At 42.2% G+C, this 133,421-nt stretch overlaps 1 protein-coding gene across 3 annotated transcripts; it reads right to left on the reverse strand.

The window, feature by feature from the left end:
- Positions 1-1,115: 1,115 nt before the first annotated feature.
- LOC132820995 (gamma-taxilin-like) lies at positions 1,116-87,930 on the reverse strand. Of its 3 annotated transcripts, none has more exons than XM_060833448.1 (10): positions 87,868-87,930; positions 62,608-62,920; positions 38,114-38,205; positions 26,380-26,550; positions 24,116-24,310; positions 22,586-22,705; positions 20,753-20,827; positions 20,264-20,356; positions 8,529-8,624; positions 1,116-6,349 (listed from the first exon to the last, which is right to left on the reverse strand). In XM_060833448.1, exons 1-10 carry the CDS (start codon positions 87,925-87,927, stop codon positions 6,014-6,016), a joined length of 1,551 nt encoding a protein of 516 aa, XP_060689431.1. In that variant the 5' UTR covers positions 87,928-87,930; the 3' UTR covers positions 1,116-6,013. The 3 variants fall into 3 exon arrangements, with proteins under 3 accessions (XP_060689431.1, XP_060689432.1, XP_060689433.1); XM_060833449.1 differs by lacking the exon at positions 87,868-87,930 and adding an exon at positions 72,698-72,711; XM_060833450.1 differs by lacking the exon at positions 87,868-87,930 and adding an exon at positions 72,615-72,655.
- Positions 87,931-133,421: the final 45,491 nt, after the last annotated feature.

Genomic DNA, 133,421 nt, shown 5'->3' on the forward strand with positions numbered 1-133,421 from the left:
ACGCAAAACATTAGACATTCAAAGTAGAAATACAGAGTCTTTTTTTAATTTAACAAGTTTGATTTAGAATTGCAGTAACATGTGGATTAGAAGCTGCATCTTTATTCTTCAGCACAAAGTAGGAAGACCAATATCAAAAACACGTTTCAGATACCATGATGATGGTTTTGACAGCAGTTTCAAGGAAACGTACTGAAATATCTAGAGTAAAGCATTTTTTAAGATATTGAAAATGGTTTCCAATTCTCTTCCTCCCTTCCCATTAGAAGCTGCAGCCTCTAACCTAAGAGAGTGAGATTTTTAAAAGATGAACAAACTTGTAACTGGTTCACATTAAACCAGTCAAGTGCAAGGAACAGCAGTTTAAAAATACAACAGTCCAGTCTCTTACCAGTTATGAAACGTGAAAAAAATTACACCAAACATTTGTATAACAATGCTCCCTCCAATCCTTCTAATCTTGATTTTGTTTTAGGGTTATGGCTCTGAGACTCAACAAACTCCCAATACTTTTACCTCCAAGTGAAGTTTTTTTCATGTGCGAGGTGAGGGCAGTGTATGTCATATTTAATAAAAAAAAAGTAATCTTCCTGTAACCTAAAATTCACTTATACTTTACAGCAAGACTTTCATTGATTTGTTATCAGGATGGAAATCCTGATTGTCCACTTTTTAGTCCAAGTAAAATTTGGTCAACTGTAGTTGTCCCACACTCCCAACATCATCTCCACTGAGATCAGTTTAAGCAACAAAGAGAAAGGATGGATTCTACTGGTCATGGAGTGAAATCACCTGCTATGCCACAAGGGGTTGTTAAGAAAACAAGAAGCAGAATAAGAATTAACCTAAATTGCTGACGTTATGTCAATCAACAACCAGGCAAAATATTTTACACTATCTTCACTAGATTTTGCATGTTGTGTAATATTCTGGTTATTTAAAAGAAAAACTGTAGAAAGTAAAAGCAATGTTCTTTTAATACATGTGAGATCTGATCCTCCAATATTAGTCATGAAAATTCTAAACCGGTAGCTTTAGCAAAATGTTTCAATTTATATATTAATGTATTTCATGTTTACGTGCAAGCAATTACACTAAATAATTACTTGGTCAAAAAATCCAACAAGCCTCTTCAAAAATTGTTAAAAAGGCAGTTTAAGTGCTATGGACAATTTTACCACACGTGAAAAGGAGTTTGGTCCAATTACAGTCTGGATGCATTTTCTGAAATGATTTGAGGATATTTGGAACAAATGTAAAGGGTGTAAGAGTCAGTCAATAATGTAGATCAGAAAGAAATCATCTGTGAATCTCAATCACACTGGCCAATTATGCTGCTTAAAAGGTATTCCATTTCACATTTGTAAGTTAAATAATTTGGTCAATATAGTTTGATATGTGTGTTATGATCTTTTAACAAACAAATTTAAATCACAAAGCAGCATTTTTGTTTGCCTGATGAGAAGTGTAACTTAACAGGCAGTACAGATTCCTTGAATCTTAGATAGCAGATGATAGCAATTTTGCAAATTGATGTCAAATTTACATAGAGTGTTAAGTCAGCGCTGAACAATACAGTAACAGGTTCAACCTGTGCTGGAGTTGTTCCATGATGACGAGTTGAGCAGGCATTATTTACTTTTTCTGATAAGTTGCTAGACACCTTTACATTATTATCGAAAACAGGCAGTAATTCTGCCAGCCAAGTGCAAATACCACAAAGTGAACAGAAAGGTGAACTAACTTGGAGGGATTGGATTGAAGACTTATTTCAACAGAGGAAATTCACAATCAGGGATTTATAATTGTAGAATGCATACAAATTGGTATCAACGTTAAGATACTGACTGCAGTCAAACAAGGGACTTTTTCAGCTCGATAAATAACTATCTTAAAAGGCGACGTCACATGAATCACATTATATCTGGTTTAGATTAGATTACAGCCAGTGTTTAAGTAATTGTAACTAACTGCTTGATTTCACCATCTTATTTGAAATACATGAGAGATATTTTACTGTTTGCTAGAAGTCAGACTGTATACCTTCAATAATTTATTCTAAACTACAGAAACTGGCTTAAAAATTCTCTGCTTTTGGGTACCAAAAATACCAGGAGAAAGTGAGAACTGCAGATGCTGGGGATCAGAGCTTAAAAATGTGTTGCTGGAAAAGCGCGGCAGGTCAGGAAGCATCAAAGGAGAAGGGGAATCGACATTTTGGGCATAAAAATACTGAAGAAGGACTTCTGTCTGAAACGTCGATTCTCCTCCTCCTTTGATGCTGCCTGACCTGCTGTGCTTTTCCAGTAACCAGAAATACCAGTTGGCTTTCCTGTACCCACAACATATCAAAGCAAACCCTAGTCTTAGAGTGGCTTCGAACAGTAATCTTTTTCCAGCTACCATCGGCGAGAGATGCCAGATTGTTTTTGTGTGTGTAACTGTTCCAGGTCCCTACTCAATTTTGTCTCAATTTTTATAGTTGCATTAAGTGCATCCTAACTACAGAAATCTTAGTGCATCAATTCATTCTACTGTGGATTAAATACATTATACATAAAACATGCTCTGATTTCAATGATGAAATCAGGATCGGTTAAAATGCTTTCTGCTCGGCTTCAAATAAACTTAATATTTTATCTAAAAAGTAATAATTGATTATCAGTGAGGAAAGTGGCCATTCACAAGCATTGTTTGGAATGTGGTTCTCACCTTGGTGGGTTTTTCCCCTTGAATATCGCTAGAACTGCTGTATCTTTTCAATAGGCCAGTAACTGAACTTCAGATGCAGTGGTGGTGATTAGTCTATCATTTTGAATGTAGTGAAAGCAGCCATGGATTTATTGCTTATAAATGAAAGGAACTACTCAAATGGGCATAAATTCGACTTTTGCTCTTGAAATCCCTCTCTTCTGGCATTCACAAATACACAAAATACCTAACTGAATCCTTTGAGCTCCCAGTACCAGAGTGTTCATGCATCCAATAGGATGTGAAACCAACTTTGCCATCCTCCAAGTAGCTCTTTGTCTTGTTCTGTAAATTCACCTGTAGAAAACTATATTTCATCTTACATTGCAACTTTAAGTTGTGCACAAGTAGTATAGAAAAGCTGGTACTTTTGCTCCATCCTCCCAAACAATTTCTCCTCACTTGAAGAAACTAAAAGAGCTGCAGATGCTGTAAATCAAACAAAAACAGAGGTCGCTGGAAAAGCTTAGCAGGTCTGGCAGCATCTGTGAAGAGAAATCACAGGTAATGTTTTGAGTCCGGTGATCCTGAATTCTGAGGAAGGTTCATCGGACCCAAAATGTTAACTTTGATTTCTCTTCATGTATGCTGCCAGACCTGCTGAGCTTTTCCTGCACCTTCTACTCGCTCTTAAACTGAACATAGGAACATGATCCCAATGAATATTCCTTTTGTATGAGGCCTGAGGACAAGTTTTGTTCAGGCTGCTCCAGAATAGTAGCTTTCTCCAGATCAATACAAAATCAATTAAGTGCTGAGTTACAACACACATTTCAGCAAATAAAGATTAACTTCTGTACCAAAAAGTACATAGTACTTGCCCACTCCAAAACACATTCTGGCTGTAAAGTTAGTTTCAAGTCTTTGCACTCAGATGTACCAGGATGTACCTAAACTTGGAGTGGTCTATTTTCATGTACTACAAAGAGATTAAAGAAAACTCAACATCTCAAAACAAAAAATCATATTCATAAGAGGTTTATAGGTTCACATTCCATAACATCCCAGAGAGAAATGTAAGGATGAGCAAAGAACTGAAAAAGATAAAGTTGAATGTTTGACATATCAACTAGCATGGCAACTGTCATGATAGCAGAAGAAACCAATAACCACACCATCAGGTTTAGGCGGAGTAATTCAGCACACAGGAAAAAAACCCCAGCATATTCTGCCTAACAGAGTGCTGTTAACCTTGATACTTTGTTGAGCATCAAGAAGACAACAGAGAGTTAAAGGCAGAATGGAAAGATGGCAGGATATACTGCATGGAAGCCAATCTCTTCGATTTCCCTATTTTGGGTGCCACATCATCCCTTTAAGATACTAAAATGCATGTTCACATCTTAAAAGAACTTTATTAAACATGCGTTCCTTACGCAGCACATTCCCAAGGATTGTGTAGCAATGGCACAACTCAGTGGGAACACTGCATAGAGAATACATAAGCTGTCCAGCTGACTGAAACTAACAGGAAAATGTTGACAGAATATAGCACTTGGTAACCAGTAGTTCATGAGTCATTGTCATGTAGTCAGTTTCTAATGTTAGCATGATGGTGGATCTTTATGAATCAATTTCAAACTCTTACAACTGCGATGCAGTTTCCTCAACATTCTTTCTTGAATGAGGAACTCAGAAATTCTTCATAATGATCACCTCCATAACTAGTCTATAAATGAGTTGATAAAAGAGATAAAAATGATGCGTCAAGTACATTTGTCATTGAGACAAATCAACTTAGAATATTGTTTTACAGATATGACTGAGCGAGAAAGAGGTGACCAGTTGTGAGATAGAGAAAACAGCTAAATACTGAACATGAAAATCTGACTAAAACAGGGCCTGAATCAGCATTTCTGAAATGAGAATTGTGTTGTTTAATAGTTAATATAGTGATAAGGCAGTTCATAATGTTACGGTTTTATAGGTAACTATGTCAGTTAAAAACCCACAGGGATCTTGTAATCAATTATGTCTCTTTTCACATCCAGGGCTCAAGTTGGTTGGTCAAGTTTCCCAGCATTTAGTTTTGGGGGTGGAAGGGTGATGGGGGTTGCTTAGCATGCTTTAGAAGCTAAAAGTTCCTGCTATGGTTAAAATGTGTTTCACCAGTAACCTCAATAGGACCCCACTCTTCATACACCATGTTTAACCAATGTTTATTTTTCCATCAACAATAACTGAGGGATAGGTCTACCACTGACAGCTTTGGGCTTATTAGACCCAGATGCACCAGATATACAGACTGTCAAAACTAATTTAATTTGGAACCCTTGGAACCAGGGACACTGGATTTTTATCTCCTTAGCTTTGGTCTAGGTTCAAATCCTGAGGTGAAAGGATAGTGCAGTTACCACAGCTACATTTCAAAAACAAACTGCGTCAGCGAAAACTCTATGAAGTATAAACGAAGGAAAACAATAAATTAAATGGCAGCTTTGACCAAACAAGCTACAAAACAAAATAAAGATTTTTTTTAAGGTCAATTGCCACTAACAAATTTGAGTCAGCTCCAATGCTGGGACATCAGAGCTTTGCAAACTAACAAAAATATCAGCGAGAGAATGGCCTACAAAATTAAGCTCAATCCCAACACATTTACTGAGGATCATGATCCACTGAAAGCTTCTTTCTGACACAGGCATGTGAAGACAACTTACGAGAAAGGTACAGGGCACTCAGCTAATAGACCCCGTTTCCTATCCACCTTTGTTTATCTGAAGCAATCTACAGACTGTTACTCTCCAACTCTTAAAACTAGATGTTCCCACATTTTTGTGTTTCACTCAAAAAATAGTGCTTTGTGGAAGTTCTAGATCCAAAAAGCACAATGTCCGAAAAGCCAACAGCAATCCTTCCTCTGGAAGCATGTCCCAATCAAACATATCCAGTTGCACCTACATTGTGAAAAAAGTCAAGCTCAGTTTTTTTAAAAAAAAGTTACTCGTCTGTTATTAAAATTACATGAAATGTTTACATCTCAGTCCAAGTATTGTGTTGTGGTGGATTGCAATGTCAAAAATTTCAATTTTAAAAATGAAGGAATTGTAATTAATTATGAAAATTTATAAAGTAGACTAAACTTGACCCACCATACAACTACTTGAACCACATAAATTCCTTTTTCCCCTAAGAAAATACAGATATGGTAGAAAAATGTGTAAGAAATTCTCACCACAAAGCCAATAATTACCAAGAAACAACTCAAACAATAATTACACAAAAATATATAACTCCACACAACTCTTTAAAACAGATAGTTTTAGTCAACAGAATCTATGCCCGAAGCCACAACTGCATTTTCTAAGTCGCCAGTTGAACATTCCTGATTTAAAATAGCTGTAGCACGAGATTGGCTTCCAGCTTCCTCCTGACTCGAAGTGTTCACCACCGCCAGTTCGGGAGGATCTGGGGTCTTGCACGCCTGATAGTCTTCTTCCGTCAGATCTAAAGGCTGATCATTTCCTGAAAGCTGACACTGAAGAAGCTGCACTTTTTTATTGAGGTCATTCCTCTCTGTCTGCAGGGCTCTGCAAAGCTTTTCCAACCGCTCCAACTTCACCTGTAGGCCTTTGTATTCCTTGTCTCGAAGTGTCTTCTGTTTTAAAACAGCAAAAATAGTATTACATCTTTCTTCAATGTGTTACAAGTTCAAGCCAATTACTTAATAACAGCTAAGAAATGCAGAAACGTGTGCTGTACTGTCAGAGATTCCACCTTTTGGATGAAACATTAAGCCAAAGTCATCTCAGTAGGCTGAACAGAAATGGTTCAATGGTGTTACTCCCAAGAGAATGGAGGTGCTTCCTTGGGTTCTAGTCAATCTTTATATCACAAGCACAAAAGGGGAGATCTAGTCCGAGTCAAATGACTATTTAGGGGACTTTGCTGTGCACAAATTCACTGCTGTGTTTCCTATATTACAATAGTAATATTTTGGAAAATTTTGAAATAGAATCCCTGTAGTGTGTAAGCAGGCTATTTGGTCTATCAAGTCCACACTGACTCTCTGAAGTGCATCCCACCCAGACCCATCTGCCTGCTCTATCCCTGTAACCCTGCATTTCCATCTGGCCACTACGGGCAATTTAACACAGCCAATCCATCTAACCTGCATATTTTTGGACTTTGAAATAGTGGTAGAATTCCCCAAGCACGAAACAATTTATTGATATCTGGGAACCATCCAGCACTGTCTTATTTCAAAAAGGTGGCTTTGGTTTCCAGCAGCCCTGTGCATAAAGGAGAAGCAGAAATTCAAGCAAAGACATGCAAATGATAAGTTGGGGGGAGGCCAACTACAAAATAAAATGGGAGATCATCATTCTATGGATTTTAAACTTTTTTTTCCCTCCATTAGGCTAACATCTGTAAGGGAAGACTCAGCCAAAATAGGTCTTTGATCTTGTTACCTTACAAAACCTACAATAATTGTCAATATCTATTTTCAAACAGGAATAGCAAGCTGTCAGCAAAGGACAGAGAAAACGTGGTGGGTCTGCTAAATCCCTGGAGAAGGTACACAAGTTTCATTAGTTCAGAATTCCATTTACATATTAAAATAGTAAAAGGAGCAAGAAGAGAGGCAACATGGGTTTAAACAAAAAATATTTTTTAAAAGCTCAAAAATTTCTGGGTGTTAATGAAGTAGATCTCCATGGAGAATGTTACAATCAAGCGACTAGCAGTAAATATAGGGCTGTTACTCAAGACTCATTAACTCATCAGCTTGTGATCATCATTTACTTCCCACATTGTCTCTGCAGCAATATGAACTGGTATCAGAGCTGCAGAAAGTGCTTTATTACTCCATTCAACTTACATACAGCATTGCAACAGAAAGCACTTTTACATAACAAAATGAAACCGCTCCTCCACACAACCAAATGAAATGACAGTGTTAGGAACACTACTGCAGCGAAAAATATTCATCCCTATTCGCAGAAGCTCAGTGGCACATATCTTAATTCAAAAATGATACATGATGCAAATTATTGATTATTTTCTGCGTGACAGTCCTCAACATGTAGCTCCTTTATGCTGGGTGAAGAATTAAAATTTTGGACAACTTGTTGAACAGGCAGCTTTTTGTTAAAACATGCATATAGTGTAGAAATTATGGAGTTAACATGAATGGGAGAGTTACTTGTAAGGAAAGAGCAGAATTCTGTTCCTACTGATTTCCAATATACTGATCATGGCCATCAACCAAATGTAACATTTGTCCAAAGTTCCGGAGTACCTGTCACCCCTGACATGGAGCTGGGAACATTCTTTCAGTACAAATTTCCTGCAGGAAAAATGGGAATGTTTGTCCGAACGTTCATCACTCACTACACCACATTTTGCAAGCCAAGGGAAGGATAATGCAGATATTCCACACACTTTTTAAACTGTTAACAGTTGTCATTCTGTATATCTCATGTGAAGCTGAAAACATGCCCTTAAAAAGAAAGTGATTGAGGTGTAATGTTGCTGTGTAAAGGTATGAAGTTCAATGGAATCCTTTGTCCATTACATCTCCCAACCTTAAATGTACTGGTTTGTCATTTTGGGAATATTTTGAATGTCATCGCTTTCCATGTGTTTTAATTGTAATTCTGAGCAAGTTACAGAAAACCAGCTTTTTGCGAAGTAGGTACTTAGAAAAATCAAGGTTACAAGTCCAGAACTTGCACCTTTTGTGCAAACAAACACCCACGCAGTACAAATACAACACACAGTTCTTCATTGCTTGTAATGTGGACTAAGTGACAATTAACAAAAGTAGCACACACCTCCTCAGCCATCTGTAAGAGTGCTTTGTTATTGTTCTCCCACTTAGTACGCCACACCGTGGTCTCTTTTTCCAGCTTCTTGATTTTTTTTGTCATCTGCATAAGGGAAAAACAAGACTCTATTCAATGTGACATCACACCAAAACATGTTTAACCCTCTACAAAGAAGATGCTGCTTACATAAAATCAAATATGGCTGAGGTTTTCTTCTTCAAATCATTCATTTACTTTCTGGTTTCTAAAACAACATAATTCAGTTGGTTTCAGAAATGCAACAACTGAACAGATCCATTGACTGAGCATGCAGCACAACGCCATCAAGGACTTACTTGGTATTTTTCTGACAATTTTATTGCAAAAACATCCCAGTTCTGTTTTAAGTTGACAAAAAGTTAGATTTACAGAATGCAGTGCACAACGGGAATAGTACCAGAGGACTGGAGGATAGCGAATGTGGTCCCCTTGTTCAAGAAAGGGAGTAGGGATAGCCCTAGTAACTATAGGCCAGTGAGTCTGACTTCAGTGGTGGGCAAAGTCTTAGAGAGAATGGTAAGGGATAAGATTTATGAACATCTGGATAGGAATAATGTGATCAAGGATAGCCAGCATGGTTTTGTGAAGGGCAGGTCGTGCCTCACAAACCTTATTGAGTTCTTTGAGAAGGTGACTAAGGAAGTGGACGAGGGTAAAGCAGTAGATGTTGTGTATATGGATTTTAGTAAGGCGTTCGATAAGGTTCCCCATGGTAGGCTAATGCTAAAACTACAGAGGTATGGCATTGAGGATACATTAGAGGTTTGGATTAGGAATTGGCTGGCTGGAAGGAGACAGAGGGTAGTAGTTGATGGACTATGTTCATCTTGGAGTGCAGTTACTAGCGGTGTACCACAAGGATCTGTTTTGGGACCATTGCTTTTTGTTATCTTTATAAATGATCTAGAGGAAGGGCTTGAAAGCTGGGTAAGCAAGTTTGCGGATGACACAAAAGTCGGTGGAGTTGTGGATAGTGAGGAAGGAAGTGGTAGGTTACAGCGGGATATAGATAAGTTGCAGAGCTGGGCAGAAATGTGGCAAATGGAATTCAATGTAGCTAAGTGTGAAGTCATTCACTTTGGTAGGAGTAACAAGAAGATGGATTACTGGGCTAATGGTAGGCTACTTGGTAGTGTGGATGAGCAGAGGGATCTTGGTGTCCATGTACACAGATCTCTGAAAGTTGCCACCCAGGTAAATAGTGCTGTGAGGAAGGCATATGGTGTACTGGGCTTTATTGGTAGAGGAATTGAGTTCCGGAGTCCTGAGGTCATGTTGCAACTGTATAAGACTCTGGTGCGGCCTCATCTGGAGTATTGTGTGCAGTTTTGGTCGCCATACTATAGGAAGGATGTGGAGGCATTGGAACGAGTGCAGAGGAGGTTTACCAGGATGTTGCCTGGAATGGTAGGAAAATCTTATGAGGAAAGGCTGAGGCACTTGGGGCTGTTCTCATTGGAGAAGAGAAGGTTTAGGGGAGATTTGATAGAGGTGTATAAGATGATTAGGGGTTTAGATAGGGTTGACAGTGAGAACCTTTTACCGCTAATGGAGTCAGGTGTTACTAGGGGACACAGCTTTAAATTAAGGGGTGGTAGGTATAGGACAGATGTTAGGGGTAGATTCTTCACACAGCGGGTTGAGAGTTCATGGAATGCCCTGCCAGTAGCAGTGGTGAACTCTCCTTCTTTATGGTCATTTAAGCGGGCATTGGATAGGCATTTGGAAGTTATTGGGCTAGTGTAGGTTAGGTAGGATTCGGTCGGCGCAACATCGAGGGCCGAAGGGCCTGTACTGCGCTGTATCTTTCTATGTTCTATGTTCTATAACACCAGAAACTCAGTTAGGTCAAATCTCACTAGTAATTCTATGCAAAAAGCCAAAATTTTCAAATGTTTTTTCATGGATATGGATATCACAGATTGGCTAGCATTTATTGCCCATCCCCTAATGCCCTTGAGAAAGTAGTGGTGAGCTGCTTCTAATGTACGTGCTATACAAATACCTACAGTGCTACTATAGAGAGATGTTTGATTCGGCCAGTGAAGGAATGAAGACTTAACTCCAAATCAGGACAGTGTGTGGTTTGAAGGGAAACTTGTAGGTGACGGTGCTCATATACATCTGCCGCCCTTGTCCTTCCAGATGTTTGCAAATTTAGATAGTGGTGTCAGAGGATCCTTAGTGAGTTACTGCAGTGCATCTTGTATACAGTTCAAATTGCCACCGCTTTACATCATAGAAAAATACAGTGCAGTACAGGCCCTTCGGCCCTCGAAGTTGTGCCGACCGAAGCCTACCTAACCTATACTAGCCCAATAACCCCCATATGCCTAACCAATGCCTGCTTAAATGACCATAAAGAGGGAGAGTCCACCACTGCTCCTGGCAGGGCATTCCATGAACTCACAACCCGCTGAGTAAAGAATCTACCCCTAACATCTGTCCTACACCCACCACCCCTTAATTCAAAGCTGTGTCCCCGAGTAACAGCTGACTCCATTAGCGGAAAAAGGTTCTCACTGTCAACCCTATCTAAACCCCTAATCATCTTGTACACCTCTATCAAATCTCCCCTAAACCTTCTTTTCTCCAATGAGAACAGCCCCAAGTGCCTCAGCCTTTCCTCATACGATCTTCCTACCATGCCAGGCAACATCCTAGTAAACCTCCTCTGCACCCGTTCCAGTGCCTCCACATCCTTCCTATAGTATGGCGACCAAAACTGCAAACAATACTCCAGATGAGGCCGCACCAGAGTCTTATACAACTGCAACATGACCTCAGGACTCCGGAACTCAAGTCCTCTACCAATAAAGCCCATTACACCATATGTCTTCTTCACAGCACTATTTACCTGGGTGGCAACTTTCAGAGATCTGTGTACATGGACACCAAGATCCCTCTGCTCATCCACACTACCAAGTAGCCTACCATTAGCCCAGTAATCCATCTTCTTGTTACTCCTACCAAAGTGAATGACTTCACACTTAGCTACATTGAACCCCATTTGCCACCTTTCTGCCCAGCTCTGCAACTTATCTATATCCCGCTGTAACCTGCCACATCCTTCTTCGCTGTCCACAACTTCACCAACTTTCGTATCATCTGCAAACTTGCTCACCCAGCCTTCAAGCCCCGCCTCCAGGTCATTTATAAAAATGACAAACAGCAATGGTCCCAAAACAGATCCTTGTGGAACACCGCTAGTAACTGCACTCCAAGATGAACCTATACCATCAACTACTACCCTCTGTCTCCTTCCAGCCAGCCAATTCCTAATCCAAACCTCTAATGCACCCTCAATGCCATACCTCCGTAATTTTTGCAGTAGCCTACCATGGGGTACCTTATCGAATGCCTTGCTAAAATCCATATACACCACATCAACTGCTTTACCCTCGTCCACTTCCTTGGTCACCTTCTCAACGAACTCAATGAGGTTTGTGAGGCACAACCTGCCCTTCACAAAACCATGCTGACTATCCTTGATCACATTATTCCTATCCAGATGTTCATAAATCCTATCCCTGACAATTCTCTCTAAGACTTTGCCTACAACAAAAGTGAGACTCACTGGCCTATAGTTACTAGGGCTATCCCTACTCCCCTTCTTGAACAAGGGGACCACATTCGCTATCCTCCAGTCTTCTGGCACTATTCCTGTAGACAACGAAGACTTAAAAATCAAGGCCAATGGCTCCGCTATCTCCTCCCTAGCTTCCCAGAGGATCCTAGGATAAATGCCATCAGGCCCAGGGGACTTATCTTTTTTTATCCTTTCCAGTTTTCCCCAGACCTCTTCCCTACATACCTCAAGGCCATCCATTCTAATCATTTGTGACTCAATATTCACATCAGCAACAATGTCCTGTTCCTGAGTGAATACTGACGAAAAATATTGATTTAGTGTCTCTCCAATCTCCTCCGCCTCCACGCACAACTTCCCACTACTATCCTTGACTGGACCGATACCTACCCTAGTCATCCTTTTATTCCTGACATACCTATAGAAAGCCTTTGGGTTTTCCCTAATCCTACCAACTAAGGACTTTTCATGTCCCCTTCTCGCTGCTGTTAGCTCTCTCTTTAGATCCTTCCTGGCTACCTTATAACTCTCAATCGCCCCAACTGAACCTTCACGCCTCATCTTTACATAGGCCGCCCTCTTCCCTTTCACAAGGGATTCCAATTCCTTATTAAACCACGGCTCCCTCACAAGACCCTTTCCTCCCTGCCTGACTGGTACATACTTATCAAGGACACCCAATAGCTGCTCCTTGAACAAGCTCCACATATCATTTGTGTCCTTCCCTTGAAGCCTATTTTCCCAATCCACGCATGCCTCACCACATCATAATTTCCCTGCACCCAGCTATAACTTTTGCCCTGCAGTGCACACTTATCCCTCTCCATCACTAGAGTAAAAGTCACCGAGTTGTGGTCACTATCCCCGAAGTGCTCACCTACCTCCAAGTCTGACACCTGGCCTAGAACCAAATCCAGTATAGCCTCACCTCTTGTTGGCCTGTCTACATCTAACGAACTCGAGCTGTAGCTTTCCCAGTCAATATCTGGGAAGTTAAAGTCCCCCATAACAACTACCCTGCTACTTTCACTCTTCTCCTGAATCATCCTCGCAATACTTTCCTCTACGTCTCTCGGACTATTAGGAGGCCTGTAGAAAACTCCTAACAGGGTGACCTCACCTTTCCTATTTCCAACCTCAGCCCAAACTACCTCAAATGGCAAGTCTTCCTCCATCGTCCTTTCCACCGCTGTAATACTATCCTTGACAATGGTGGAGGGAGCGAATGTGGATCTGCTGCTAATTATATGGGCTGCTCTGTCCTGGATATTGTTGCTTCTTAAGTGCAGTTGGAGCTGCACATATACAGGAAGCTTTTCTATTCTATCACATTCCAGACTTGTGCTATGCAGAGGGTGGACAAGCTTGATGAGCCAGAAGGTAAATTAATCAGGGCATCTTGCAGCCACAGTATTTATAGCTGGTCCACATAAGTTTCCGTTCAATGGTGACCATTGGGATGTTGATAGTGGGAGAATTAACAATAGCAATGAAATTGAACATCAAGATGAGATGCTTGAATTCTCTCTTTTTGAAGATGATCATTGCCTAGCACTTGTGAGCTTGAATATTGCCTAGATGTTGCAGCATATGGAAACAAACTGCTTCAGTACCTGTCCTGAGTGGTACTGTACATTGTGCAATCACCCCCACTTCTGGCCTTATTAGAATAGATTCCCTACAGTGTGGAAACAGGCCCTTTGGCCCAACACCGACCCTCTGAAGAGTAACCCACCCAGACCCATTTCCCTCTGACTAATGCACCTAACACTATGGGCAATTTAGCATGGCCAATCCACCTGCACTGCACTTCTCTGGACTGTGGGAGGAAACCGGAGCACCCGGTGGAAACTCACGAAGACACAGGGAGAATACGCAAACTCTACACAGACAGTCTGCCTGAGGCTGGAATCGAACCTGGGACCCTGGTGCTGTGAGGCAGCAGTGCTAACCACTGAGCCACCATGCCGCCCCACAGTAAAGGAAAGTCATTGAAGCAGGTGAAGATGGTTGGACCGAGGACAGGGCTCCAGACAGTGGCAGCAGAGTGTATTGTCTATAAGGTTTACTTCAGCAACTTTACTCTCAGTATTCCAGTTGTGGCCAGGATCCTTTGACAATACTTTCCAAACTTGTAATCACCTAGAATGACAAGGACAGCAGACGTACAGATACAGTGGTAGTGTTGCTACCTTTAAACCAGGAGACCAAGGTTCAAGTCCCACCTGCTCCAGAGGTGCATCATAGCAACTCTAAACAGAGTGATTAGAAAATAGCCAGTATGAGGAGTTCCTGCAGAGATGTCATAGAGTCAGAGAGATGTACAGCACGGAAACACACCCTTCAGTCCAACTCGTCCATACAGACCAGATATCCAAACCTAATCTAGTCCCATTTGCCAGCACTTGGCTCCTTGGACTGAGTTGGCTGACGTCCAACAACCACAACCATCTTGCTTTGGGCCAGCTATGACCTCCAACCAGTGGCCTGTTTAGCCTGAGTCCCCACTGACTCCAGTTTTGGTAGGCATCCTTGAAGTCACACTCTGTCCTCGTCATCAAGGCAACATTTGACAGTTACTCTCACCTCAGCTCTGGAGTTTAGCTCTTCAGACCAAGGCTGTGATGTTGGCAGGAGCTGAGGGGTCCAGGCTTAATCCAAAGTGAAAGTCAGTGAAGACAAAGCTTTAACTGTACAGAAAGAAGCCTTTTGGCCTATTGCGGCTTTGCCGGTCATCAAGCATCCACCTTCTCTAATCCCATTTTCCAGCACTTAGCCATGTGTATCTTCCAAATGTTCACCTAAATATGTCTTAAATGTCATGGATTCCTCATTCTCTCACCTTTTTAGGCAGTGTCAAAAACACAACAATCTGGCTGAAAACAAGTGCCCCTCAAATCAGCTCTAATTCTCTTGCTCCTTACCTTAAAACTGTGACCTCGGTTACTGAGCCTTCCTAGAACGGGGAGATTTCTCCCTGTTTACCTTATCTATGTCCCTTAGAAATTTAAACACCTCACTCAGATCAAAGAATGGAATCATAGAATCCTTAGGATGTGGAAAGAGGTGATTCAGCCCATTGAGTCTGCATTGACCCTTGGAACAGCATCCCACCCAAAACCTAGCATCCCTCCCCCATCACCACCGCCTCCCCCCACCCTATCCCCATAACCCTGCATTTTTACGATGGCTAATCCATTTAACTTGCACAGCCCTGGACACTGTGGTAATTTAGTATGGTCTCTCCACCTAACCTGCACAACGATAGACTGTAGGAGGAAGCCCACACAGACACGGGGACAGTCCACACAGACAGTCACCTGAGGCTGCAATCAAACCCGGGTCCCTGGTGCTGTAAGGCAGGAGTGCTAACCACTGAGCCATCATGCTACCCCCCACCTTCTTGTTTGGAGGAAAACAACAGTCTCTCATTACAGCTGAAACGGCCCAGTCTAGGAAACACCCTGATGAGTCTCTTTTGCATTCTGTTTAATGCAACTGCATCCTTCCCATGGCATGGCAGCCAGGATCTCTCAGTACTCCAGTTGTGGCCAAACTAACACTATACACAGCTCCATCGTAATCTCCTTACTCTTGTATTCAATGCCTTCACCAATAAAAATACCCCATGCCGCCTTAATCAGCTTATTTGCCTGTCCTGTTGCCTTAGTATCTATGGACATGCACACCAAGATGATCCTCTGCATTTCTTAGGGCCATGCCACATAACAGGTACTCCCTTGCCTCATTAGTCCCTTCCAAAATGCATCACCAAACATCTTTCAGGATTAAATTCCATTTGCCACTGTTCAGCATATCTGACCAATCCATCTATATCATCTGGTAGTCTAAGGCTTTTCTCCTTACTATTTACCACACCAATTTTCATATCATCTGTGAACTTACTGATTATACCATGTCAAGATCATTAACGTACATGACAAACAGCAAGGGACCCAGCATCAAACCCTGCAGTACACCACTGGAAACATCCTTCCACCATCACCCTCTGCTTCGTGCCTTTAAGTGCTGCTCAATAGGACTGTCAACAACTCCTTCCCTTGCTTTGCCAGAGAGTAGAGTGTTAGGGTGATAATTCACTGGGTTGGATTTCTCCTGTGATTTGTCGACAGGATGTACATGAGCAATTTTCCAAATTACTGTATATTCTAGACGTCAATGCAATAAGAAATTTACATTGTGTGGATGACAGACTTATAACAAAAATAAATCAACTTCAGATCAGAGATCTGCTTTTTTTAAAAACAAAACATACCAACATTCCATATGGCACCTTTATAAATTCATTACTTCAGTAAAGAGTCTCCAAATCAATTGAGAGAAATCTAAAAGCCAAATACTGTGAATACTGGAAATTTCACAGTATCAGAAAATGCTGAAAATATATACAGGATTTGGCAGCATCTATGGATTAAGGGGAGGCCACACTGGATCTGGTGCCTGGTAATGAACCAGGCCAGGTGTTTGATTTAGTGGTAGGTGAGCACTTTGGAGAGAGTGATCATAATTCGGTTATGTTTAGTTTAGCAAAGGAATGGGATAGATGCATGCCACAGGGCAAGAGTTATCGATGAGGGAAGGGCAATTATAATGCAATTACGCAAGACTTAGGAGGCATAGAACGAGGTAGCAAAATGCAGGGGATGCAGACAATGGAAATGTGGAGCTGTTTAAGGAACAGATATTGTGTGTCCTTGATAGGTATGTCTCTGTCAGGCAAGGAGGAAGTGATAAGGTAAGGGAACCGTGGTTTACTACAGAAACTGTAGCTCTTGTTAAGCAGAAGAAGAAAGCTTATGTGATGTTGAAACGAGATGGTTCAGATGAGGCGATGGAGAGTTACAGATTAGCTAGGAAGGATTTAAAGAAAGAGTTAAGAAGAGCAAGGAGGGGACATGAGCAGTCTTTAGCAGATAGAATAAAGGAGAATCCTCAAGCTTTCTATAGGGTGTGGGAGGAATAAAAGGATGACTAGGGTAGGAATAGAGCCACTCAAAACTGAAATGAGAAGTCACGTGTGGACCCTCTGGAGATTGGAAAAGTGCTAAATGGATATTTCTCATCTGTTTTCACTCAGGAAACTGAGAATATTGTAGAGGAGAAGAATGAGGCATGGGTTATTAGACGAGAAAGGATTGATGTTAATAAGGAAGAGGTGTTATCGAATCTATAAGGAGTGAAAGTAGAAAAGTCCCCTGGGCTGGATGGGATTTATCCGAGGATTCTCTGGGAAGCTACAGAGATGTTGGAGCCTTTGGCTTTGATCTTTGAGTCATCCTTGTCTGCAGGTTTAGTACCAGAGGACTGGAGGGTTGCAAATGTTGTGCCCTTGTTCAAGAAGGGCAGTAGAAATGACCCAGGTAATTATAGACCAGTGAACTTTACGTCTGCTGTAGGAAAAGTTTTGGAAAGGATTATAAGAAATAGGATTTATAATCATCTAGCAAGCAATAATTTGACTGGAGGTAGTCAACATGGTTTTGTCAAGGGCAGGTCATGTCTCATTAACATCACTGCGTTTTTTGAGAAGGTGACCAAGCATGTGGATGAGGGTTGGGCAGTTGACGTGGTATACATGGACTTCAGTAAAGCCTTTGATAAGGTTCCACACGGTAGACTGTTGGAGAAAATGCAGAGGCACGGGATTGAGGGTGACTCAGCAGCTTGGATTAGAAACTGGTTTTCTGGAAGACAGAGAGTGGTGATTGATAGAAAATATTCAGCCTGGAATCCGGTTGCTAGTGGTGTGCCACATGGATCTGTTTTGGGACCACTGCTGTGTGTCATTTTTAAAAATGACTTGGATGCAAGCATAGGTGGATGGGTTAGTAAGTTTGCAGATGACACTAAAGTTGTTGGAGAAGTGGACAATGTAGAAGAAGGTTGCAGGGGGATTCCATTCAGTGTGGAAACAGGCCCTTTGGCCCAACAAGTCCACACCGACCCTCTGAAGAGTAACCCACCCAGACCCATTTCCCTCTGACTAATGCGCCTAACACTATGGGCAATTCACCTGACCTGCACATCTTTGGATTGTGGGGGGAAACCGGAGCACCCGGAGGAAACCCACACAGACACAGGGAGAATGCACAAACTCCACACAGACAGTTACCTGAGGCAGGGATCGAACCTGGGACCCTCGTGCTGTGAGGTGGCAGTACTAACCACTGAGCCACCGTGCTGCCTGGGATAAACTGCAGAATTGGGCAGAGAGGTGGCAAATGGAGTTCAATGCAAATAAATGTGAGGTGATTCACTTTGGGAAGAATAACAGGAAGGCAGAATATTTGGGTCAATGGAAAGATTCTTGGTATTGTGGATGTGCAGAGGGATCTTGGAGTCCATGTACACAGATCCCTGAAAGTTGCCACCCAGGTTTGATAGTGCTGTTAAGAAGGCATTCAGTGTATTGGTAGAGGGATTGAGTTCCGGAAAAGTGATGTCATGCTGCAACTATACAAAATGCCAGTGCAGCCACACTTGGAATATTGTGTACAGTTCTGGTCGCCTCATTACAGGAAGGATGTGGAAGCATTGGAAAAGATACAGAGGAGACTTACCAGGAGGTTGCCTGCTCTGAAGGAAAGGTCTTATGAGGAAAGGCTGAGACACTTGGGTCTGTTCTCATTGGAGAGAAGGCGGCTAAGAGGGAATTTATTAGAGACATACAAGATGATCAGAGGATTTGATAGGTAGACAGTGAACGTCTTTTTCCTAGGATGATGACGTCGGCTTGTATGAGGGGGCACAGCTACAAATTGAAGGGTGATAGATTTAAGACAGACGTCAGTGGCAGGTTCTTTACTCAAGAGAGTGGTCAGGGTGTGCCCTTCCTGCCAAAATAATTAACTCATCCACATTAGGGGCATTTAAGCAATCCTTGGATAAGCACATGGATGATGATGGGATAGTGTAGGGGGGTGGACTTAGATTAGTTCACAGGTCGGCACAACATCTAGGGCTAAAGGGCCTGTTGTGCGCTGTATTGTTCTATGCTCTAAAGGAGGAGAGTTAACATTTCAGGCCTGTGACCTTTCATCAGTGCTCACTGACCTCAGTGACTCCAGTCCCACACTAATGAGGATGGCTGCCCTCTCACATGGCTCAGCAAGATACTGAATGGCAGGGCACGTTCATGATGTTGGCCCAACATTACCTTTTCAGGGCAACTGGGGACTATGCAATAAATGTCAGCTTGTGCAACTTGTTTCAGTGCCATTTGCTTCACTTTGTATACGCTTGAGTTTAGAAGACTGAGAGGGGATCTGATTGAGACATCTAAGATTATTAAAGAATTGGACACTCTGGAGGCAGGAAACATGTTTCCGCTGATGGGTGAGTGCTGAGCCAGAGGGCACAACTTAAAAATACAGGGTAGACCATTTAGGACAGAGATGAGGAGAAACTTCTTCACCCAGAGAGTGGTGGCTGTGTGGAATGCTCTGCCACAAAGGGCAGTGGAGGCCCAGTCTCTGGATTCATTTGAGACAGAGTTGGATACAGCTCTCAAGGAAAGTGGGATCAAGGGTTATGGGGATAAGGCAGGAACAGGATACTGATTAAGGATGATCAGCCATGATCATATTGAATGGTGGTGCAGGCTTGAAGGGCAGAATGGCCTACTCCTGCACCTATTGTCTAATTCTGTAGGCGCAGCCTGTTTGGTAGATGAATACAAGCCTCCACTTCTAGCCCCCTTGATGGAAGGCTTCAAGCTTTTAGAGTAGCTTAAAATAAAGAGTAACTTGCAACATTTCAGCCTCTTTGATTTCCCTAATAGTTAGAATCGAAGAGGTTTCACTTCATAAGTCTGTAAGTGAATAGCACTGAGACTGCAAATTTACATAGAAAATTCAAATTCATGCTGCCATCAACTTGCACCTATCTCAAGTTGCTGGTTCTGTTCAATTTTTGAATAATAATTTATTCATCAAATGAGAAATAATTGATTTCCAAACTCCAAGAGTACAAAATGCAATGAAGGTAAAGCATCAAAATAAAGCAAAATCAGAAAATTGCCTAAGAGGTTGATGGTTCAACCAATACGAAGTTGAAATAAGTATGGGAAAAAAATTGGTCAGTCTGCCTTTACCTTTTCCATTTCCTGCCTGAACGTTGTAAAAACTTCATTGCTCTTTGCCAATGTGCTCTGGAATTCTTCAAACTTATCCATATACAGAGAAAGCTACAAAACAAGAAGCACCGGACATATAACAAATTAACTGATAGTTTGTTAATATGACTGCAGCAATTCAAAATTAAATATCAAGATTATTTGATTTGTTGCTATCACTTCAAAAGGTATCATGTAGTGTGGTCCATTCTTTTCCTTCCAACTCTAAAGTCTCAAATCTTCCCATGTTGTCTCTCCTCAGGGTGTTTTTTTTAAAAATCAGTTCACTTAGTTTGTTTGCTCCCATAGTGGATATATTATTCTTTGATTTCTTTCTGAAAGTTTCAGACAGCAAGACAGATCTTTCAATGGCAATGACTATCCTACATATTCTGAGGTAAGAATGCAGTAGCTGGTATCTAAAAACTGAGTGCCAGGTGGAAGGACCAATAGTTTGCTGGAATATACCTGTTGTTTCAGTTGTGCCTCTTGCTGCTTCATCAGTTCACACTTGTGCCTCAATTCAGTCGCTTCTTTTAGCAGCTAGCAAAATAGAACAAAAACAAACAGGTAATTTCTTAAAATGCTACACATCACCTTCATATTTAGAATGGCAGAACATTTTGATTTGATTTACTACTGTCACGTGTACTTAGGTACAGTGAGAAGTTTTGTTGTGCATGAAGAACAGCTAGATTACACCAAAGATCCTGGGGTGATTGAACAGTGTGAGGAATGCTGCAAAGAAGATACACAACAAGCAAGGTCAACATTAGATTTGAATTCCTTTCAGTTCTGTTAATGTTTCTTTATAAGAGGGAGAACAAATCTCACCTACTTCTTTAGGAACCATACAGCCTATTGGCTACATTGATAGAGGCTGGGAGCTGTGTTTCCCCTCAGTATTCAGCCTATTGAGTCTTTTGGGAGCCTGGAATCCAGAGATATGTACCGGAGGTCTCCAGAAAATAAAAGTAATTCAAAAACATGTTGGTACGAAATGGCAGTGAAAACTTAGGTAGGTGAAGCTGACCATACTGAAAGCAGACTTTCAATGTGGTTCAAAATGAAGTCATTAAATGTAAAAAAACATAAATGGAGAATTGAGGAGGAAAATATTTCTGGATCATCTGTCTAACCCATTAACTGAAAACCTCAGTTATTAGATTATTTTTTTTTAGATTATTTACAGTGTGGAAACAGGCCCTTCGGCCCAACAAGTCCACACCGACCCGCCGAAGCGCAACCCACCCATACCCCTACATATACCCCTTACCTAACACTACGGGCAATTTAGCATGGCCAATTCACCTGACCCGCACATCTTTGGACTGTGGGAGGAAACCGGAGCACCCGGAGGAAACCCACGCAGACACGGGGAGAACGTGCAAACTCCACACAGTCAGTCGCCTGAGGCGGGAATTGAACCCAGGTCCCTGGCGCTGTGAGGCAGCAGTGCTAACCACTGTGCCACCTCTATTCTCTAAAGCAAGTAAACATGACGTGCAGTGTTCATAATGATTTGCAGTAGTTTTGCACATTTTGATCAGAGATAAAACTAATCTGTACATTTAAACATTCTGACTCGTTTCTTTTAGCTTCTGCAATGCACTCTTTCCTGAAAGGAGACAAACAAAGGACTCGCAGGCAAGTGCCTATGGCACTATGTTACCAGTCGCTACGTAATGCAAGATTAGCCCTCAGATAAATCCCTTGGTTAATTCTAAATTGGTACCAATCATACTTTCACTGAAACTTCAAGACTGAGAGGCAGTATTGAGCACACAGCTACACAAACACAATGCACCAACAGTATGTTTTTTCATTTTAAGACTATTTGCAAATACACTATATATGGAAGGGCATTATCAATCACAAATGTATTTTATGTTTTAAAACATATTTTTAGATTTGTCTAATTAAATTATGAGAATGTGTTAAATTGTGAATATATTAACACATTGGATGGACTCAAGTCTGGGATGTGAATCACTCAAAGTTAAAGAAAGGGGAGAAAATGTTTGCAAAGTTACAGATAAATTGAAAAGCTAAATCAATACCCCAAAAGATAAACAAACAATAATCAATGCACAACTGAAACATGCAGGATGGAGCTGGTTGTAACAAAAGATGTGAAAATTCTTTATAGCTCCTATGAAAGCAGTTTAAAGCAATTCAAATGTGTCCAGAGAATCAACTACATTTAGCTGTTTTCCAAGAGTTGCAATGTACTACAGAAATGGATAACATGCAGCTTTAGTGCAAACAGTGAAAGTATAATGAATAACAGCCTTTACTTACAAACTCCCTCTCTCTATGATGCTCCTCATCCACCTCTTTCATAATCTCTGTAGTTCGCTGGAGCTTGGCATCTACCAATTGCTGCTGTAGTTCCTTATGCTTGAAAACTTTGTCAATATGCTATAGAGGGGTAAGGAGAGCAGGAACAAGACAAAGTAAATTACCCAGCCATCACAGTGTCAACAATGACAGTTAAAAAGTATCAACATTGATAAATAAATTAATCCCCAGCAGAAGTCCATTTAAAAAAAATCATTGGGAAAACAATATTTCTATTTATTAGAAGCTGACAGGAGCAGTAGCTACGAAGTGCTAAGGATCAAACCAAATAACCCAATTAAAAATGGATTTTCTGTCTATTACCCAGAGTGGATCTGACACTAGAAGCTGCAGTACACTCTACAGCTGTTGCTCTAGCTATCAAAAATATCTATACAAAACAAATAACTTCCTTTCATATCCAGGTCTCTTTGGATAAAAGGAAGTCAGGTACAACACATATTGAAGAAATCTTAATAATTTCATTTTGCATGTTGATTAGTGGTGACAACTGCACACCACACTACTTCTGCTAATAACCACTTCATTAGAATAGGCATACACAGTTTTAAAATTAAACTTTGATTATCTGTTACATAATTGCCAAAGTTTAACCACAGTGAGATAGCAACCACTAAACTGTTTAACTTGTGTTTCTCACAATATTATATGATCTGGCCAATTTGTCAACAGCTAAGATTACACAATTATCAATGAAAGTACACAAAACCACAACTAAAATTGAAGCTTCCAGGAATACTGTAAATAGGTGCCTCCATATGCTCTGTGAATGTTATGAGCAACTGTAAGGCCATTAGAGGTAGCAGCAGTGGGCCATTCAGCCCTCAAGTCTACTCTGTGGTTTAATGAGATAATGGCTTATCTGAAAATGCTCAACTCCACTGTCTTGCCTTTTCCCCACAACCCTTGATTCTGTTACTGATTAAAAATGACTTTCTTGGCCTTGAATATACTCAATGACCCAGTCTCAACAGCCCTCTGTGATACAGAATTCCACAGATTCACTGCCCCAAGCCAAGAAATTTCTCCTCATCTCTGTCTTAAATGGGCAGTCCCTAATTCTGAAATTATACTCTCTGGTTGTACCGTCTCCCACAAGCGAAACAACCTTATCAAAATTCCCCCGTTGTATGCCCTTAGAATCTTGTATGTTTCAATAAGATCACCTTTCATTCTTCTATAGTCCAATGAGTACACGCCCAACCTCTCCTCATAAGGCAATCCCTATATACCTGGGATCAACTGAGTTATCAGCTTTACATACAGCTATTATCACTAAAACTTACAGTGAGGAAAGTTTGCCATTAGAAAGTAATGTACAAATATAAAATTTAATTCTGACAACAATAAGTATTGCTTATTAGAAAGCTTGGAAAGCTAAAGAGTTACACTGGAAAACTTCTGATATTTTACAATCTACAATCCTCCATCACAAGCAAAACATAATAATCCAGAACAACCCTAGATCACCTCTTCTCGTAGTTCATACTGTTCTATTAATTTCTTCAGTTGCTCAGCTAGTTCAATGTTTTCCTGTCGCAGCTTTGTATTGTGCAGGTTGTGCTGGTCCATCTGGGCCTGAATTTCATTGAGGGTCATTTGAAAATGTGCCGTCACTTCCTTGCGACGTTCTTCCTCCTCCCGTGCTCGCTGCATGTTTTCCTCCTGCGTAATTTAAAAAAGCATTTGGGGTCAGTTCATTATGCCAATTGAATTCCTGTCAAATGTAAAGAAAACAGTCTGCAGAAGTAAAAACTGGATCAGGGAAATCACTAAGTATAATCACTGCACTGACGACCAAAAGAGCAACTATCGGTTTTACTGGGAAGAGTTAGGAACCATCAAAACCCAAGTTTTGCTGTGACAGGGCCGGTGACAGCATCAGCCATTATTTAGACTTGCCCATCCACGTTTAAGATTTTACAACTTTTGCACAAGTTGGTGAAAACACGAGCTGTAAACATTACAGAGGGAGAAATTAGGACATTTGGCACCCAGGAGTGAACAGGGAAAACGATTAGTTTTTCTTTAACTAGTCAGACCGAAGGTCTGTGAAATCATCGGTGCAAAGTCTGAGATGCAAGTGTAAATTACAGCAGGTGCATTCAAAGTTAAATCAGCTCCAAAGAGGAAAATAAAACAAGGGAATGGAAGATTGGCTCAAGAAATCAAGAATTAAAGAAAAAGTAATAAACATTCAAAACTTGCGCTGCTAAAATCTACAATATCTAAAACTTAATACAGTGAGACTCGATCAACATTGAGTGCCTGGAAGGTTGTTTGGCAGTAATTAACATTAGAACTTAATGTCATTAAAATATCACCTCATTGAATATCAACAATATCATCTCATTGAATATCATAGGATGGTAAGCCAGGCAATAAAAGTAAAAGTGACCTATCTTTGTCAGAAAGCACTGGCAAATACCAGTCACATTGCACTCGCAGTTTTCATAAACCCGGAAACTAAAGTTGAAATGCTAAAGAAATTTAGACATAAGATAAAGGTAGGTCAGCTGAGCTAAAATGGTGAAGAACGCCCTGAATCAAGAGGACAGGTACAAAGAACCTCAAGGAGAAGCTAGCATATGTTCTGGGATTCACGGAAAGACAGATTGAAACACAATCACCTTGTGTATCATGCCAGGCTTCAACTCATAGAATGTCTTTTGTTTTTAACAAACCTGGTCAGTTTGCACTCTAAATTAGCAATTGCTCATCTTGCCAGTATGATTATTCCCCCTAGAAGAAATTTCTTATTCTGGAGTTTTACCATTATATAGAGAGATATATACAGAGATTATATACAAGACAGTTAAACAGAGTTAAGATGCAGCACAGTTATGAACTATTTGAAAAGCTGGTCAATGGCCTATAATTAACTATTGCCATGTGTCTTACTCTATTTGCCATAATTGTGATCACTCACACAAGCAATACCTCCGTAGTATCCAGCTCCCATCTGTTCATTGATAACTGTACAATGTTCAGCATCATTCACAGCTCCTCAGCTACTGAACAGTCTGCTTCCATATGTAGCAAGACTCGGACAATATCTAGACTTGGTTGATCACTGCAAATAACATTCACGCCACATGTGCCAAGCAATGACTATCTGCAATACAGAGAATCGAACCACCACTCTTCGATCACGTGTCTGAGTCTTTCACAAGTAATGCCACCAACTGCAAGTTTCTCTCTGAATCACAAAGATTTGGAACAATATTACCGATCCTATGTGGTTGATGGGTCAAAATGCTGGGAACTCCCTTCCTAACAGTACTGTGAATGCTCCTACACACCAAAGGCTGCAGTTCTTTAATCAGGCTTTATCACCATCTCCTCCTATTGGGAATGGGCAATAAGTGCTGGTCAAGGCAATGATGTCCACATTCCATTAACAAACATAAGGATACTCTGTACACTTCTTGACTTGGCGGCAACTGAAACTTTTGTTAATCCCTGTGCAGAACGTTTTCAAATGTCATTTACACGTGCATGTAGGCGACATCCTGAGATAATAGACTATCATGCTCATGACCACACCAAAGAATTGAATTCAGTTTGTCAAGACATGACAGATATCCATAACGTCCATCTCTGTAGTTCAGGCACAATTTATAAAATACAATAAAGCCACTCCCATAATAAAATGCTGTAAATAAACTGAAGCTAAATAACTAGATTGTATAGTACTTTTAACCTTCACTGTGTCAAAGGCAGAACACACTCACCTTTAATGTTTTATTATGACGCTGAAGTTCACGGCAAAGACTTTCCAGCTTACTGCGAGCAAGAATGGCTTTGCTGTGCTCACTCTGCAGATGAACTTTCTCCTTCACTATCTGTGCCTGTTTCTTCTGAAGTAGTTTTATTTGCTTCTGGACACTTCTGTTCTCTTCCAACTAGGAATGAAAAACAATCAGATTAACACATCAAAAGAATGACATTTTTTTTCAGTCCTGCTGCCAATCTGCTCACCTACTTAAAGCAGATGCATGAAACTTTGATATTGCATATACCCACTTTAAACATGAGGTAACAGCCAGTGGCACTGTTAGAATTTATCATCCAAACTATATTGTGTGTAAAAGCAAATTGCACGATACCACATCACAGTGAAGTACTTAATTATAGTCCTGTCAGCGTGAAGGGCAATTTGAAATGAATTAATATCATTAAATCTATTTGATACAATAAAGAAATGCATGCATATAAGTGGCACTTTTCTATCTTAAGTATGCAATGACAAAAGTGACTGCTACAAAGTAAACCAACTTGAATGTAAATTATCAAACCAATAATCCACAAATAAAAAAGCTAAAATAATCTCCCAAAATCTTGATCGCTGCTTCTTAGACTGAACAATTACTCGACCTGAAGCACACTGCATTTCACCATCAGTCAATACACTGTGATAAGAAATCAAAACAATATGAAAACAAATTGATAAAAGCAATATCAGAGAGACTTAGCAATATTTTAACCTTTTTAAAGTAGGGAAAACAAAGTGACAAATCTGTGAATAGGATCCTGAGCTATGTAATCAGGATGAAGATTACAAAAACAAAGAAGCAATGTTCAACTTTTGCAAATACCGGAGATAAAGGGTTTTAACTACAAGAGAAACCAAAGACACTCAAGTCATTTACCAGAACAGAGAAAGGCCAAGAGAAATTCTGAAACTTTCTACGGAGGAAAAGTAATTAAAATGAGCTAATGGTTGTTAACTAAAAGGCATAAATAAATAACAGGTAACATAAAATAAATCAAAGAACAGGTTAGAACACACTAAATTTTAAAATCTAGTAATGTGTGGATATTGAATACACAACTGGAAAAATGAAATCCATTTTGAAAGAAGAAATTAATAAATAGCTAACACAAGAAATGCAGAAAAGCACAACAGATTTTCTTCCTGAGATACACATGCACCCACAGGAAAATCAAACAAAAATACATGTTTCTGTAAAGAAAGCACATGAATCAATGTCTTAAAAACAAAACATCTTGGTGACACAAGTAATTAATGATTTAAGAACAAAGTGTTAGTCCCTCAATAATTTTCCTTCAGACACATGGGGAGGCACTGCTGTAGTACTATTGTCACAGGACTAATAGTGCACAGACTCAGACTGATGTTTGAAAGAGGTGTTCAAACTCTCTCCCCCCCCCCCCCACCCCCCCCCCCCACCCCCTCACCTCCCAACCACATTCATTGTAGATCATGGAATCCCTACAGTGTGGATGCAAGCCATTCGGCCCATTGGGTCCACACTACCCTTCCAAAGAGCATCCCTCCCAAACTCACCCATCCCTAACCCTATCCCTGCAAACCTGCATTTCTTATGGCTAATCCACCTATCCTGCACATCCCTAGACACAATGGGCAATTTTGCATGGCCAAACCACCGAACCAGATGGTGACATCTAGGCCAATGAAAATCGGGAATTAAAAGCTCGCTTAACGTTGATTGTTGAGAGCTAGTCTGGTTCAAAAATATCCTTCAGGAAAGGCAATCTGCTATCCTTATCTGGTCTGGCCTGAGAGTCAAGACCCACAACAGTGCCTGACCAAGCCACTTGGTTCCAGCAGCAAGAGGGGTGGGCAGTAAATGTTGGCCATCCAGCAGTGCCTATACCCCATAAACAAAGGAGAAAAAACACCATGACCCAACTGAGAATGTAGGTAGGGACAAAAACAGAGATTGCTGAAAACGCTCAACAGGTCAGGCAGCATCTGCGGAGAGAAATCAGAGTTAATGTTTCGGGTCAAGTAACCCTTCCTCAGATCATTAACTCCGATTTCACTCCACAGATGCAGCCAGACCTTTTGAGCTTTTTCAGCAATTTCTATTTTTCTTTCTGATTTACAGCATCTGCAGCTCTTTCAGTTTTCATTAGGGGAGGTAGAGATATTTGTATCATAATATAATCAGACACCCTGTTCCTGCTTGAAAATTCAACCGGACGAGACTAGTTTGTTCACGTTTACTTTATTATTGGCAATAAAAGTTGCCATCTTGGAGAATATTTTACAGGATGGTAAGGTAAAGTTCCCTGTTAAATACTTACCTCGTGAATAGGTGGAGCGAAGACTCAACAGGAGTGGATATGGGCAAAGGAATTGCTGGGTACGTGAACTGATATATTCAGGCTGTGGATAAACTCAAGACAACTACACGTGTAGTGTCTCCCACTCCTCCTCCTCCTCTAACCAAAAAACAAAAGACCGTGTGGTGAGGATTGGTAGGTTAAGCTTTTTTTTATATATTCAACCTCTCCTGTCAATTTAGAACAGAGGGGGTGGAAGCTATGGCAGTTACATGTGGGAGATAAGGGTCATCACTGATGTCCCTGCTGACTTCGCCTGCGAGAGGTGCAGCCAACTCCAGTTATTCACAGACCATGTTAGAGACTGGAGCTGGATGAACTTTTGATCACTCGGGAGGCTGAGGGGGTGATAGAGAAGAGTCATAGGGATGTTGTCACACATAAGTTACAGGATAAAGGTGGTTGGGTGACCATCAGAAGAGGGAAAGGGAATAGACAGTGTAGGGACCCTCTGTGGCCGTTCCCTTCAATAATAAGTATACTGTTTTTGGTACTGTGCAGAGAGGAGTGTGTGGGTGTGTGTGACTTACCGAGAGAAAGCCACAGGGGCCAGGCTTCTGCCAATGAGCCTGGGTCTGTGGCACAGAAGGCATGGGGCATGTTGTGGCCATTATGGAGACTTGGATATCACAGGGGCAGGAAAAGTTATTGGATGTTTCAGAATTTAGATATTTCAAAAGAAATAGCACGTGGAGGTAAAAGAGGCGGAGGAGTGGCATTGCTAAGCAGGGATAGGATCATAGCTGCACAAAGGGAGGTCATCAAGGAGAGTTTGTCTAGAGTCAGTATGGGTGGAAGTCAGAAACAGGAAAGGAGCAGTCACTTCAGTGGGAGATTTTTTTTTTTACAGCCCCCCCACCTCTGCCAAATAGCAACTCAGACACAGAGGAACAGATTGGGAGGCAGATTTTGAGAAGGCGCAGAAGTAACGGGTCATTGTTATATGTGACTAACTTCTCTAATAATGATTGGAACCTCCTTGGTTCAAATAGTTTGAATAGAGCAGTTTTTGTCAGGTGTGTCCTGGAAGGGTTCCTGATGCAATACGTAAAAGGGGCGACTAGAGGGGAGACCATATTGGAATTGGTGCTGGTCAACAAACCAGGCCAGGTGTCAGATTTCTCGGTGGGATAGCATTTCGGTGACAGTGATCACAATTCCCTGACCTTTACTATACTCATGGAGAGGGATAGCAGCAGATGGTATGGGAAAGTATTTGATTGGGGCAGGGGAATTACAATGCTATTAAAGCAGTAACTGGGGCACTTAAATTTGAAAGAGATGTTCTCAGGGAACTGCACAACAGAAATGTGGAGGTTGTTTAGGAAGAACTTGCTGGTAGTGCTGGACAGGTTTGTCCCTCTGAGGCAAGGAAGGGAAGGTAGTTTGAAAGAATCTTGGGTGACGAGGGATGTAGAACATCTAGTCAAGAGGAAGAAGGACGCTTACTCAAGGTTGAGGAGGCAAGGATCAGAAAGGGCTCTAGAGGGTTACAAGGTAGCCAGGAAGGAACTGAAGAATGGACTTAGCAGAGCTAGAAGGGGGCATGAAAAAGCTTTGGCGGGTAGGATTAAGGAAAACCCTAAGGCATTCAACACTTATGTGAGGAACAAGGGGATTGCTAGTGTGAGGGTAGGGTCGATCAGGTATAGTGGAGGGAACGTGTGCCTGGAATCAGAGGAAGTAGGGAGTCCTTAATGAGTACTTTGCTTCAGTATTCATTATCGAGAGGACAGCGTGAAACAGTCTGATATGCTAGAACAGGTTAATGTTAGGAAGGAGGATGTGCTGAAAATTTTGAAAAACTTCAGACAGTTAAATCCCCTGAGCCAGACGGGATATACCCTAAGTTACTACAGGACATGAGGGAAGAGACTGCTGAGCCTTTGGCGATGATCTTTGCATCCTCACTGTCCACTGGAGTAGTGTTAGATGATTGGAGGGTGGCAAATGTTATTCCCTTGTTCAAGAAAGAGAATAGGGAGAATCCTGGGAATTACAGACCAGGCAGTCTTACGTCAGTGGTGGCAAAATATGGGAGAAGATTCTGACGGACAGGATCTACGATTACTTGGAAAACCATAGTTTGATTAGAGATAGTCAGCATGGCTTTGAGGGGGGCAGGCCATGGCCTCACAAGCCTTACTGAATTCTTTGAGAATATGACAAAACACGCTGATGAAGGAAGAGCAGTGGATGTGGTGTATGTGGATTTTAGCAAGGCATTTGATAAAGGATCCCCGTGGTAGGCTCATTCAGAAAGTAAGGAGGTATGGGGTACAGGGAAATCTGGCTATCTGAATAAAGAATTGGCTGGTCCATAGAAGACAGAGGGTGGTGGTAGATGGAAAGTATTCAGCCCAAAGCTCAGAGACCAGTGGTGTTCTGCAGGGATCAGTTTTGGGACCTCTGCTCTTTGTGATTTTTATAAATGACTTGGATTAGGAAGTGGTAGGGTGGGTTAGTAAGTTTGCCGATGACATAAAGGTTGGTGGAGTTGTGGATAGTGTGGAGGGCTATTGTAGGTTGCAAAGGATCATTGAACGGATGCAGAACTGGGCTGATGGAGTTCAACGTGGAAAAGTGTAAAGTGATTCACTTTGGAAGGTCAAATATGAATGCAAAATACAGGGTTAAAGGTAGGGTTGTTGGCAGTGTGCAGGAACAGAGGGACCTTGATGTGCATGTCTATGGATCCCTCAAAGTTTCCAGCCAAGTTGATAGGGTTGTTAAGAAGGCATATGACATGTTGGCTTTCGTTAGCAGGGGGATTGAGTTTAAGAGCCACGAGGGTAATGCTGCAGCTCTATAGAGCCCTGGTTAGACCACGCTTGGAATACAATGTTCAGTTCTGGTCGCCTCATTATAGGAAAGATGTGGAAGCTTTAGAGACAGTTCAGAGGAGATTTACCAGGATGCTCCCGGACTGGAGGGCATGTCTTACGAAGTAAGGTTGAGGGAGTTAGGGCTTTTATCCCTAGAGTGAAAAAGGATGAGTGGTGACTTGATAGAGGCGTACAAGATGTTGAGAGGCATGGATAGAGTGGATAGCCAGAGATGTTTTCCCGTGAAGGAAATATCTATCTTGAGGGGTATAATTTTAAGGTCACAGGAGGAAGGTTTAGGGGAGCTGTCAGAGGTAGGTTCCTTACACAGAGAGTATTGGGTGCGTGGAATGCACTGCCAGCAGTAGGACCGTGTCTGCATGGGTTTCCTCCGGGTGCTCCGGTTTCCTCCCACAATCCAAACAATGTGCAGGTTAAGTGAATTGGCCATGCTAAATTGCCCGTAGTGTTAGGTGAAGGGGTGAATGTAGGAGAATGGGTCTGGGTGGGTTACGCTTCGGGGGTCAGTGAGGACTTGTGGGGCCGAAGGTCCTGTTTCCACACTGTAAGTAATCTAATCTAATCTAGTACAGTCAGACACATTTAAGTGACTCTTGGGATAGGCACATAGAAGATAATACAATGAAGAATACTTAGGCTAGTTTGATCTTTGAATAGAATAAAAGGCCAGCACAATATTGATGGCCGAAAGGCCTGTACTGTGCTGTACTGGTCTTTGTTGTATGATCTTTCATCTTTAGCACCCTTTACACATCGCCAAAAAAGAAAATCTGATGAAGATGATCCAAAAATATCAAAAAGATAAAAACAAACCAGAAACAATTTGTTAACTTATCAATATTCCCAGTGCACCTCTCCTAAAGGCCACTGACTCGTGTCACGACCAATGTTTAGTTCCTTGCCATAGCAGCAAATAATAATGTCTTGATGGAGAGCTTGGGCATTGTGATCAGTTATTTCTGTCCTCACCAAATGTCTACATGCTTTTACTTCTAGTACGAGTTGCTGGAGGTCAATTAGGAACTCACACACCCATGTTGAAACCAATCTCAGTTGTTCGCTGCTAACATAAGAATAGGTACTGAATCTTGGATGACCTTGGCTCATTGCTCACATTGATCAATCAACCCAAACATAAATTCAACTGCAGTGGTGCAAAAACATTTAACATTCAATTCATAAGGATAATACAGTCAGCTTTCCTGTGACTCCAAACCGAACGTTATGCTGTTACAATTGATTTTACAGGCAAGCAGGTGGTGCAGACATCTACTGATAGAGAGTCTTGAAAGAAGTTTCCTTTTGACTACTTGTCTTGCTACAACTATTGGAAATGGATTATCAATATTCAATTTTCACCATTAGATTTCAATATCTGAGACTTTCATGGACTAAAAATGGTTTTTCAAAGGACTCTCATGAATTAAAATGCCTCCCATAATCACCTCACAAGCCCAAGTAACATACACTGAATACACAAACAATAGCTGCAATGGAATTCCCATCTTAATCAACAGGCCCTGAAACTCAGTGAGCTGTCAGCAATTTGCCTCTTATTTTGCTCACATTTACATCATATCTTCACATATTAGAGATGAAATGTTACCTTAGAAGTGTTCAGTTTGAAAAAGAGACAATAGACTTGGAATATACAAACAAATCATGCTTTAGTAGCTTTTGTTGAACAACAATGCGGAGGGGGTTAGCAGCATGGAATGATAACAGCAAGGATTCTGGAAGCTCCTCTCACTCTCCCATAATCTTCCCCAAGCACAGAAAATCAATTGATGAAAAGCAACTTGGAATAACAACAATGATTCACTCAGAACTCCAGGACATCTGCAATTCAACCATCACTGCAGAGACAAGACAGCAGCTACTCAGTTTGCCACTAGTCTTTTCATTCACACTACAAAAGGCACTATATCAAAGATCTTTAACTGTGGTTTATTATTTTATTCAATCATTGGTAAAAAAGCTCCAATCTCTTTCATTTCAGAATTGGCTGTTTCATTTTTAATCAGGTTAACCAAGATTAATTAAGTATGATAACTATGTGCTAAAACAGAATAAAAATATTTGTCACAGTTGACAGAGGGTTAAGAGGGAGCCCTGACCACTCCTCACCAGATCAAGACAGTCTGCTTATTTATCCACCAATTGGTGGGTAGTGCTGGAAAATAGGGCAAAGAGCCAGCATTTGTGGGTGGTGAACCCTGATCTCCTTATGAATGGTAGGTTATGTTGCCAGTTAAAAATTCTGCAAGTCGAGAGGACAAACACTGGAACTCATATCCTGCTGCCTTGTTGACTTTGGTTCCCTAGAATGATGGATGGTTTAAGAAATAAAAATTGGGCAGAGACTTCCAACAGAAAGTAATATTTGAACTATATGAAACACAGAAATAAGATCAGTCTTCATTTTTGACATTACTAAATCTATAAAGTCGAAAGGTAAAGTTCTCAATTTCATGGAGATAGCAAAATGGAGGCAAAATTGTTATTGGCCAGATTTTGCACCAAATTCTAAGCTCTGCATTTCCTGCGAGCATAGCAATTCAGTGGCTGTATTTGCTCCTACATCAGTGAGTTAATATTGAGCTCATCACCTTTTCCAAGATAGCCCCATACAAAGCAAGATGTGGGTGTAGGTTTGCTCACAGAGCTGGAAGGTTCATTTTCAGACATTTTGTCATATTAGGTAACATCTTCATCGAGTCTCCGGACGAAGCCCTGCTCGTGTTTCCTGCTTTCTATTTATATGTTTAGGTTTCCTTGGTTTGGTGATGTCATTTCCTATGATGATGTCATTTACTGGTCTTTTTCTTAAGGGGTGGTAAATGGGATCCAAGTCAATATGTTTGTTGATAGAGTTCTGGTTGGAATGCCATGCCTCTAGGAATTCTCGTGCGTGTCTCTGTTTGGCTTGTCCTAAGATGGATGTGTTGTCCCAGTCGAAGTGGTGTCCTTCCTTATCTCTATGTAAGGGTACGGATGAGAGAGGGTCATGTCATTTTGTGGCTAGTTGATGTTCATGTATCCTGGTGGCTAGTTTTATGCCTGTTTGTTCAATGTCATGTTTGTTACAGTCCTTGCACGGTATTTTGTAAATGACATTAGTTTTGCTTGTTGCCTGTATAGGGTCTTTCAAGTTTATTAGCTGCTGCTTTAGTGTGTTGGTGGGTTTGTGGGCTACCATGATGCCAAGGGGGCTGAGTAGTCTGACAGTCATTTCTGAGATGTATTTGATGTAGGGGAGAGTGGCTAGGGTTTCTGGATGCGTTTTGTCTGCTTGTTTGGAATTGTTGCTGAGAAATCAGCTGACTGTGTTCATTGGGTACCGACTCTTTTGTTGGAGGTAATTTTTAGGGCCAAACACACCAGCAAAACACCAGTTTTTAATTACACATGGAATGGGGTGTCACTGGCTCAGCTAAGATTTATTGCACATCCTTAATTTGCCCAGAGGGCACCTTAATTTGCCCAGAGTTAACAACATTGCTCTGGGTCTGGAGTCATGTGGAGGGTAAACTGGGTAAGGATGGCAGATTTCTTTTTCTAAAGGACATTAATGATGAGGTTGTACAACAATCAATGGTGGCTACATGGTCACCATTAGGACAATTTTTCATTATAGATTCTTATTGAATTCAAATTCCAAACACAGCAGATGGAGTTCAGTGTCATTTCCACCACACCACTGCCTCCCCTGCTGTTACAATTAGCCTTCAGAGCACAAAGAACACTGTCTGTTTCAGTAACTTGGAACATTGCTCAAGTGATTTGCTGGATAATCCTGGCTTTTATTAAGGTTTAACTAAACTGTAAACGCATTCCAGCCAGCAAGAGGGTTTAGGAATGCTAAATGATTCTGAATTGACAATCAAGCATCAACTACAAAAAAAACAGTAAAGAGAGAGACCTTCCCTTATTTAAAAAGCGAGGCTGCACTCAGTACCACTCTAAGTGGCATACTTGAGCTAAGGTGCTTCACATGAAATTAAAATCAAAGGATAATGGAGAAAAGGCAAGAAGTGAGGAATGTTGGATCAGTCATCATTCTAATGAACAGCAGAGCAGGCTCAAGGGGCAGAATGGCCTACTCCTGTTCCTATTTTTTATAGTCTTAAAACAAGCACATAAATTTCATCTATACTTCCCTCAGAAGCTGAATGGTGTGGTAGTGCTACGGACACCAAGGTGGCCCCAGCTCAAACCCTCAGGAATAACTGATCTCGGTTGTGGTGACGGTGTAAATTACACAAGGGAAAATTCACCACTGTCCCCTTTCGAGACCACTAACATGCTGTAAAGAACCCAGTGAAAAGCATCCACTGATGGAGGACAGGACAGTTTTAACTGTGTTGTTCTTGAGGTCGAATAGCATTCGGAGATTCAGGGCCTTGAATCCCAAAAAACTGGAGATTACTGGGCTGCATGAAATGCTTGGGTACAGTAAGTTCACCCTCCAGACAGCGATGAGCCAGAGTGATTGAAAGGTGCTAAAAATGATCTCAATGGCCTGCAATAGAGGATGAACAGAACAATGAAAAATGCCCAGGTCCTCTGTGACAGTTTAAGTGCTGTCATGTGAATTGCAAGCCAGAACAAAACCAGGCTGGTACATTGTCCTAAAAAGCTCAAATTACAGCTAAGCCTCACATAAGCTCTGTTACTTGGATGAGGTACAGGAGCACAACAAGACCTTGTTCACCAGCAAAAGGAAAAGCAAAAACAAAATCCCAAAAACTATGAACACTGGAAATCAGAAAACAAAACCAGAAGTTGCTGGAAAAGCTCAGCAGGTCTGACAGCATCTGAGGAGGGAAATGATAGTTAATGTGACTACTTCAAACTGAGTTCTGAAGGGGAGTTCTGAGGAAGGGTCACTGGACCCAAAACGTTAACTCTGCTTTCTTGCCATAGGTGCTGCCAAACTGTGAGTTTTTTGCAAAGCAAAAGCAAACCAGCTTTCCTATAGCAAGGGCCTAAAACAGTTTCATTTTCCAGAAACGAATAAAGGATGATCAGCACACCAGGTTAAAAACTCTTTCCAATCTTTGATGGGCCTATCCCATACCTACCTCCAATCGTCTCCGATGGTGAGAGATATAGATGTTTTGGAAAAACAAAACAGAATACGACATCAACCCTTGCTTTTGAGCCTTGATTATAACAGAACATCATAAAGAATCGGATCAAATGCAGGCTATTCGGCCTTCTGAGCCTGCTCTGCCGCTCAATATAATAATGGCTGATCTTCTAATGCAACTTCACTTTCTGGACTATTCCCTATATCACCTAGTTTCTTCAGTAGCTAACAGCTTTGACTGATTGAAACGAAGGGTCTGTTTCCATGCTGTATCAGTCTATGACTCCACATATATTAACCTTTTTCTTGACAAGATGATGCAATGGGATTAGCTGAGCTACTCTTGTACAAAGCTTTGAAATGATGGCCTCTTCCTTGCTGTAACCATACCATGCTGATTCTACAATTGTACTCAATGACTGAACATCCACCGATATCTGAGGGTAGAGAATTCCAAAGGTTCACAATAACCTGGAGTGAAGAACAGGTTTTCCATCACCTCAGTCCTTAAAGAGGCTCTGACACGAGAAGGCATATGGCGTACTGGGCTTTATTGGTAGAGGAATTGAGTTCCGGAGTCCTGAGGTCATGTTGCAGTTGTATAAGACTCTGGTGCGGCCACATCTGGAGTATTGTGTGCAGTTTTGGTCGCCATACTATAGGAAGGATGTGGAGGCACTGGAACGGGTGCACAGGAGGTTGACCAGGATGTTGCCTGGTACGGTAGGAAGATCGTATGAGGAAGGGCTGAGGCACTTGGGGCTGTTTTCATTGGAGAAAAGAAGGTTTAGGGGTGCCTTGATAGAGGTGTACAAGATGATTAGTGGTTTAGATAGGGTTGACCATGAGAACCTTTTTCCACATATGGAGTCAGATATTACGAGGGGGCATAGCTTTAAATTAAGGGGTGGTAGGTATAGGACAGATGTTAGGGGTAGATTCTTTACTCAGCGAGTCGTGAGTTCATGGAATGCCCTGCCAGTAACAGTGGAGGACTCTCCCTCTTTATGGGCATTTAAACGGGCATTGGATAGGCATATGGAGGAAAGTGGGCTAGTGTAGGTTAGGTGGGCTTGGATCGGCGCAACATCGAGGCCCGAAGGGCCTGTACTGCGCTGTATTTTTCTATGTTCTATGTTCTAACCACTACCACCAGGGGAAATACCCTACCTGCATCTATCCCTCACATCCTTTAAGGTTGCTGTATATTGCTGTGAATTCAGCTCTTTTAAACTCAGGGGAGTATGTGCCTAGTCATGTACTCATAAGCAGTTCAATGAAGGGTAACAATTTAAACAGAAGAATTACGTCAAAAACTGTAGCTAGCCTTATTTTCTCTTCCTTCATTCATTCCCTTCGCTTCCCAGTTGACAATATGTAGTGTTACAGCACAAGTAACACAGTGATACAACGTACCAAGTCTGCATATTTCTTGCACAAAGCTGCCAGTTTCTCCTCTGGAGTGCTGAGCGTGTTCAAAGCTTGCATGAGCAACATCACTTCTTTCCCTGCAATGCAACATGAGAATCAATAGCAATTTTTCATTTCAGATATGAGATTTACACCTCCAGTTCCATTTAACACCTTAGTTAATAAATTAGTCCCTGGATGCTTTACACCAACACTGAATTTCAATGAGCAACTTAAACCATTCAATAAATAGACCAGAATGTAACAAAAAAAACACACATAAAGCCCCTCGCTTCCAAACCGGACATTAAAATCACTTCTGAAATGGAAAGTAAACATTAAATGCCTATATCCAGTAAAGTACTGAAAAGAAAACATGGCTATGGGTCTGAGTATGAATCAATAAATACAGATCCCCCTGCAGTGACTGAAGTCGATCACACCAGCAAGCTGAAGAGACGTGATCAGAAAATCCACTGAGTACACTAATTACCAAAGACTTCAATCTGGTTCACTGGCACAGTCTGACCTTTAAAAACTCCATGCTGCAAATTATTTCATCAGCACTGTGGTCAAGATAGTTGGAAAATAGTTTTTCAAACCAATCATTTTACATGGTGTTATGGATGTGGCTGCAGTGGCTGTTCCTTCCTCCTGCTTCGTTTTGTACAAACTATTGCCCCTAGCAACCAAAAGAGCAAGAGATTTTACTCAAGCCTATTCAATTGTGAAGTGCAAGACCGATAATTCTGACATGTTTTCATTTAATTTAACAACAGTACCTTACACTGCATAGAGCTCCTTTAATGTAATAAAACATCTTATATGGCACTTCACAGGAATCTTATCACAAAAAGTTTGACACCAAGCCATAAAAGTTCAATTTTACGTATTGTTTGGTGATATAGTCAGGATAGTGTGTAAATTGGAAGGGAACTTGCAGGTTTTGACCACCCCATGATTCTGCTTCCCTTGTGCTCAGAGCAGATCATGGCGAGGTTCCCCAATTCATTACGGCTTCAGCCAGCAATCTCCAAACTACTAGGTCTCCTAGTCACTAAGGACTAAGGATGAACAGGCTCCCCTTGTTACAGTCAACTGTGGTGGGGGGTGTTTTGGTCGGGGGGGAGGAGGGTGTTGAAGAAGGTGAATTTAGAAAGGATTTCTTCTCTTCTGGATACCTTTGTCCCAGATTCAAATGATTTATGTTTTAAAACAAGCAAATTGTACCAGACTTTCTCAAACTAACAAAGAGTGACTTTATTAACTACTAGACACGAGAATTAGTAACGGTGTGTACAAGCACAATTATTCAAAGTAACATGCGAATCCAAAAGATAAAACTTCTTTAAAAAAAATTAAAAAGCAGATACGTTAAATGTGCAGCTGTTCCAATGATGGTTACCGGTAGTAATAGGGTTATGGTTAGGGTCAGGCTATTAGCAGTTAGTTGGTTAATCTCAAGATTCTGATTCTGTAGGCTGGTTAAACCTTATTTGTCTTGATTATGTTTTAACTGATATGCAAGAGGCAACTAGGGGATAGATGTTTGACTGTAGTCTTCAAAGGGGAAAAACACAAAATGCCATTGGCAGTTTGGGATATAATCCACAGAGGATAGCTTACTGTTGATCAGGGACTCATCAGCATCTTTTATTTTTGTGGACACAAGAGATCACATTCCAGTGTGTTTGAAATTTCTTTGACATGGTGTTGCATTTCATTGGTTTCTCTCTCATGCCACTTATTTTAGACCTGCAGCCAGGTTTGGCAGTTCAGCCCTCCTTTAAAACAAAACACTTCAGTATCACAAGTTAAAACTGACCACTGAATTTTGGGGCTTCTGGCCTGTCATTTTAACACTCGTTCCATCCGAGTAACAGGCTGTGTGTTGGGAAGTTCCTATCCATGGACCCTTGGTGAGCTGTTACAGTGCATCTTATACTACACATTGCGACCAATGTGTATTCGCGGTAAAGTGACTAAATGTTTGTGGATAAGATGAAGAAAAAGTGGGCCCTTTGTTCTGGGTGGTATTGATTTGCTTGACTAATGTTGGAACTGCACTCATCCAGTCAAGTGAAGATTAGCCCATTGTACTGCTAATTTATGCCTTGTAAAACATGGACAGGCTTTGAGAAATCATTGAAGGATTACCAGCCTCTGATCTGCTCTTGCAGCCACAACTTTTATACTGTTAGTCTAGTTGTAATCTGGTAAATGGTAACTCCTAGGATTTTGATAGTCGAGGGGGCAGCGATGGTAATACCATTGAATGTCCAGAGGAGATTGGTATATTCTCTCTTGTTGGAGACAGCCATTGATTGGAGCTTGAATAGAAAGCAACATTGGCCCAACACATCAACCCAAGCCTGGATATTGTCCAGGCCTTGCTGTATTTTGCACGTGGAGAGCCCAATGGTCAAAACTAGGTCCACAGACTGGTTTTACAAAAAGAACTGGAAAGAGATGAGGAATTAAGAGCCGGATGTTTAGCGCCTTGGGAACTGAAAACAACACTGTTATTGGTGAAGCTAATTTGGAAACTCAAGAGATGATTCTGGGTAATCCAAGATGGAGGACGGGGAAAATTTCTGCCTCTAACAGGGTTCTCCTTTTTTTGAGGTATTTTAGGTGTTGGAGGTGATTTCCTCATATTCCAAGAGCAGCAGTTACATTGGTTTGGAACTTTGGAGGGAAAATAGTCAAAACAACAGCACTTTTAAAAGGGAGAGGAACAGACAAAGGAAGCACAAGGTGAGGTCAGCGCGGGGGGGGGGGAGAGGGAGGAGAGGGAGAAGAGAGACAGAGAGAGAGAGAGAGACGGAGAGAAAAAAAAACTCACACTGCTAACTGACATAGCAGTGAATCTGCGCAGTGACTGCCTTTGCTGTTTGAATTCATGTATCGCTGGACATCAGAAAGCATCTGGAAAAACTAACAAACAGTGAAATTCACAACTGATCTTGCAGAAACCTATTTGGGAGAGGTCACAGCACAGAAATGGATAAGTGAATCGTTTTAAGTGTGGCCTCACAGTAAGTCTGCAGCAGTGAGTAGAGTGGGTTCTTTCTTGATTATATGTTTTATTTGAGATATGTCTCTTGATTAAACTTCAAAATAAGCCATAAGTATTAAGTTAGCCTGAAGCAATGTTTAGTAGAGGTATACGACAGTGCTATTTTCTGGGTCTGTAGATTGGAAGAGGCAAAAATGGCACTTAGTAGAGTGATATGCTCTACTTGTCAGAGGTGGGAGTTTAGGGAGAGCTTACATGTTACTGAGGATTATATCTGTAATAAATGCCATTGGTTGTGAATCCTATCAGATCAAATGGATTGGTTGGAGACAGTTAGAGGAAGATAAAAAAAAGTTGCAGATAGATGGGTTAAGTCCAGGAAAAAGGGGTAGGCAGGAAGTACAGGAGTCTTCTGTGGCTACCCCCATTTCAAACAAGTATGCTGTTTGGTAAACGTAGGGGGTGCTGGATTCTCAGGGGAACGTAGCACGAACAGCCAAGTTTCTGGTATCGAGACTGGCTCTAATGGAGTGAGGGGTATGTCGGGTTCCAAGAGATCGATTGTGTTAGGGCGTTCTCTAGTCTGTGGCACAGACAGACGTTTCTGTGGCTAGCAGTGAAAAATCAGAATGGTGTGTTGTTTCCCTGGTGCCAGGATCAAGGATATCTCAGAGAGGGTGCAGAATGTTCTCAAGGGGGAAGAGGACACAGCAGGGGATTATTGTACACATTGGAATGAATGACATAGGAAGGGAAAAGGATGAGATTCTGAACAGAGAATATAGCGAATTAAGCAGGAAATTAAAAAGGTCCTCGAAAGTAGTAATATCTGGATTATTTGTGGTGCTGCGAGCTAGCGAGGGCAGGAATAGGAGGATAGAGCAGATGAATGCATGGCTGAGGAGCTGGTGTTTGGGAGAAGGATTCATATTTTTGGACCATTAGAATCTCTTCTGGGGTAGAAGTGACCTGTACAAGAAGGATGGATTGCACCTGAATTGGAAGGGGGCTAATGTGCTGGCAGGGAGACTTGCTAGAGCTTATTAAGGTGGGAGGGGTGGGGCCAAGGGAGAGAGTGACAAAGAGATCAATCTGAGCCTGGTACAGTTGAGAAATGAGTCAGACAGTCAAGGACAAAGCAGAGAACAAGGTAGGACTGATAAATTAAACTGTGTTTACTTCAATGCAAGAGGCCTAACAGGGAAGGCAGATGAACTCAGGCCATGGTTAGGAACATGGGACTGGGATATCAGAGCAATTACAGAAACGTGGCTCAGGGATGGACAGGACTGGCAGCTTAATGTTCCAAGATACAAATGCTACAGAAAGGACAGAAAGGGAGGCAAAAGAGGAGGGTGAGTGGCGTTTTTGATAAGGGATAGCATTACTGCTGTACTGAGGGAGGATATACCCAGAAATACATCCGAGGAAGTTATTTGGGTGGAATTGAGAAATAAGAAAGGAACGATCACGTTACTGGGATTGTATTAAAAACCCGTTAATAGTCAGGGGGAAATTGAGAAACAGATTTGTAAGGATATCTCAGTTACCTGCAAGAATAATAGGGTGGTTATGGTAGGGGATTTAAGTTTCCAAATACTATGGCAGTCCCAATCTATGTGAAGGGTTTACACGGAGAGGAATTTGTTAAACGTGTGCAAGAAAATTTTCTCATTCAGTATGTGGATGTACCTACTTGCCAAGGTGCAAAACCTGACCTACTCTTGGGAAATAGGCAGGGCAGGTGACTGAGGTGTCAGTGGGGGAACACTTTGGGGCCAGCAACCATAATTCTATGAGGTTTGAAATAGTGATGAAAAAGGATAGACCAGATCTAAAAGTTGATGTTCTAAATTGGAGAAAGGCTAATTTCGCCAGTATTAGGCAAGAACTTTCAAAAGCTGATTGGGACAGATGTTCACAGGTAAAGGGACATCTGGAAATTGGGAAGCCTTCGGAACTGAGATAACAAGAGTCCAGAGACAGTACATTCCTGTTAGGTTGAAAGAAAAGACTAGTAGGTATAGGGAATGTTGGATGACTAAAGAAATTGAGGGTTAGGTTAAGAAAAAGAAGAAGCATATGCCAGGCATAGACAGGATAGATCAAGTGAATCCTTAGAACAGTATAAAGACAGTAGGAATAAACTTAAGAGGGAAATCAGCAGGGCAAAAACAGGACATGAGCAAGATTTGGCAAATAGTGTTAAGGAGAATCCAAGAGGATTTTACAAATACATTAAAGACAAAAGGATAACTAGGGAGAGAATAGGGCCCCTCAAAGATCAGCAAGATGGCCTTTGTGTGGAGCCGCAGAAGATGGGGGAGCTACTAAACAAGTATTTTGCATCAGTGTTTACTGTGGAAAAGGACATGGTAGATATAAAATGTAGGGAAAGAGATGGTGACATCTTCAAAAATGTCCATATTACAGAGGAGGAAGTGCTTGGATGTCTTCAAATGTATAAATGTGGATCAATCCCCACGCCTGGGGTTAGGGAGTCCAGAACTAGAGGGCATAGGTTTAGTGCGAGAGGGGAAAGATATAAAAGAGACCTAAGGGGCAACTTTTTCATGCAGAGGGTGGTACGTGCATGGAATGAGCTGCCAGAGGATGTGGTGGAGGCTGGTACAATTGCAACATTTAAGAAGCATTTGGATGGATATATGAATAGGAAGGGTTTGGAGGGATATGGGCCGGGTACTTGCAGATGGGACTAGATTGGGTTGGGATATCTGGTCAGCATGGACAGGTTGGACTGAAGGATCTTTTTCCATGCTGTACATCTCTATGACCTGATCTGGTGTACCCTCGAACTCTGTGGGAAGCTAGGGAAGTGATTGCTGGGCCCCTTCCTGAGATATTTGTATCATCGATAGTCACAGGTAAGGTGCCAGAAGACTGGAGGTTGGCTAACGTGGTGCCACTGTTTAAGAAAGGCGGTAAGGAAAAGCCAGGGAACTGTAGACCGGTGAGTTTGACATTGGTGGTGGACAAGTTATTGGATGGAATCCTGAGGGACAGGATGTACATGTATTTGGAGAGGCAAGGACTGATTAGGGATAGTCAGCATGGCTTTGTGCATGGGAAATTTTGCCTAATGAATTTGATTAAGTTTTCTGAAGAAGGAACAAGACGATTAATGAGGGCAGAGTGGGAGATGTGATTTGTTTGGACTTCAATAAGGCTTTCAACAAGGTTCCCCAGGGAAAACAGGTTAGCAAGGTTAGATCTCATGGAATAAAGGGAGAACTAGCCATTTGGATACAGAACTGGCTCAAAGGTAAAGACAGAGTGGTGGCGGCAGGTTGTTTTTCAGACTGGAGGTCTGTGACCAGTGGAGTGCCACAAGGATTTGTGCTGGGCCCACTGCTTTTTATCATTTTTATAAATTATTTGGATGCGAGCATAAGAGATATAGTTTGTAAGTTTGCAGATGACACCAAAATTGGGAGGTGTAGTAGACAGCGAAGAAGGTCACCTCAGATTACAACGGGATCTTGATCAGATGGGCCAATGGGTTCAGAACTGGCAGATGGAGTTTAATTCAGATAAATGCGAGGGGCATTTTGGGAAAGCAAATCTTAGCAGGACTTATACATGTAATGGTAAGGTCCTAGACAGTGTTGCTGAACAAACAGACCTTGGAGTGTAGGTTTATAGCTCCTTGAAAATGGAGTCGCAGGTAGATAGGATAGTGAAGGCAGCATTTGGTATGCTTTCCTTTATTGGTCAGAGTATTGAGTACAGGAGCTGGGAGGTAATGTTGCGGCTGTACAGGATATTGGTTTGGCCACTTTTGGAATAGTGCGTGTAATTCTGGTCTCTATCCTACCTGAAGGATGTTGTGAAACCTGAAAGAGTTCAGAAAAGATTTACAAAGACGTTGCCAGGGTTGGAGGATTTGAGCTATAGGGAGAGGTTGAATAGGCTGGGGCTGTTTTCCCTGGAGCATTGGAGGTTTATAAAATCATGAGGGGCATGGAGAGGATAAATAGACAGTCTTTTCCCTGGGGTGGGGGACTCAGGACTAGAGGGCATAGGTTTAGGGTGAGAGGGGAAAGAAATAAAAGAGACCAAAGGGGCAACGTTTTCACTCAGAGGGTGGCACATGTATGGAATGAGCTGCCAGAGGAAGTGGTGGAGGCTGGTACAATTGCAACAGTTAAAAGGCATTTGGATGGGTATATGAATAGGAAGGATTTGAAGGGATATGGGTCAGGTGCTGGCAGGTGGGACTAGATTAGGTTGGGATATCTGTTCAGCATGAACGAGTTGGACAGAAGATTTTGTTTCCGTGCTGTACATCTCTATGACTCTAGGTCTGAATTAAAAGATCAGAGACTTTTTGGATTATTGAGAGACAAGAGGACATGAGAGAGATAGGATGTAGCAAGGCCTTTTTTTTTACATTTGGAGACAACGTAGATCTATAAACAGGAGCGCGATGATGTTTTGAATTAGGTCAGGGATCTAAATTTAAAGAATGGAAGAACGGGTCATCGGGTCGAGGTGTATTGGAATAGTCAAATTATGAGATAACAAGGCATGAAGAAGGGTTGTAGAACTAGATGAGCTAACACAGGTTTAGAGCAAATGATGAAGTATAAAGGGGTAAATTAGCTGTTGTGGTGACTGAGCTGAAATATGGAAGCTCGTCCTGCAGTCACATATAACACAGGGACTCCAGGTAGTGTGGTTCACAGCTCCAAAAGGTAGGAACTGGACAGTGGCTAGGGAACAGATTTAGCAGCAGGAACTAAAGACAACTGGAGGAAATTCTGATCACCAGAATTATATGAGCAGCCTGACAACTGAAAAACCCTACATGACTCAAAAAACGTGGAACAGTTGAGAGAGCAGGGTTTCATCAGTGCACATGTGAAACTATCACTGAGTTTTCAAATGTTGCTGCTGTGTATCAACATGTCAATAAGAAATCTGAAGGGTTAAGAGGGAACTCTTGGGGGAACAGCAGAGGAAATTGTACAGGATTGACTACAGAAGCCATTGCAGGTGATTCTCCGAATAGGGAAAATGGAATGAGGCAATTGTAAACCTACCGAGCTGGATGACCATGGAGAGATGTTGGTGAATGATGTCATGGTCAATCATGTCAAAGGCTGTAGACAGGCTGAAAAGGTAGAGGAAGAAGAGTTTATAATGAGACATTGGAGGTTACTTGCGATTTTGATAAAAAGCCATTTTGGTATTGGGAGGGGGTGGACTGGAGAGAACTGAACGAGAGTGATTCATATGTGCAGCTCAAACACTTGGAGAAGATGACTGAAAGTAAGGAGGTAGTTTGTAAGGACAATGTTGGTATTCGGAGAAGTGATCATGTTAAATCTGAGGGATGGAGCTGTACCTGAAGCAATGTGAGAGAAAGCTAGCTGGTCAGAAATTAATTTGGAATGGGGATTCAACTCATCTTGACTATGGGATATGGGGTCTCCCAGACAAGATGAGCTTGGAGACGGCATAAGAGGAGACAGGAGAGGAATTGATGGGAGTTCAGGAGTGAGACAGGGCAAGATGAGCTCTGGGAAACAGTGGGTTTGGCAAAGAGAAGTAATCAAATGGTATCAATCTGACAGACATCAGTCCGTGGGCTCCTCACACGTGCTGGCAGGAGGCGGTAGGTAAGAGACGGTAAGATAGTTTGTAAGACACTGGAAAGGAACTCAGTGTTATATTTGCATTCCAGGATGATCTTGGACTTGTGAGCAGTTTTAGTAGAGAAGTGCAGAATTCAAGAGTGCTTTCTGTGGTTCTGATGGGTGGGAGAGAAGCAGCTGGAGGGTTTGGGGAAGGGGGAGGTAGAGAGAGAGAGAGAGAGAAAAATGGGAGGAGCGCAACAAAGACATTCAGCATGCAACAGAAAGAGCAAAAGCAACGGAGACAGAAGTGGTTTTGGTTGGGCTAAGGCAGGAGATGAGTAGTTTAATAAAACAATGAGAGATGGTCTTTATCTGAGACATGATAAAAGTAACAAGACCACATAAGGCAACAAAATTTAACGGGGTCTATGAAGGCTGCAGACGAGTTGAGAAGTGGTGAGCTCACTACTGTCACAGACACACTGGATTTGTAATATTGCGAAGCACCAAAGAGGAAATTTGATTGGAATTAGAGTCATAGAGATGGACAGCATGAAAACAGACCCTTTGGTCCAACCCGTCCATGCCGACCAGATATCCCAACCTAATCTAGTCCCACCTGCCAGCACCCGGCCCATCTCCCTCCAAACCCTTCCTATTCATATACCCATCCAAATGCCTCTTTAATGTTGCAATTGTACCAGCCTCCACCACTTCCTCTGGCAGCTCATTCCACACGCATACCACCCTTTGCATGAAAAAGTTGCCCCTTAGGTCTCTTTTATTTCTTTCCCCTCTCACCCTAAACCTGTGCCCTCTAGTACTGACTCCTCCACCCCAGGTAAAAGACTTTGTCTATTTATCCTATCCATGCCCCTCATGATTTTATAAACCTCTATAAGGTCACCCCTCAGCCTCTGATGCTCCAGGGAAAACAGCCCCAACCTATTCAACCTCTCCCTATAGTTCAAATCCTCTAAACCTGGCAACATCCTCGTAAATCTTTTCTGAACCCTTTCAAGTTTCATAACATCATTCAGATAGGAGGGGGAATAGAATTGCACACAATATTCCAAAAGTGGCCTATCCAATGTCCTGTACAGCCGCAACATGACCTCCCAACTCCTGTACTCAATATTCTGACCAATAAAAGAAAGCTTACCAAACACCTTCTCCACTATCCTATCTACTTGCGACTGTACTGTCGAGGAGCTATGGACCTGCACTCCAAGGTGTGTTGGTTCAGCAACACTCCCGAGGACCTTACCATTAAGTGTATAAGTCCTGCTAAGATTTGCTTTCCTTCTTCACTGTCCACTACACTTCCAATTTTGGTGTCATCTTCAAACTTACTAACCATACCTCTTACGCTCACTTCCAAATCATTTATATAAATGACAAAAAGCAGTGTACCCAGCACAAATCCTTGCGGCATTCCACTGGTCATGGGCCTGCAGTCTGAAAAACAACCCTCCACCACCACCCTCTGTTTTCTACCTTTGAGCCAGTGCTGTATCCAAATGGCTAGTTCTCCCTGTATTCCATGAGATCTAACCTTGCCAACCAGTCTCCCATGGGGAACCTTGTCGAATGCCTTACTGAAGTCCATATAGATCACATCTACCGCTCTGCCCTCAATCTTCTTTGTTACTTCTTCAAAAAACTCAATCAAATTCACGAGACATGATTTCCCATGCACAAAGCCATGTTGACAATCCCTAATCAGTCCTTGTCTTTCCAAATACATGGACATCCTGTCCCTCAAGATTCCCTCCAACAACTTGCCCACCACCGATGTCAGGCTCACTGGTTGATAGTTCCCTGGCTTGTCCTTACCACCCTTCTTAAACAGTGGCACCACGTTAGCTAACCTCCAGTCTTCTGACACCTCACCTGTGACTATCAATGATACAAATATCTCAGCAAGGGCCCAACAATCACTTCCCTAGCTTCCCACAGAGTTCTAGGGTACACCTGATCAAGTCCTGGGGATTGATCCACGTTTATGCATTTCAAGATATCCAAGCACTTCCTCCTCTGTAATATGGACATTGTTCAAGGTGTCACCATCTATTTTCTTGCATTCTATATCTTCCATGTCCTTTTCCACAGTAAACGTTGATGCAAAATACTTGTTTAGTATCTCCCCAACCTCCTCCAGCTCCACACAAAGGCCACCTTGCTGATCTTTGAGGGGTTCTATTTTCTCCCTGGTTATCCTTTTATCCTTAATGTATTTGTAAAATCTCTTTGGATTCTCCTTAACCCTATTTGCCAAAGTTATCTCAATGTCCCGTTTCTGCCCTGATTTCCCTCTTAAGTATATTTGCGACTACTCCCCCTACTATTATCAAATTAAACTATCATTCAATCTCTTCCATTCAGAAATGCTTTCTTGCCATCCCTGAAGCACCTGCATTGTCTTGGGGAATCGCTGAGTCAGGCAATTGCTTGCATAATGGTACCCCAGGATTAGGACATTGACACTTATATTTTCTCAAACTGTTGTTACCCGGTGTAACACGTGACTGTGATGGAAAGACTGGGGGTTGACTTGAGTGGCATGTGACAATGGGGGAGCGGCCAGGTTATTGGTAAGCATGGCTAACTGACCTGTATAAAGGGGTTGAGGTTTCTTTGTTTAGTTCCTCTTTTATCTTGACCATGCACATGCACGGGGGCGGGGGCGGCCGAGGGGGGTCACCTAGCTTGTACAAGCTTGAATAAACTTTCACTGCTTACAGAAGTTGGCGTGTGCGAATTGCATCGTGTGAAATCTGGGGAAAAGAACTTAACACGAGTAGGTCAGATTTTGCTCCTTCTCTAGTAGATACATCCACATAATGAATCAGAAAACTTTCTTGTACACACTTAACAAATTCCTCTCCATCTAAACCCTTAACACTATGGCAGTCCCAGTCTATGTTTGGAAAGTTAAAATCCCCCACCATAACCACCCTATTATTGTTACAAGTAGCAGAGATCTCCTTACAAGTTAGTTTCTCAATTTCCCTCTGACTATTAAGGGGTCTATAATACAATCCCAATAAGGTGATCATCCCTTTCTTATTTGTCAGTTCAACCCAAATAACCTGGATGTATTTCCAGGAATATCCTCCCTCAGCACAGCTTTAGTGCTATCCCTGATCAAAAATGTCACTCCCTCTCCTCTCTTGCCTCCCTTTCTATCCTTGCTGTAGTATTTGTATCCTGGAACATTAAGCTGCCAGTCCTGCCCATCCCTGAGCTATGTTTCTGTAATTGCTATGATATCCCAGTCCCATGTTCCTAACCATGCCCTGAGTTCATCTGCCTTCCCTGTTAGGTTTAATTTATTAGTCCTACCTTGTCCCTGCCTGCCCTGACTGTTTAACTATCTTCTTTTCATAACTGTACCAGTCTCAGATTGATCTCTTTCCTTACTATCTCTCTGGGTCCCAGTACCCCCCACCTCTTCTCTCCCCTCCCCCCACCTTACTCGTTTAAATCCTCCCGAGCAGCTGTAGCAAATTTCCCTGCCAGTATATTCGTCACCTTCCAATTTAGGTGCAATCTGTCCTTCTTGTACAGGTCACTTCTACCCCAAAAGAGATTCCAATGATCTAAAAATGTGAATCCTTTTCCCATACACCAGCTCCTCAGCCATACAGTCATCTGCTCTATCTTCCTATTCCTGCCCTCGCTAGCTTATAGCACCAGGAGTATTCCAGATATTACTACTCTCGAGGACCTCCTTTTTAAATTCCTGCCTAACTTTCTATGTTCTCCCTTTATAACCTCATCCTTTTCCCTTCCTATGTCGTTGGTTCCAATGTGGACAATGACCTCCTGCTGGCCCCTCTCCCCTTTGAGAACATTCTGCACCCTCTCTGAGGCATCCTTGATCCTGGCACCAGGGAAACAACACACCATTCTGATTTTTTGCTGCTGGCCACAGAAACATCTGTCTGTACCTCGGACAAGAGAGTCCCCTAACACAATTGATCTCTTGGAACCCAACGTACCTCTCATTGCATTAGAGCCAGTCTCAATACCAGAAACTTGGCTGTTCGTGCTACATTCCCCTGAGAATCCATCACCCCCTACATTTTCCAAAACAGCACAGTTGTTTGAAATGGGGATAGCCACAGAAGACTCCTGCACTAACTGCTTAACTCTCTTACCTTTCCTGGAATTAACCCATTTAGGTGGCTGTATCTGAGACATTTCCCCCCTTCCTTTAACTGCCATCCATCACACCCCCCCTTGCTCTTCTAAATTCCTCATTGGTTCTAACTGTTCCTCCAACCGATCCTTTCAATTTGATAGGATTCCCAACCAACGGCCTTTATTACAGATATAATCCTCAGTAACATGTAAACTCTCCCTAAACTCCCACATCCAACAAGAGCAACATATTACTCTACTAAAGGCTATTTTTACCTTTTCCAACCTACTGAGCCAGAAAATAGCACTGTCTTATTCCTCTACAAAACATTGCTCCAGCCTAACTTAATACTTATGGCTTATATTTTTAAGTTTAATCTCAAATAAAACATGTGATCAAGAAAGAATCCACTCTACTCACCATTGTAGATTTATAGCAAGGCTATACTTCAAACAATTCACTTATCTATTTCTATGCAGTGACCTCTCCCAAATAGGTTCCTCCAAATCAGTTTTGTATTTCACTGTTTGATAGTTTTTCTAGATGCACTGTGATGTCCAGAGGCACATGAATTCAACAGCAAATACAGTAACTGTGCAGGTTCACTCTCTCTCACTCCTGCACTGTGCTGCCTTTGTCTGTCTCTCTCCCTTTTAAAAGTGCTGTTGGTTTGATCTTTTGTTCCCTTCAAAATTCCAAAACAATGCAACCGCTTATAAAACAGTAATTGCTGCTCCTAGAATTCAAGGAAATCACTTCCAACACACAAAATACCTCAAAAAAGAAGCGGCCTGTTACAGCCAGAAATTGTTCCCTTCCTCCATCTTCGATTGGGAAGCAACAGCTGTTTCTGCACTTTGTGGAGCAAAGGGAGATTTGGGTGGGAACAATGATGAGTTGCAATGATATTGGGGTCACAAAAAGGTTTTTTTTAGAAGATGGGCAATCATGGCAGATTTGAAAGGTGGTGGTGTGGGGGGACAGTACTGGAATAGACACACCATCAACACTCTAGATCTTACCACAGTTTAAAATATTTTTTAAACTTTCTATGACTCCTAGAAATCATAAAGGTCAGGTATGGGGATGTTCACCAATGACTGCACAATGCTCAGCGTCATGCCTTATACATGGCTAGCTTGTACCACACAAATACCAGACAATGACTATCTCCAATAAAAGATAATTTGACCACCATTCTGTTAAGTTCAATGGCCTGAATTTTCTCCTCCTATTAACATAGTGGGGGTTACCACTGACCACGATCAGAACTGGACCAGCTACAAACACACTTTGGCTACAGGAACAAAAATTCTGTGGTGAATAATTCACCTCCTGCTTTCCCCAAGCCTGTACATGATTACAGGACATGCCAGGAGTGGTCATGTCATTATTTATCTGGATGACAGCAGCTCCAAAAACACTTCAGAAACTCAATACTACTATCCAGATCAAAGCAGCCTGCTTATTTAACAGCCCACCAACCCAGGTTTGACATTCATTCCCTTCATCAACAACACACGGTGACAGCAGTGTGTACCACCAACAAGAAGGAGTGAAGCAACTCCCCCAGGATTCTTTGACACCTCCTACCAAACCCACGACCTCCATCACCTGGAAGGACAAAGGCAGCAGCTACATGGAACCACCAACTTCAAGAACCCCTTAAAATGGTCACAATCTCGGCTTGGAACTGTATTGACATTCCTTCAGTCACTGGGTCAAAATTCTGGAATTCTCTTCCCAACAGCACTGCAGCATTTCAAGGTGACAGCACACCATCATATGCTGACGGGCACTTAGGGGTCAGTGATAAATGCTGGCCAAGCCAGCAACACTCCTATTCGCTTTGATAGACTTAGAATAACACACTTTAACTTCTAACCAAAAAAGAAGGCTCCGCCAGCATTAGTTTTTACCCCACTCTACCTCCGTCCCAATCAAGAATATCAGTTGAGAATGGCATATGACATCATTGTGGGGAGCACACTGCTCCCACGTGAGGGATAGATCGTACGTGCTTTCCGTGGAGTGTTGTTACATCCATCACATTTCTTAGTTCATCCTTACAATGGGCCTCCTTATTACAATATCATATTTGTGTTCACTTCCTGGTTCAGTGGTTAGCACTGCTGCCTCACAGTGCCATGGTCCCAGGTTCGATTCCAGCCTTGGGTAACTGTCTGTGTGGAGTTTGCACATTCTCCCACAATCCAAAAGGTGTGTAGGTTGGATGAATTGGCCATGCTAAATTGCTCACAGTGTTCAGGAATATGTAGGTTAGGTGCATTAGTCACGGGTAAATGTAGGGTAGGGGAATTGGTCTGGGTGGGTTACTCTTCAGAGGGTCGGTGTGGACATGTTGGGTCAAAGGGGCTGTTTCCACACTGTAGAGATCCTATGATTCTATTATCCTTACAATAGGTTGGAATAAAAATTACAAAATTCCTGGCATTTTGCAATGTTGACCCAAGTATGCTAGGAACTGAGTTATACTGCACGGAAACAGATCCTTTGGTCCTACTCATCCATGTCAACCATGTCTCCCAAACCTAATGAATCCTGTTTGCCTGCATTAGGCCCTTATCCCTCCAAACCTTTCCTGTTGATGTACCTGTCCAAAAGTCTTTTTAATGTTGTAAGTGTACCTGCATCTACCACTTCCTCAGGCAGTTCATTCCTCTTTTCAAAGCACTGCACTCTGTTAAGAATAAAGATAATTAATTTGCCGACCTGCTTTACATTTGAGCCTGGGCTAAGATAGTATTACATTATTCACTGGTAATTAATTTATTTTAAACTTGCAATTTTCATCGTGTCTTTTACACAGAAAGAAACTCAAAGCCCCCCACACTGTAAAGATCACAAGAAGCAAATCAAAAATGCCAGGACTGACATGGCTGGAAGCACGGCCTACAAAGTGCAGTAGCAGGGGGCTGCAGAGTAAGGGCACAACCATGACGGGCATTTGTCAACCAGGTACAAGTGTTTTGGATTCAGTGCTTTGGAGGATGAGCAATGTTAAAGGTTGGATATAGAGAAAACAAAGAGTGGGTGGTGGATTTTTAAACAGTTTGGACTTTGTGTAGCGTGGAGCTCAGGATGGAAGAGGGCAATGTTACAGTATACAATCTCACTAATTATATCACAAATGAGGACACTGCTAGAGAAATTGTGGAGTAATACAGCAAAGTAAGAGGTTATTTAACCTACTGAGCATGTATCAGCTCTTTGAAAGAGGTCTTTAGTCAGGTCCTAAAGGACTTGGTGCTAGACTGGGGAACCACAAAAGGGGAAAACAGACTTGACCTCATCCTGCAGTTGCATCTATCCATGACAGTATCAATAAGAGCGACCATCACACAGTCTTTGTAGAGATGAGGCATAAATGAGGACTGCAGATGCTGGAGATCAGAGTCTAGATGAGAGTGGTGCTGGAAAAGCACAGCAGGTCAGGCAGCATCCAAGGAGCAGGAAAATCGACGTTTCGGGCAAAAGCCCTTCATCTGATTCCATGGTGTTGTGTGACACTATTACTGTGCTAAATGGAACAGATTTCAAACATATCCTGCAACTCAAGACTGGACATCCATGAGGTGCTGTTACCATCAACAGCAGCAGAATTATACCCCAGCACAATCTGTCACCTCATATGCCAACATATCACCCTCTCAAACATTACCATCAAGCCAGGGTTTTGTCAATCCTGGTTACATGGAGCATACAGGAGATGATTCCAGGAGCAGCACCAGGCATACCTAAAAATAAGGTGTCAACCTGATGAAGCTACCAAATAGGATTACTTGCATGCCAAATTTGGTAAGTAGCAAGTGACAGAATTAAGCAATCCCATAATCAATGGATTAGATCTAGCTTTGCAGTTCAGCCACATCTCATCATGAACTATGACCAACAATTGAACAACTCACTGGAGGAGGAGGTCGTTCCACAAATATCTCCATCCTCAATGATGGAAGAGCAGGGCACAGCAGTGCAAAAGATAAAGCTGAAGCAGTTGCAGTAAACTTCAGCCAGAAGTGCCAAGTGGATGATCCATCTCGGCCTCCACCAGTGGTCCCCAACGTTACAGATACCAGTCTTCAGCTGACTTTCTGAACCTACCTGCCTCTTCTGGTACATTTACAACACTAGCATCTACCTGACAATGTGGAAAATCGCTTAGCTATGTCTTGTTTCAAAAAAAGGACAAATCTAATGCAGCCAATTACCGATCTATCAGTTTATTCTTGATCATCAGTAAAGTGATGGAAGGTGTCATCAACAGTGCGATGAAGCAGCACCTGCTCAGCGATGCCCAGTTAGGATTCCGCCAGGACCCCTCAGCTCCTGACCTCATTACAGCCTTGTTTCAAACATGGACAAAAGAGCTGAATTCCACAGGTGAGGTGACTGGCAGCCATTGGATCAAGGCTGCATTTGACCAAGTGTGGCATCAAGAAGCCATAACAAAAGTGCAATGAGTAGGTACTGGGGTAAACTCTCCACTGCTTGGAAATATATCTGACACAAAAGGAGGTGGTCAAGGTTGTTGGGGGTCAGTCATCTCGGCTCCAGGACATCCCTGCAGGAATTCCTCAGCGTAGTGTCCTAGGCCCAACCATCTTCATCAATGACCTTCCCTCCATCATAAGGTCAAAACTGGGGATGTTTGCTGATGATTGCACAATGTTCACGACTCGCCAGACTCGTGTTGAACACTCCATGTTCAAATGCAACACCATCTTGACAATATCCTGGCTTGGGCTGTCAAATGGCAAGTAACATTCACACCACACAAACACCAGGCAATGACCATCTCCAAAAAAAAGAGGCAATTGATCCACTGCCATATTCCATATTCAATGGTGTTACCATCACATAGTTACCCACTATCAAAGTCCAGGGATTAAGACTGACAAGAATCTCAGCTGGACTCACCATGTAAACACAGTGGCTACAAGAGTAGGTCACAAGCAAGGAATCCTGCAGCAAGTAACTTATTTGCTGAATCCTCAAAGTCTGCCCATCATCAACAAGGCACAGGTCAGGAGTGTGATGGAATACTCCCCACATATCTGAATGAATGCAGCTCCAACAACAAGAAACTTTTCATCATCCATGACAAAGTGGCCTGCTTGATTGGTACATCCATAAGCATCCATTCCCTCCGCCACTGATGCTCAATAGCAGCAGTGGGCACTATCTACAAGATGCACAGTAAAATTCACCAAAGAACCTTAGAGAGCACCTTCCAAACCCACAACCATTTCTATCTGGAAACAGGGCAGGAGATACATGGGAATACCACCACCTGCAAGTTCCCCTCCAAGCTACTCACCATCCTGACTAGGATGTATATCACCGTTCTTTCACTGTTGCTGGGTCAAAATCCTGGAATTCTCTCCCGAAGGGTGTGGGTCAACCCACAGCATGAGGACCACAGCTGTCCAAGATGGCAGCGCACCGTCACCTCCTGAAGGGCAACTAGGGACAGGCAATAAATGCTGGTCAGCCAATGACATCCATGACCCAGGAGTAAAAAAAGAGATCTATCCCATTTGTCCCACCTTTCCAGCAACTCTAAAAGCTTTTCCAGTTTTGAAAAATATTATTCATTCTACCTCCAACCCCTTTTCTTAGAGCCCTTTCTTGACTGACAACTTGCAGTAGAAATATCTTTTCCTCATGTCCTCTCCAGTTCTTCTGTCAATTATTTCTGAACACTGACTTTTTGACCATTAGAAGCAGTTTTTCATTATTCACAATTAAAATTCTTTAAAACAGCTACTGAATCTCTTCTTAACCTCTTCTGCTTTAAAGAGAGCAAATCAAGTTAATTTACATCAATAAAGCCTTTATTGCTGTAACTATTTGAGTGAATTTCTTATATCACTACTCAACATACTGTCCAGAATTAGCCACAATACTCATGTTGGAACTTCATTAGTGATTTATGATGATTCTGTACAACGTCTTTGGTCTTGAACTTCATGTGCCTCTTCGTAAAGCCAAGGAGATGTGGGGGAGAAAGGCAGAACTTCAGTGGTAAACTGTCTTTGATAATAGGATGTGAATTTGAAGATCAGTTCAAGGTTGAGCAAGACACTAAGGCTCCAGCACGCAGAGAAAATACCGAGATTACAGAATGCACTTCTGATGACAGACCTCAATGCCCATCAGCATGAGTAACTTCCCATTAACTTGACTGGCCAATCTAGCAGAGCCCTGAAGATGGAGCTGTTACAACTATATGTGCAGCAGTCACTGAGAGAAAGTTATCTATTTGATCCTGACTTCACCATTGACTAGTCACAGAAGCTTCCATTCAAGAGGGCATTGCTAGAAGTGACCCATTTCACACGTCAGTGTGCAGAACAAATCTCATCTTCAAATTGAGGACAAAATGGGATAGATTGCAACAGTGAGCAGCTCAAAACTGGATAATTGTGACACAAATAGCCCGATGACTGTAAGGTAAGATATTTTTTGAAGCAAAACTCAAGTTCTGTACTACCAAATAACTACAACTAAAAGGGTGATCGATGGAGAGGTGACATCGACACAGCAAGTGGAAGACGTGGAATGATGCAGGAAGTTCCACTTTTGATTTTTCTCATTGAAAAGCTCTGGCCTTTCACAAGGTCAGACAATTATAAAGTGAGAACAATTTGAATCAAGTTATTTCACACATCTCCGTTTATGAACACCTGACTTACGAACACTCGTACTAATGACCACGATTCCATATGGGCTGTAATTTTAAATACCCAACATACAAATATTACCTGTACTTATGAACGACACTGCGTTCTGACTTGAGAACAAACCAAACTGCGAACAGATAGATTAGTAGAACCCATTCACAACTGAGGTACTGCCTGTATTGCGATTTCATTTGAATCTGTTGTTTTCTTGGTATATGAGGCTATACAGAGGGCTTGCATGTGGAAATGTGGCCTCTTTGGCGATCATAAAGACATGTTAAACATGAATTTGTGGGTAGATCTGCTGGGATTCAACTCATTGGGATTTTACTGTGTAATGAAGTCCTGCGCTTCACACCTAAATGCATCTTCAGAAAAGCTGCTCCAGTACAACTACAACACTAGTATCCACCCGATGAGTGAAAGCAACCAGCCATGTCTCCTCCACGAAAAGCAGGAGAAAGCCAATCTTCTCATTAATGCCTAATTAGAAAATATTCCAGCTGAACTGTCAACTAAGCTATCAACCAACTGTTAATCACCCAGGCTCAGTTTGGGTTAAGCTGGGATCACTGAGCTCCAGACTTCATTAGTTCAAAAATAGTATGAAGAACAGTATTCCAACCAGCTCAGTAAAACTGGTCTTAATAGGGATCAGATGGGAAACTCTTTCCATTGCTTGAGTCATATCTAACTCAAAAGGTATTTACATTTATTGGAGGTCAATCATTAGTTTGAGAACATTATAGGGTGTCAGCCTCAGGTCAGCACTGTAGGCCTCTCTACATTCAAGTGCGCTAGCAACGCTCTTCACTATAGAGTCAGAAGTGGGGATGTTTGGTGATGGGTACAGACAATTTTCCTTATTATAGATAATGAAGCAATCCATTTTCACTTGGAAAAGTGTCTGTACAATATGCAGTTTTGGGTTAAGTTACAAATAATGCCTAGACTGAGACTAAACAAGTGCTGGGCCATAACCATTTCTAACAAGAGATTGTTGAATCACACTGCCATGATATTCAATGGTGCCACCATCACCAGGTTCCTCACCATCAACATCCTGGGAACCATACTGATAGGACAGTCAAATGGAACAGCCGCATAAATGTGGGGGAGGCTGGATATTCTACAGCAATTGCTCAAACCCTAACTCCTCAAAGCCTGTCCATCACCTCCAAGGTACAAGTCGAGTGTACGAAGTACGAACATAGGAGAGGAGACCATTTGGCTCCTTCAAGCTTTTGCTGCAATTTGATTAGACATGCCTCAATCAGTCGTGGTCTCACCTTCACTTTCCTTTCTGCTTGCCACGCCACGCCACCCTGCCCCCCACCAAAAACATTCCATGACTCCACTGTCTGTCAAAATCTAATCTACCTCAGCCTTGAACAAATCCAATGACCCAGTCCCCTCAGTTTTCTAGGAAGACGATTTCCATCAACCAACAACCAAAAAGAGAGAAAAAAAAACTTTTACCCGGTCTTAAAAGCAAAACTGCTTATAAATGTGTCCACTAATTCTAGCTTCACGTACAAGGGGAGACGTCTTCTCAGCACCTACCCTGTCAAATTCCCTCAAAATCCGAATTATGGTTCAATAAGACTATATTAGATTAGATTTCATACAATATGGAAACAGGCCATTTGGCCCAACAAGCCCATGCCGACCCTCTGAAAAGCAACCCACCCAGACTCATTCTCCTCGCCTATATTTACCCTGACTAATGCACCTCTCAGTATGGACAATTTAGCATGGCCAATCCACCTAACCTGCACATCTTTGGATTGAGAGAGGAAACCGGAGCACCGGGAGGAAACTCACGCAGACACTGGGAGAATGTGCAAACTCACAGACAGTCACCGAAGGCTGGAATCGAACCTGGGTCCCTGGCGCTGTGAGGCAGCAGTGCTTACCACTGAGCCACCATGCCATCTCTTTTCTTCTAAACTCCATGAGTAAGAACCCAACCTACTCAAAAGTTTCATCATACTCCAAGTCCTTCATTCCAGGAATGAGTCAAGTGCACCTTCTCTTAACTGCTGAGGCAATTATATCCTGTGTAAAATAAAGGAGTCCAAAATTGTACACAGTTCTCCAGAAATGATCTCACCAAGGCCCTGTACATCTGCAATAATATTTCCCTGTTCTTACATTCCATTCCTCTCACAACAGATGTCAATATTCCACTTGCTTCTTAATCACTTGCTGCAAACTAACTGTGTGATCCACATACTTACCCCCAATGTTCCTTCGAATTGCGCAGGACACCAGATCCCTCAAGTATCTGAGTTCTGCAATGTCTCTCCATTTACATAGCATACCATTTTTCTATTCTTCCTGTCAAAGTGGACAAGTTTGCATTTTCTCATATTTGTACTACATTTTAACCTTTAACCCGCCTCAGGCGACTGACTGTGTGGAGTTTGCACGTTCTCCCCGTGTCTGCGTGGGTTTCCTCCGGGTGCTCCGGTTTCCTCCCACAGTCCAAAGATGTGCGGGTCAGGTGAATTGGCCATGCTAAATTGCCCGTAGTGTTAGGTAAGGGGTAAATGTAGGGGTATGGGTGGGTTGCGCTTCGGCGGGTCGGTGTGGACTTGTTAGGCCGAAGGGCCTGTTTCCACACTGTAAGTCTAATCTAAAAAACACTTAACCTTTTTATATCCTTTTCCAATTATCCCTTTTTGTCACTCCCCTGTTAGTTTCCTCAAAAATCTTTAATTAATTAATTTCACAATTTCCCTTTCACAAAACCATGTTGACCCTGCCTGATCACATTATGATTTCCAATTATCATTAATAATGGATTTACATGATTTCCCCTGTGACAGGTGTTCAGTTAACTGGCCTATAGCTTATGTTCTGTCATCATCCATTTTTGACTTGAGCATAGGAGCTTGAAGGGTGAACGTATAGAGGTTTGTAAAATCATCAGGGGCATCGATAAGGCTAAGAGCAAGGGTCTTTAGCCTAGGGCTGGGGAATTCAAAACTCGGGGGCATATTTTTAAGGTGAGAAGAGAAAGTTTTTAAAAAGGGCCTGAGAAGGAACTTATTTTACAGAGAAAATGGTTTATGTATGGAATGAACTGCCAGAAGAAGTGGGGGATGCAGGCACAGTTACAATATTTAAAAGACATTTGGGTAAGTACAAGAATAGGAAAGATTTGGAGGGATACGGGCCAAACACAGGCAAGTGGGACTAGTTTAGTTTGGGAACATTGTCGGTGTGAACTAGTTGGGTCCAAAGGGTTTGTTTCCATGCTTCTTGACTCTATGTCTGGTGGAGTTCCATTTGCTATTTTCAATTGACTGGAACAAACTGTTTGAACAAGTGTAACTTCAACAATCAGGCAAAAGTATCAAGAGTCTGTGCAGAGAGTCCAGAATTCATACACAGAGCAGTCAGGGCTTAACTGAATGGTGTAGCACTTATGGCTCAGTCACCCAAGAAAAAGCAACTGGCACTCCAAACACTAGGTCAAACACTCAATCTTTCCACTGTACAGCTACAGTGAGTACTATCTTCAGGACGCACTCCAGGAAGGTGTCAAGACAACCCTGTCAGTACTTCCCAAATCTACAGATGTGCAGGTACACGACAATCTCCAAGTTCCTCTCCAAAGCGCACACTATCCCGATTGGTACATATACTTCAGCAACTTCAGTGTGGCAGTCTCAAAATTATGGAACTACCAAACATGATAGCAGTATTTTCATGCCAGGGACTATAGAAGTCAAAGTGGCAATTAGGGATTGGACAGGATTCCAGCAATGCTCACACTCTCACTGAGAATTTCAAAAACCTGTTGCAGGTAAGCAAAAAGTCTAATAGTACTGTAGGGAGGGCAGCGGTCTGGAGATTTTGGTGAAAGCGGTACATGACAATCAAAAAAGCTTTGATTTTCCAATTGAGAAATCTGTTTGAAAAGACCAAGGGAATTGAAATAAAGGATTTTGGATCCCAAATAGACTTCTGAATTGTGCTCTCAGGCACCAGCTCCTTGTAAAAGGGCAAAATGGAAAGGGTCATTAACCTGTACTAGACAAATTTTGTACCCCATCTTACTTAACAGCCCAATTACAGTAGCAGTCTCAGTTAGCTACCCTCTCATCAATAACTAATGGCCCAGGAATATTAGAATAAAAGGATGACAGACTTTAAATGAGGCAAAGCACACTACCAAAGCTAGAATTCCAAAACTCGACTCTGCACAAGTTACATTTTATTCTCTCCTAATCTATACCCCAAACATAACTTTTGCCTTTATTGATAAGGCTTTTCATCTCTGCATTTTTTCCACCTTGTGTTCACCCCTAAATATTTGTAAATCTCTCTCTGTTCAGTCCTTTGCCTCATAATTAAAGACAAAGCTTCCAGCTGTCTTTTCGCTGGAACTATACTCCTTAACCACTTTGTTCTTCTTTCCAGTTTCTGAAGGACCTCCAGATTAATCTGTCCCTCCTGCAAGATCAGCTCTCCCTTTGTGGCTTGGTGTCAAATTTTCCTGCCACCTATTTAGAGAAAGTTAAAAATCACACAACACCAGGTAATAGTCCAACAGGTTTAATTGGAAGCACTAGCTTTCAGAGCACTGCTCCTTCATCAGGTGGTTGTGTGACACCACATCTTGATGAAGGAGTAGTGCTCTGAAAGCTAGTGCTTCCAATTAATCCTGTTGGACTATATCCTGGTGTTGTGTGATTTTTAACTTTGTACACCCCAGTTCAACACCAGCATCTCTAAATCATATTGAGAGAAACACCTTGGTGAGTTCTACTTTGTGGTAGACACAATAAAATGCCAAGCTAACACTGTCAGTGTTTTGTTTGCCTTCCTTTCTTTCTTTATTTGATTTAATCTTTTTCTATTCTGCTACCTCATAATATGTTTTACAGATCTTAACCCAATCAGTACCTTCATTTGATTTGATTGTTTTGCTTCTTCCAGTTAGCACCTTGCAATATCAGCAGCAATACCTGATAAAATTCTGATTTCAGGTGAACCACAGAAGCAGCAGGAACACTCACCGAGAGCCTTCTCTTTGTTTTTGTCCAAAAGCAGATGGTGCTCTCCCCCAGCAGGGTCCATTCGCATATCCTCGCTGCCAGGTATTTCTCCTCTTGTTTCCAACATGACACAGGTGGATGAGACAGATAGCAGCCCGCTTTCTCTGGTGTAGCAGGCCGGATGCAAGTTGCACGCATTCTCAATTATTTCAGCAGTGGCATCCACTGCATGAAGAACAGGAGCGGAGTCAGTGCAGTCACCATCAACCAACAAATCTCTGGGAGCTACATGTAATCCACAGACATCCTGGGTTTCCATGTTTTCACTTCGAAACTGCAAGTAAAACAAAAACGAAAAAATACATCATTTATGGAATGGGGAGAAAGTTGTCTTTAGTTATGTTTAGTTTGTGCAACAACGCAAAAAATCTGAAATAAACCGAATAAAGAATGGAAAGGAAGGTGACAGAATCAGAAGCCAATGGGCATTACCATTATAAGAATTAACAGCCAAGCAATTTGAAAATAAACCTTGGATTTACGACAACAAAAAGTCAAATCGCAAGAGACTCAAGAATATTAGATATTATCTCAACCTGGCTTTAAATATTACAGAAACCTCAACAGTTTCTAGTTACTTATCAGCCATTGGTCCAATTTGGATTAAAGAAACAGCAAATACATTCTACTACCCTAGCGTTAAAATTTAATCTCATCTGTGAAGGAATAACAAGTTAACTTATTTTTTTTTTACACAATTTATAAAAGAAGCCAATGAATTAAAATTATACACAGGTATAAGTGAGCTTTTGTCGCTTTAGTAAATATTTCGAGTCGACTTGTAGTTTTATTTTGGTTTGGGACAGGTATTTAACCACTGTACAAAAGAAAGACTGAAGCTGCCACAGCAAAATCTGGCCTTTTTACTTGCTCGTGCTCAAATGAATTTCCTGCCATGCATCCTCGGTTGCTACCCGAAATCATATATATTTCGATTCTTGAACAGCTGAATTTGCTTCTGTTCCTATCCTTGCATTGCATCAACATTCCTTTTAAATCCACAAACTTGACAACTCCAAGCCCTCCCAAACATCACATGTAAATATAACCAAACAAATTAAGAATGCACAAATGGATCTTTGACGCTAAAACTGGTTGTTGCATTGTCTCAAAAACAAACACAACTGCACCTTCTAAAAATAGTTATAAGAATATATGATCTACCTCATTGTAGAACCTAAATAAAGACAGAAAACTGCTTCTTATGAAACAGTTTCATTGTGAACACTGATTCGCCTTTTAAGAAAAAAAGCATTTGTTTCTTCAGTTTATTCTATGAAATGCATTCAACTTTAAGGCCAAGTTCTCAGAGGAATGAAAATGAAGAATTTAAAATTGCAACATTTTTAAATTATACAGTCCACAAGGACCACTTTTCTTTTTGATGGTCCAAGTGGCTGAAGCAATCAATATGGCTAGTGACTGCCATTGATTTTAGTTGAGATGAAGGCAGGAAAACTGTTTGAAAACATGCGCTCGCACCAATATGCCACACACCACAGATCTCCAGCAAATTCTGAGTGATGGTTCGAAAAGGATTAAATTCATACTTGGTCATGGTGGCGATTTGCCCTCAGTCATCAGCACTTTCTTAAACTGCAACTCGGTAGGAGTCAGCACAAGGAGAACAAACGAGCAGAAACTGAAAAGGCTGCCACAAAATCTGTTGCATCCACATCACCTTGATTTCAGAGAAATAAGTTTGCCTCTGAATTCTGAGAATGTCATTTAAAAGATATATTTTCAAAATAAAAACACATCATAGGCACTCTACAAAACAATAAACCAAACTATTAATATCCTACTAGAATACACAGATAATCAATACCAATACTCAATAGACTGTTTCACTTACCAAGTGACATTGGAAACCAGAAGGGAGCTTTAGTCTGTCTTGTCATGCTTCAAGATGTTGAACTAAGTTACTATGTTACATCTAAGTTACTATGTTACCTCTCACCGTAGGGTAGGCCAACTGTTTGTACGATCTACCACACATTCAAGCAACACAAATCCTCCTGACATTATATTTGGAATAAGAGTTTACGGGAGAGTGCAGAGGCCTACTTGCAATATGTGACAAAATGTGTTTTTTCTCTTGAAATAAATGTGCAAATAATGTAATCCCCAACAGTCTGCAATAACCTTCAACTTCTGCGACAGTCATTGCTGCTTGCTTCCCCCGTGTGGTCTGCCAAACTCTCTGCTGCCAGTCCTGTCAACACCCCAATTTCTGTGGTAATCTCTCTGGTTCAGAGTTCACTCCCACTGTAACTCCTTTTGCAGGGAGGCATTTAGAGGGGTTCACAGCTACATTCATACTGGAGACTAGCAATTTATGTATTTCAATAAAAAAAAGACTTAAAATTCACTGCAGTTTGCAATATACGACAGAAGCCTGGTACTTATGTGACAACTGCAATCTCAAATGTGTTTTAAAATTGACATGGTTTTAATTCAATGCTGTAGAGCTGTGCGGCTGTGGTGGGAGCAGTTACTGTTGATTTGGCAGTAACAGCAGTAGGGAAGTTAACATGTACACACTGATGTGCTAATTCTGTTTTAGAGCATAGTGCTAAGACAGGCTCACACCCACGATACTCCCACAGATCTTAATCAAGCTCAGAGCTCGAGTGTTTCATTTCCATATCAAATCCAATGGAGGAGTTGTTTGAGCTACTTTGGTGTGGGGTGAAGGGGATGCCAACGAAGGTCTGGCTACAGTTTCTTCCCAGACTCCCATGAAAACGTGTGTTGTACATCACGTGGGAGAAAATCTAAGCTGGGAATGCCATTTTGGGTAAAATATGTATAAAGAGAACAAACACAGATACAGAGAGAGTTATTCCGGAAAAAGGCTAACATAAATTAATCCCACAACACCAGGTTATAGTCCAACAGGTTTAATTGGAAGTACTAGCTTTCGGAGTGCTGTTCCTTCATCAGGTGGTTAAGTTAGTGTGCTTCCAATTATACTTATTGGACTATAACCTGGTGTTGTGAGATTTTTAAATTTGTATACCCAAGGCCAACACCGGCATCGGCACGGTGGCTCAGTGGTTAGCACTGCTGCCTCACTGCACCAGGGTCCCAGGTTGGATTCCAGCCTCAGGCAGACTGTCTGTGTGTACATTCTCCCCGTGTCTGCCTGGGTTTCCTCCAGGTGCTAGGGATTCCTCCCACAGGCCAAAGGTCAAGTGTATTGACCGTGCTAAATTGCTCATAGTGTTAGGTGCATTAGTCAGAGGGAAATGGGTCTGAGTGGTTTGCTCTTCACAGTGTTGATGTGGTCTAGTTGGTCTGAAGGGCCTGTTTCCACACTGTAGGGAATCTAATCTAATCTAATCTAATCTCCAAGTCATAAATTAATCCTGCAGTCAACTCATAAGCATTGACATGGGGTAGAGATGTAGTCTTGAATGGAGACATATCCACCAGCTTGAATATTCACTCACTCCACCACCAATGCATTAAGTGGTAGCTCTGGTAACCACCCTCAAAATTCAAAGCAGCAACTTAACAAGGCCCCTTCCCGAGCAATTTAAAAACCTATGGTCTCTATCACCTAGAAGGACAATGCCAGACAATGCCTCACCATGGGTTGGAGTCAAACCTGCCACATAGGAAGATGGTTATGGTTGTTGATCAGTCATCTGAGCTCCAGGACATCTCTGCAGGAGTTCCTTAGGACAGCATCCTAGTCCCATTCACCTTCACCTGTTTCATCAATAATCTTCTATCCACCAGAAAGTCAAAGTGGGAATGTGCGCCCATGACTGCACAATGTGCAGCACCATTTCGATTTCTGACATATTGAAGCAGTTCATGTTCAAATGCAGCAGGACCTGGACAATATCCACATTTGGGCAGACAAGTAACAAGTAACATTGACAGCACACAAATTCCAAGCAATGACCACCTGCAAAAAGCAACAATTTCACAACCACTGCGATATTCAATGGCATTAACATCGCTGAATCCCCCACTACCAACATTGACCAGAAACTGAACTAAACACAGTGGCCAAACGATTAGGTCAGAGACTACAAATGCTGCAGTGAGGAACTGACCTCCTGACCACCCCCCCCCCCCAACAATACCTGTTCACCATCTAAAAGTCACAAGTCAGATGTCTGATAGAATAGTCCCAACTTACGTGGAATGGATGCAGTTCCAGCAACACTTAAGAAACTTCACACCATCCAGAATAAAGCGACCACTTGATTGCCTTCACCAACATTCAGTCCCACTTCACCAGGGCTCCTTAGACAGCACCTTCCTAAGCAACAACCACTAACATCCAGATGCACAAATGCAGCAGATATATGGGAATACAACCACATGCAAGTAGCACACCATTCTGACTTGGAAATATATTGCCGTTCCTTCGATGTCCCTGGGTCAAAGTCCTGGGACTCCCTAATGTCCAAATGGACTGCAATGGTTTAAGAAGGAACTCACTGTCATCTTCTCATGGGTAGCTGGGAACAGGCAATCAATGCTGGCCTGGCCAGCGACATTCATGGAAATATGGAGAACTATATGTAAAAACAAAAATTGCTTTGTTGCACTATGTTAAAGCTTTGAGTTCTTTCTGTAGATTGCATCTTGTGGTACAAAGCCAACTTTTCTCACTCAAGCAGCACACTAACAATCAGAGCCAGCCTGATTCCGGAACCAAAACATAAGCAATGTGGGGGAGCGCTTGTAGCACAGTGGTAGTGTCCCTACTGCTGGGCCATGAGGCATGGGTTCAAGTTCCATCTGCTCCAGAGGTGCGTCATAATAGCCAGATCAGATGCACAAACCATCTATTATTAACTAGCACCTCATGTTTCTGGTGAGCAATTATCATCGAAATGAATTTTACTCCAACATTTATCAATATGACACATTACAAACTACTCAATATCAAATCAATATTGTTGAACTAACAAATCTGAACTTCAACAAATATATTTGTGAATGAAAATAGTTCATGGATTATGCATTATACTATAGATTTTACTGGATATTCAGTAAAATCTTTTATCCACCATGCTCAGGGAATGGGTGGTGCCAGTTAATGGTGCGTGACAGTATTTTGCACACAAGATAAGGTAGTGTGTGTCTTGGGAGGGCTCAAGGGAACAGGGAAGCAACTGGGCACTGAAATGTTCCAGCACAGCAGGACAACACAGGAAAAGCCCACAAGTCAACAGCATACTGACACCATAACCTTCACACTGACTTTAACAAATGTGAATTGTGAAGACAGTTGCTTTGAATGCAATATTCTTGTTAGGCTCAATAACCAAAACTGATTTAATAATTTCAGTACAAATGTAATCATTTCAATGTAAAGCTAAACAGCAACTCCTGCAGTTTATCATCTACTGTTGTTATTAGTTTTTCTTTAAAAATCAATGTGTCATCTAAACACAAAGTGATCAGCCTTGCCATTAATAATTGTGGTTGGTAGGATGCTGGATAATACTATGCTTACTGGATTAAGCACATATCTCAACAGTAAAGTTAAAAAAAACACTCACTAATTGTTACAATATTAATTCTGCATTACATAAATCAACAAAGTCACCAGTCCACAATAGCATCATCTTCCTAAAAGACTGCAAAGTGAGCAAGAGGAATTATTCTATGTAATTGAGCAGACTTTCCGCAAACACGCAAAAAAAGAGTCATGTTAGTCCACAAGACTGGATCTTCGATTTGTATATTTAGAATCTTTGTAACTGTAGATGCTGTGTTACGTTCAGAGGAGGTTGGTTGTTTCTCATCTTAGAAATCTAAAACCACTTAAAGGTAGTGAATCTGAGGAATTCTTTACCACAGACGGCTTTTGAGGCGAGATCGTTAGGTATATTCAAGCCAAGACACACAGATTTTCAATCAGTAAAGAAATCCTGGGTCATAGGGAAAAGGCAAGAAAGTTGATAATTATCAAATCAACCATGATCTCATTGAATGGAAGAACAGGCACAATATGGCCTAATTCTGCTTCTACATCTTACGGATTTATCGAATAACTAGTCCATGACAGTGCACCTTGAACAAGAGTCAATGATTAAGTTTGAAGCTTCAAATAAAAAAGCAACACAAAAGGTTACCCAACAGTACAACGTGGTCTACTCATGTTGACCTTGGTGATTTAGTGCAATACAGGCCTTGGGGCTTTCTCTTAATAAGTGATCAGCAAAAGAACCAAAAGCGATACAAGGAAAAACCATCCTCATGCGGTGAGTTGTTCAGATCTGGAGTACACATCCAGAGAATGTGGTCAAAGCAAATTCGTTTTTAGAAAGGAACTGGATAATTATTCTGAAGGGAAAACATTTACAGGACTACAGCACGGGAGAGGAACTAGTTAAATTGCTGTAGCAGAGAGCTGGCACAAACATTACACGCCAGGAGCTATCCTGTTCTGTAACCATTCTGTGCTTCTATGGAAAACAAGTTCACACTGTAGGCCATTCCCTTTCAGGCAGCTGATACAAAGCTCACGAGAGTTTTGTTTCCCATCTCCAAGCTTTCTTGTTCTACAATTTTCCTTGAAAACATTATCGCAAGTCAGTCAGTCTGTTCTCAAAGCACTTTCCCTTCCCTGCCTGATCTATGCCCTATCCACACAGTACCAAAGCCCCACTGCCACACTTGCCATCTTTTATGACCCCAAAATGGTCACCAAGCTTTGCAGACTCTCAGTCACTGCACCTTTCTCCACCCCCACTGTCATAGTCTATCACTTTGAGACAACCCTTCAGTGTTTGGTATCACTCCTGCCTCAGCCAGCAGCTCCAACCAGGCCTCACATCTTAGGTGCTGGCAAAGCCTCCAGTATCTCACAATAGAGACAGCCAAGGCAGAGTGCATGGAGCACTTTCATAACTTCTTTCGTAAGCTCAGGGTTTCCGAAAGCACTTTACGACCGATAAAATTTTTTTGAAATACTGCAGCTGACGTATGCATAGCATGATCCCACCAAAAAAGACAAAGTAACGTTCAAATTAACTACTGCAGTGATGCTGGGAGATGAATAAGGATTGATCAAGATAAAGGTGAGGATTCCCCTGCTCTTCTTCAAAATGGGGTCCTATCCATCTGCCTGACGGGGCAGAAAGGATTAAGTCTCATCCTGCACCATCTCAGTGCACTGAAGTAATGAACTAAATTGAATCTGCAAGATTCCGGACAGCAACTGGGAACCTACAATCTTCTGAATCGGGTGAGAACGCTACCTACTGAATCAACTGTTAAAGCTGTCTGATCTGCATATAACCATGTCTATACTAGCAGAGATTTGAATCGCTCACCCACATTACTGCTAAATTGCAACCCTAGCAAATTTCACTGTAAAGCAGCTGCAGACCAGATCAGTGTAATGCTTGAGTTAAAAAGGCATGAAAAATGTGAATAACATCCAGTACTTTTTGCATGTAACCAGGCCGCGGAGCCTATCAACGTAGTCCCTTTCATCCACCTGCTCTTACTGCAGAGACCCTGTCCTTTACTTTAGTGATACAAGTGTCTGTCAGACTGAAGGTTGAGAATTTGGGCTTGCCTTCTTTGGAGCAAAGGAGATTGAGAAGAGATCTGATTGAGGCACACAAGAATGAGACAGCGTCAGATAAGGTAGACAAAGCAAACTTTTTCCCATTAGCTGATGGTACAAGGACTGGAGGAGACAGATTGAAGGCTCTGAACAAGCGCGGAGAGTAAAGGAAAACTGTTTTTTCACACATACTGCCTATGAGCATACAGCAGGTGAAGGCCATCAAGGATTTCAAAATAAGATAAATTTGCATTTGCAAGTTTAAAAAGGAATGTATGCCACAGACTGGACGGCTCCATAGTGAGCCAGCAGGAATACCTTGGGCTGAATAGTCTCTTTTTGTGATGTAATTGAGTGATCTATCATTAAACACCCCTTAGCTGGCTCAGAATCAGTAATGATCATATTTTGGGTTGTCCTCTGCTTCAGTGTCAGCACCAATGAACTCAGCAAATATAGTGTGCGCACTGGACTCAAACACTCACACCACACCATGTGACTGTACAGCATCTTTCAAATTGATTGTGGCACACTGTTAGCTCTATCAACTCGCGTTCAATGCTGCTCATGCAACCTGTGGAAACTCCAGCGTTAATTTACTAGATGTACCAAAACTGGGCAGACTCATTTCTTTCATTTCTGCTTAATGCTGACCTTGGCAAATGGGCATGTTTACTTTGGGGTTGCTGCCAGCTATGCATGTTTCAGAAGCTGGCAGATCCATCCCAGCAAAGACTAAATATCGGAAGACATACAAAGTCAACAAAGGTCAGCAATACCACACTAGGAGAACTTTTAATTTGAAGCAGCCTTCATCAGATGATGCAAGCAGAGATAATAAAAATGCAATCACACATTTCAACTTAGCTGAATTAATTTACAAAAAAGCCATTTTGGGAAGAGGACAAGTCACACATTTCTGCACATAAAATAGCCTGGAATTCTAATTCCTCTCTTTTTTTAAAACTTGCCTCTTTAACCAACCTGCTGGTTAATTATCCTCACTCATCCTAGTTTTTGGCTAATCATCAAATTTAGTTTGATTATCTTATGAAGTGTGTTGGGACATTCAACTATATTAAAAATGTTAAACAATCACAAATTGTTGTTGGGGTGAGATTGCCTGCACAGCAGCTCACTGGTGAGGGAGCTGGCTTCAGTCAAGCGTGAGCACAGCGGGTGAGGCAGACCGGGTGCCAAATTAGAAAATAGCTCGGGTATAGCGAGGCTGGCCAAGATAGGAAGGGAGTGGGATTTTTGGAAAGTTGAGTCAGTTTTAAAACAGAAGTGGTCATGATAGGACGGAGGTAGGTAGGTGAAGGGTGACATGCTGTGAGGTGGCCAGTTAGTGAAGGATATAACTGCTGCCAATCTTTGCACACACATTCTTATTTATTTACAGAGTTGCACATTATAGCAGACACTCCTTACCCAAGTTACAATGTCAGCCTTTCTCTCTTTAAATCTCTCTAGCTCCAACTAGAAAGTTACTGAAGAGGAACCAAGTGTCAGTATGCAAGTGACAGAACGAATATACATAACAAAAAGAAACTGTAAAGGAAACTTATAAATTAAGGTGATAGCTCCCGGGCTGATGATTCTTTCTGATCCTCCCAGTGCCCAGTGGTTGTAGAAGGATGTATGTGTACCAGCAGACACAACATGCTCATTTATCAGGTCTACCTGGGCATGAAAAGGCAGTCAGGCAGAATAACTGCCTGCTTCCTGAACCTGCTGACAGCCACTCTGGCAAGACCCCTCATGAGGAGGTCCTTCTTTATGTGCTCACTCTCCTCTGCACTGGGTGGTCAAAGATCAAGAGATTGGATCTGAAATTCAGCCGGAACTTAAGGAGTAACCACTTCAGATAATGAAAGCATGGCTGTAACCTCAAACATCCTGTATAAATATGAAACACTCACCACTCCAGGTCGCAGAAATTACAGGAAGTCTCAGAGTCTATGAATCAGCAACATTCTGCTGCATTGGGACTGACGTGTGCAAACCCCTTTGTGTCAAAGTTCCTATATACAAAAGGAGATTTCTTAGGAGGGAGCCTTGCATGGGGTCACCTTGATCCTCTGAGCAGCATCACTTCCAGCTGCTCAAAGAGTAAGACAGAGGAAGAGAGGGGGATAAAAGAAGGACGAAAGGGGATTCAGAGGTGGGGACTGCATTCTATATATGGCTTGTTATTGGGCATTGGAGGAACACATCAACCTGAAATTATTAGTCATCTCTGATAATCACCCTCCCAATTATTTTGGATGGGAGATGTCTTCGTGTGGGACAGTTGGAACCATCTGTACAGTTCTCCAATAGATCCCACTATTGAAAAGAAATAAACTTTCCCCCGGGCGGCTGCAGCTATCCAGGGCCAGACAATGGGAAAAGGAAGGGCACACACTAATATACCCACCAATTGCCATCTTCCAGCCTCTGCCACCTTCGTTCCTCTTGCCTCCAAGTAACAGGCCTTAGGAAAGTTGACTAAACACCCACCTCAAAGCTGAAAACGATCTCTCCCTCTCCCTTCTTCAGAGCAGAAGTTGTGAAAGTCTTCTTGCTGGCGTCACTGTTGACGACTCACCCTTCCTTTCTCCTCCCCTCAAAATGGAGATCAGCAAAATAAATACAGGAAGCTACTTCCTTCCAAGTTCCTTCACACTCCCATTCCTTCAGGTTACAGCAGCAATAACATCTCCTCACCTGTCAGCAACAAGTGGTCTTTTCCAGAAAGCCAGAAGGTGGAAGGTAGAACTGTATTCAATCTTTACACACATTCACAATGTGTGTCAGCAGACATCTCCTACTTCCCACCACAGTTGGTCTGTATCATTCATAGCATAGGGTCAAGTGAATCCCCTGTAATGCCTACCAGTTACACATAATTCAGTTTGCTTTAAATCAGCAAAGATAAAATGGCCGGACTAAGTATGAGACCCAGTGATCGCCATCACCTGGCACTCAACCTATCACTGGAAAGAAAACACATTTAGGCAAAGATTTTTGTCTTCCACTCAATAGGACAATTTACAAGAATAAAAATTAAGAGGGAAAACCAACATTTATACTGTTAAGAGGAGAGATTTTTGGTTCAGAAGTGGACTCTGATTGGTAGAGGCATTGCCATGAAAAATGCACCAACTAATGAGGATAGACATATAACTACTTTGTTTGAATCTGAAACCAGGCAGATTATTTTGGATTGATCTAGGCATTGCCTGCATTGGTTTTTTTTGGCAACACTTAAGTTATCTTCCATACTCAATGTGATTTCCATCATGTAGACTTGCAAAAGATCATTTTTTTCTGAATGAATCTTCAGACCTAGTTGCATCCTTACTGCATCTGTTCTTACTATAGTCCTAGCTTTGGAAAAACCAGCAAAGACTGAGAACTAACCTTGCAATTTAAACCCAAGCATGAACTGTATCTGCAGCTATAAACTGCTGAGCCTGAAATAAATGATATGATGCTACTTAGTACTTAACAAAAATACCAAGCATTCAGTGCAGAGTTGCCACTTTGCCATCGCTTCTCAGAGTGAGATATTTCATACCGAATGGATTGCAGTGGGTCAAAACGCAACTCACCACCACCTTCTCAAAGTAGAATTAGGGATATGTAATAGTTACCTATATTCCATGGAATGATTTTTTTTAAAAAACTAGCAGATCAATGCTATTCATGCATTTCAAAGAGATCAAACCAATCTTTAATTTGCATTTTCACAAATCCTAAAGGTTCCCAGACCTTCAGCTGGACATCTGACACAGATGGGCAGAACTCTTCAAACGGTCATACCCTCCTCAATAAGCACCGAGAATTGTCTCACTGCTGGGAGGGCAGAAGGCATTGCTAAAGACATTGCAGCAAATGCAGTGTTAGGTCCTTGAAGGTTGGTGCAACTTTCCAAATCCCAGATAGAGGTTTGATGGACCTGCAAACATCAGATGCATTTCTAACAGGAGACAGGAATGGTAGCATGCCAGTGAGCTCCTCAGATTTACTCTGTCCTTAAATCAGACCATTGCTGAGCCTCATGTCAACTTCATATCCCTTCAAAAATCTTATCCAATCTATCCACCTTTCTGTCTCAGTTGAAAACTCCAATTGTGCTACCATTCGCCAACTAACAAAACAACGTACTACAAAACATCAATGAACACAGAAATATTGTTTGATTGTTAAGCAACTCTGCTTCTCCCGTTTAAAAAAAGCTGCTGTTTATTTCCAATACCACAGAACACAAGGAAGTCACATTCCAACAGGCTAAGCATCACACGCCATGGCTGGCAACTTAACAATTCCAGAAACACAATTCAGATCAGTGCCAAGGTGAGTGCTACAGGTAGTGCAGGTCATCATAGCTTCAAGTGGATTTGACTGTCCAAGAGCTTCCCCCAACATCACCAGAACTATTTCATCACACCATTTTCTTCATACACCATGTGCCTTGTCCTCTTAGCAGCATAAGGTAAAGTAATTTTCAGTCTACATTCCACAAGCTCTATTCAATTAAACCTTCCTTTCTGAAAATAACAAGACCGGGATACCTGCTGTTATGCATATGTTAGGCAATGCAATGGATTGAATTTTGCTGTCACTGACAAATAAATATCATTATACTTGCATTCGGCCAGAGACTTTTTATGGATTTTGCCCTGGACTTTACTATAAATTAGTCAAAATTATGTGGTGCCCTCTAGAGAGATCTAGGATGAGGGAGAGCCTTAACCAATCAGACTGGAGAATCTTGCTAAAGGCACCAGTCTGAACTGGGAAGTGTAAGTTTATAAAATGAACTCAACACCAAATCAAGTTAAAGCGAAATTAAAATGGGATTGAGGAGGGTAAAAAGACAAAAACTTTGTAAACAATATGTCTTAAACGATAAGCAAATTTGAAAGAATGAGTCTCTACATTTATAAATGTAATTCTTCAGTGTCACAGGGTCCGTTTGACAGTAATAAAGAGGTAGCACACCATTATAAATTCACTTGGATAAGCCCCAGCTTATTCCAATGAGGTTAGGGTCATTTTTTCACTTAAAATCTGGCAAAATATTTTTTCTTATCGGAGCCACAGTCACAAGTAAGTTATGCAACCAGTCACTAATGCTCATCAGCATTTTCTACCCTTTCAATGTGTACCAACATCCTTTAAAATTGTAGCATCTCCCCAGGTTCTTCACAAGAGTTTACAGCAACATCAAGTTAAAGAAGCTACATGGACAGGAGACTAAATGTTGAATAAAAGAGGAACTGAGGGAAAGGTTAGAGAATTTAGAAAAGGCATCTCAGCCCTTTTACAGATGATATAAATAAAAAAAGGTCTATTACAACAACAATTAGATTTTAGTGTGGACTATATGAAAAAACAACTTTAGCAGTGATGATGTGGAGGTGCCGGTGTTGGACTGGGGTGGACAAAGTCAAAAATCACACGACACTGGGTTATAGTCCAACAGGTTTATTTGAAACCACAAGCTTTTGGAGCCTGAGGAAGGAGCGAAGGGTTCCGAATGCTTGCCGTTTCAAATAAACCTATCAGACTATAACCCGGTGTTATGGGATTTTCAACTTTAGTAGCACATTGCTAGCATCTTCCATGTCTATGGAGTGGCTTCCACCTCTGCCCCATACATTTTGGTTACTGTCCCAGAAACCCCACTGGCAAAAATTGAAATCTGAAATTATAAGCAAAGACCCAACATCTGCATGCTAAATTAGCAGGCAACAGGTTTCAATTCCTGATTGATAGCGACATCAATCTACTTCCTTCCTGAGCCGCAAACTTAATAAAGATTATTTACAGTTGTCAAAGAACTACCACAGTAATTTTTTTCCACAAGCTCATAAATGGCTCAGGTGCTATCTTTTCCCAGGTACTATGTTGTTTAGAGAACCATGTGAACCACTCTCCATTTCAAGCCATAAGCTTAAACAAATTGTTTAATATAGGACCGAATAACCAGACGTGTTCTGTCTTAGCTGCTTCCAAGGAAACTGTGAAAACATAACATAGCTCGTCTCAAACTGTGATCTTGATTTTGTTCTGCTCACTGCACAGCCACCAAATTGCAGTTAACTCCCAATTTATCTTCAAAAGGCACCACAAAAACAGGGAATATGAAATATAAGCACTCAGGCAGCTGGGACATTATAATAGCAAGTTTGGAGAATTAGTTAATGGATAGAAGGAGAGGATACTTTGTGCATTTTCAAGTCAAAAGTCTGACTAGGGAAATGCCACAACAATCAGCACTGAGCCTATCATTATTTGCAATCCACATTCATGACTTAAATAAAGAGGTTGAGAGTCATGTATGGGTAGTACCTCTATAACGCAATGGTTGTGTTCTTGTGCAACCCTGTATTATAGAAAATTGTACTTTAGAAACAGTGCTTGAAGTGTTGGTGATGTAATCATGTTATAGCTAACATACATTTTAAAGTTCGCGCTTTAGAAACAGTGCCACCAATTCTTAAGTTACGGAACAGCTAATTCACCTTGATAAAATGCATGTTATCGCAGAACAACCTGTATCTACGTAAGCTAATGATACAAAGCTCAGTGGGAATATAAGCTGTGAGGAGAGCAAAAAGACTGCACTAGAGATAGAGCAGTTGAAAAAAAGTGGACAACAAGGTGACAGATGGAGCACGATGTGGAGCATGAGTGAGAGGTTATTCACTTTGGTAATAAAGAGCAGGAAAGCAGAATTTGTTTAAAGTGTGAAAAAGTTACAAGTTCACGTTGGGATAAGGACAGGGTTCTTCAGCACATTAGAAAATGTCACTACCTTTGACCAGAATACCCAGGTTCAAATCCCACCTGCCCCAGAGGCGTATCATGACATGTCTGAGCAGGTTCATTAAAAATAACTGCAATAACAAGGAAGTTGAGCTAACAATTGCATAGGACTTTGGTGAGGTCACACCTAGAATGTTACGTGCAGTTTTGGTTTCTATATCCAAGGATGTATTTGCCTTGGAGGAGACACAGCAAACATGCACTCGGCTGATTGCTGGGATGAGAGATGCTCTGTGATAAGTGGCTCAAGTAATTGGGTCTATTCTCCCTCCAGTTTAGGGCTGTTCAGGGGGAAACATTCCAAAGGGGACTGAAGGGTAAACACAGAGGCTGTTTTCTCCAACCGGGAAATTTAGTACATGACTCTCTCAGTCTCAGGATAAGGGGTCCAACATGGAGGATGGAGAACTTTCTTCAGGGGGTTGGGAAACTTCAGAATGATTCACCAAAGGGGGCTGTGGCTACCCAGTTGATGCACAAAATCAAAGCTGTTCTTTCACACTCTTGGGCAATCCAGGGATTTGAGGACGGAAAGTGGAGCTGACGCAGGCAATCAGCACTGATCACAATGAATGGCAGAGCAGACTCAGGTGACTGTATGGTCTCTTCCTACGCAAGAGAACCTGCCTCTTTGGATTACAACGCAACAGGTATGTGGGATCACTGAAAAAGCTTTCACCATTGCAGTGCATAAGATCTGTTTCTGCTATGGCCAAATCATGATCATTTGATCACTACTTTCATTGGGAACAAAGTGGGGGAAATAGGTTAAAGAAATATTAGATAAATAAATAATCACAGCTATGAGAAATGATGACATGCTAGAAGGGTCATTAAATGAAGATCCATGAATTGAGCTGAAGAACAAAGAAAAATCCATTATGCTGTGTGGATCCCAAACAATCAAATGGAGATACAGCAGCAAACCTGCAGACTATCTGCTGAAAATACATTAGTAAAATATCATTAATAGTGAGGGATTTCAACAGTCTTAACAGAAATTGCGATAGCTATAAAAGGTGGAGGGCATAGAATTCTGAAACTGCATTCGGGAGAACTATTTTTGATTAATATGTAGTATGTCTAACCAAAAAAAGGGCAATTGGGACTTAGTGTTAATGAGTGAATCTGGGCAGTTGGAAAGGTTATCAGTGGGATAGCATTTTAGCCATATGATCAAAAATTACTAAGGTTCAGAGCAGTTACAGAAAAAGATGAAGACAAAGAGAATAAAAGTTTTAAACCAGGGAAAGGCTCATTTTGCAGAGCTGAGGCGCGATTTGGCAAAAGTGGATCAGAAATAGGTACTAGAAAATAAACCTGAGTCAGAGTGGGGGAGGCATCCAAGAAGAATCAAATATGTCCCCACAAAGACAAACGGATGTCCCTCACAAATCCAGCCACCTTGGATAAATGTCAGCGAATACATGGAGTAGAACGTGGTTAAAAGATCAGAAACAAAGTGGACATCCCTCTCAAGCTATGGAAAGAAGCTACCTGTCTAAAGATGGTGCTGCACGATGGACCCTGCACTAAAATAAAAGTTAAAAAGCATTCATTTTATTTTGAAGTTTACCTCGTTTCTTCGCAGCAATCTTTCTCCCTCTCCCCCTGTGGTGTCCCCCATATACCAACAGCCCTCCTAATACTCAAAGGCCAAAAGCAGGCTGCCTCAGAGTACTAGCCTCCTCATCCATCTCTGGTCCAGGCCTCTACCCTGCCCAGTGCAGGCCTCAGCAGGTCCATTAATGTACTTTACAGAAGGAAATCTGTCATTTTCGTCTGGTCTGGCCTACACGTGACTCCACAATTACAGAAATCAGGGTAACCCTTAACTGTTCTCTGGTTAATTAGGGATCCCCTAAACAATTAAAAATAATCACTAGACCTGGAAGAAATGCATCCCAGGCTACTAAGAAAGGCGAAGTAAAAAATAGAGAAGACACTGGCCATCATCTTCTCTAGCTGCAAGCCTCAAACCAAAGGACTGCTAAAAGTTACGTCATTGTTTAAAAAGTTATCACAGAACAGTTTGACAATCCAACCAGTTTAGCACGTGAGTTAACAAATTACTGGAAGAAATTGTTATCATATAAATTGTCATTTGAGAAGCACAGGTGATTAAAAGGCAGTCAGCGAGGATTTGATGAGAGGGTCGTCTCTGACTAACTTGATTGTATTGTTTTAAAGCATGCAACAAAGGAAGTGAAGAATACAAGTAATCAACCAGTATTTTAACAAGGATGCCATCAAAGAAGCATGCATGACAGACTAGTCATAAAATTAAAAGCAAAAAGAAGTGGAAAGTTGGATTAAAAATTGATTCAATTGCATGGTTATGGTCAACGGATGTTTTTGTGACTGAAGGGATAGTTCTGGTTGAGGTCCTGCACAGATTCAATCTTGGGTTTCTGGCTGTTTGTGCAATGGTCTGGACTTAAATGTAAGCAGCATTATTAAGAAATATTCATAGGATGCAAAAATTGGCCATATGGTTGTTAGTGAGAGAGAAATTATGAGACCAATAGACTAAGCGGGTGGGTGGAATAGTGCTAAATAGAATTCAGTCCACAGAACTGAGGGGTGATGCACTTGGGGAGAACAAACAATACATGGGAATACACAAGGACCAAAAACCAAAGGAACAGAAGAACCCTGAAGCACTTTTGCACAGATATCTTCAAGCCGCAGGACACGTCACTCAGGATTTCAAGAGGGTATACAGGATACTTTCTTTTTTTTGCTCACGGTCTCCAGAATAAAAGCTGGGAGGTTCTTATCGAGCTATAGAGAACACTGGCTTGACAGCAGCTGAAGCACTCCATACTGTTTTGCTCATGCCATTACAACCAGAAAGTAATTATTGAGAAGAGGCACTATAAAAATGTATTGGGACTTTGCAAGGAATGGAGCATTTTGGCTGTGAAAAAAACTGGACAAGTTAGAGTTGTTTACCTTGCAAAAACAGGCATTTTAAGGGAGATTAAAGGAGGCCTGAAAAATTACGATGGATCTTGATGCAGTGAATAGAAAGAACTTACTTCTATTTGCTAAGGGATACGTGAGCAGGGGACAGAAAGGTGCTATAATCTGCAGAACAAAAAGGTAAAGGCAGGAATTAACTGGATTGCTTTTATAATCAGTTGGTGCATACATGATGGGCCAAATGGTCGCCACTTCTCTCATGAAACTATCATTCTAACATTAATGACAGTCTCCACACTGCAGACTAATATATTCCATGTTGACTTCTCATGTTGACTCTATGATCATAAATACACGGACATCATGCAAACTGATGACACACAATAGCTTGTGCAATGTACCAATTGAGAGATTTACTATTTAACTGTGTTTGAAGTATAACTCTGATTTTAACTCTAAAAAAGCTCATTTGATTTTCAAAATATTAAAACACAATCACTTAATAATAAACTAACTCATTTTACACACTCTTGGGTTCAAGATTTATTTAATGATTGGTGCCTATTGTACTGGAACGTATAAGACTGTTTTCACATCACTTAACAGGGATAGGAGCTTTAAACAGAGTTAACACAAGCTGTCACATAAAATAAGGAGCTGTTGATTCAGGAATCAAAGCGATACTGGATTATATACCAAGTGAAAATCTTCTTTAAAAATAGAAGGGTGTGGAAATTAAAGGTAGTATACCATTAATTAAACTTAATCTGGTTGGCTATTTACATATCCCCATCCCTAATTAGGATTCATTTCCAGCTGTTTATGACTGATCAACATTGTTTATTGCAGAGGCTAAAAAAAGGCTAACATTGTGAATTAAAAGCTTATGGAATTTCAAACGTGCTATCATAATAAAGACTCGTTCCCCATCCCACTCTCACCTCCAAAAACAATTAATTACCAGAGAACAAATACAGAGTCTGGGGGATAATACTTTTACTGCACCTTCACATCACACATGTATTTGATACAATTCCATATTCAGAATCTGGGAATACAATAAGTTACAATCCATCTTCTTGGCAATAGTCACAGTGAAAATTCTCCTGTCCTACCAGGAATGCTATCCAAGGAGTTCTGGTGACTGAATCAACAGCTGTAGGTAAGGGTTGCAGGTTGTCTGTGTAATTAGACACTAGGTCAAATTTAAGCTGTATAGATGCTGCATAAGGCAATGATGTATAAGGCTTGGTCCCATTTCTGATCATGGGCTGAACAGTAATAATGTACAATAACAGACTATTCCAGGCACTAGGAATTCATGAGTTGACATTTATAATTATTTAATCAATCAATCTGAATGACCTCTGGCACAGGTGGGACACGAACCCAGACCTTCTAGCTCAAATGTAAGGGAATTATGACTGCGCTACAAGAACACTTAATTTATCGTCATAGAGGTTTGAATGCAAGGAATTTTTAAGAGTGTAACCTGACAAAATACTTAAGCCTTAGGTAATGTTAGGAACAGTAACCAAAAGCTTGATCCGAGAATGTAATGTAAGTTCCTGATGTTGGTGGACCAGCAGCTAACATAGATAAATGAGTACAGGGATGATTGGCTAGGCAGGATGCAATGTGAATTATAATGTTGGCAGGGTTTTGAGTGAGTTTAAGATTGTGGAGGATGGGAGACAGCCAGACAGACAGCACTAGAGCAGGAGAATCTGAAGGATGATCATTTCAGCAACAAACTCAACAAAGCAGAGACAGGCAATCTCACCATTAAAGAAAAGTGAGGTGACATCTGTGATAGGTTATGGATCTGGAAGCAAAATCTAGCATCAATGACGATCCTGAGGCTGTACAGTTCCAATCATAGGATTCCAAGGAGGACAGAATCAATAAGACAGTAAGCTTTAATGGAGTAGGTAAAAACAATGACTGCAGATGCTGGAAACCAGATTCTGATTAGTGGTGCTGGAAGAACACAGCAGTTCAGGCAGCATCCAAGGAGCAGCAAAATCGACATTTCGGGCAAAAGCCCTTCATCAGGAATAAAGGCAGTGAGCCTGAAACGTGGAGGGATAAGCTAGAGAAGACTGGGGGTGGGGAGAAAGTAGCATAGAGTACAATAGATGAGTGGGGGAGGGGATGAAGGTGATAGGTCAGGGAGGAGAGGGTGGAGTGGATTAGTGGAAAAGGAGATAGGCAGGTAGGACAAGTCATGGGGACAGTGCTGAGCTGGAAGTTTGGAACTAGGGTGAGGTGGGGGAAGGGGAAATGAAGAAACTGTTGAAATTCACATTGAAGCTCTGGGGTTGAAGTGTTCCGAGGTGGAAGATGAGGCGGTCTTCCTCCAGGCGTCTGGTGGTGAGGGAGCGGCAGTGAAGGAGGCCCAGGACCTCCATGTCCTCGGCAGAGTGGGAGGGGGAGTTGAAGTGTTGAGCCACGGGGCGGTGTAGCTGATTGGTGCGGATGTCCCGGAAGTGTTCCCTAAAGCACTGTGCTAGGAGGCGCCCAATCTCCCCAGTGTAAAGAAGACCGCATCGGGAGCAACGGATACAATAAATGATATTAGTGGATGTGCAGGTAAAACTTTGATGTAAGTGGAAAACTCCTTTAGGGCCTTGGATGGAGGTGAGGGAGGAGGTGTGGGCGCAGGTTTTACAGTTCCTGCGGTGGCAGGGGCAAGTGCCAGGATGGGAGGGTGGGTTGTAGGGGGGCATGGACCTGACCAGGTAGTCACAGAGAGAACGGTCTTTGCGGAAGGCGGAAAGGGATGGGGAGGGAAATATATCTCTGGTGGTGGGGCCTTTTTGGAGGTGGCGGAAATGTCGGTGGATGATTTGGTTTATGGTTTGTAGGGAGGAAGGTGAGCACCAGGGGCGTTCTGTCCTTGTTACGGTTGCAGGGATGGGGTCTGAGTGCGGAGGCGCGGGATATGGACAAGATACGTTGGAGGGCATCTTTAATGGAGGGCAAGCCAAAAACAATGGTTTCAGTTTGATTAGTTAATAGGAAGCCGACAAAACAAAATAGGCAATGGAGGCATCAGGATAGATGAGGATAACAGAGTTAGCGAGGTGTTGACATGGAAACCAATTCAGGCTGAACAACATACATTGACCTATCCAGTGAAGCAGAGAAAGTGAGGACTACAGATTCTGGAAATCAGAGTAGAGTGTGTGATGCTGGAAAAGCACAGCAGGTCAGGCAGCATCAGAGACACAATACATTCGCTCTGTATTGTGTCACTGACAATACAGTGTACGTGAAGAATTGGAGGGAGGCCAAAGGAAAGGTGTGGATAAAGGAAGATTAGCAAAGCGAAGCTTCTTTTCTTTGACTTGAAGTGACCTTCTAATTATAGTGTCTTGAAAATGCAGCACAAGGATACTGACCAAAGTAGCCTTTCAGTATAAAAGTAGAATGCCTACATTAATTGTGTGCTCCTGTCCTGGAACTTGAAAACTGAATCTTCTACATAAAGAGCGTGCTACCAACTCAACCAAGGTGGCAATTCTGTTATGTTCTTGAATTATCAACATTTTACACATGGCCATGCAGAAACGTGCTTTGCTTCATATTCCCAACCACATAAATCATGCCTTTGCCTAGAAACATTGATTTTACACTAAGATTATTTTATTGCAGAACATGATCCACAAAATGCAAGTCATTTGGATTTTTAGACATCCAAACAAAATCAAACCACTGTACAACAAAAGTACCAACTTCAGATATTAGCATAATGCTGGATTCAGTGTACAGTAATTGCTGTTCCATGATCTTGTCCTAACAATATGCATACAATTATAGATATAAATATGTAGGAAAATCTTACAACACTCTGCTGAAAATCACATAACAGCTCAGTCCTTCTGGAATTGAACCACAATTGAGAACACACGTTCACGTCATTTTGTTTTTTTAAGTTGTCTTGTAATCCAGTTTCATGAGCAGAAACATCAATTGCTACAGTGCCAGCACAAACATTTGTGCACCTACTTACTAATTTTGTGATTCAAACATTAGATTGCTTTACTTAATTAATACTGACTACACGTCTCACCAGAAACAAAAGTCTTGGCCAATTATTGCATGGATGATATGACATGACCACATGCCAAGTTGATTATTCAAGAGGAACATGTATTCAACAGGCATGTAAGTATACAAATTATCAAACAGATGTGTAAGGAAGGAAACATTCAAAAATATTGGAATCTCCTTTCAGAGTGCACTTATATACCTCTAGTACCTCTTAGAAGATTAATGGTTTAGGGGCACATGTTTGCTCTCCACCCCCTTTTTCCCCTATTTGAAGATTCACAAGGTTGGTTCCCAATCCTGTCAGAGCTGGAGGTCAATTAAAAGGTCACAGGGTCAAAAAATGCCTCGTGTTTTCAGACCATGTTAAGTCATCACATGCTTCAACATCCATAGCAGAGCTCAGAGGCACGGGACTGGCTCAGCTTTTTTCTTAGTGTCTACATATAGTGGTCCTTGGCCAGACCAGGGATTTGTTGAGAGAAGTCCCATAAATTGCTGAGCTCAGACAGGTTCAAAAAGGGACTGGCTCAATCTACATTTATAATAAAAAATCAGGCAGCAGATAAGAAACTTCATTAAAAGATATGCAACTGTAATTCTTAGGAGGCTTTGACCTGTTCTATGCAATACATCAAAAATGCCTCTGTGGATTAATACATTTTGGGGCATGTCTGGAGTTGAATGCCTGAGGATGATACAGATCCTTCAGTCCAACGTATCCAAGCCAACCAGATATCCTAAAACAATCTAGTCCTATATGCCACCACTTGGACGATACCCATCCAGAAACTTTTTAAATGCTATAATTGTACCACCTCCACTACTACCCCTGGGAGCTCATTCCAAACACACACCATCCTCTGCCAGAAAAAGGTGTCCCTTAGGTGCCCTTTGAAGATTTCTCCTCTCACCTTAAACCTATAGTTCTTTAGTTTTGGAGTCCCCTAAACTGGGGAAAAGACCTTGACTATTCACCCTATCATGTCCCTCAAGATTTTATAAACTACTGTAAGGACACCCCTCAGCCTTCAACATTCCAAGGAAAATAGCCACAGCCTATTCAGCTCGAACCCTCCAACCCTTGCAACATCCTTGTAAGTCTCTTCAGAGTTTATGTTTCATGTTTAACAACACCTTTCCTATAGCAGGGAGACCAGAATTGAACACAATATTTCACATGTGGCCTAACCACTGTCCCTTACAGTCGTAACATCACCTCCAAATGCCTATACTCAATGCACTGACCAATAAAATCAAGTGTACCAAACTCACTGTCTATCTGCGTCTCCACTTTCAAAGAACTATGAACCTGCACTCCAAGGTCTTGATTTGGCAACACCCCTCAGATTCCCATTAATTGTATAGCTCCTGCCCTGACTTGCCTTTCCAAAATGCGACACCTCACATTTATCTAGATTAAACTCCTCTTGGCACTCCTCAGCCCATCTGATCAGGCCTGTAAAAATATAACGCGGGCCTCCAGTGATTCACCACAATTCCCAGATCTTCATCCTGTCTCAAAAAGACAATTCTATATACTACAGACAGGACTGGAGTCTCCACAACTCAAATACATGAAATTGTGCTGCAGGAGCTCAGGCATCATCGGATATTTCTCATGTAAACTGACAAGGTCCAGCAACAGCAATGACAGTCTGCAGATCGCAAAAATCAATATCAATAGTATCTTTGGACACACAGCACCGTTTATGGCCCAATACAGTTACTCTCAGCAGTAACTTTGGATGTGGAAATGGTTCACCACTGCATCTGCAACTATCACGAATTTGAAACTTTATTTGCCTATTTTAATTGCTGCGTCAACTTATAAAAAAAGGCATACTTTCATAAACTAACTTGAATACCAACATGAATACAACCAAATGGCAAAAACTCTGAACAGACTGATGCCTCACTGCAACTTCCAAAGTCAATCTTTGTCCCAGTATAAAATTTAAACTCTGTGTGGTATTTATCTTCTGCATAAATAGGTGATTTTCTGCTTCCACCTCTCTCTCCACCGCCAAAACAGAAGCATGCTTTGCTGTGTTAACTTGCAGATCCCGCTCATGTGCTAGTCCACGCTGCAACTGCAGCACAGTGACAGGCCCTGGAGTGCGAGAGCAACCAAGGCACGTAAAACACACACAGAGACACCTTACTTTCCACACTTGGCAGGTTAGGAACGATACAACACTGAATATGAATAATCTAGACACACGTGGTTCATGTGGACAAGATGGAATAAAAAAATGTTCCGTATCCCGATTGCTGCTCAGGTTTGAAGAGGACACACCCCCCCCCATCCCCTTTTCCCCACCTGCATCTTGTGCATGCTTGGCATTAACGCGTGTGTGCGCGTGTGTGCGTGTACGCGCGCGTGTTTGTGCGCGCGCGTGGGGCAGGGGCAGAAACCAAGTGACAAGGTTTGGAGGATGGGAGAATGGCACCTGGCGACTGGGGTAGGGGTGGGGGAAGAGTGGTATGGGGGGGTGCGGGGGGGAAGGAGAGTGGCACAGGGGGGCTGGGGGAAGCAGAGTGGCACAGGGGCTGGGGGAAGCAGAGTGGCACAGGGGCTGGGCTTGGTGAGGGGGTGGACAGCCACTGGGGGAATGGAATGGGCATGACACAGGGCTGGAGGTGAGGAATGGCAAGGGAGGGGCTTAGGAGGTGTTGGCATGGTCGGTGTGAAGGGGAGGGGATGTCACGGTGCAGGTGAGGACAGGGAGTAGAGGCGGCAGGGGGCGAAGGGGGAGATGAGGCGCAGGGGGAGATGAGGCAGCAGGGGCCGAAGGGGGAGATGAGGCAGCAGGGGGCAAAGGGGCAGATGAGGCAGCGGGGGGCAAAGGGGCAGATGAGGCAGTGGGGGGCAAAGGGGCAGATGAGGCAGCGGGGAGGCAAAGGGGCAGATGAGGCAGCAGGGGGCAAAGGGGCAGATGAGGCAGCGGGGGGCAAAGGGGCAGATGAGGCAGTGGGGGGCAAAGGGGCAGATGAGGCAGCGGGGAGGCAAAGGGGGAGATGAGGCAGCAGGGGGCAAAGGGGCAGATGAGGCAGCGGGGGGCAAAGGGGCAGATGAGGCAGTGGGGGGCAAAGGGGCAGATGAGGCGGCGGGGTGATGGTAGATGAGGCAGCGGGGGAGATGAGGCGGTGGGAGTTGGGGGTGAGGGGGTGGTGGGTGGGTGTTGGTGTTGGGGGTGTGGATGGGTGTGGGGTTGCGGGTGAGGGGGTGGTGGGTGGGTGTTGGGGGTGTGGATGGGTGTTGGGTTGGGGGTGAGGGGGTGGTGGGAGGGTGGGCATTGGGTTGGGGGTGTGGGTGTGGTGGGTGAGTGTTGGTGTTGGGGGTGAGTGTTGGGGGTGAGGGGTGAGGGGTTCTGTTTCCAGACTGTGCCAGGACAGTGAGGCCCCCCCCCCCCCCACCACCACACAGTACCCACCCCCTTCTCTCTCTCCTGGTCCTGGTCCACGTGTGGCGCCCGTTTCCTTCACGTTCCTTCCACCGCCACCATTATTTATTTATTTATAAATTAATAAATTAATCCGTTCACCTCCCGGGAAGTCACCTCTCCCTCTCCCACCCCCCCCCCCCCCCTCTATTAAGGGTCCCGGGGCCTGGTCTCGGTGTTGACCCGGGGGTGGGGGTAGAGTGAGGGGGACGGAGCCTGGCTGTTGCGGGCCCGGGCCCCGGCTCTCCCTCTCCCGCCGCCGGTTTCCCTGACGTCTGTTCCATGTGGAGCCGCCGGGCCCGGGTCCGGGTCCTCTGCCGTGTCCGTACGGGCCGGGCCGGGCCCCCTCCTCCTCCTCCCGGCCTCAGCCAGGCCCTGCCCGGCTCTCTCCCCCAGCTGCAGTGCCCTAAGCCTCCGCACACGCTTTACCTCAGGGTCGTCCGCCGTTAAATCGAGCCTGCTCGCCTCCTGTACAACCCGTGTCGCCATGATGTGACGGAAGTGAATTGGAGAGAGGGCGGAGGGAGGGAGTGACAACAGCCGCGAGTGAGAGCGTCTGTGACAGAGAGAGGGAGGGCTCTGCCTGGGCAGAACAGCAGCAACATGCAGCTCCCTCACAACATACCCATCACCCTCACATCATACCCATCCCCCTCACATCAAACCCATCACCCTCACATCATACCCATCACCCTCACATCAAACCCATCACCCTCACATCATACCCATCACCCTCACATCAAACCCATCACCCTCACATCATACCCATCTCCCTCACATCATACCCATCCCCCTCACAACATACCCATCACCCTCACATCAAACCCATCACCCTCACAACATACCCATCACCCTCACAACATACCCATCTCCCTCACATCATACCCATCTCCCTCACAACATACCCAGCTCCCTCACATCATACCCAGCTCCCTCACATCATACCCATCTCCCTCACAACATACCCAGCTCCCTCACATCATACCCAGCTCCCTCACATCAAACCCATCTCCCTCACATCATACCCATCTCCCTCACATCATACCCATCTCCCTCACAACATACCCAGCTCCCTCACATCATACCCATCTCCCTCACATCATACCCATCTCCCTCACACCATACCCATCTCCCTCACAACATACCCATCTCCCTCACATCATACCCATCACCCTCACATCATACCCATCACCCTCACAACATACCCATCTCCCTCACAACATACCCAGCTCCCTCACAACATACCCAGCTCCCTCACATCATACCCATCACCCTCACATCATACCCATCACCCTCACAACATACCCATCTCCCTCACAACATACCCAGCTCCCTCACAACATACCCAGCTCCCTCACATCATACCCATCTCCCTCACACCATACCCATCTCCCTCACAACATACCCAGCTCCCTCACATCATACCCATCTCCCTCACAACATACCCATCACCCTCACATCATACCCATCTCCCTCACAACATACCCATCTCCCTCACAACATACCCATCACCCTCACATCATACCCATCTCCCTCACAACATACCCATCACCCTCACATCATACCCATCACCCTCACATCATACCCATCTCCCTCACATCATACCCATCTCCCTCACAACATACCCATCTCCCTCACAACATACCCATCACCCTCACATCATACCCATCACCCTCACATCATACCCATCTCCCTCACAACATACCCATCTCCCTCACATCATACCCATCACCCTCACAACATACCCATCTCCCTCACATCATACCCATCTCCCTCACAACATACCCATCTCCCTCACAACATACCCATCTCCCTCACAACATACCCAGCTCCCTCACAACATACCCATCTCCCTCACAACATACCCAGCTCCCTCACAACATACCCATCACCCTCACAACATACCCATCACCCTCACATCATACCCATCTCCCTCACATCATACCCATCTCCCTCACATCATACCCATCCCCCTCACAACATACCCATCACCCTCACAACATACCCATCACCCTCACATCATACCCATCTCTCTCACATCATATCCATCTCCCTCACAACATACCCATCCCCCTCACAACATACCCATCACCCTCACATCATACCCAGCTCCCTCACATCTAACCCATCACCCTCACATCTAACCCATCACCCTCACATCTAACCCATCACCCTCACATCAAACCCATCACCCTCACAACATACCCATCACCCTCACAACATACCCATCTCCCTCACATCATACCCATCTCCCTCACAACATACCCAGCTCCCTCACATCATACCCAGCTCCCTCACATCATACCCATCTCCCTCACAACATACCCAGCTCCCTCACATCATACCCATCTCCCTCATATCATACCCATCTCCCTCACATCAAACCCATCTCCCTCACATCATACCCATCTCCCTCACATCATACCCATCTCCCTCACAACATACCCAGCTCCCTCACATCATACCCAGCTCCCTCACATCATACCCATCTCCCTCACATCATACCCATCTCCCTCACATCATATCCATCTCCCTCACAACATACCCATCTCCCTCACAACATACCCATCTCCCTCACATCATATCCATCTCCCTCACAACATACCCATCCCCCTCACATCATACCCATCCCCCTCACATCATACCCATCCCCCTCACATCATACCCATCTTCCTCACAACATACCCAGCTCCCTCACAACATACCCATCTCCCTCACAACATACCCATCTCCCTCACATCATACCCATCTCCCTCACAACATACCCATCCCCCTCACATCTAACCCATCACCCTCACATCATACCCATCCCCCTCACATCTAACCCATCTCCCTCACATCATACCCATCCCCCTCACATCTAACCCATCCCCCTCACATCTAACCCATCACCCTCACATCTTACCCATCACCCTCACATCATATCCATCTCCCTCACAACATACCCATCTCTCTCACATCAAACCCATCTCCCTCAAATCATACCCATCTCCCTCACATCATACCCATCTCCCTCACATCATACCCATCACCCTCACATCATACCCATCTCCCTCACATCATACCCAGCTCCCTCACATCATACCCATCTCCCTCACAACATACCCAGCTCCCTCACATCATACCCAGCTCCCTCACAACATACCCAGCTGCCTCACATCATACCCATCTCCCTCACAACATACCCATCTCCCTCACAACATACCCAGCTCCCTCACATCATACCCATCTCCCTCACAACATACCCATCTCCCTCACATCATACCCATGTCCCTCACAACATACCCAGCTCCCTCGCAACATACCCAGCTCCCTCGCATCATACCCAGCTCCCTCGCATCATACCCAGCTCCCTCACATCATACCCATCTCCCTCACAACATACCCAGCTCCCTCACATCATACCCAGCTCCCTCACATCTAACCCATCTCCCTCACATCATACCCATCCCCCTCACATCTAACCCATCCCCCTCACATCTATCCTATCACCCTCACATCATACCCATCCCCCTCACATCCAACCCATCTCCCTCACATCATACCCATCCCCCTCACATCTAACCCATCCCCCTCACATCTAACCCATCACCCTCACATCATATCCATCTCCCTCACAACATACCCATCTCCCTCACATCATACCCATCTCCCTCACATCATACCCATCTCTCTCACATCAAACCCATCTCCCTCAAATCATACCCATCTCCCTCACATCATACCCAGCTCCCTCAAGTCTTACCCATCTCCCTCACATCATACCTTGCTCCCTCGCATCTAACCCAGCTCCCTCACATCATCCCCATCTCCCTCGCATCTAACCCAGCTCCCTCACACCATACCCAGCTCCCGCACATCTGTCTAGCTCCCTCACATCTTATCCATCTCCCTCACATTTTACCCATCTCCCTCACATCTATCTCTAAGCACACCTTCAGTCCACCTGTTCAAATATTATTTCCAGGACATGAAAGCAGCATGGAGCGCAGACACTGGAAGTCAGAGTCAGTAAAATGTCCCAGCATGGCAGGTCAGGCATCGTCAGAGGAGCAGAAAAGGCAACAAAAGATCTCAACCCTTCATTTCGTCGAGTCTCCTGCTCCTCTGATGCTGCCTGACTGCTGAGTCTTTCCATCTCCATTTTTTATTGATATCTCCAGGGTGGTTGGGTCTTGAGCCCTGACATTCTGGCCAACGAAAGGGACCACCCTGCTATGCAGCACAAACCACCATCACAATGGCTGAAACCGCAATGGTTTCTCTTTCATTAAATCATCTTGTTCAGACATGTCAGGATACACTTGGCAGGTGGGACTTGAACAGCAAGCTTCTGGCCTAGAGGCAGAGGCACGACCGCTGAGCCACAAGCGTTCATCATGCACCAACCCTCCCATTACTAGCATCCCCTTCTTGTTAAGAAGTGTATTGTTACCAAATCAAACTGTTCAGATATGTCAGGGTACACCTCTGTCAGATGGGGCTTGAACACAGAGCTTCTGGCATAAGGTAGGTAAATGACAACTGCAACGTATCTTGACTTTAAGTCATTGTCAAAATGTGAATCCCACCTTAAGTGCCAAACACTTTAGAATAGTTAAGGAAGTGTACAACCCCTTCTTTCACCACAGCTAAAATGGCAACAAATGAGTGCTTATGCATTATGAGTGATTCTGGAAACATAACAGAAGGTATTTAACCCCTTTTCTGGTGTTCAGTCTCCAGCTGTAAGTACAGTCCTGCTATAAACTCATCTGTCTTTTCCCATTCTTATAGAAGCAATAAAAGCTTTCATCATGACTGATCTTTACCTCAGTTCTGCTTATTGGCATTCGCTTCCTGTCCCATGTTATCTTTGCTTAAACCTATTGGTCTCAGTCTTGTGTCATCATCAATCATTAGAGTGACAGCCTAGAACATGGGTAAAGATGGTGAAACACTACAATTTGCATCTGTCTCGAAACAGCATGAAAACTGGTAATGAAACCCGAGACAAGCCAGGAAAGGGGTGATGTCTCAGCAAAAGCATGAGAACGTCAAAGATGCTCCAGATGGCCCTGTAGACTGATAATGGGTGATTTAGTGAAGGTTGTGCTGTTGCAAAACAAGAGGACCTGATTGACTGTTCTTATTTTGGAAAAGATCACTACATTCTTTGTGAGCCAAAGGGTGGATGCTCTCCAGATCCTGTGGTATACTGACATAGGCTCGTGCATTTTCAGAGAGGTTGTGATTAACAATAACACTTATTTTCCCATGATGTTTTATTTAAATCCATCAGGAATGAAATATGCAAGTTTTTTAATCAGTTCAGAATGCGTCATTTTCGAATGCAAAGATCTAAAGGTTAAATCAGCTGTGGATCTGACAGTAGCACTCCCATCTATGAATCACAAGATCCTGAGTACAGATATAATTCCAGAGTTGAATGTAAAAAACCAAGCTGCTGCTTTAGTGCGGTACTGAAGAAACAGTGCATTGTCGGAGGAGCATGAGATATTAAACCAAGGTCCATATGTTTTTACATGTGGATGTAAAACACCCCATGGAACTATTTTATGGAAGATCAGGGGAGTTACTTCTGGCATCCTATCCTGTATTTATCCCTCAATCAACATGATAAGCAAAGATTATCTCATGAATATCACTTTGTTAACCACATTCATGATTTAAAAATGTTTGCTGAATAGAGATGTTTATCTCCGCTGACACCACAGAACTAGGATGAAACATTTTCAGAGGAGGTATGCTTTAAGATACTTAATTTTTTTTGATATTGCAAAAATTGTACAATTTAATGTGTTGCTTGCATCCCTGAGATAGGCTCAAGATATCTGTCAATTCCTCTCCTTCACAGTTTCCCAAGTCAACAGGAATCTCAATGTTAAATCTCAAAATTATTGTGCAATTCATCAAGTTAGCTTTTCAATCTCACTTTGACAATAAATGTATGTTGATCAGTTGTTCAAAGGAAGAAGATTTAAGGCAGGATACTGAAAGCAAAGAATATATTTTTTCTTGGATAAAAGTGATCAGAGACAGTGATAGAGAAAGGGGAATAGTAACAGAGACACAGAGAGGATTGAGAATCATAGAATGCACCAGTGCAAAAAGGGATCATCAGCCTATTAAATCTGTGTTGCTCTCTGAAAACGTCATTGAGATCTATGGAAAAAAAGTCAGTTGACCCGTTACTCTGTGCCAATCAAAAACAACCACCCAACTATTCTAAACACATTTTCCAGCACTTGGCCCATAGTCTTGTATGTATTAGTTATCCTATAAGATCCTTTCCCCTATTCTTTCACCACAGCCTTGCAATTTTGTCCTTTTCAACTGTTCTTTCTAACCCCATAGAAACCAGAATTGATGTTTAATCCAGCCGTCAGTAACTACAATGAAAGAGGTAAATGCACCTTGCCTGAATACATTTTGGAATCTATTATGCCGTGCCTTGAAGCAAGCATAATTATATCAATTAAACATAAGTGAATAGGGAAATCCATTAGATTGCATAATTTTATATTTGCATCACAGGAACCTTCCAGATGGACACATGCCTGGACCACCATGTAAAATTGCTGCCCATTCTTTCAGTTTTTGATTAATTCAGGGCACAGATTAACAATTGCAAGTGGTATCCATTTCTTGGGTTATAGTTTTACCCGATGAAGAGTGTGATCAGCACAGAGTACATTATTGACAGAACAGAAGAAAATAAAAAGCTAGAATCAGTAAATAAACTGCTGGATACGCTGAAGACTGTCAGTTTATGCTGGTCAGCTGAGCTAAAGAAAATGGACTAAACAGCCACCCTCATCATTTTCTGGCTTTGTGATTTTATAGTAAACAATTCTGGCAGTGAAAGCTGTCAACAATGGAAAAAATGTAAAGTGTTAAGTGTAACATAGGTCATAGACCTATTTAAAGTTGTGCAGCTGTGACGTAACATTAAAATGAGTTATATAGAGTCATAGTGTTGTACAGCACAGAAACAGACTCTTCAGTCCAACTCATCCATGCTGACCAGATATTCTATATAAATCTAGTCCAATTTGCCAGCATTTAGTCCACAACCCTCGAAACCCTTCCTGTTTATAAACCCATCTAGATGCCTTTTAAATGGTGTAATTGTATCACCACATCCTCTGGCAGCTCACTCCGTACATGCACCACCCTTTGCACGCAAAAGCTGCCCCTCAGGTCGCTTTCATATCTTTCCCCTCTTTTCTATACCCTCTGGTTTTGGACTCCTCTACCTTGGGGAAAAGACATTAGCAATTCAACCTATCAATGCCTCTCATGATTTTATAAATCTCTGTAAGACGCCCTGGGAAAATAACCCAAATCTATACATCTTCTCCTTACAGCTTAAACCCTTTAAACCCGGCAGTATCCTTGTATATCTTTTCTGCACCATCAGAAGTTTAAAATGAGTGGCACTTGCCATGTCATACATTTTTGCAGCATGCTAACATGAAGGCTTCAGTCTTGACAAATTAGTGTCTTTTTCATTTAGATCTTTCGGATAATGTAGGTAAATGGCAGCAGATGTAACAAGTTGGGCAAGTTATAAATGTAAAAGAGGAACTTTGCCAAGCCCTGAACTACTCCAAGTACTGCCTCCCAATCCATGCCTATCTTCCCCACTGCTCCACATTTGAAACCCTCCAATTAGGTTTCATCAATAAAATGAAACAAAGAACTACGAATGTTGGTAATCTGAAACATAAACAGAAATTTGTGGAGAGACTCAGCAGGTCTGGCAGCACCAGTGGAGAGAAAGTAAAGTTCATGTTTCAGGTCCAGTGACCCTTCTTTGAAAGTATTAGTAGCTAGGAAAAGGAGGTATATATGCTGAAGATGGAGGGGGAGGGTAGGTGAAGGAATAAGCAATAGGTGGAGATGGGGCTCACAGGGATAGAAAGACTGGGAGACAAAGGGGTGGATAATGGTAAGCCAAGGAGAAAGCAAAGCTGCAAATGGGGACCATAATTCGGTAAAAATGGGTTGGCTGTACCGAAAACAGCTTATGTGACTTCCCAAGCAGAAAATGAGATGCTGTTTTTCCAGCTTGCACTGAGGTTTGCTGGAGCACTGCAGCAGGCCCGAGACAGAAATGTTGCTCAGAGTACACAGTGGTGTGTTGAAGTGGTAGCATTTTTGCCTGAGGTCATTTTTATAGACTGCATAATTTCTGTCCAACTTCAGGACTCAACATTGAAATTGCTTTTTGATTAGTCTATGAGACTGTGACAGGAGCTTGTCACAATAGTCACAGATTTACATAGTCTTCAACATAATGAATCATACCAAGTCACTTCACTGGAGATATATAATGCAAAACTTGACATCATGCCCATAAGAAGATATTGGGTTAGATTACTAAAAGCTTGAGAGAAGGAGGTAGGTTTTGAGGAGTATTTTTCAGGGAAGAAAGTGATGCAAAGAAGTGGAGACATGTATAGAGGGGATTGTAGTGCTCAGAGCCCAGCCAACTGAAAGCATGATCACCACTAGAACAATTTAAATTGAGGGTGTTCAGGAGGCCAGAATTAAATTACTTCAAGATTATTGAGGGAGACCAGGCAGGTGTGTGGTTTAATAGTGAAATCTAAAGGCATGAATGAGGAGGTTTCAGTGCAGATGTGCTGTGAAAGAGATATATCTTTTTGATGGCAGGAAAATGTGGCCAGAAGCCCATTTTGGGGTCAAGTGAACCCATGGTGTCAGACTGTTGTCAGGAATGATGGAGTCAGTGAATAATGTTTGAAGTGAGGACAGAAAATAGTGGCTTCAGACTTCTCAATATTTTAATTGGTCGAAATTTCTGCTCATCCTGCTCTCGATTTCAGATCAGCAGTTTGATAACAGTTGAGGAGTGAAGAGTTGGTGGTAGAGTGGATTTGGCTGTTTTATTAATTCAAGTGATATAGGCTAGGTTAGCATTTATGGCCCATCCCTAATTACCCACAGGACTGTTAAGAGTCAACTGCATTGCTATGGCTCTGAAGAAGCGTGCAGACCAGACTGGGTCAGGACAGCAGTTTTGTCAGCATAAATATGAAAACTAATGTTGTACTTTCAGATGATGTTGCCAAGCATCAGCATGTAGCTGAGAAATGAAGGTTTGTATTTTTTTGGGGGGGTCTTGTATTACCTCTTCTGTGTACACCTTTGTGACTGTACCAGAGCACCCGCACAGACACAGGGAGAACGTGCAAACTCCACACAGTTGTCCAAGGCTAGAATTGAACCTGGGTCTATGGCACTGTGATGTAGCAGTACTAACCACTGAGCCGCCTTGCTACCAGGAGCTTGAAGAGAAATCAATGCAAGTGATACCCTAGCTAGATTAACTAGATAAGAATGGGACTTATGAGAGATCATTCCTAATGAGCTGGGTGATATTGGAGAGGTCTTAAAGAAAGATGTTTAGCTCAGCCATGTCAAATATAGCAGATAGATTGATAAGGCTGAAGAAGGAAAGGTCTGTTTTAGTCATAGTGCTTCAGGATGCCATTCTAATAATGAGGCGAGCAATTTGAGAATTGTCATGGGCTGGAAATCTGACTGGAGAAACTAAAAGATGAAGTCTGGGGCAGAGATTTGGAACCATCACCTTTATGGACTTTGAAGGGAAATGGAGATTAGACGTGGCTGGGTGCGGTCAAGGACGTTTTGTTTTGAGCAGGGGGTCATGAGGGCAAACCACATGAAGAGAAAATTGTTCACTAAATAGCTAATATGAGTAGCAGGATGGAATGTTGGACATTTAGCAGTTATTGGGAAGGGCGTATATGTGAGCTCAGAGATGTTCTAAGAGGGGAATCGTGAAAAACTGGAGATAGTTGTAAATTCAGAGTTGGGGAAAGGAACAGCATTAAAGTGAGCTTGGCAAGGCGGCTAGTGGAAGGGAGAGATCTATCAAAGAAAACTAATTGTTTCAATCTTTTTGAAAAAGAATCCATGACTTCGTCTTACCTATTGCTGGAGGTGAGGATGGAGGGACAGCAGAGGCAGGGGGAGTGACAATGACAAACTATTTTTCCTCAACTTTCTCACCACATCTGAGCCTTTGATATGTGGTTGACCACACCAGCGTCCTCTCAGTTGGGTATCTCAAGGCTGTTTTGTGAAGCGATGTGATGCCAACAGGGTTTAATTCCTGTACAAACTGAGGTCACCAAAAATGCCCTGCCTTCTCAACATCACCCCTTGTCTGAGGCATGATGGTGCTCAGGTTAAACTCACCCCCAGTCATCTCTCTCTAATTTGTTTTACTTCACTCATGGGTCATGGGTGTTGCTGGCTGGCCAGCATTTAATGAGCCAACAGCCTATGGTCAGTCCCCTGGCCTATGTTGACTTTCACTTTTACATCGATACCCACCTCTATCTCTCTCTATTCCTTCAAAGTTGCTGAATTATCAGATTGCTTATCTGACATCCACTCCTGGATAAACAGAATTCACTCTAATTGGATATTGAGATGACAGAAACCATCATTTTCAGATTTCACTCCAACTAAACCAGTCTGTTCACAACATGGTGTCATGTTTGACTCTGAAATGAGCTTCTGGCTACATATTCATGCATTGCTAGGACCACCTACTTCCAGTTGCATGGCATCACCAAGTTTGAATCCTGCTCAGTTCGGAAGAAGAGTCACTCTGAATTGAAGATATTACCTCTGTTTTTCTCTCCCCACAGATGCTGCCAAACCAGCTGGGTTTCTCCAGCATTTTCTATGTTTGCACTGGTTCCGTTTTGGCAATCTCCAGGCCATCAGAACTAGTCTTAACTTGTTTTAGCTGCGTATAAGTTGTCAAAGTAACTTTTATCGTTGGAGCCCAGTGAGAAAAATCAGTAAGTGTGTATCACAGGGAGAGATGGAGAGAATTACAACTGGTGAATGTGCAAAAAAGTGCAGGAAAGAAATGCTTGTAACTTCATTAGTTGAGTAAGCGATTAAAGAATTGAAGAAAGAGGTAAGATAGGAAGGATGTTTCACTCGAATTGAGTCAGGGTTTGGGGCAAGGGAGCACCCAATAACTGATTCCTAGGACTCTAGAAGGCCCCGCTGTGTTTGGGTTGGGTGTGGCAAATCAAAGACAGGGCCACCGAGACACCAGGAACAGCAGTGAGACCCATGATTTTAGTCTCTGACTCTGCACTGAGTGGCTGGGAAAATGTTTTAAACCTTTGTCTTTGTTATATATGATTAGATCTTTACAAATTGTGTTTTACATATATAGTTTGGTCTTTCCCTTTTTTGGTGCAATAAACTTATGTTCATTTGTTAAAAGTACTCTGGCAGCCTTTTATGAATGTGTTCAGCAACTGAACACCACAAAACTAAATTGCAAAATCAAATGTATGATCTATCAAGCCAGGTCTCACTTTGGGATCGGACCTGCCTGATATTGCCATCAGCTGAGAAAATAACACCTTTAAAACCCACTTCCTTGACCAAACTTTTGAACATCTGACCTTACATCAAATGTGCTTAATTTCATATTTTGTTTTATAATGCTTCTGTAAAGTGTTTTATAATGTTTTAATACATTAAAAGTGCTATATAAATAGAAGTTGTTTTATTTCCTGATAAATGGCTGGAAAACGTTCCTCTTTGGCCCTAGCTTGTAAGGATAAACAATTGATATAACTAGTGGGAGATTCCTATGAACATATGAAGATGAAGCACAAGTAGGCCACTCAACCTCTTAAGCCAGTTTTGCCATTTTACTGGATCATGGCTTATCGAATTGTAACCTCAAATCCACATTCCCACTTAGCCTCGATTTTAATTTGCGCACACACCAATAATCTATCTAATTATGCTTTAAACATATTCAAAAACTCTGCTCCCACCATGTTTTGAAGAAAAGATTTCCAAAACTCAGGATCTTATATGTTTCAATCACGTCATTTTTATTGTTCTAAATTCCAGTGGATATAAATCCAACCTTTCCTGATAAGGCAAGCCACTAATTCCAAGTATTAGTCTAGTAAACCTCTGAACTGCTTCCAATACATTTACAGCTTTCTTTAATCATGATGACTAATACTATGCACACTACAGTTGACATGACATCACCAGTTCCTGTATAACTGAAGCAAAACCTTTCTACTTTTGTATTCAATTCATCTTACAATAAAAGATAAAATTCTAGAAGCTTTCTTCATAATTTTCTATACTTACGTAATAATTGTTTGTGATTCATGCACTAGTGCACTAGATAGCTCTCTCTGCAATCTCTCATCACTTGGAATATGCTTCATTCTGTTTTTCCTGCCAAAATAGATGACTTCACATTTTCCCACATTATATTTCATTTGCCACATCCTTGCCCACTCACTTAACCTAACTTTTTGTAGCCTCCTTATGTCCTTTTCACAACTCGCTTTGCAAAATATTTTTGTGTCATCAACAAATTTGGTAATCATACTTTACGTCCTTTCATTTAAATCATTTACATAAATTGTAAACAGTTGAGTATGACCTGTGTTATACTGTCGTCTCATGTTGTCAAAGTGAAAATGACCCAGTTATGTCTACTCTGTTTTTTGTGAGCTGATCAATCTTCTATCCCTGCTGGAATTATACCAACGAGATTATGAGCTTTTATTTTCTGCAATAACTATTGATTGTGCACCTCACCAATTGTCTTCTGAAAAATTGAAGTCCCAGTACATCTATCAGTTTCCCTTTATCCACAACATGTTGCCTTCTCAAAGCATTTTAATAAATTGATTAAACTTGATATGCCTTTCACAAAACCATGTTGACTCTGCCTTATTACTATGATTTTATCCAAGTGTCCTGTTCTGAGTATTTTACTAATAGCTTCTAACATTTTCTGTATGGTAAATGTTAAACTAACTGACTTATAGTTTCCTGTTTTCTGTCTGCCTCTCTTTTTGAATAAAGGAGTTATATTCACTCTTTCAATCCAATGGGACCTTTCCTGAATCTAGAGGTTCTTGTAAAATTAAAGCCACTGCACCATCTACCTCATGAGCCACTGCCTTTAAGATCGTAGGATGAAGTCTATCATGACCCTTGTCAGCCCACAGCTCCACCAGTTTGCTTAGTATCACTTCTCTGGTGACTGTAATTTCTTAATTTCCCTCTCCTTTCATTTCCTGGTTTATAACTTCTCCTGAGATATTGCTCGTACTCTCTATAGCGAAGACTACTGCAAAATACCTGTCCGATTCGTCTGACATTTCTTTTAACTTCCATCATTAATTCTCCAGATTTGCTTTCCACAGGGCCATGCTCACTTTCCTAACTTCTGTTCTCCTTAAATATTTATAGAAACTTGAACTGTCTGTTTTTATAATTCTGGCCATTTTTCTCACATTATGTTTTCCCTCCTTAATATTTTTGTCCTTATTCACTGCTTATTTAGGTTCTGTTCAATCTTCTGACTTGGCACCTATCTTTGCACACTTATATCCATTTTCTTTAAGTTTCATACTATCCTGAAACTTTATGGTTAACCATGGATAGTGGGTCTGTACTTGAGGATATTATCACTCATTATATTGTATCTGTTTTGTGTATTCTCAAAAATTCCCCTTAAATATCTGCCACTGTATCTCTATTGACCTATCCGTTGAATTAATTTGTCAACTTATTTTAGCCACATCTGCTTTCATGTCCTCATAATTGTCCTTCCTGAGTTTGTACAAATAGTCTCAGACTCATTTCTCTCTCCTTCAAACAGAATGTAAAATACAAACATATTATGATTGCTACTACATAGAGGGACCTTCGCTGTAGAATTATTAATTAATCATATCTCATTGCAGAATATCTGTTCCAATATAGCCTGCTCTTTGATCAACTGCGGAACGTACTGTTCTAGAAAATTATCTTGAAAATATTCTACAAACTATATGGAGGCACTATCAGCACACACAGACAAGGACAGCAACAGAGCATTAGTAGGAAGATGAAACTTGATCACTTGAAGAGTGATGGTTTTCAAGAGATGACAGAGCTGGGAAAGTGATTTGCCAGTTACTGCAGTACCTCAGATATTCAGTGTGCATGTAAACATTATCTTGGTGTTTAAGGTAAATAGCTTTCCACTAATGTTTACTGCTGCTAAATACAATCTAATCTTGACTTTTCAATTCTGCCAAGATTCACATGAGGGTTAGCAGGTTGCATTCAGTAGGAGGCTCAGTGTCTGTTGCTTCCCGATAAGGAATCAAAAAATACATTTTAGATGCAAAATGTGTCTAAAAGAAATGAAACAAGCATAAGTTATCACAAACCAGAAAATAGTGCATGATAAATCTAATTGATGCAAAATAGTGCCTGATTCCTCCATAAATTCATAAGAATTGTGTCCTTGCCACTTCTTCAACATCTCCCTGAGCAGTGCCATAGTTTCAGTGTGCTTCAAGGCATATGGTAAGACCCTGCTGCTGCCCTCACCGGACACCCTGCAGTTTGCTCAACATATGATGCCATTTGCACCACCCTCCCTCTGACCCTCACCCATCTGGACAAGAAGGACACCTACATCAGATTACTGTTCATAGACTTCGGTTCTGCATTTAATACTATCACTCCTCAGCATCTGATTGGAAAGCTCAGTCTGCTGGGCCTAAATACCTTCCTTTGTAACTGGATCCTGAACTTCCTGACTGGGAGAACCTCAGTGCAGATTGGGAACAGCATCTCCAATACCATCACACTGAGCATGGGGGCCCCTCAGAACTGTGTGCTCAGTCCACTGCTGTTCACCCTGCTGACCCACGACTGTGCAGCAATGCACAGCACGAATCATATTATTAAATTCGCTGATGACACGACAGTAGTGGGTCTCATTAGCAGGGACAGTGCGTCAGCATACGGAGAGGAAGTGCAGCGGCTAACAGACCGATGCAGTGCTGTAAACCTATCTCTAAATGTGGACAGGATGAAAGAGATGGTTGTTCACTTCAGGAGGCCACAGAGCGACCACTGTCCACTGAACATTGACAGCTTCCCTGTGGAGATTGTGAAGAGCACCAAATTTCTTGGCGTACACCTGACGGAGAATCTCACCTGGTCCCTCAACACCAGCTCCATAGCCAAGAAAGTCCAACAGCGTCTCTACTTTCTGTGCAGGCTGAGGAAAGCCCACCTCGCACACCCCCCACCCCCATCCTCACCACATTCTACAGAGGGTTCATTGAGGGTACCCTGAGCTGCTGCATCACTGCCTGGTTTGGATCGTAAGATCCTACAGTGGATAGTGTGGACAGTTGAGAAGGTCATCAGGGGTCTCTCTTCCCTTCATTACAGACACTTACTCCACATCTGAAAGGCTAAGAGCATTGTGGAAGACCCCACACACCCCTCACTCAAAACTCTACTCCCTCCTGCCGTCTGACAGAAGATACCGGAGCACTCCATCTCTCACGGCCAGACTGTGCAACAGTTTCATCCCCCAAGCCATCAGGCTCTTTAACACAGTGTGATTGGACTCTTTCCCATCTGAAATCCTTTGCACAGCTTTGATTTGCTGCTAGAAAAATGACTATTATTTATCATTCTTCTATTACACTGTAACATGTGTGTTTTGCTCTTCTTACGTGCTTTATGCCATGTACGATTGTGTAGTTTGTGCTGTCCATGTAACACTCTCGGTACTGGAGGAACGCTGTCTCATTTTTACTGTATCAGTTGTAATTGGTAGAAATGACAAATAAATACAAATAATACTCTACTGTATTCTAATACAAATGTCATAAGTCTTTAGCAATGTAGCATATAAACAAATTCTTCCCTCAAATAGTGTTTCTTAACACATCTGGTTCAGGATATCAGATACTAGAGGCATATAACAATTTTTTATGTGCCAATTGTTGCATAAAAGAACTTCCATTTTTAAAATGCTTTTCATACTGACTTGCATCTTAAAGTATTTTAGGGGTAATGAGATCTTTTTGAAGTGTTGTAATATAGGAAACATGGTAGTCGGGTTATGCACATGAGGAACTATTGACTCAACCTACAAGTTTACCTTGAGAGAATCCTGGACTAGAACTCCCAAGTCTCTTTGCGCTTCAGATTGTTGAATTGTCTCCCTATTTAGAAAATAGGCCATGCTTCTATTCTTCCTACCAAAGCACATGACCTTACATTTTCCCAGAGCCCACAAACGTTATGCACAGCAAACTCCCCAAACAGCAATGTGATACTGATCTGATTATTTGTTTTTGTGATGTTGATTGATAATAAATATTGGCCAGAACAGCAGTAATAAATCGTGTCCTCTTCTTTGAAATTATGTCATGGGGTGTCTTACATTTACTTGCGAGGGTGATGGAGTCTCAGTTTAACATCTCGTACAAAATACAGCACCTGTTACAGTGCACTACTCCCTCGGTCTTATACTGGAATGTCAGCCTTGATTTTGGGCTCAAGCCCTGGACTGAACCTTGAAGCCTGAAACTTGTAACTTAGAATTGAGAGTGCTACCAACATAGCCATGGCTGACATAAGCAAACTTGCTTGAAGGGAGCTGTAATCAAATAGGAGCTATGTATGTTATGTATATATATTATATATATGTCAAACAAAACCTGCCTCACATTCACTCCAGAATTATTTAGTTGTCAGTTGCAGAGTCAAATTTACCACAAGTTGAACTTGAGATAACAATCCTTTTAATTTATTTAGTTTACTTTTGACAGATTCAAGGGCATCTGCTGTGCCGGTGGTCATAACCTTAAGGTAACTGTTCAACAGTTAAATCAATTCAGTGGTACTGCCATGTCTCCCAATTAAACCATTCTGTTCTGTTTTCCTGTACCGAGTTCCTCAGTGGAACAGAACTGAAAAAGTTCACGAAACTATGATCAAGCCTTAATTCAGAGAAGGGAAATTAGTGCTGGCTTAAACTGAAATTCACTGGACAATATGAGTTAGTCTGTTTCCAATATGTGTCTCTCAACCTAGGGTTTTCTTTAAAGCCCCTATCTGATCTCAGTTCGAGGGAAACTCCAATATTGCAATATCTACCAGCTGGACTGCCAATTTTGATGGAAGGCTTTACCAACAGTCCATGTATGTAGAGACAATAATTTGAAGAAGAGACAGATATTGTAGCTTCCCACTTGACTTTGAATAGAAAAACGCTTCAATTGCACCAATGTAAAATGGTTCCATAGAGAATGTGTGGCCTTTTTATTTTAATAGTTAATACTACTGAATGTATAATTTGAAATTAGAGTGATGTTGGCAGAAAATGACTTTCTTTCAATGGGATTTTGTGGTGCACATGGCTTGTCCATGTATAAAAGGATAGCAGTGTTTTACATTTCATAAAGAACGTTCCTAAAGAGGAGTTGTTAGCCAGGGCTGGCTCAGTAATTACATGTGCGAGTCAGCAGTTCAGGGGTCCAGCTCAGGAATTGAATACATCACCTCAGCATAAACTTCATTCAGCAGTGAGGGAGTAACTGCATTGTTGGAGGCACCCATTTTAATTTAAACTGCCAAGCTGAAGTGAATATAAAAGATGCCATACTTAAAATAAGAGCATAAGACCATAAGACAGAGGAGCAGAAATTAGCCATTCAGCCTATCAAGTCTGTTCCACCATTAAATTATGGCTGTTAAGTTTTTCAACTCCATTCTCCTGCTTTCTCCCAGTAACCCTTGATCCCCTTGATAATCAAAAACCTATCTATCACAGTCTTAATACACTCAATGACATGGCCTCCACAGTCTTCTGTGGCAATAAATTCCAGAGATTCACACTCTCTGGCTGAAGATGTTTCTCCTTATCTCCATTCTAAAAGGTCTTCCCTTTACTCTAAGGCTGTGCCCTCAGGTAGTCTCTCCTACCAATGGAAATACCTTCCCAGCATACACTCTGTCTAGGCCATTTAGTATTCTGTAAGTTTCAACTAGATCCCCCTCATCCTTCTAAACACCATCAAGTATAGACCCAGAGCCCTTAAACATTCCTCATATGTGAAGCTGTTCAATCCTGGGACCATTCTCGTGAACCTCCTCTGAACATGCTCCAGGACCAGTACATCCTTCCTGAGATATAGGGCCCAAAAATGTGTACAATACACCAAATGTGGTCTGACCAGAGCCTTATAGAGCCTCAATAGTACTTCCGTGTTTTTATATTCAAGCCCTCTCACAATAAATGTCATCATTGCATTTGCCTTCCTAACTGCTGGCTCAACCTGCAAGTTTATCTTGAGAGAATCCTGGACTAAAACTCCCAAATCTCTCTGCACTTCAGATTGCTGAATTTTCTCCCCATTTAGAAAATAGTCTGTGCCTCTATCCTTCCTACCAAAGTGTAAGACCTGACACTTTCCCACAGTGTACTTCATCTGCCACTTCATTGCTCACTCTCCTAATCTGTACAAATCCTCTGCAGCCTCTCCACCTTTTCAATACTACCTGTCTCTCTACTTATCTTTGTATCATCTGCAAACTTAGCCAGATTGCCCTCAGTTCCTTCATCTAGATTGTTAATATAGAAATTGAAAAGTTGTGGTCCTAACACTGAGCCTTGTGAATACTACATGTCACCGCTGCCATCCTGAGAAGGGCCTTTTATCCCCATTCTCTGCTTTTTGCCAGTCAGCCAGGCTTATATCCATGGTAGCACCTTGCCTCTGACTCCATGGGCCCTTATCTTACTCAGTAGCCTCCTGTGTGGCACCTTGTCAAAGGCCTTCTTGAAGTCCAGGAGATAACACCCATTGGCTCTCCTTGGTCTAACTTCCTTGTTATGCAGGAAAGATTTCCTGACCAGCATTTACCCCTTAAAACAAAACCAGAAACAGTTTGACTAGTCATTTATCTCACAGTAAATATCTTTCTGTGAGACTAAATCAATGGAAATTTGTTTTGGTTGTAAAATAATTGGTGAAATGCATGTCGCACTTAATTACTTTCTAGATTCAAGTCTTTTGAAGATAAGAGAAGAAACTTGAGGAACGGAAACTTCTTCACATCAGGGCTAATGGGTAAGTGGGATTTATTGAGGAATTGAATAAAGGCAGAAGATACCTTGATAAGCTGATGATTTTGAAAAGTGAGAGGCCAGCCAAGACAGTGTTGGAATGGCTAAGTTTTGAGATCACACAGCAATGGATGACAGCTTCACCAACAAATGGGCTAGGGCAGAGTTATGAAGGTGAAAGCAGGTAGTCTTTGTGATGGAAAGATTAATGGGTTAGAAATTCAGCACACACAAATGCATTGCAGTGATACCAACTGCAGCTGGAACTCTAAAACTCAAGAGCTCAATCTGATGACACTTGCTGTGCATGTGTTCATCCAGTACACAAGGAATATCCTGGAGATTCTAAATAGAACAGGATGTACATTCTATGACTGAGGTGTCCAGCCATGTCTTTATATGTTGTAATAACTGTTGTGGTTCTGTTCGCCGAGCTGGGAATTTGTGTTGCAGACGTTTCGTCCCCTGTCTAGGTGACATCCTCAGTGCTTGGGAGCCTCCTGTGAAGCGCTTCTGTGATCTTTCCTCCGGCATTTGTAGTGGTTTGTCTCTGCCGCTTCCGGTTGCCAGTTCCAGCTGTCCGCTGCAGTGGCCGATATATTGGGTCCAAGTCGATGTGCTTATTGATTGAATCTGTGGATGAGTGCCATGCCTCTAGGAATTCCCTGGCTGTTCTCTGTTTGGCTTGTCCTATAATAGTAGTGTTGTCCCAGGAGGCTCCCAAGCACTGAGGATGTCACCTAGAATCTGCAACACAAATTCCCAGCTCGGCGAACAGAACCACAACAACGAGCACCCGAGCCACAAATCTTCTCACAGACTTTGAGTTGTAATAACTAAGCAGAACTGAACGAAAGACTTGTTAAAAAACTTACAGTGTAAAAAAAATTGCCACCTACTCACCAATTCACACCTTCCTTTGTGCAGCATCACTTTTAAGCTCTTTTTGCCTAGCTGATAGTCATGCTCATTCTACGGCGCCCTTGAACTCCTTCAGAAATGGTGCGGGGGTGCTGATGGTGGACTGGGGTTGACAAACTTAAAAATCACACAACACCAGGTTATAGCCCAACAAGTTTTGAAAGTGCAAGCTTTCAGAATGCTGCTCATTCGTCAGGTAGTGAGTGGGGCAGGATCATAGGACATAGAATTTATAGTGAAAGATTAAAATGACATACAACTGATGCGATGTATTGAACAAACCTAGATTGTTGTAAAGTCTTTAATTACCCAGAATGGGAATGCAGGTTTTGATTCATTAATATGCAAATCCCAGAACTTCCCTCAAGTCACAGTCCCGAGATAACTTAAGGTTTTACTTTGCTCAACTTGTAAGACTTGAGAAGGGTAAGGAGGGATTGAGCACTAATTTCTGTCATAAAAGTATATTTGAGACTTTTGTTAGGGCCATTTCAATGCTGTGACGGGGTGGAAGCCTGATTGGAGATAGTCAAGCATGTACTTACAGCAAAGATGCTTATTGAGGAAGGGACAACACATTCGTGAATGTTGATTTTATTTTATTTGACTTATTATTGTCACATTTTGTTCTATGAGCAGTACAGGCAGATCAGAGGAAACAAGGACATACATGTCATAGGATGCTTAGCCAGGATGAGGCATACAAGGTTATGACTGCACAAAAGCAAGGTCAACATTAGATTTGAAATTGCAGTCTGAAAACAGCAGGGAAGAAGCTGTTTTTGAACCTGTTGATGTGTGTGTTCAAGCTTCTGTACCTTCTGCCTGACGGAAGAGGTTGCAAGAGAGTGTAATCAGGGTGGGAGGGGTCTTTGATGATGTTGGCAGCTTTTCTGCAGCAATGAGAAGTGTAAATGGAGTCCATGGATGGGAGGTTGGTTTCTGTGCTAGTCTGGGCTATGCACATAACCCCTCTGTAGTTTCTTACAGTCCCAGGCAGAGCAATAGCCATACCAAGTCATTAAGAACCCAGGTAAAATGCTTTGTATGGTGCATCTGTAAAAGATGGTGAGAGTCCTGATGGACATACTGAATTTCCTAAGCCTCTTGAGGAAGATGAGGCTTGTTGTCCCTTCTTGCCTATTGCATCGATGTGGGAAGTCCAGGACAGATTGTTGGTGATCGTCACTCTGAGGAATTTCACGCTCTCGACCCTCTCCACTTCAGCTCCATTGATGTAGATAGGGGCATGTCCTCCTCCTTTCTTCCTGAAGTCAATAATCAGTTTTTTTTTGTTTTGCTGACATTGAGCGATAGATTGTTATCATTGCAACATGGTACCAAGCATTCTATCTCCTTCCTGTAGTTTGATATCCGGCCTACAATGGTGGTATCATCAACAAACTTGTAGATGGTGTTCATACGAAATTTGGTGCACAGCTGTGAGGGTTCAGGGATTACAGTAGGAAGCTGAGAAAGCATACTTGCAGGGCACCAGTGTTAAGGATTATCGTGGAGGAGGTACTGTTGACTATCTTCACTGATTACAGTCTGTGGGTCAGGAAGCTGAGGATCCACTTGCAAAGGATGGAACTGAGACATATGTCTCGGATTTTTCAGATTATTTTGGTAGGCGTTATGAAGGCAGAGCTTTAGTCGATTAATAGGAGCCTGATGTAGGTGTCCTTGTTATTCAGATATTCCAGGGATGAGTGTAGGGCTTGTTTCACCAGTAGGCAAATAGCAGGGGATCGAGGAAGGCTGGGAGGCTAGAGTTGATGTGAGCGCTCTGAAGATGGTGGGGATATTGGAGATGGGCTGTCAACTTACAAGAATGGAAGAATTTTTTTTGAAGAGGTGATTGTAGCATTAGCTTTAAAATGGGGAGGGAATTGTTTACAAGGTCAATGGGCATGGCCAGCAAATGAAAACTTTGGTGGTCAGTGGTTCTGTAGAATGGGGGTAAAGGGAGCAAGATCTCATGGGCAAGATAAATGATAGAAGAGCAACTAGAGGAAGATGTGTTTCAGATAGGAGTGATAGGGAATAGGGATTGTGCGGGCAAGAATCAGAAGGAGTACAAACCAATAATTAACAAGCAGCGATTAAGATATGAATCAAATATCTATAGTTGAAAACATGTTTTGAAAAGGTAGGAAGGGGAATGTGGGTCTGCAATCTGAAATCAGGGAGTTTGCAGAAATTAGTAAGTGGGACCTCTAAAGTAATGATTTCCTGATAACTCCCATTGCCACATGCAAGTGAGTACAGAAACGGGAAGACAAATCAAACGAATAAGGTCCTGGAAGGATGGTGTGTGAGTGAGGACTTTGCCCAGGAAGAGGACACTGGGACTAACTCTGGGGGACCTGTGCAAGCTGAAGAGAGCTGGGACTGATTTCCTTGTGGGCATTTTGCTAGTGCTGGTGGGGAGGGTTTAATCTTACAGGGATGTGAGAACCAGGAGACAATATTAGAGGGTGATTCCAGTGTGCATAAAATATGAGGGGGAGCAGATAGCACTCGAGTGTCATAAGTAAATAGGTGAAGTCAGATTAAGGGAGAAGGTAGCAAAGTCTAAATTGGGGTTACACTGCATGTTTGTAAATGCACAGTGTGGTTAATAAGTCTGGAGAGTAACAGGCACAGATTGCCTTCAGGAATTTATAATGTTGTGGTGAAAACAGAGACCTGGCTCAAGAAAGGGCAGATCTGGTTGTTAAATTTTCCTACTTACAATGTGTTCGAAAAAGAGAAGAAAGGGAAAGAAACGAGGAAAGGTGGTGATTTTGGTTAAGGAGACCATTGCAGAAAACACTAGAGAAAGAGGATGTCTCAGAGCCTGCAAGGACAGAACTGATTTGACTAAAACTAAGGAATCATAAAGGGACGATTGGTGTAAGTAATAGACCCACTAATGAGAAAAACATAGAGGGACAACTCTACAAGGAAGTTACAGAGAGGTATAAACACCCTGGCATACTTATAGTAGGAGAATTTGATTACTTGTATATAGACTGGGATAGTGGCACAATAAGAATATACAGGCATTCCTTGACTATATGCAAGAGAATTTCCCACAGCTGTATGCATCCAGTCCAACAAGAAAGCAGGCACTGCTGGACCAGATTCTTGGGAATGAGGTGGGCTGAGTAAATCAAGTGACGCTGGGAATATAATTGGAAAAGTGATCATTGTATCAGAAAAGTTAGGATGATGGTGGAAAATAACATTGGTCAATCCAAAGTAAGAATAATCAAATGGTGGAGAGTTGACTGTGATGGGGCAAGAATGGAGCTGGGCTGGCTTGACTGGCATCAATAGTTAAACAATGACTAGCTTCAAAGTGGAGATGGGTTCAGACATACTCGAGATATATTTGTTTGAAAGGTGTATTAAATTTTGTGTGTTCGGAACTTCTGAAAATGAATCATTGGAACTCGAAATATTAACTTTGTTTCTATCTCCAAAGGTGCTGCCAAACCTGCTGAGTTTCACTAGCATTCCCTGCTTGGTGTGAGTAACGGAATTAAAGGGATGGTAGCAAGGTGGATACAACAATTAGTTGAGTGATGTGAAACAAAATGTAATTGTTAATGGGTATGTTTCAGGCTTGAGGAAGCTTTGTGGTGGAGTTATCCAGGGCTTGGTATTAGAACTCTTGCTTTTCCTGATGTATATATAAATGATGGAGCACATGGTGTGCAGGGGAATAGCTCAAAGTTTACAGATGACGCAAAACGTGGATAACTTGTAGACTGCGAGGAAGATGATGTAGAACTCGAAAGACACATTGACAAGTTGGTGGAGTCAGTGGTTAGTTGGCAGGTGAAGTTCAATGTGGAGTATTTAAAGATTACATATTTTGGTGGAGAGAACATGGACAAATAACATAAAATGAAGTGTGTGCAGGAGCAGAAAGACCTGGATGTACACTTACATAAGTAACTAAAGGTGGCTGAACAAGTAGAGAGAGCTGTCAACAGGGCATGCAATATTCTAGGCTTCATTGATAAGGGCATAGAGAACAAGATCTGGAAAATGTTCGCTCAACTTGTATGGTAAACTAGTTAGACTTCAGATGGAGTATTGTGTACAGTTCTAGGCATCATACTTTAGGAACGATATGAGTGCTCTCAAGAGAGTGCAGAAGAGGTCTACAGGAATGGTCCCAGGGATCAGAGACCTAGTTAAGTGGATTGATAGGAGGTTGTGACCATTTTCCTTGGAGAGGAGAAGATTGAAGGGAGATTGGTACTTTTCAAAGTCACAAGGGTCATGGACACAGTAGAGATAGGGAGAAACTATTACCATTGGTAAAAGAATTGAGAAGTAGAGGGCATGGTTTTAGAGTGGTTTGCAAAAGAAGCAAATTCAAGGTGAGAAAATCACCCAGTTCATGGTATCAGATTGGAAGTGTGGTGAAGGGTGGCACAAACTGAGGGCATTGGGTGAATATTTCACAATGTGCAGGGTTATGGAGCAAAGGCAACATTTGGCATTAAGTCAAATTACTCAGGGAGCCAGTGCTGACATGATGGGCTGAATGATCTCCTTCTGCACCATAATAATCATGAGTTTGTGATTCTGTCATTGTTTTCAAAGTAAGGTGATGGCTTAACATTAGAATTGAGCAGAGAAATACAGCAGCTTACAAAGTTCACAATGGAATTAAATTGAACTAACTGGTTGGCTTTAGTGGACTTGAAACAACTCCAAACAGCATTTTTCTTTGGAAGCATGCCTCTCTCTCTACATGCTTGCAGCTTGAAAGACATGAGGCTTCTCCCGGCCATCATCTGCAGCCAAGTTAGAAGACTCCAAGTTACAGAATGTACCAGCGGAATTCTGTGTTGGCAGTTCTTCTCTTACAGTTTTCAGACTTCCACTGAAAGCTATTTTCTAGCAAAGATGAAAATCACTACAACATTTTCGAGCTTGAGGGGAGGTAATGTACCCATTTTATTATATGTATCATTTGGCAACTATCAGGATGTGTTGGATGTCCCTAACCCAAACATCTTATTTTGATCCTTTCCCCCCAGTCACTCACTTGTCAGCTTTACTTCCTTCATTCGTTTTCTCTGATCTTTTTCTTTCTCTCCCTGGATTTCTTCAAGACTCAATCTCTTGTCCCAACCTCCTAAGTTTGCTTCTCCTTCAAGTTACATATAAAATTTAAGATGCATTCATCACCCTTCATGCATCATATTTTGTCATGTATTCAGTACTGTACATTTCCTCAAAAAATCCAGAAGCTAACGAATTTTATGCAGCTACTAATCTCAAAAAAAAGTGTTAAAGCAAATATTTGCTGGTCCGAGGAACATAAAATTGCTCCTTTTCCTTCTCGGTGATCTTTCAAATGTACCTATTTACAGCAATGAGATGTAGAAATGGAATCACAATTTGTTACAGCACAAAAGGAGGCGACTCCATCCTGACTGTGCAGCTTTGCAAACGTACGTCTAATTTAGTATCAGTCTCCTGTCTTCACTCCAAAACTCAGCACATGTTCCTTTTAAAATAACCATCAAATTCCCTGTTGAATGCCTTGACTTCATTTTGCTCTCAAGCAGTGCATTCCAAACCTAAGCTGTTTGCTCTGCAAAAAATCTTTTCCTTGTGTCCCTTTTGCTTCTTTTACTAATTATTTTAAAGCCCTATCATTCTTGTTCCTTTCATGAATGGACACAATTTTTCCCTTTTTGCTCCGTCCTGACCTCTCAACATTTTGAACACACTGCAGCATTTAAGAGATGGAATGGTTACATTGCAAAAAACTCTTTCTTTGAAGCCAAATTATGCTTTGTAAAACAAATCTTTTGTTGCAAAGTAGCACATCCCTATCAAACAATGCTACAGGGACATTTATTCAACGAGAAATTCCCATCTCCTTTCCAATGATTTCTATTCTAAATGGCTATTTTTGCTCCACATTAATTACAATCCTTTTGATCTTGCTTATGTGCATGCAGCCGTCTATGTGTGGAACCAGAAGAGATGGGTGAGGTACTAAATAAATATTTCACATCAGTATTTACTATGGAGAAGGACATGGAAGCTAGGGTACTTGGGGAATAGAGGTAGATAACTCTCTGGGACTTGATCAGCTGTTTCCCAGAATTTTGTGGGAAGCTAGGAGAGAGATTGCTGGTCTCCCTGTTGAGACATTTGTATCATCGACATCCACAGACGAGGTGTCAGAAGACTGGAAGTTGGCTAACATGATGCATTTAAGAAAGTCTGTAAGGAAAAGCCAGGGAACTGGAGATGGTAAGCATTTTGTCAGGGGTGGATCAGTTGTTGGAGGGGATTCAGAGGAACAGGATTTACATGCAATTAGAAATGCAAGGATCCATTAGGAATAGTCAACATGGCTTTATGCATGGGAAATCAGTTCTTGCTAACTTGATGGAATGTTTTGAAGAGGTGACAAAGACGATTGATGAAGGCAGTGCAGGTGGATGTCTATATGGACTTCAGCAAAGCGTTCAATAAGGTTCCACATGGTAGACTGATTAGTGAGGCTAGGTCACATGGGATCTGGGGAAGCTAGCTAATTGGATTCAAACTGAAGGTAGGAGACAGAAGCTGGTGGTAGAGGATTGCTTTTTGGACTGAAGGCTGGTGATAAGTGGTGGACCACAAGGATTAGTACTGTGTCCACTGCTTTACATAATTTGGAGAAATGGTTTGGTTGTGAATGTAGGAGATATGGTTTGTAAGTTTACAGATGACACCAATATTATGGTATAGTGGACAGTGAAGAAGGTTATCTCAGGGCACAATGGGACCTTGATCACATTGGCCATTGGACAGAGGAGTGGCAGATGGAGTTTAATTTAGATAAATATGAGATGTTGCATTTTGATAAAACAAACCAAGGCAGGACTTATATGGTTAACGGTGGGACGATGGGGAATGTTGCTGAACAAAGAAGGTGCAGATGCACAGTTTCTTGAAAGTGGAGTTGCATGTAGACAGGGTGGTGAAGAATGCATTTGGCATGCTTGCTTTCATTGGTTAGAACACTGAATATGGGAGTTGGGAATTCATGTTGTGGTTGTACAAGACATTGGGGAGGCCACTTTTAGAATACTGTGTACAATTCTCATTGTCCCACTGTAGGAAAGGTGTTATTAGACTTGATACAGTGCAGAAAAGATAAACAGGATGTTGCCAGGATTTGAAGGGTTTGAGTTATAGGGAGAGGCTGATTAGGCTGGGGCATTTTTTTCCTGGTGCGTTGGAGGCTGAGGTGTAATGTTATGGAAGTTTATAAAATGGTGAGAGGCAGGGATAGAGAAAGTAGTCTTTTTCATTGAGGTGGGTAGTCCAAAGCTAGAGGGCACAGGTTTAAGGGGAGAGGTGAAGATTTAAAAAGGGCCCGAGGTGCGTATATGGAATGAGCTGCCAGAAGAAGTGGTGAGGCTGATACAATTACAACATTTAAAAGGCACCTGGATGGGTATCTTAATCAGAAGTGTTTAACGGGATTTGGGCCAAATGCTGGCAAATGGGTCTAGCTCAGATTGGGAGGTTTGGTCAGTGTGGAAGAGTTGGCCCAAAGGGTCTGTTTCCATGCTGTAAAGCTTTATGACTCTTTGCCCATTTCTTCTTCTTCGAAAACATTCACTTCAAAAGCAATTTCAATTGTATGGAAAACCCAACATCCTAAATTGGCCAGCTTTTTATTGACTTGTACAGATCCATTTTGTGGATCCCCTCCTCTTTTTCAAACACCCAAAGTACACAGTCATGCACCATCTCTCTTTCAGTACAGGTTGTCCCTGATTAATGCGATTTCAAATAATGTAGTATCACCATAACAAGGATTTTGCTTTGCTATTCATTATTCCATTAACACATGCCTGACTCATGACAATACAATTATTATTGATCTTCCATTTTATTGGTAGACGCATAAGTAATACTAGAGGTGGCCTTTTATGGATGATTGACATTTGTTCTTATCTCACTGAGTGCAGTACCTTTTTCCAAGTCACTACATGCCACAGGGTAAAATGCTGATATTCCTTGTTGAGGTATAAGTTTGACAAAGATCTGCCAGCTATTCCTTGCCAAGTAACTATTTTTCAAATGCCAGCCTTGCCTGTGAGTACCAGTAACTAATTTGAGCAAGAGAACATAACACCAACTTCACTCAATGCCTACTTTGAACAGGAGATGCTGGATGTTCACCAGGAGATGAAACCTTGATGGAATTCCCCCATCATTGCCCAGGGACATTGGAGTCAATACATTGAAGTGTCTTAACTGAGATGAATTGATTCATCCCAGAGTGGTATTACCATCTCTCACAAGCCTACTAAATTATGTTGCTGTCTGTCAGGGACGAGGTATGTTTTTTTTTAAACAAAATTTGAGATCCCAGGTACTAACTTAGAGAATAATGCCGCAAAATTCCACTGTTTTTGAACAAACATGATGTGAGATATAATAAGGATAAGTATGTGTTTTCCACCCTGGTAGGATGATGGAGGTGAGAGTATTTCACAAATGGTGAAAGATTGGGAAGTGTTGATGCCCAAAGGGACCTAGATGGCCTTGTCATAAGCCACTGAGGGGTAATATGTGGGAGTAGGCAAAATAAAGGCAGATGAGAGGATTTGAGCACAGGAGTAAAGACGTCTTCCTTCAGTTGTACATAACCTAGATGAGACAGCCGTTGAAGCATTGCATGCAGTTCATGTCCTCTTACCTAAGGAAGTATGTACATGTATAGAGCGAATTCAGTGGACTTTCACCAGACTAATTCCTAGGATGATGGAATTGTCCTATGAGGACAGAACAAAGAGACTGGGCCTGTAATCCCAAGAGTTTAGGAGAATGAGAAGTGATCCCATTCAGGCTTTCAAAAGTTTTAGTAGGGTTGGGCTGGGTGGGTGTAGAAAGGATATTTCCCCTGGTTGGTGGATCTAGGACCAGGAGACACAGTCTTAGAATAAGGAGAAAGCCACTTAGGAAAACCTACTGCACTCAGTATGTGGAGAATGTTTGAATTCTCTACTCTAGAGGACTATAGAAGCTCAGTCATTAAGCATGTCCTAGAGAGAATTTGAGGGACGTATGGACATTAATAAGATCAAGAAGTATAGGGAAAATGTTGCAAATGGCATTGAGGTAGATGATCAGTTATGATTTAGATGGTGGAGGAGGCTTGAGGGTCTGAATGGCTTATTCCTGCTCCTACATTTCCATGCTGCGAAACAAACTAGTTTTATGACACAGAGTTAGGAAAATAAAACAAATATGGGTTAACAGAGAAGCTGAGATTGAACTCCTCATAGACTATATCAAACAGCAATTGAGCTTGTGAAAGATCCCATGGGATTCTTAGTAATCCATTCAATAGCAGTGAAAGCATGGGTCACTAAATCTCATGAAAACTTTGTTGCCTTCGTAAGGAAGTTGATTCTTCACTTTCAAAGATTTAGACTTGGAACTCCCTCCATCATGCACTGCCTCAATAATGCTCATGTTCTGGGACGTTACTTGCTTCTTTTGAGTCTGAATTCAACTGGATTCCAAAAGCTAATTTCAGCATCTCCTAATGGGCACAATTCTAGCTCTTTCACAGACACCTAGCTTCACCGAGCTGGTACTGTTCCTGGGTTTCTCCAAGCACCATTTCATAACAGCACCATGCGTTTTTTTTTTGTTTATTCACTAATGAGATGCAGGCTTCGCTACAGGCCAGAATTCATTGCCAGTCCTTAGTTGCCCTTGAGAAGGTGCTGTTAAGCTGCCTTCTTGAACCCCTGTAGTCCGTGTGTTATACATTGACCCACAAAGCCACTTTGGAGGTAATTCCAGCATTTTGACATATCAACAGTGAAAGAATGGTGACATGTTTCTAAGTCAGGCTAGTGAGTGGCTGGGAGGGGAACATCAGTGGTGATGGTGTTGCCATGCATCTCCTGCCCTTGTCCTTCTGGATGGAAGTGGTCATGGATTTGCAAGGTGCTGTCTAAGGATCTTCAATGCTGCTGCTACTGAGTATCGGTGATGGAGGGAGTGGATGCTTGTGGATGTGGTGCCAAACAAGCGGGCTGCTTTATCCTGGATGATGTCAAGCCTCTTGAGTGTTTTTGGAGTTGCACCCATCCAAGCCAATGGGGTGTATTCCATCACACTCCTGGCTCATGACTTGTAGACAGTGGACAGGCTTTGGAGAGTTAGGAGGTGAGTTACTCATCACAGTATTCCTAGCCTCTGACCTGCTGTTGCAGCCACTACGTTTATGGAGAGCATCTAGTTGAGGTTCTGGTCGATGAAACCCCTAGGAGATTGATAGTTGGGGATTCAGTGATTGTAACAACTTTGAATGTCAAGGGGCAGTGATTAGATTGTCTCTTACTGGAGATGCACAATGGCATTTGTGTGGTGCAAATGTTACTGGCCACTTGTCAGCCCAAGTCTGGATTTTGACCAGGTTTTCTTGGATTTGAACATGGACTGTTCATTATTTGAGAAGTTGCAAATGATGCTGAAATTTGTACAATCATCAGCAAACAACCCTATTTCTGACCTTGCGATGGAGGAGCTGATGATGGTTAGGCCTAGGGCAAAGTCTCTGAACCTCTAATTCCCACTAACACAACATTTCAGTCCCTCACAAAATCTCCTGATCCCTGACTGCTTCGACACTGCCGACTACAATGCCTCTGCTGCCTGGAGTCTCCTTTGCCTGTTTCTGCCCATCATTCAGTACATGGTGGCTTCCATTTACTCAGCCGTGTGTCCAGTGGTTGGGATTTTGTGCCACCACCACACATTGACACACTATTATCTGCACATTGTTCACTGTTGAATCCAAAATACCGGGCTGCTTATTTGCAGACTCACCCACTCTGTACAGACATCATGGCATGTTAGAAGTTAATGTCCTTGATCTCCACACCCCTTGGAAAATCGGGTAAGTCAGTATTCAAATAATTTACCTTGTACAGTCATACTAGCTGTTACGTATTTGAAGATTTCAAAAATGAGCAATCTGATCAGCTTGAGAATGTGCTCACTCCATCTTTATGGCTATCACACATTTTCTGCACAGTGCAATCTGTTACATTGCACCTGACAATTTGACTTATTCTGCGATAAAATCCTGCACTTAAAATAGAGAGCTGCAGAGATACAGGCATAGAGTCATAGAGATGTACAGCATGGAAACAGACCCTTCGGTCCAACCCGTCCATGCTGACCAGATGTCCCAATCCAATCAATCCCACCTGCCAGCGCCCGGCCCATATCCCTCCAAACCCTTCCTATTCATATATACATCCAAATGCCTTTTAAATGTTGCAATTGTACCAGCCTCCACCACTTCCTCTGGCAGCTCATTCCATACACGTACCACCCTCTGTGTGAAAACGTTGCCCCTTACTATCCTATCTAGCAGCGACTCCATTTTCAAGGAGTTATGAACCTGCACTCTTTGTTCAGGAACACTCCCTACGACCTTACTATTAGGTGTATTAGTCCTGCTAAGATTTGCTTTCCCAAAATGCAGCACCTCGCATTTATCTGAATTAAACTCCATCTGCCACTTCTCAGCCCTTTGGCCCATCTGGTCAAGATCGTGTTGTAATCTGAGGTAACCTTTTTGCTGTCTACTACACCTCCAATTTTGGTGTCATCTGCAAACTTACTAATGTACCTCTTATGCTCACATCCAAATCATTTATGTAAATGACAAAAAGTAATGGACCCAGCACCGATCCTTGTGGCACTCCACTGGTCACAGGCCTCCAGTCTGAAAACCAACCCTCCTCCACCACCTTCTGTCTTCTACCTTTGAGCCAGTTCTGTATCCAAATGGCTAGTTCTCCCTATATTCCGTGAGATCTAACCTTGCTAACTAGTCTCCCCTGGGGAACCTTGCCTTACTGAAGTCCATATAGATCACATTTACCGCTTTGCCCTCATCAATCCTCTTTGTTGCTTCTTCAAAAAACTCAGTCAAGTTTTTGAGACATGATTTCCCACACACAAAGCCATGTTGACTATCCCTAATCAGTCCTTGCCTTTCCAAATACATGTACATCCTGTCCCTCAGGATTACCTCCAACAACTTGCCCACCACTGAGGTCAGGCTCACCGGTTTATAGTTCTCTGGCTTGTCCTTATCGCCCTTCTTAAACAGTGGCACCACGTTTGCCAACCTCCAGTCTTCCGGCACCTCACCTGTGACTATCGATGATACAAATATCTCAGCAAGAGGCCCAGCAATCACTTCTCTAGCTTCCCACAGAGTTCTAGGGTACACCTGATCAGGTCCTGGGGATTTATCCACCTTTATGCATTTCAAGACATCCAGCACTTCCTCCTCTGTAATATGGACATTTTGCAAGGTGTAACCATCTATTTTCCTCCATTCTATATCTTCCATATCCTTTTCCACAGTAAATACTCATTAAGTATCTCCCCCATTTTCTGGAGCTCCACACAAAGGCCGCCTTGCTCATCTTTGAGGGGCCCTATTCTCTCCCTAATTACCCTTTTGTCCTTAATGTATTTGTAAAAACCCTTTGGGTTCTCCTTAATTCTATTTGCCAAAGATATCTCATGTCCCCTTTTTGCCCTCCTGATTCCCCTCTTGAGTATACTCCTACTGCCTTTATACTCTTCTAAGGATTCACTCAATCCATCCTGTCTATACCTGACATATGTTTCCTTCTTTTTCTTAACCAAACCCTCAATTTCTTTAGTCATCCAGCATTCTCTGTACCTCCCAGCCTTCCCTATCACCCTGACAGGAATATACTTTCTCTGGATTCTCGTTATTTCATTTCTGAAGTCTTCCCATTTTCCAGCTATCCCTTTATCTGCGAACATCTGCCCCCAATCAGCTTTTGAAAGTTCTTGCCTGATATTGTCAAAATTGACCTTTCTCTAATTTAGAACTTCAACTTTTAGATCTGGTCTATCCTTTTCCATCACTATTTTAAAACGAATAGAATTATGGTCGCTGGCCCCAAAGTGCTCCCCCACTGACACCTCAGTCACCTGCCCTGCCTTATTTCCCAAGAGTAGGTCAAGTTTTGCACCTTCTCTCATAGGTACACCCACATACTGAATCAGAAAATTGTCTTGTACACACTTAACAAATTCCTCTCCATTTAAACTCTTAACACTATGGCAGTCCCACTCTATGTTTGGAAAGTTAAAATCTCCTACCATAACTACCCTATTATTCTTACAGATAGCTGAGATCTCCTTACAAGTTTGTTTCTCAATTTCCCCCTGACTATTAGGGGGTCTATAATACAATCCCAATAAGGTGATCATCCCTTTCTTATTTCTCAGTTCCACCAAAATAACTTCCCTGGATGTATTTCCAGGAAGATCCTCCCTTAGCACGGCTGTAATACTATCTCTTACCAAAAACACCACTCCCCCTCCTCTCTTGCCTCCCTTTCTATCCTTCCTATAGCATTTGTATCCTGGAACATTAAGCTGCCAGTCCTGCCCATCCCTGAGCCATGTTTCTGTAATTGCTATGATATCCCAGTCCCATGTTCTTAACCATGCCATGAATTCATCTGACTTCCCTGTTAGGCCCCTTGCATTGAAATAAATGCAGTTTAATTTATTAGTCCTACCTTGTCCCTGCCCTCCCTGACTGTTTGACTCACTTCTGTTCTCAACTGTACCAGTCTCAGATTGATCTCTTTCTTCACTATCTCCCTGTGTCCCCCCGTCCTCCACCCCTGCCGCACCCCCCCCCCCCACCTTACTAGTTTAAATCCTCCCAAGCAGCTGCAGCAAATCTCCCTGCCAGTATATTAGTCCCCTTCTAATTTAGGTGCACACTGTCCTTCTTGTACAGGACATTTCTACCTCAAAAGAGATTCCAATGATCCAAAAATGTGAATCCTTCTCCCACACACCAGCTCCTCAGCCATGTATCCATCTGCTCTATCCTCCTTTTGCTGCCCTCACTAGCTTGTAGCACCGGGAGTATCCCAGATATTATTACTCTCGAGGACCTCCTTTTTAAATTCCTGCCTAACTGTCTGTAATCTCCTTTCAGAATCTCAACCTTTTCCCTTCCTATGTCATTGGTTCCAATGTGGACAATGACCTTCTACTTGTCCCTTTACCCTGTGAGAACATTTTGCACTCCCTCTGAGGCATCCTTGATCCTGGCATCAGGGAAGACAACAGACAATAGGTGCAGGAGTAGGCCATTCTGCCCTTCGAGCCTGCACCACCATTCAGTATGATCATGGCTGATCATCCTTAATCAGTATCCTGTTCCTGCCTTATCTCCATAACCCTTGATTCCACTATACTTGAGAGCCCTATCCATCTCTTACTTAAATGAATCCAGAGACTGGGCCTCCACTGCCTTTGGGGAAGAGCATTCCACACACCCACCACTCTCTGGTGAAGACGTTTCTCCTCATTTCTGTCCTAAATGGTCTACCCCGTATTTTTAAGTTGTGTCCTCTGGTTCGGCACTCACCCATCAGCGGAAACATGTTTCCTGCTGCCAGAGAGTCCAAACCTTTAATAATCTTATATGTCTCAATCAGATCCCCTCTCAGTCTTCTAAACTCAAGGGTATACAAGCCCAGTCGCTTCAGTCTTTCAGTGTAAGGTAATCCCGCCATTCCAGGAATTGACCTCGTGAACCTATGCTGCATTCCCTCAATAGCCAGAATATCTTTCCTCAAATTTGGAGACCAGAACTGCACACAGTACTCCAGGTGTGGTCTCACCAGGGCCCTGTACAGCTGCTGAAGAACCTCTTTGCTTCTATACTCAATCCCTCTTGTTATGAAGGCCAGCATGCTATTAGCCTTCTTCACTACCTGCTGTACCTGCATACTTGCCTTCATTGACTGGCGTACAAGAACACCTAGATCTCTCTGTACTGCCCCTTTACCTAAATTGATTCCATTTAGGTAGTAATCTGCCTTCTTGTTCTTGCCACCAAAGTGGATAACCATAGATTTATCCACATTAAACTGCATCTGCCATGCATCTGACCACTCACCTAACTTGTTCAGGTCACCCTGTAATCTCCTAACATCCTCCTCACATTTCACCCTGCCACCCAACTTCGTATCATCAGCAAATTTGCTAATGTTATTACTAATACCACCTTCTATATCATTAACATATATTGTAAAAAGCTCAGGTCCCAGTACTGATCCCTGCGGTACCCCACTGGTCACTGCCTGCCATTCCAAAATGGAGCTGTTTATCACTACTCTTTGTTTCCTGTCAGCCAACCAACTTTCAATCCAAGTTAGTACTTTCCCCCAATATCATGCGCCCTAATTTTGCTCATTAACCTCCTATGTGGGACTTTATCAGAAGCTTTCTGAAAGTCCAGGTACACCACATCTACTGGATCTCCCTCTCCATCTTCAGAGTCACATCCTCAAAAAATTCCAGATGATTAGTCAAGCATGATTTCCCCTTCATAAATCCATGCTGACTCTGACCTATCCTGTTACTCCTATCCAGATGTGTCATAATCTCATCCTTTATAATAGACTCCAGCATCTTTCCCACCACTGAGGTCAGACTAACTGGTCTATAATTTCCTGTTCTCTCTCTCCCACTTTCTTAAAAAGTGGTATAACATTAGCCACCCTCCAATCCACAGGAACTGATCCCAAATCTATCAAACTCTGGATAATAATCACCAACGCATCCAAGATTTCTCGAGCCACCTCCTTCAGTACCCTGGGATGTAGACCATCAGGCCCCGGGGACTTATCAACCTTCAGACCTAACAGTCTCTCCAACACCAATTTCTGGCAAATATAAATTCCCTTAAGTTCAGGTCCTTCAGCCACTGTTACGTCAGGGAGATTGCTTGTGTCTTCCCCAGTGAACACAGATCTGAAGTACCAATTCAATTCTTCTGCCATTTCTTTGTTCCCCGTAATATGTTCCCCTGTTTCTGTCTTCAAGGGCCCAATTTTAGTCTTCACCATTTTTTTGCTTTTCACATACCCAAAAAAGCTTTTACTATCCTCCTTTATATTATTGACCAGTTTACCTTCGTACCTCATTTTTTCTCTGCGTATTTCCTTCTTCGTAATCCTCTGTTGTTCTTGAAAAGCTTCCCAGTCCTCCGTTTTCCCACTTATCTTTGCTATGTAATACTTTTAACTTTATATGTTTCTTAACTTCCCTCGTCAGCCACGGCCGCCCATGCCTCCTCCTAGGATTTTTCTTCCTTTTTGGAATGAACTGATCCTGCAACTTCTGCATTATACACAGAAATATGAACCATTGTTCCTCCACAGTCATCCCTGCTAAGATATTGCACCATTGAACTTTGGCCAGCTCCTCCCTCATAGCTCCATAGTTCCCTTTATTCAACAGAAATATTGTCACTTCCGATTGTACCCTTTCCCTCTCAATTGCAGTTTGAAGCTTATTTTATTATGGTCACTACCTCCCAATGGCTCCTTCACTTCGAGGTCCCTGACCAATTCTGGTTCGTTGCACAATACTAGATCCAGAATTGCCTTCTCCCTGGTCGGCTCCAGCACCAGCTGTTCTAAGAATCCATTTCTGAGGCACTCCACAAAGTCTCTTTCTTGAGGTCCAATACCATCCTGATTCTCCCAGTCTACCTGCATGTTGAAATCCCCCATAACAACTGTAGTAACATCTTTGCGACAGGCCAATTTCAGCTCCTGATTCAACTTACATCCGACATCCAGACTACTGTTTGGGGGCCTGTAGATGACTCCCAAGAGATCTTTTTATCCTTAGAATTTCTTAGCTCTATCCACACTGACTCTACATCCCCTGATTCTAGGTCCCCCCATGCAAGGGACTGAATATCATCCCTTACCAACATGGCCATCCTACCCCCCCTGCCTGTCAGTCTGTCCTTACGATAGCACATGTAGCCTTGAATATTCATTTCCCAGGCCCTGTCCACTTGAAGCCACATCTCAGTTATCCCCACAATATCGTATCAGCCAATTTCCAAAAGAGCCTCAAGCTCATCCATCTTATGTCTAATGCTCCGTGCATTCATGTATAATATTTTTAATTTATTACTGCCCTCACCCTTCCCATCAACTCCTATTTCACTCAACCTTACAGCATGATCCCTTTCTGAGTTTTCTGCCTCATTGATATAGTTGTCTTTCTTGACTTCTCTTGTTCTAACTTTCCCTTTAATTTCCTTCTTAAACATCCAGTTTGTCCCCTCCCCCCCGGCTACTTAGTTTAAATGTAGTTGTGTTGCAGTAGCAAACCTGCCTGCCAGAATGCTGGTCCCTAACCTATTAAGGTGCAAACTGTCTCTCTTGTAGAATTTATGCTTACCACAAAACATACCCCAGTGTCCCAAGAATTTAAATCCTTGCTTCCTGCACCAGTTCTCCAGCCACACGTTCAAGTCCATTATCTCCCTGTTTCTGGCCTCACCAGCCCGAGGAACTGGAAGCAAACCGGAGATAACCACCTCTGGACGTCCTGCTTTTCAGCCTTCTTCCTAGTTCTCCGAAGTCCCGCTGTAGTATGTTCCTCCTCCTCTTCCGACATCATCTGGCTCTTCACCTTCATCCTTGAGGATTTCCTGCACTCTGTCTGTGATGTCTTTAACTCTGGCACCAGGAAGGCAACACACCATCCTTAAGTCCCATTTGCTGCCACAAAAACCCTGGTCAGTTTCTCTCACTATGGAGTCCCCTATTCCCATGGCTCTGTGCGATGTCCGACTCTTCCGCTCTGCCTCTGCGCCAACTTTTGATTGACAGACCTGGCTGCCTCGCGGACTGGCAGTGTCATCAGTCTCCACTGTTTCAACTTGTTCCTGACAGGTACTTCCGACGGGGTCTCTTGCACCTGTCTCCTCTCTGCCTTCCTCGTTATCTGCTCTCTTCTGGTATGATTGGTGTAATAACCTCACTGAAGGTCTTGTCCAGAAAGATCTCGTTCTCTCGAGATCCTCGAGTTCTTTCATCAGTGCCGCAATATGCTCTGTCAGTAGCTGAATGTGCACACACTTTCCACATTTATACGAGCCAGACACACCAGAGTCGTTGACCTCCCACATCAAGCACATAGCACACTGAACCAGCTTTGCAGTCATGTCTTCACCCTCTTCAATTGTGGCGTAATCACTTCACTCAATCTCCTTGTCAAAGACTCCTGAGCTAAAGCCTCACTCTTCAATCCATAGGAACCTCCTTTCTTTTTGGGGCAAGTCTGTGGACTCTTAATTTAGGTTAGAGGAGGAGGGAGACCCTACTTTGCAACACACCATTCTGATTTTTCGCTGTTAGCCACAGAAATGACTGTCTGTACCTCGGACTAGAGAATCCCCTAACACAATTGATCTCTTGGAATCTGAGGTACCCCTCATTGCATTAGAGCCAGTCTCAATACCAGAAACTTGACTGTTCATGCTACGTTCCCCTGACAATCCATCACCCTCTACCTGTATACCTGTTTGAAATTGCAATAGCTACAGAACAAATCTGCATTAGGTGCCTACCTCTCTTACCTTGCCTGGAGTTAACCCATCTATGTGACTTTCCCCTCTTCGTATAACTGCCATCCATCACATACTGTTGCTATTGCAAATTCCTCATTGCTTCTGTCTCTCCAACCAATCCATTCGATCTAATAAGATTCGCAACCAACAGCATTTATCGCAGATATAATCCGCAGTAACCCTTAAACTCTCTTTAACCTCCCACATCTGACAAGAAGCACATATCACTCTATTAAAGGCCATTTTTTTGCTCCTTCACAATCCACAGACCCAGAAAATAACACCGTCTTAGTCCTCTACAAAACATTGCTCCAGGTTAGATTAATAGTTACGGCTTATAGTTTAAGTTTAATCAAGAAAGATATCTCAAAAAACATATAATCAAGAAAGAACCCACTCGACTCACTACTGCAGACTTTCTGTAGGCCAGTTAAAACAATTAACATATCTGATTCTGTGCTGTGAACTTTGCCCAAACAGTTCCTCCAAGATTAGTTGTGAATTTCACTGTCTGTTAATTTTTCCAGATGCACTCCGATGTCCAGGGATACATGAATTCAAACAGCAAAGGCAGTACTGTGCAGGTTCACTCTGGTGTCAGTTTCTCTCTCTCTCTCTACCGCACTAACCTCACCATGTGCTTCCTTTGTCTGTACTTCTCCCTTTTAAGACTACGCTCGTTTTGACTTTTTTTTCCAAAGTTCCAAAACAATGCAACAGCTTATAAAACAGTAATTGCTGCTCCTGGAGTTGGAGGAAATCACCTCCAGCACCTAAAATACCTCAAAAAAGGAACAGCTGTTACAGCAGAAATTTTACCCAGAAGGATCTTCTTAAGAAGCTGCATTACGTCAATTCTAATAGCTCTGGTAAGTCAATTTTTAAATCACCCAATTTTATTTATTTTCTCTGTTTTGACTTGCTTTCACTGAAGTTGCTCTATTCCCTTCACCTTCTTGGTGGAGAAACTGTATTGGTGTCCCATGCTCAAGACTCTGTCAATACTATCTTGTAACAACCACATTTGCCTTAGCTGCCTGCAGGAGAATACTTCGCCTCTCCCTCAAGTTAGATTGTTTTGATAATATATAGTCTAAGAATAAGAGGTAACCATTCAGGACTGAGATGAGGAAGAATTTCTTCACTCAGAGAGTTGTGAACCTGTGGAATTCTCTTCCATGGGAAGCTGTTGGGGCCTGGATATACTCAAATGGGAGCTGGACATGGCCCTTGAGTCTAAAGGGGTATGGAGAGAAAGCAAGCTTGGGATACTGAGATTGCCTGATCAGCCAACTAGAGGGCATAGGTTTAGGGTGAGAGGGGAAAGATATAAAAGAGACCTAAGGGGCAACTTTTTCGGAGGGTGGTACTTGTATGGAATGAGTTGCCAGAGGAAGTGGTGGAGGCTGGTACAATTACAACATTTAAAAGGCATTTGGATGGGTATATGAATAGGAAGGGTTTGGAGGGATATGGGCTGGGCACTAGCAGGTGGGACTAGATTGGGTTGGGACATCTGCTCAGCATGGACGGGTTGGACCGAAGGGTCTGTTTTCCATGCTATATATCTCTATGACTCTATGATCATATTGAATGGTTGTGCAGGCTTGAAGGACTGATTCCTGATGAAGGGCTTTTGCCCAAAACGTTGATTTTCCTGCTCCTCGGATGCTGCCTGACCTGCTGTGGTTTTCCAGCACCACTCTAATCAAGACTCTGATTTCCAGCATCTGCAGTCCTCACTTTTGCCTTGTGGAAGGGCTAATTGGCCTACTCCTACCACTATTTTATATATTCCTATGTTTCTATCAGTGCTCCAATAGCTTGAAACTTGTTTCACTTATTGACAGTTAGAATGGTTTGAATCCACTCTCCGATCACATTATTCATGGTAAATCATAGAATCGAAGGAAGTGACTGACTGTGTGGAGTTTGCACATTTTCCCCGTGTCTGCGTGGGTTTCCTCTGGGTGCTCCGGTTTCATCCCACAGTCCAAAAATGTTCAGGTTAGGTGAATTGACCATGCTAGATTGCCCATAGTGTTAGGTGAAGGGGTCTGGGTGGGTTGCGCTTCGGCGGGTCGGTGTGGACTTGTTGGGCAGAAGGGCCTGTTTCCACACTGTAAGTAATCTAAAGAAAAACTAAAAAGAGAAAAATAAATAAAATTAGGTGCTTTCAAAATGGACTTACCAGAAATATTAGAATTAGTATAATACAGCTTCTTAAGAAGATGCCTGTTTCCCTGCACCTTTCTATTTTAAGTGCAGGATTTTATCACAGAATAAGTCATCCGGCCTATTGACTCACTGTTGACATTTTACAAGACAATTTTGCTCGTTCCAGCTGTGGATTATACTGCTGTAGTTGACAGTATAGTGTCATGATCACACAATTCATTATAAAATGATTCATCTCCTATAACATTCATCAAAAACAAATAATTCAATATTCTTACAGATATTAATTTTTCCAATATAATGTTTTTAAGAAAACTGAAAGCAATTATTCTTTTTTCCTTCTACCACTCTATCTCTACGTACAGTATGATTCTCACATCTGAATTATCCTATACAAGTTTTCGTCCAGTTTCTGTTACTCTTCATATAACAGGCTTCTGCTTTTTGTCTCCTATCACATTTGGATGTCTTCAGTTCTAGTATGTGGCTCTTACACAAATCCTTTTCATTGATTTCAAGGACCAAAATGATGAAGAGCTTACACTCAAAATGTTGACTCTTCTCGTCCTTGGATGCTGCCTGACCTGCTGTGCTTTTCCAGCACCACACTCTTTGACTCTGATCTCCAGCATTTGTAGTCCTCACTTTCTCCAAGTCAAGGACCAATAGCAGACTTCGGTTGGGTGTGATGTGTTGAAAGATATGTTCTTTGGGCTGCAAAGCTTCAGGTTCCCAAACTCCAGATTCTTCTGCTCCACAATACAGCAGGATCTTAACCACCATACTGCAAATATCAGAATTCCCAACTGAATCTGTGTACTATAAATTCTACAGTAATCAAAATCCTACCCTCTATCTCTTGTTCTCTCAATTCCCACGTAGCCCCCTAGGAATTAACAAGGAAACCTTTTTTCAATCTGTAAACACTAGGCATTCAACTGCAAACTCTTGTCAAATATCAGAAACAACCCCTCCTCAACTGTCTTCAGCTTTGACACGAGAAACATATGTCATTTATTCCCAAAATAGGGATCTCCAATCTTCAAACACCAATCCATTGTCTAATCCCAGAACCATTCATTGTCCTTATCCCATTGTTTGTCTCAATTAGTATCGGCAACAGAGCATCTGGTGACCTAGAAACAGCAGGACATCTAATGATCTACCCAGTGAGCATGGTTGCATCATAGGTAGATTGCCAAGCATTCATTGTCTTATTCCGGAACAGTTGTATCATCTGCTCTCCCTGCACACAACCCAATTTATTTGTGCTTAATAGTCTCATAAGAAATTAATTGAAACAAATTAATTGACAGTTCTGTCCCAAGCTGGAAGAACAGCTGCTGAAAGCAATCTGCAGCATTCCCAGCAGTCCCACTTTGTTGCTATGGTTACAATTTCAGCCTGAAGAACAAGCGACTCTTTGGGAACATTTACCTTTGGAAAAGTTTTGAACACTTTTGTATAATTTCAGGAGTTGAGTCAGGGTGTGGGACAACGATTTGTTCTTTTTGTTACGTGTGCACTTATCCACTGCATTAATTTGAAAATGAAAACAAATTTTGATTTAATTATCTGTTGGGGAGGGGGTGGTAGTCTTGCAAATAATAAGGAAGAGAAACACTAACTATGAAGTTCATGAAATCTAAGCCTATTTTTATTTTGTCGGAAACAGCACCCAAATCTCTCAGTCATTATTGTGGATCCTTTCCTCAGCTAGGCACTGACTGATAGAAATAAGGTTTGTAGCATGACTAAGTTAAAGAATTACAAAGCTTACCAAGTATGAAACTTTTGCGCAAATGCATTTAGTATTTTCTGAATCAGTCATATCTCAAAGACATTTCGTATTAGAAGCCTATGTGAATCACATGATCCTTCATTACCTGTATGTTCTCAAATGTATCCATTTATTGAAGGGTTCAAATCAACAGGCAGTTGCTCCCAGAATATTCCTGTGCACCCCACTCCTAATCAACTGGTCAGCTTCCGAATATATACATCGAGGAAACCTACCTCCCCATCAGCACTGTCAACCACTCCACAGTTATCCTGGCCACTTGATAAACTGGTCTTGGATAAACTATAATTTTCGCTAATCATTAACAATACATGAATCACCGTAGTCAATCTCTACTACAGATGACATATTCTTGACACCAACTATATTACCCTTCCCAGTCATTGGCTCAGTGGGAATGAAACAGTTTTGCAAACTTAGCATCCTATCCAACCCCAAATCCTCTCCATCACAACGATTGCCCACTGGCACCTTCATAACATTGCCAGCTCCTTCACTACACCATTGGAACCCTCACCTGTTCCTTTGTCATTTTAAAGCTCAACTATTCAGATACTCTCCTAGTAAGCATCTATTCAACTATCTCAATAAATCTCAGATCATCTGTAACAATTGCACGATTTTTTCCCAACTTGCATTAGTCCTGCCTGCCTGTTGTCCTTGCTGACGTATATGGGTACCCAGTTCATCATTACCTGAAATCTTAAAACCTCTTGAACGTTTTGTTTATGTAATGATTGTCTCTTAACTCTCTGTCTCTGTTGCTGACACCTTCCATTCTGTCCTTCTGATTCTTGTTCATATCCCCTTCTCTTTAACCCAGCACTGGGAGTCTTTCCTTCTTAGAACAATAGAACATAGGACAATATAGCGCAAAACAGGCCCTTCGGCCCTCGACATTACGCCGACCTGTGAACTAATCTAAGCCCATCCCCCTCCACTATCCCATCATCATCCGTGTGCTTAGCCAAGGATTCTTTAAATCTCCCTAATGTGGCTGAGTTAACTACATTGGCATTCCATGCTCTTACCACACTCTGAGTAAAGAACCTACCTCTAACATCTGTCTTAAATCTATCACCCCTCAATTTGTAGTTATGCCCCCTTGTACAAGCTGTCATCATCTTAGGAAAAAGACTTTCACTGTCTATCCAATCTAATCCTGTGATCATCTTGTATGTCTCTATCAAATCCCCTCTTAGCCTTCTTCTTTCCAATGAGAACAGACCCAAGCCTCTCAGCCTTTCCTCATAAGACTTTGCCTCCAGACCAGGCAATAAATCTCCTCTGCACCTTTTCCAATGCTTCCACATCCTTCCTGTAATGGGGCGACCAGAACTGTACACGATATTCCAAGTGCGGCCACACTAACGTTTTGTATAGTTGCAAGCATGACATTACGGTTCTGGAACTCAATACCTCTAACAATAACACCTAAATTCATCCATCAAGTTTCCACCCTGCATTTCCTTGCAAAATTGTTTGAGGTCTTTAAGCTCACTCTTCTCTTTAAAATTCAATCCCTAGAATATTATTTTCTAACTTCTGTACTGGATTCAATACATTTTTATGCCTCTGAAATGGATTAGTATGATTTTCTATGTTAAAGAATTGTGTAAAAATGAAACCAACATCATATTAAATTTAAAGTCTCTTTCAAAGGTTCTATTAAATATTGTAGTATTTGTTATCAAAGGATTCGTGTAATAAGGAGAAAGATAGAGTTTTGTATACCTCTTTCACTTTAACAGAGAGTCATTTCCTTAAACAGGCAAATAGTAATGGAAAAAAGAAGTGGCCATATTTTATAGGCAGAAATTTGTTCAGCCTGGTACATGAGAACACATTTATATAATGGACAGAAAACGTTCTATAGGTTTATTTTTCCAAGAACTAAAAAAAAATCACTTCACTATCTCTGGAGATGTCTTTTACAAAGAAAACCACTAATTTTCCCCAATGGAGCTATAGTAATGACTTATCTGTCACAATTTGTCAGTGAGAATCATTGATTGTTGCTCAGTGTGAGAATAATGAAGTGTTTGGGGCTGGATAGATCTTGGTTATAGAGTGTTGACAGTATCTCTGCTCATTTGGGAAAGAGGGTTTGTCCAGTGAGAATGAGGGGTTAGGGTAATTCCAAACACACTTTCTGCTATAATTATCTGGGACTTCTAGCAGAGGCACTGTGTGTTAACGCATCTGTGCAAGTTTCATTTCACCGGACCTGTACTTTTTATGGACAAAGTTTGTCAGGATCTTTCTTTGATAATTTGTATCCTAATTCCAGGAGGATTTGCAACTTCTGTTTGCCAGTGAATTTTCTGAAAATGTCAGTGCTTCTAACTCAATGTGTTTACTTAACCATATGCGTTGCCAGTATTACACCACTTCTCTTTCCTTTGGTGAGTTGTCATTTTAAATAAGTACCCTTCATTCACACAAACCAGTTTTACCATCAACTTTTGGGAAACTTTTAGTAATGTTGAGTCAACCTCTACTGCAGTCTATGTATCAAATAACTGAAATGACTGTGGTATATCTAGGGTTAATTATTTATAAGTATTTCACCAATAGGAGTGAGATTTAACCCTCTGTAATTTCAGTTTCGCGACTACATGAATATATTATTGCTGAGCACAACCAATATGACTATTGCTGTCAACATACTGGTCTCAGCCCCATCAAGTGGGCAAAGTTAGCAATTGCCTTGAGATTTCCCAAAAAGAGATTTAGAAGTACAAGTGGTTGTGTAATCTGGCAAAAAATCCATGCCTCCAAAATTAATTCCCAGCTTGTTCCCACATATGTTGATAGACTTAGTGAGTGTTCTCATTATTTTGTTTTGTTTGATTTTAGGTGAAATAATTTTGCTTTTTAATTAGGCTTTAGATAAATTGATTGACAACCCTGACTTTAGATGGCTACCTAATCTGGATAAGTTACATATTACTAACACACGTGTAGAAGTTAACTTTCAAATGATCTGAACACACTCCTAAGAATTCACTTAAATCATTCTCTGCTTGAACAGAAATGTGCATTACAGATTAGAGCTCCGTGATTTCGTACCCCTTCCAATTTACCAAAGATTGATGCCAAAGGCGATCAACTTGCAACTTGTAATGAAAATCAATTGATGTAACTGCTGTTCGGCATACAAACATGACATTAATATTCTCTACTATAAAATTCCACAAGTCAATAAATAAGATTGGTTAATCCAGTTTTTGGTGGTATTTATCTGGGTGAACACTGTACTCTCTTCAAATAGACAATGCCCATTATAATGGGGTTTAAGTAGAGCACATTTGCTTATGGCATGGAGGTCTCATGGCTCCCGGGAGTTAAATCCTTACATTGCTAGTTAGGAGCAGATCTACTTTCTCCTACTTATAATACACTTTCATTTTTTGGACCCGCAACATCTGTAAGTTAGTGCACCATTAGTGCCACTGTAATCTAAATGTTTGCCTGACTGAGTTAATGTTTTTGTCAAAGTTGTCTCTTCAATCAGTTTTCTTGGGATAACTAATACACAGTTTACATTGAAAAAATTCCCAAGAGAACAA

Source organism: Hemiscyllium ocellatum, chromosome 12 (genome assembly GCF_020745735.1).
Source record: "Hemiscyllium ocellatum isolate sHemOce1 chromosome 12, sHemOce1.pat.X.cur, whole genome shotgun sequence".
Classification (NCBI taxonomy): Eukaryota; Metazoa; Chordata; class Chondrichthyes; order Orectolobiformes; family Hemiscylliidae; genus Hemiscyllium; species Hemiscyllium ocellatum.

Coding starts and splice junctions, on each gene's coding strand:
- LOC132820995 (XM_060833448.1), bottom strand. CDS start 87,927: ATGGCGACACGGGTTGTACAGGAGGCGAGCAGGCTCGATTTAACGGCG. Junction 26,551..38,113: donor GCAAGAAATATGCAGACTTG/GTACGTTGTATC, acceptor TTTCATTCCTAG/TTGGAAGAGAACAGAAGTGT. Junction 20,828..22,585: donor ATCATAGAGAGAGGGAGTTT/GTAAGTAAAGGC, acceptor CTATTTTGCTAG/CTGCTAAAAGAAGCGACTGA.